This window comes from Poecilia mexicana, unplaced genomic scaffold (genome assembly GCF_051168715.1).
Source record: "Poecilia mexicana isolate PSO_F unplaced genomic scaffold, ASM5116871v1 scaffold_13, whole genome shotgun sequence".
Lineage (NCBI taxonomy): Eukaryota > Metazoa > Chordata > Actinopteri > Cyprinodontiformes > Poeciliidae > Poecilia > Poecilia mexicana.
Window position 1 is genome coordinate 10,642,240 of NW_028263382.1, and position 101,290 is coordinate 10,743,529.

Genomic DNA, 101,290 nt, shown 5'->3' on the forward strand with positions numbered 1-101,290 from the left:
AAATCAGATTGTCTTTTGGGTGAAGGGATCAGAATTATCCATGCACACTGTCATGAAATGTTGGATATCGATAAAATATCGGCAAAAAGTAAATAAATAAATAAAAACAATCGGATCTGGGTCACATTTTCCAGCTGTGTGAACGTAGCCAAAGACTCCTATTATTTGAGTGCAACGTTAACATTTTGTTCTCAGGGCCTTTTCATGAAAACCAGAATGAGATCCATGTATCTTGGAATTTATTTATTGCACATGGTTCTTATTAATATGTGCAATTCTCAATTTTACCCTTCACTAATGCCAGTTTGCATATTATATATATTCAATGTAAGGTGAGAGAAAATATCGACATGCTAATAAGTCAGGGTGGTATTTGAAATCTCCGATAGCCTTTCCAAAAGACCCCTTAGTTTCCTATCAGCAATAATTATGAGTGACCAATCCATCTGTGGATCATTCGTTTCTCTCATTATCTCACGAGTGCATTCTGCCTGCCCGTGACATTTAGCAGGGGCCCTTTCAGTTAGTCACAAGGTGGGCAGAGATGCCATTAGGTGATAAGGTTCATTTATTGTTGGGCTTCTCATCAGCACATTTTCCTGCCTTGAGGCATAAAATACAATCCACACTGATTAGCATCAGGCCCATATCAGGAGAAACATAATAGCCCCACTCTGAAGGTGAAGCCTTCGAGGGCAAAGTCTTTGCTATAAACACAGACAATTGTCACAGATTTTTTTTTCGCAGTTGGGGGATTATCTCCGGCGCTTTGAGTCCAGAGTGGCGCTCTCACGGGAGGAATTGAGTTGTTTTATATTCACATGACATCATCGGGTAATTAAATCATTAAGTTTCAGCGTGTCCTTCATACTTTTAGTTTGCACCTTGCTATATAATATTCCTGTCAAGGCTTATTAATTGATTTGAAGATAAAGTCAAATAAATTTTAATCAAGTTAAGTGTTTTAGCAGCAAGTGAAATGACCTATTGCTCCATTTGTCCTTGAGAGCAAAAAAAGAAATAAATAAAATAAAAATAAGAAATGTGGCTGCTATTTAAAGCAATTTAAAATCTAAGGCTGCTAAAAATCAAATATTAACGTTGGAGTAAAATTAAAAACATCCAAATTAAAATGTATCAAAAGAATTGAACATTATGCAATGCATTTTCTCTTATTACTTAGCTATTTATGTAAGAGAGAGAAAAAAGACCCCCAGTGATTGTTAGTGGTGAAGGACAGCTAATTATACGGGTTGGTTGTCTTTGATTTATATAGTCTTTGCTATCATTTCTTAATCAGCTGAAACCAATGATCCGTGCACAAACAAAGCCAGTTTAATTACTAAGCCATGATCGTGACGGAAATGCCAAGCTCTGAGAGAGGTGCTTAAAACTTGCACAAGACAGTCACATTTTCTACATTGATAAATCAGATAATTGAGCTGTAATTAGACAGATCATGTTGTTTTAAAGAGATCAAGACAATATGCAAGTGGTCGTTCTGAAGAGCATCTCTGTAGCCCACTTATCTAAGCAACAGTATGGTCAAGAAGTGTGTTTGCCACAGCAAACTGAGGTGAATGACGAGCTACACAATGGATGCTGTGCACCAACAACTTATTTGATCCTTTTACCTGTTTTTCTATCTATCACTTTAAGTAGCTTTCCTTGACTTTAAATTCAGTCTAATTAAATTCTCCTTCCCAATAAGAAGGGAAACAATGAGTATTTATTAAGAAAAACAAATAAGGAAGCAAATAAAAAAACATGTTTTGGTGGATGTCAAAGAAATAAAACTTACAACTCCTCACACTGAACTAGCAAGGCAGATTTTTACATCTCAATACATATTTACCTGAATGGATGTTTTTGCCTTAAAATATGATTCAACGATGTGCTTGTGAATTCACCTGTTGTCCAAGCAAAAATCCAACTCCAGACTTCTTGGCAACGTTCCTGGCAAAGATGGCGGTAAAACCCTCCTGGACACCTCACTAGCAGAAAATTAGACGTCAAAAAAACAAATAAACGAACAAACAAACAAAAAGCATGTATGTAGAGAATTAGTCAAATAAGACTCATTTATCACAGTGGGAATCAGCAGGACCTCGAAATTACGTCTTCGTCATAGCAAAAAGCATCATCATTCAAAATAAACCAAGTACATCCACTCCTAAAGGACTTACAGCATTGGCAGACATGGTTAAATATCACTTAAAACACAGTTTCACTTCACCGCGCTCACAAACAGACAAAACAAAAAACTTTACATTACGTTGCAGCTACACATCGCACCCTGGTTGATTTGCCCCCCACAGTTCAAACAAAAACTGAACAACGCTCGCTCTGACTAGATAGCCCTTTAAGCTAGCAGAAGGAATAAAACACGAGACTCACCGGAGAAATCACTCGCTGAACAGCATCCAGTTCGGCTCATTTCTCGACATAAACGGGACTTTTTGCATCACAGCAGCTTTCATGTATGAGTAGTTCCAAAAATGAAAACTTAATATCTTTTACTTGTGCAGAGACCTGCTCCTTTTGCTTTCCAAATTTACTCTCACAGCAGAACTCAGAAATAGACCACGAGCAGAACAACTCTGGTTGATGCACTGCAAAAAACACAACATTTTGTAAAGTAATTTTTGTGTGCTTTCTAGTGCAAATATATTAGCACACCTGAAATAAGACAAAATTAACAAGTGAATTTACTGCAAGATTTATGAATTTGTTTTAAATCAATAATTCCTTAATATTGTTTCTTTTTTGCTCATAATATGGGAGAAGTAAGAAAAGAAAAACTGCCAGTGGAACTACAACTTCAAGTGAATAAAAGCTAAATGGAGGGAATGAAAATCAATCACTCCTGTAGACTGATTCTCTTATCTTATTAGACTGTTAATGAACATTAATATAATGTAGCGCAGCTTAATATTACGACATGTTTATGCACAAAGACTTAACCATGTCATAAGAAAATGAGTCAAAAACCAGCCGGCCCAACAGCTGCCACTGCTGGTTATCGACTCAGATATGAAACCTGATTCTGTGTACACTGGAGCATTACACACAGACATATGGATAAGTGTCAAATTCTTATGTCGTACAGATCTGAGATTGTTCCTCCGAAATATCGAAACAGAAGGCTGGCTGGCTGCCTGGGAGGTTTTAAAAAGAGCTGCTGAGGGAGAGGTCAGAGGGGACGGCAGTTCGATCAGCAGCAGGGCAGCAAGCAGACGAGATGGAACATGAAACCAAAGAGATTTATTGACAAAATCAATAAGCAGAGAAACTACTACAAACAGGTTATGACAGATGGACGGACGCATTCACACTCCCTGATTCACTCTCTGGACAGCCATCATCCTATTTCTGCTCTGGTGTTGAGCTGTTATTTTTATAAATATGATGAGAGAAACTCAAGAGCTCAAGATACAGTAATAAATCCAATCTTAAATTTCAGAACAAAACCACAACACATTTTTCATGATATCGAAACCTAGATTAATTAAACAAAAAGTAAAATTGATGCATATTTATAGCATACTTAACATTTCTCATTAGGAACATTTAAAACTACAACGCTCAAAATATTATTTTCTTGCCTTCCAGGCTGCCATTGATCAAGATCAACAATGCTGCACACTGTAAGAGGAGCATAAAATGGCGACATTTGTCTGGAAATAAAACTTAAAAGAAGAAGAGAGATAATTAGAGGAGGAGTGCAGAGCAGGTTCATGCAATAATAAGCACAAAATGAAAGAAAAACTTATCGAAACACCACATCTTCCTTGAGGTAACAGTCAACGGATTTTTTAATTAAGAGCAACTTTTTTATCTCACAAGAAACACCCACACACTATCATAGCGCTTAACAAATATAGTTTATATATATATATATATATAAAAAAATTCCCCTCTCACCCTCCGTGGGTGGTCTCTTTCATCCTCTGAGCTCGGGTCCTCTACCAGAGGCCTGGGAGCTTGAGGGTTCTGCGCAGTATCTTGGCTGTGCCTAGAACTGCACATTTCTGGACTGAGATGTCTGATGTTGTTCCTGGGATCTGTTTGAGCCACTGCTCCAGTTTGGGGGTGACTGCCCCGAGGGCCCCGATGACCACAGGCACCACTGTGGTCTTCACCTTCCAGGCCTTCTCCAGTTCCTCTCTGAGGCCCTGGTATTTCTCCAGTTTCTCATGCTCCTTTTTCCTGATGTTGTGGTCACTTGGTATTGCTACATCCACCACAACGGCTTTCCTCTGTTCTTTATCCACCACCACAATGTCCGGTTGGTTCGACATTACCATCTTGTCTGTCTGGATCTGGAAGTCCCACAGGATCTTAGCTCGGTCATTCTCCACCACCTTTGGGGGTGTCCCCCATTTTGACCTCGGGGCTTCCAGTCCATATTCTGCACAGATGTTCCTGTACACTATGCCCGCCACTTGGTTATGTCGTTCCATGTACGCTTTCCCTGCCAGCATCTTGCACCCTGCTGTTATGTGCTGGACTGTCTCAGAGGCCTCCTTGCACAACCTACACCTTGGGTCTTGTCTGGTGTGGTAGATCTGAGCTTCTATTGCTCTGGTGTTTAGGGCCTGTTCCTGGGCGGCCAGGATGAGGGCCTCCGTGCTGTCCTTGAGTCCAGCTTTCTCCAGCCATTGGTAGGATTTCCTGATATCAGCCACTTCAGTTATTTGTCGGTGGTACATCCCATGTAGGGGCTTGTCTTCCCATGATGGTTCCTCCAGCACCTCGTCCTCTGTTCCCCATTGCCTGAGACATTCGCTGAGCACATCGTCCGTTGAGGCTTTGTCCTTGATGTATTTATGGATCTTAGATGTTTCATCCTGGACAGTGGCTCTCACACTCACTAGTCCTCTGCCTCCTTCCTTACGGCTCGTGTACAGTCTCAGGGTGCTGGATTTGGGGTGGAACCCTCCATGCATGGTTAGTAGCTTCCGAGTCTTAACATCCGTGGCCTTCATCTCTTCCATTGGCCAGCTAATTATTCCGGCAGGGTATCTGATTACTGGTAAGGCATAGCTGTTTATTGCACGGATCTTGTTCTTGCCATTGAGCTGGCTTCTCAGGACTTGCCTTATTCGTTGGATTCGTTGGATCCCATATATATATGGGATCGTTGGATCCCATATATATATATATATATATATATATATATATATATATATATATATATATATATATATATATATATATATATATATATATATATATATATATATATATACATGGGATACATATACATGGGATGTACCACCGACAAATAACTGAAGTGGCTGATATCAGGAAATCCTACCAATGGCTGGAGAAAGCTGGACTCAAGGACAGCACAGAGGCCCTCATCCTGGCCGCCCAGGAACAGGCACTAAACACCAGAGCAATAGAGGCTCAGATCTACCACACCAGACAAGACCCAAGGTGTAGGTTGTGCAAGGAGGCCTCTGAGACAGTCCAGCACATAACAGCAGGGTGCAAGATGCTGGCAGGGAAAGCATACATGGAACGACATAACCAAGTGGCGGGCATAGTGTACAGGAACATCTGTGCCGAATATGGACTGGAAGCCCCGAGGTCAAAGTGGGGAACACCCCCAAAGGTGGTGGAGAATGACCGAGCTAAGATCCTGTGGGACTTCCAGATCCAGACAGACAAGATGGTAATGGCGAACCAACCGGACATTGTGGTGGTGGATAAAGAACAGAGGAAAGCCGTTGTGGTGGATGTAGCAATACCAAGTGACCACAACATCAGGAAAAAGGAGCATGAGAAACTGGAGAAATACCAGGGCCTCAGAGAGGAACTGGAGAAGGCCTGGAAGGTGAAGACCACAGTGGTGCCTGTGGTCATAGGGGCCCTCGGGGCAGTCACCCCCAAACTGGAGCAGTGGCTCAAACAGATCCCAGGAACAACATCAGACATCTCAGTCCAGAAATGTGCAGTTCTAGGCACAGCCAAGATACTGCGCAGAACCCTCAAGCTCCCAGGCCTCTGGTAGAGGACCCGAGCTCAGAGGATGAAAGAGACCACCCGCGGAGGGTGAGAAGGGAATTTTTTTTTTAATATATATATATATATATATATATATATGCTTTTGCATTGCATATATTTCTGTGGATCTACAAAACTAGTGTTAAACAAGAGCAAGTTTTTTGCAAGAACGGGTTTATTTGTAATAATCACAAAATTATTATTTTATAATTTTCTTAGCAGGTTATTAGCTACTAGCATAATTAGCACAGTGAGCATTTGTAGCTAAGCAGAACTGTTTTCAGCTGACAATACAATCAAATTTTTACCAAATATTATCAATGACTTTTACACTTAGTTTTTGAAAGCAGAACCAGCAGTGACAGCAACTGGTTGTTTTCACCTAAACAATTAACTGTACCATATATTTTAAATCTGAATCATAAATTAGTTCATTGTTTTGAAGGATGGTCATCAGGTCAAAAATTGCAATAAATTACAATTTATTGTAATTTTTGCATCAACCAAAAATTACAATAAATTGAAAACTGTAAAACCACAGCCCTCCAGAACACAGATAGCAAATGTGATAGCTCCTGAATTATGTTTATTTCTTGCATGATGGCTTCAGAAACAGAAAACAATGAAAACGTGTTTACCTGGTGGTGGGAATAAATAATCCAAACTACCAGTGACTGTGGCAAAGTAGCCATCATCAGCATGTTAAAACGCCTCTTTTTCCTTGCAACCCAAAGCTGGACTCTTCCTGTCTGAAGCTGTTCAGGATTCAAGGGCAAGCCAGACCAGAGGACAGCCACAATGATGATAAATAAGTCAACAGAAACCAAAAAGCACAGCTACCAGCAAGCGCGTGTTTGTAGCTGTGCAGAAAACATGATGAGATGTTTACAGCATGACAGTGATGAGATGAGTGTTTAGCTGGCAGTTTTCTTGTCCAGCAACGAAGCACCAGTGCTGAACAGACAGTGTCAGTGTTTACTGCTGCACGGTCATGCCCAGTCTAATCTATTTCCACTGTACAGTCTGGGTATTTCCAAGGTGCAATGAAACAAATGCGAAATAAAAGAAAGCGGCAGAACATGAGATCATCTTTTGCCGACGCAGGTTAGAATGCATTGAGCCTTCGAAATCTGCTTCTGAAGAGAAGGCGTGTGTCTGCAATCATGTGCCGGCAAAATGAGCTATATCTGTGCTCCAGGAAAATACTTTTGATTGCATATAATAACCGTGCCACAGAGGATATTTGAGGTTCTGAAAATATCAGCAAATGAAGCAGTGACATTGGGAGAATCTGAGCTACACAGAGAGCTCTATAAGCAGACACTGGTTCGGATCTATATGATGCCCCCTCCTCTGTAAAGCAGCCATCAAAGGTGTCTTCCCTGATCACTCCTTTTTCGTCCCCCCATATTATTTATGCATGTTATTATTTAGTTCTCACTTTCAGTGTTGTCAGGAGCTCCAAAGCTATTTTACCCTAATCTCTGGGATGACATTGAGATATAACAGAGTGCATCTCTCACTTGCACAGCCTCCAAGGCGAAGGAGTACTATTGCATTACTGTGCATCCAATATAGCCTGCACAGTATGGTTATCACAGATTACCTTCAGTGACACATGGCTCATTGAAACGTAATGTGTTATGTAGCCTATTTGGAGAATTATTTGAGGTGAAACTATTCACCTTTGATATGCTGTTTCCCCCGAGGAGCAGAGGGTTTTGGAGGACTCTAATGGTCTGTTACTTTGATTTAAATCTGTCTGTTCTAAGCACCTTTCCAGGTTATTATCTTTTGCGGTGAAATTGTTCTTCTTCTTCCACAACCACATAATTTCTATCAATCATAACAGAAGGTGCATCAAGGAAGGCAAGAGAAAATGTGAAAAAGTGGGCTGAGGCGAAATCCTGAAGGGTAATTACTTGTTGATAGTTTTTTGTTTTATTACTTGTGTAAAGTTGCATATTCCCAGTGCGTATAGGCATAGCTTAAATAAATTAGAATATCATTGAAAAGCTGACTTATTTCGGAAGTTAAACTTCAAAGGTGAAATCCATTTCTCATTACAGAGACTTATGTATTTCAAACATTTTTGTTCAGTAAATTTTAATGGTTACTCTTAACAGCTATTGAAAACCCCAAATTCAATCTAAAAAATAAGTTTTATGATACCAGTAAAAAGTGATTTAAGTACAGAACCGATGGCCTTAAAAAGTACGTCCATGGTACTTTTACAATATACGCACTCAAGACTGCTGTTCTGCGGAGCTATTGCAGAAACTCTGGTTGTTTTAATAGCAGCCATCTTCTCCTTTGAATTTGTTACAGGGCAGAAAATAACAGGCCAACTCATTTTCTGTGCAGCATATTTAGTTTTTCTAGAACTGCAAAACAAAGAAATGCAGGTTAACAGCAGAACTTGGTGTCTGTTCACTGCCTTCTGAAGTACTGATAAGATTTTTCTGTGCAGTCTCACAATGACAAGAATACATTATACTTGTGTTCAGGTCTGTCTCAATAACATTTTGCTGGACGGTGAATTGTCCCAGAAGTTATTGCAATAAATTATAATATTGTCATTTTAAGACTATTTGCAAGTAAAATAATGGTGATGGCATGCAAGTTCACCCTTTCAAAGATGATTAAAGATTAATTTCTAATGAACATGAAACACTAGAAGACATTTTGATTATCCAAAATAAATAAACAAAACCAAGTGTCCTTCAAAAAAGGGCTAGTTGAGACCAAAGCACCAGATTGAAGTCTTGTCCTCCAGTCTTTGGTCAAGAGAGAGAGAGAAAAAAGAGAAAAACAAATTAATGAGCTTATTTTAATTTATACTGCGTTTAACTGAATCGTTGCTTATTAGAACAAGCTTACTTGTATTGTAAAACATAATTCCACTGATGTACTGTAACAGTATCACCAATGACATTAATGTCTCCACTTTTATGTAGTTGTACGTTACTTTCATGCAGTTTTACTTGAAATAAGACAAAATCAAATTAAATGTAACTTTAAGAGGAAAATAACAATGCTTCAGAATGTTCTAGGTAAAACAAATTCATTAATATATATATTTGAAAAGTATTAGTCCCACTACCAGATTTTTTCCACTTGTAACAAGACTTTTTTTGTTTTAAGTCTCTTGAAAGGAATTTACTTGACAATGCAGATATTTTAAATTTACAACATCATCTGTTGCTTGTGAATCATTTTTTATATTGTTCCTCCACTCAACCTTCCATTAGTAGACTTGGTCACAGCTTTTACAATGATTCTTTTGTGTCTTATCCTCCTTGTGAAGGTTGTCAATGACTGTCCACTGGACACATCAGCAGTTTTAAGCATAGCACGATCAAAACATAGCCTTTCTGTGTTAAAAGGGTTCTTTTTTTTAATTAGACTTGAGGAATACTCCAATTTTTTGTGAAACGGTATTTTGAATTTTCTTTGGTTGTAACCCATAATCATCTAAATTAACAGAAATAAAACACATCAGATTCTCTGGGTAGAAGATCTGTGTAATATACGAGTTTCATTCTTGAAATTATTACTAAATATTTCTTGTCTTTTTAGCTTTGGTTTTTCATTCTTCACTAACTCTGTAAAAAACCCATGAAGCTATTACTTGTTTGACCCTCATGCAATTATCCTACAAAGGCTGATAACTACATATTTCATGTTTCCTTTGCAGTTTTAAAATAGCCCTTAATTAAAAGGAAATTCAGCTAACAGGAGCTTTGGATTGATGAAGTTAATGTTAATCACAAAATTAAAACAGTAAGTGACATTGTGAGCCAAAAAATTTTAAATTCATCCACTTGCTCCTCTGCTATCACTGCCCGTCTCCGCTTTGATTTTTCCTTGATATTATTACATTTCACGATAACACCTACACTTACCAGAATAGTCAAGTGCAAATATCACAAATCTGCAAAGGTTCTCAAGGGACATATTTTCTCCATGAAGCTGACATTTCAGCTTGCAGGGTAATAGCTTTTTATTTTTTCAAAACATCATTGCAAAAGAGGGCAAAAGAGTTCATTTAACATTAATAGCGCTATAAAAGTGTTCTTTTAACACTTTGAACTGGCTGTTCAAACTGAGCTCCATCAACTTATCTGCTCATCAGAGTCTACCTTAACGAATGATATGCTGTGAATGTTACATTTTCAGGTTCATGCAGGTGCAAATAACAGACACACAGTGAAGGGTAATGAATGAGTGTCACATGTGTGAGGTCATATGCAAGTGCCACGGAAAACATTAACTGGCCAACAGATGGTTGGCTGCACATGCTGTTTATGGTAACATAAATTACTTTTTTTTCTTTTTCTTTTCATGACCTTGACCACAAAATAATAGCTTGACAATAGAACTTTGATTCTAGTAATATCTAATTTGCCTCTAAAATGACCCCATCTCAAAAAACTAATGGTGCATTTATGCTCTAAAATAAATGTATATCAATAATTTGTGAAAAATGTTCCCATTTAAAAACGTATGTTCCACAAATTATCTCGTCAAAACTTAACACTAAGAATATTTCATCAACAGGTTTGTTCCTTGTCATCTTCAAATGTTCAATCTTTAAAGAAGTTTCTTGCTTTATTTTCTTGATATTTGCAGTGTTCTCTTACATTTTCACATATTTTTTCTTTGGATCGTCATGCCATCCCCAATCAGGGCTTTTTTAAAAGACACGTTTTTACAAGGAAGACTTTTTAATCTGTTTTCTTTTTTTTTTACCACATTCTTTTTTTAATGTTTTATCTGTGATCTTTTTCAATGTTCTGATTTTATTGTTATGCACCTTAGTTGCCTCTTTGGATCTTTTAAAGAGCTTATAAATCAATAAATGAAATTAAATGAAATCTTTCACGTTCAGCATTCAGATTGTGCACTTTGTTTTGCTCACCTCTTCTTAAAAAAAAAATCAATCATCTTTTCATCCGTGTTGAAACTGATTTACGAATGGATCCAATCAAAAATGATGTGGCCAATCAAAGTTTCATGAGTTAGTCTTTCCTTGACATGTTTACTGCTAGTTTTTGTTATTACAGTAATCAATATTTTTTCCTTCGGAGATCCCAGCTTGGTGATCTATCCATCCCTGATTCTGTCCTACTTTCTTACAACCTGACACTGAATGAAAAATGTGTGTCAACCTTGCTAAATTAAAATGATTTGTATTGCATCATTTTTGTAGCAGGGAAACAGGAAGTTGGCATTGCTAACTAAAAAGATCTCATAAACACCGATTAACTTAAGAAGCCACATGTAGAGGTGGAGGGCATAACTGTGGAGTGAACTGTATGCTCAGAGATTTCTTAAAGGGACGGTATTATTCATTTTCTAGGCATATTGTACCTAGCAAGCAAGTAACTGTTACCTTCAGTTGGTGTAAACTGCTGTATATATCAAACATAATATGAAATTGACCTCTGTCTCCGTATATTATCACAATCACTACGCCGTTTACAACTGTTGTTAGGAGATTTGGATTGAGACACAGTTGGGATTAGCTCAGCAGATGCACACTTTTACCAAGTGTATGCCAGTTCCTGCTGGCGCTAGTCTGTAGGAGCTGAGTGAGGGAACACTCAGCTATGCTTTTAAGAGAATAACCAACATAATGTAAAGCTTATAAAAGGTTGATTTTATAAAACACCCTACCTTTAAACTCAACCCTTTTCGTGGCATCTTTTTTTTTTTTTTACCTTTGTAAACAACTTTATCATGACATTTGTATGGTTCTAGTTTGCCTTTTTTCTCTGATAAGCACAGGAAAGTGACATTCATTTCCAAGCTCATTGCTACTCTCTTACTCTCTTCCCATTTATATATATTTTTACTCATCTACTAACGGTCTTTTGAGTCACTGGTTTGTGATCAACGGTAAATCCCACAGAAATTAATTACCAAGGTCAGAGCTGCGGTTTACCCTTAAGAGGAGTCTGAACTCCTATGCTGTTTCATAGATGGAGAAATTGCTGACATGTTGGCAACAAAGGTTAGTGTCAGTAAATAATTTAACGCCACTAACTAAAAAGGAAAAAAAAAGCCTTTGCAGTATTTGTCTGCATTATTTAACTTAATTACCTCAAGAGCAACTGCACAGAGGATTAAGCATTGTTGCTGATGAAGCAGTCTTTTTAATAGGCCAATTAATTTAGTCCTCTATAGAATATTTGAATACACTATTATACAAAACCAGATCTCATGGTGTTCTTATCAACGTCTGTAGTCTGTCAGATAAAACCAAACAGCACGTCTGTTTTGACATTTATAATTCCTGTCTGTTCTTCCTAATTGGCATGTAGTAAGTCAAAAAGTCACAATATAAACCTGGTTTTATTGGACTGTGAGCCATATGTTTTTGTTTATATGAGCGTTTTATTAACAGCATGCCCTTCAGCCGTGTTGTAATATCTAAATTAGAGTAGCTCACAATGCACCTTCTCCTCCCCTGAACACAGAAGACTCTCGCTGACCTTCTCACTATCATAACGCTCTCTGAAAAGGTCACACAGGACTACACTCCTAGTAATGGTGTTTGTCTTGATTGATAGAACTGGAGCTAAATATACACGTATATAGGAAAAATAGTATTACATATTCAATTAAATATTACTTCATTGGCTAAGATGGGCTTCTGCTTTGGACACTAATACAGTTTGATATTTATTTTACATATAGCCTGCAGTTCCACAGTCTAAACCAGATTCAGATGGCAGATTATTATGTCAGTATATGACTGGAACACATTGAAATAGTCTCATGATGAGGATCAAAATCTGTTGACTTAAAATTGATTTGCTTAAGCTTTTGGCAGATTGACAAGATTTAGGTGGTGTTTATTGATGAGTGGAAAATGCTTTATCTTACAAATCTTTTTCTGCAACAGCTTCATCTTTAGAAACCTGCATATCTGAGATCTTTTACTGGCCTGCCTTTTGAAATTCTTTCTTCACTTGCTTGTGGGTGCAGTTAAAGAATCCAATTGTAAACCATTGTAAAAACATGAATACTAATTTATTTTTTCCCTTGGTGTATAACTACCGTAGCACCAACTGAAACCTGGCTACAGCAAAGTGGTGATAGAATAATACAACTAGCACCCCTTGTAGGTTATTTTACATCTACAGTGGACAAAAAATATTTACAATATAAAGGTAATATAATATCTTATTCCACTCAGGTGGGATTCTGGAATGTCCAGAATATGAATGCTTTCATAACATTACCCAGTTGTTGTATTCAAAAATAATTTGTATATATCAAGAAAACTTAAGACTTTCACTAATCTAGCTTGTGAAATAATATACAATTAAGAGTCTGGTATCAGAGCTGACTTTTAATTTTTATTGCTTAACATATGAATTTGTTTATCTCTTTGCTCAAGGGTAGAACTATTGTTTGCATTTTTGGTCTTTCTCATCAAAATTGTTGACATTTTGGTTAAAATGTACATAGCCATCAAAGAAAGTCTGATTTCCATCTCATAAGCTGCGCTGCAAACGCCTCTTCCCTCCATCCACTTGAGGTTTAGATCTGACTGGAATTTCTTCATTTAATACTATTTCCCCAACCTTCACACACAATATTTACTTTGTTTTAGGTTGATTAGAGAATAGAGGCACTTTTAACTAGCAATCCTTATTCTCCTTATTCATTGTGCTCATTTGTAACACGGACAAAATTGAAGAACATGGCTGTCATGTCACCAAGATGCTTACTGGTCTTCATAAGTCGAGAAATGGCTGTATTTCTGTTTGTCAATATCTACAGTCAGAACAATAAATAAAATGTCGAAGGGTGCAGACACACCAGCCCTGCTTTCTCCAATTGAATCTAATTGGACACTGAGCAGTGTGAAAGCGAACCACACCAGCTGAAAATGTAACAAATGTTGCAATTTTGGTCCCCAATAGAACCGAGTCTGCCGGACTGTCAGGTGTGAAAACAGCCTGAAACAACAGAAGTGTGGTTAGAAAAAGGCTGGAATAGGACAATGAGCCGGCTGGTGAGCAAAGTAGCAAAATATTTCCAAAGCTCACTGAGAAAGCTGGCATTTTCTACGGAGTGACACTATGCTGCTGCAGTAAAAGATAAGCTTATTTTAAGGCATTTTACCCATCTTTGCCAGGTGTCCCATTAAATTTGGAGGACAATATGTGATTGCATTTGCTTTCAGATTACAGTACACGAGGGAGAGGAAAAATTTTATGCATATTTGTTCCCCCTATTGTTAGCAATCTGATGTAGCAAAATTAAACAAAAGCATAAACCCAATAAGAAAAAAATGTTTCACTTGGTCTTGTTTGACGAAGACATTTTGAACATTTGTGCATTCTGTGTGAGAGCTTTCCCAAAAGAAACAAAACAACAAAACTAGAGTACATTTTGTACAATAAAAGGAACACATAAAGAACCAAATTCACCTTCTGAGAAATGTGACTGCGGCAAGTAAACCAGCTGTTAGTCATTTGTCTTCGTATGGTCAATGAACCAGCACCACATGCAGCTGCTTGGGAGGATTTCACCTATTTACACACATCTGCTTTGGCAGTGTAAGCCAACATCCTTCAGGTGAAAAAGTTTATGTTATCTGCAAACTTTTGAGAGGAAACCCATCATGCAGAAAGATTTCTGCGGGAGGATTTTCTATTTGCTAAACGGATGTTGGGATCAAAAAAAATTGAGATTAATTTTCATTTTTTAACACATACGCATAGTTTCACACACACACAGTAAAGATGCATTGACTTATACACAATACATCCCAGAAAATGAACCTTTTTCAACGTGTAATTGTGTTGTCAGAAGCCACAGCTACAGTACTGATATTGAAAAAAAGAAAAGACTGATGTTCGGAAAGGCTGGAATTATCTTTAGAAGACTGCTAATGGGACAATTTACCCACCAATGAAGAAATTTGTTTTGTACTGTATATTCAGAGTAATGGTGTATGAGGCAGTTTGGAACAGGCACATAAAAAAGACCTATACATAGGAAGTTTATTGCTTTACCAGTAACTAAAGGAAATACAGAGACAGATGCAGAGGTTAAAAAACAAACTGGGCCTTAACGAATGTGTTCATCAGGATCATTGTCAAAAGTTTCAGCCTCATTAAAAGGAAAAAGCTGAAACTTGTTGATTTTTTTTCTCTAGAAGAACTCCACAACTTCTTGTAACAATAGTTATTTGAGAATATTTACATCAGAAGTAAATGAAATGCAATAGAGATACTCTATGCTGTTTAGTTTTTTTTATAAACTTAAACGTTAAATATACGTCACCATGTTGTTTACGCTGCAATGAACCATGGGTAGATAACGTATGCTGGGCTATTAGGAACAGCTGTGGATGAGAGCAAAAAGGCAGAAAGAGGGAAAATCAGTAATAACACAAAAGAAAGTTGAACTTGGACACAATGAAACTACAAATCCATGGGAAAGATCCTCACAATATTCTAAGGCCTAGTCCAAACGTAGCTGGATATCTGGCAAAACAAGTTTTTATACGTTTTAGCCTCTCATCCATAGAAAAACTCTTTACCATCATTGAAAACGTTTATTATAAAAACTCTGAGCAAAGAACAGTTTTCTCAAATAGATTAGAGAAAACTATTTGCATTTGTGTCGATGGGAAAACTGACATTTACGGTCCACGTGCATTAATAAACAAATAATATTTACAAATACATTTCCTTTGACCTGATTTCTGATTAATATAGTTTGTGTAAAAGTAGTTGAGTCTGTCCACACAAATAATCCTTGTGTCATATTTAATTTCTAACAGGACATTGTGTTTGTTTTGAAGCAATCTAATTGGTTGAAATAGGTTTCAGCTCTGCACTACACTGCCCCCTATGGGTTTGGCATGTTTAAAACAACGCTCAGGAGCATATTTGAGTTGATTCATGTGGAAGAAGACTTTTTTGAAACCAATCCTGTGTGTACAATGTATCCTTAGCTGCAACTACCTGATTTTTCTTTAAATATCAGTGAATTTTACTTTATCTTGAGCAAACTATAAAGCACCATATCAAGAGGTGACTTATCTTTACTGGCAAGATCACTTAGGAAAAACTAAAACTTAGAAACTCAAACACAATTCAATACTCTGAGAGTTGACGTCTTCAAATGTCAGAATCCCATAAATTATTTGAGTTCCTTCCTGCTTTTATCTTTTTTATTGCTCTTTTAAAAGCGCACAGAGATCTTCTCATTTCAAACGAGACGAAACAAAGCAGTTCACGCTCGCTCCCTGGCACCGTCTCTTCCCGTGTGCAGACATCAAACACTTCCAGCAAACCAGACAGCAGATAAACAGCTCGTTAAAAATGGGGGCGCGCCATCATTCGCAGAATGGCATTACTCAACCTGCATCACAATGCAGAACAAACAGGGGGGAAAGGCAAACAAACCGAGCAGTCACATCCCAGGATACACCTGGACACAATAATTTATTGGACATTAATCAGATCACCTGAACAGCCAGCGGGGTGTTGAATACAGAGGCATGACGGATCTGAGCTCATGCAGGGGAACAAAAATAAATTGATCACATCGAAGACGACAAAGAGACTGTTACAGCGTGAGAGAACAATGGGATGCTGAAATAGGATTTATGCTCCGGCTGCATTTTGAATGAATTTGCTAATTTAATATGTTGTACTCCTCTAAAGAGACAGAAGATTGTAATGGGAGGCTTTTGATTCCTGCAAAAACTCTGAGATAATTATGTTCAGTGTTTCTTTTATTTCGTCTAATTTTCCCCAGATTTAATAGCATTTCTCGTTAGCCAGGGGAAAAGGCAAAGAAAACTCAGGCCTTGTGGGGGACGAGAACGCCAAATGCATCTCGGCGGTGTTTGACTTGGACGTAAAAGCTGAACAAACGGAACTGCAGGAGCAGAACAAACAGCTGTCTGGACCGTGTGATTTCGCCTGACAAGAGTATCTCTCAGGTCAGCTCACAGAGGCCCATGGTTTGTCCCGCACCTGTGAAGGAAGTTTGATTAAAGGTGAATTGCTTTACCTGTTTAAGGTTGGACTGCATAGGTTTATACTTCATTATGTCTTAAATACACATTTACATTGTTTGCTCTGTTCTGCTTTATGTGTGCAAGCTAGGGACAAAAAGGAGTCCACAGTGTCAGACAATGTGTCTCCTTATCAACAATGTCAAGTCAAGCGCATTTAGATATCACAGTTCAGCAACGAGGCAGTTCAAAAATACTTTCCAACATAAAAACATACTACAGTAACCAATTACGAAACAAGCAATAAACATTACACTTGCAAATATACATCAAATATGTTGATCAGTGTTCCAGTTATTATGAATCAAGGGCAGCTCTAAACAGGTTGGATTTTAGTTTTAATTTAAAGGAATTTCAGTGTTTTAGGAGTTTTCTGGATGTTTGTTTGAGATTATTTGAAAATAAAAACTGAATGCTGCTTCTCCATGTTTGGTTCTGGGGATGCGGAGTAGATGAGAATAGAAGACCTGAGTGGTCTGGAGCAGATCAACAACAGCAGATCTTTAATGTATTTTGTTGCTAGACCGTTCTGAGCTACAGGGAGCCAATGTAAGGACTTTAGAACTGCAGTGACGTGTTTTATTTTTCTTGTTTTAGAGAAAACTCGAGCAACAGTGTTCTGGGTCAGCTGCAGCTGTCTGACTTTTTAGGCAGATCTTCAATGGCGTGGAGGAGTTTCTCTCGATCTCGCTGGGACATTAGTTCTTTAATCCTAGAAATGCTCTTGAGGTAATAGAAGGCTCATTTAGTAATTATGTTTTTCTCGGAAGGTTCAGGTCTGTTATTGCCTAAATAATCTCTGCTTTTCTTTTGTGTTTCTCTCTCATGTTAGTATATCTCAGAGAAGTTTTTTGGACAAGGGTGTCAAGGGACACTATTGACCTTTCAAAAATAAGACCCATTTTCTTAAGAGTTCACTTTAAATCAGATTATTTATGCAACATCAATTTATAACACAATTAATCTATCTGCAAACAAGACAAACGGAACCAAATCAATCATTTAGAATGTAATTTAGTCCAAATTCAGTGCAAATCAGTCGTTACCATCCAACCGTACAATTAGATTTAGAACAATCCAGTTCGGTCCTACTTATACACAGCAAAAATCAATTGGTCATTTCTTGTCAGTTAGTGAAATGTCAAATTTAAAGATGTTCTTGTGGAGACATTAACTCTGCAGCAGTCATCCTGAGCCAGTGATGACTGTGGAAAGCAACGACTACATTTTAACAGGGAGAGACTCTCTGCAGAATCCAGTCCAGTGTGAGTGGCCATCTGCAGAGACTGGATTAGGGCTGAGAGGACAGAGAGCAAACATATATATAAAAAAAAAAGCTAAATCAATTAGCCACGAGGACCTTCTATGATTCATAAAGACGGCAGGCCAACCTACAAAAATTCATTGTAGTTTTACAAGACAGAAAAACCAAAATGTCAGGAGCGGCTTTCTGGGAAGAAAAGAAAAAAAGATTACAAAAACTTAATGACATCAATGGTATTATGAATGGCTTTACCCTGGAAAGAGACGTGTAAACAGAGAAAGACTTGGCCAGGAGTAAATTCTATGGAAAGAAAAACAAAGAAGATCTATGAACAAACTATTCAATTCAACCTCAATCAGTTTTACTAAGGAGAAAAAACAAAGAAAAGCTTCTTTCTCAAAAAGTATGAGATTAAAAATATGTATTGTGTTCCAATTCCCCATTTCCTTGTATAACTTCATTGTATATTTCTTTGGTCTTCAACAACAGTGGTGAACAAATGTGGTTGAAAAATTGTTTTGTCCCAAAATCATTTTCCAGTTTTTCTCAAAGGCCAGCCCAAGCTTTGGGAGAAATGACAAAAATAGATTTCCCCCAGATTTTTCCTGCAGATATTGGAATATCAATGACTCTGGCATCTTTCACCTCCCGTTCCTCCCAAAGGAGAGACTCCAGCAATTATGGTGGAAGAAATCTGCCATTGGTAATGGGATTTTTTTTTTATCCCCGACTCTGAATGATTCTCATGTTTCTCAAGGGATAAGCAGGCGGTGTAACACAACTTCATCATCTTAGGACAAATACCACCTAATTTAAATCTTCAAATCACTTCCTGTCCAGAGCGTGAGACAAAGACGGAGAGAAACGGAGAAACTCACTTTGATGCAAACATCTCTAAAAACATTTGCACCTGACAATAGCCAGGGACACATTTTCTTCAATCAGGAGGACTTGCAGCGGCGAAATAATTGCGGCACTGCTTCATGACATTAAAACTCCATAATTGAGCAGTTTCTGTGGGCCTTGTTGGCAGGCAGCTTTGATGATCTTCACAGAGTAGCATCTATTTCGAGGTGAGAAAGTCACTCACATTCCCACTTAGCATGAAGGCTATGCAAGAATTTGGAAACGCAAGTGTTATGAAGCCTTATGTAATGACTGTCTGGGCTGCCAGTGCAGACAGGGTTTGCGTATTTCTGCAAAAGTATTGAGCAGAAATCTTTTGGTTGTGTATTTTTATTACCTAAAGACAAAAATTAAGCAAATTAAATGTGAGTTTTTGTTTGTTTTCACTTTGAGGTAGTTGACAGACTTTTAGACGCAGAATATAAAATAGCTGCAGGCTAAGTGGTACCTTAAAGTGTCTCTCTGCTTATGTTGTTAATTTTGCCATTGAGTATGCTTTCATTACTCGGAAGCTTTAAATATTAATAATAAGGCAAGTAAGAGGGGACTAAGAGAATAAGGCACAATCAAATTACTTTAGAAAGGACATTTACCAACCGACTGTACTGCAGTGTATAAGTGCTGCTCCAATATTATACAGTCTCTGGATTTCAAAACACAGCAAATGTTTTCAGCTGATCAAGATTATTTCCTTTCTTAAGGACGAACAGGATGCACAGAGCATTTCAAGTGTGCACTCTCAGCTTGGGAATCCTTAGTTCATCCTTTTACTATTTAGAAAGATGTGAAAAGATGTGCAAAACCAAATGTGCCAATTTAAAAAAAAATGCTTTGCAGTTTAATAAATCACTCCAATGCTTTGCAAAAGGAAAAAAGTTGCAAATGATAATATGCTACACTGAGTTATAAAGGCATGAAGCCTCAACAAGGCAAACGAGAGCTGGTCTGTAACTGGAAAAGGAGATGTGGTAAATTGAGGACTATTAGTTTGTAATATAATGAGTATCAGTGGAAAAATAACTAACAGGATGAGTTAGCTATCAATTACACTTGACTTCTCTGAGTAGTTTAACTTTGTGAACAACCCAGACAGGATTTGGTGGAGGAACCTTTAATAATTCAGTGACTCGTGGATCAGTTCTTTGACAACAGATATTTATCATGTCAAAGCTTTTTGGCTTTTTAAACATAGAAGCCTGCAGTAGACAAAGATGGTTCTTGGGGAACTGGATGGCAGCAGTCACCAAAACAAAATTGCTGCTTCTCGGAAAAGTTTCACTTCATAAAAGCGAATAAACGTGTTTTTAAAACTTAAATGTCCGGTCTGCTGAAAAGTATGCTCATGTTCTGTACACTATATGCACACAATGCTTGGATGGGGCTCAATTTGCATGAATAACTGCATCAATGCAATGTTGCTTGGGGACAATAAGCATGTGGCTCTGCTGAGGTGTTAAGGAAACCCAGATTACTTTAATGGCAGCCTTCAGCTCATCTGCATTGTTGGGTCTGATGGCTCTCATTTCCCTCTTGACAATATTCCATAGGTTCTCTATGGGGTTCAGGTCAGTTGAATTTACTAGCCTATGGGGCAAAGTATATAACGGTCACTGAACCAGCTTTTGGTACCTTTGGTTGTGTGTGTGGGCAGGTGTCAAGTGGAGGAGAAAAGCATTACCTGCTGTAAAAATATCCTGCTAGATGTCTGTATTGGTTTTGCGCTTTATCATCACCAACTGTGGGAACTTCAGGGTCTTGAGTAATTTGGGAGTTTGATATCCGAATGAAATGCAAACTTTATTTTAATCTGAAATCAGGATGTTGGGACTATTCAAATTCCACACCTCATGAATATCTCTCAAACTCTTGAAATGGTTTAGCTTTAAAACCTCTAAACACAGACTGCGTTTATCCTTTTTGCACATTTTTCTAACATTTTTTCTTTCCACTCAACCTTCCATGATGATGCTTAGAGCATTTTGAGAACAGCTAGCTTATTTAAGACTAACTTTTTGTGTTTAACCTTCCTTAATATGTCATAGACTAGTCTATTGAACTCATGTAATCTGTATAGTTTTCTCTTTTTTCCATGCCCTGCATCGACATTCCAGACATACCATGTAAGGCAACTGATTGCCTACATGTGCCATCACGTTTTGCTCCACAAAAAGATATCTGAGGAGGGTACCCTAACTGTGATAAAATATGAACTCTGCTGGTATGACCTTGTCCTTCTGGATTATGTGAATTTGAAAGTGTCAATTCGTGTGCGAATCAATGTGTCCGCTGGGGTCTGTTTGTAGAAAAATGGAAAAATGTATACTGCATATTTTTCTGGAATTTTCTCAGATAATGTTTTGTTTCCGTCATGTGTGTATTATAATAATTCAAATTATCAAAAAATAAGCACTTAAAATTTATCAGCATGAAATGACTCAATTTGAGTTTCACCTTCAACTCCAAATACTGATTTTAATTCACTTTTCAATAAAATATTAAATAATTAAAATGCCAGTGCCCTTAACTATGGTAATTACGTAAACCCTCAATAAGATGAAAAATATGTTAAAAAATCATTTTCAATTACCAAACCCCCACATCGACTTTATGATGTTGAGTTTTTTTTACATTCAAAGATGTTGCACAAGAAGCAAGTGAATCAGTTTAAATCTCCCTGCCAAGTAAGATGCTTGAATTGAAACTGTCAATATAATTTTCTAGAGATGAAAATTTTAGAGCAGTGTTGTTTTTAATGGATCCAAGACTTTTGTCAGCAGCACAGTTTTTTTATTATCACCCCAACAAATACAGACAGTGCAAGCTCGCAACACCCTGAGGGGAAAAGAACAGTGCTTAAACGCTGAATAAAATAATTTCAAAAAGGAAAGTGTTGAGGCTTCAAAAATACAAATGCTAAAAGATGTCCTCTGCAGTAAGTACGCCGTGGGTGCTGTCTGAAATCGCACATTGCAGAAAAGTAAAGGATCAAGCCAAGGATAAAATATTAATATAAAGTGAATGTTTACAAACCACCTTTGCTTGTGACCACTGTGTTTTTTATTCAGGCTTTAGAAAGGAGCCTACTGATTCTGACCGTTACCACTGGTGGGTAGAAAAATGTAGCGTGAGCTCCAAAGTCACATCTCCACTAACAACGTTTGTTGGTGAATGTCGTGGGTAGGTTGAAGGTTGCTCACAAAATATTTCACGATGAAACATCTTTTCAGAATTGTATGTCTGAAGTTGTTTGGTGCTGACAATTTATTTCAAGAACGTAGCAGGAAGTCTTTAAAAAGAACCAAAAGGAAGAACTTTTGGCCAGAGAGAAGTTCTCTTTAGAAATTATTTTCCAGGTTATAACAGATATGTAGCATTATGGAATAGGTGGTAAGAGGCAGGCGTGACATTCTCACAATGCGATAACCTTGAGTATAATAATATGAGTTTCTCAGGATCATAGTGTTTGCACAAAACATGTAAACAAAATATACTTAACATGATATAGCAGCTCCTATTCAAAAGAAAAAAAAGTAACATTCACTTCTGCTTCTAAAATTATCAGCACATAGACTGAAACAATCTAAAAAAAGAGCTAAATTTAGTGAGTTTTCAAAAATAAAAAATCTAAACAAATCATTTTGTATTTCTATCGAGCATGACAGAAAAGTATTTTATTGTTGTAATTCTATGTTTATTTTGTTTTTGCAGCCAATGCACAGATATAGAGGCGCCACAATATTACTTTATAGACCTGGAGAAAACTAGTCACTCTGATACCTTTTTTCTGGCATGTCATTGAAGAATATGGAAACTATGGCAATATTTTATGGTTATGAACATCTACAGTCACTGGTGGTATCTGCTAAATCCTAAACCAAAAGTACAGCCCTTTAGCGTTGCTAGGATACGCCTTAAGGCAGAGCAAGAATTTGATAACAGCACCAGCAAAGTTTGCTGGTAAAATAAGTAAAGACCAGAAAAAAAATAGGGGAAAAAATGCTATCCATGCGGGAATGTGTAAGGGGGAATGTGTAAAAGGAGGACAGCAAGATCTGGCAATGTAAATGTTTATTCAGTCACCAAGGATTTGCAGGAGAAGACAGAGTAGAACATTTCTCAGATGCTCTGATCAATATTTTAAAAAGTGTACAAGCTACTGTTTACTGTTTATAGGACCAAAAACTATTAAAAATATATTCAAATTTAAAAATGATGATACCAATGAAACATATGGTAAAATTGGAATGTACAGCAACAATAAATAGCTTTGACCATTATAGTAATCTGACAAAATTCATGCAGAAGACAAAGAAGTAAGCAGAATATTTTGCTACAATTAAACTTAACATTCACAAATTTAAAACCTGCTCAACATCCGTCTCAACAGCAGAAACCAAACAGAGCTTATTGTATGGGAGTTTTTCAAAGTGGGGGGTCATCAGGAAGCTGCAGGGGAAAGATGGAAGAAAGTGAGAAAAATCTAAAAAATTATATGAAATAAATTTGATTATATATGTTTTTAATTATAAAATATAACCTGTTTTTATCAACATTGTAAAATATAAGCTAAAATAACTTATCACAATGTTATTTGCTCTGCTCATCTTTCCTTTTGGTTGCCGGTCAAATTTATGAAGCTGCTTTGCTTTTCTGGATAGCATAGCAACCGCGAAACTGACAAGTTTCTGTCAAGAAAAAGGCAGATGGAATCGTCCAACGGTCCTGCTATCAGAGACACTGCTGCAAAAAACCCTATGAACTCATGGCCAACTAAAAGCATTTATGGTAAACCAATGGAATTATTATTGAATGGAGTATAAAAATGAAGACCAAAAAATAGAATAACGTTTTTATACTCAATGATTCTTTAGATGTTTTGTTGCTTTGTTTATGAGACTCCAAAGGGGTTCTCGATGAGAACTTAAACCTGTTTAGGAGCCTCTGACCTTTGCCATTCATTTTCTACATATGTTATCTGCAGTGTAAATCGTTTGTTTTAGCTGCATTCAGCATGTGTATCTATGCAATATAGTTTCAGATTTTTTTTTTTTCAAACCAAACATTCCAGTCTCGATATTCCTATGTGCAAAATCTCAGAAGTCGTTAATCACTTGGACAAACACAGCATCTCCACTGTACTATTTATCAAATCAAAGCAGGATGCAGTTCTTGTGCCATCAGTGGGGCCTAATCTGAATGTATTAGCCAGTGTCAACTCTGGGACAGAAAATCCATATGCCGCCTGTGTGTGTACTTCAGTGTACAGAAAGATAAAATGATGGTCTGTCCCTGTGTATGATGTATTATAGTAATGAACAATTTGCTAATCAAGCCAACTGGCAGGAGGCAAACCACAGGTCTTGCAGAAAATGTCTTCAAATTGGAGAATTAGATCATTTTTTGTGCTCAAAAGACTGAGCATTTTGGGAGAATCCTTCTCAAATGGGAGTAGTATAAAAACAGTGATTAAATATCAAATTTAACAACTGCTCATATTTCTCCAAATCTATTTTTATAATGCAAGCAGACATTCGATGAACAACTCGGTTTTTACTATACAAGACTACAATGATATGCAAAACATCATACATCATTTATGGCCAGATGGGAGTGGTGGGGAAGCACTTCCGTGAACCATTACTGCCATCTAGTGCATGTGTGAAGGAAAAGCCTGCATGCAAATGGTCATGAAATTGATAAAATTGGATGAGACATGAGAAAAATGCATAATCTGAAATTTTGGAGCATTTCTTGCTTCTATCTACTGACAAGCTTTATAAAGAAACTGATTTTATTTTCCACTAGGTCTTCCACTTGTTTCTGTTTTAATGACTCTGGTATCAAGCAAACTAAAGCTCATTTTCAATCTACTAAGAGAAATATAAAATCCCAGATCCAACATAAGTTTCCTTTTAAAGCAACCTGGACCTCCTTATCACCTCCTCACCATGATGCATTAATGCTGTAATTCATGTAAAAGCAGTTGAGGCCGAGTACTGAGTGCAGATACTGTACAACATATGGAAGCCCATTTCAATAAGCTGAGATTTCTGTATTAAAAATCCATTTTTCATTGTTTTCACGCAATAGATTTTCTAAGAAACTAATTAGTTTTCATGAGCGGTAAGCTATAATATTTAAAATAAACAGAAATAAAGGTTGGAAAATAAATCTGAATTAGTTTTTAACTCAGGGGTGTCAAACTCATTTTCATTTTGGGCCAACTGAAGATCACAAATATACTCAATAGGGTCGATTGTGGCAGAATATATTGATAAAACTACCCATTAAATTGTTCAAATATTATTAGCTGCATTCTATTACTTAAAATTAAATATTAAGCATCTTTTCATGTTAATTTATTTTGACTCTACACAGATATAACTTCTTTGATTTGATTGACAAAATAATATTTAAGCAACTGTTATATTAAAAGTACCTTTTCTCAGAGGGCCACATAAAAAGTTATGGCGGGCCAGATTTGGTCCCCAGGCCTTGAGTTTTACAGATATACACCAACTTATCAAACTTTGTGCTATGGGTTCATACCGTTACAAAGAAACATAGCCACTAGGGGGAGCCGGTATGTTTTGTAATTTTGTTGCCTGTTTTTATCATAACAGGCCTTTAAATTCAACACTAGAATCACATCGAGGTAGAATGCAGTTGTAGTCACCGAGTGAAAAATTGTGTTACACTTATCCACAATAAGCAGAAAACAGACACACCAATAAAGACCAGCTTTATTTTGTCCTGTTACAATAGCTAGATACAATAAATGCCTTCCCAAAAGGGGACGAAAAGTGTTCAGTCGACCAGCTGAAAGTAAATTCTGAATAAATTTCTGGCAGACAAAAACACGGAGTCATTGTTTTAGCAATAATTAGTTTCCCCCTTTCTGTGCTGCTGCACAGACCTTTACTAATAAAGTTTGAAAAGTGCATCTGTTGTTTAGTTCAGCTTCGTCACTGTTAATATCAGCCACTATAGGACAAACTGATGTGTCAAGCAGGATAAACATCACTGTCACCTCACAATTAGATCCTTTCAGAAAGTCTTTGTTAATTGCCTGAGATGGAAAAAAAATCCACACATGAAGCTTTTGATGTTTTGTAAAATGGGTTTTTCATAGACGCAACATGAAAACGGCGTCCCAGTTGCAATGTTAATGAAAATCAAAGTGTCTTCTTCTACTGTTAGAACCGTCTGCAAGCTTTTCAGTTTCTCATAGACATGAAAAATTAGTTTTGTTATATCCACCATTTAAGTCATAGGTAACCTGAGATATGGAGCAGTCTGGGAAGAAGTTCGGAAAGGTCAAAGTGCACAGTCCGTTGTCGTCTAAGGGCACAGAAGTGTCCTCAGCCTGACTGTAGACTGGAGGCTGCGGTGGACCTGTCCGCAGACCCTCCGAGGGTTTTTTACACGGTCCAGAGCAGTTAGTCCAGGGTTCGGTGTAGAGGAGACCACCAACTAAATGGTCATAGGAAGCAGGGTCCAGGCCTCCCAGGTCTGGCTGCCCCCTCAAAGGCACGCCCTGATAAATGTCCTGCTCGTTCACCATGTTGCTGTAGTCTGGCCCCAGAAGCTCAAAGAAGTCTGCGGCCTCCGGGTTGCCCCGTTCCAAGTCCTTCAGCGTCATCCCAGACGTGGAGCTAACTCTGGAGCAGTTGGCAGGCTCGGTAAAGAAAGATGGAGGCAGATTACGGTGCCTCATGGGGGGCTTCTTTGCCTTCTCCCCCCTTATTTCCTTCACAGGGCTGAAGAGAGCAGCCAGGCTCTTGCTCTGCAAGTTGGCCTGACCCCCCTCTCGTTTCTGTAGAGTTTTACTCTGCAAAGGGCCCTGCTGACTCACCGGGGAACCCTGTCTTTTCACCGGGGCTTCTGATGTGTTCCCTGGTGTTATAATACCAGTGCAGCGTTTGATCTGCTTCTGCAGATACTTCCGGTGGTTGACTTTCCTTTTGGACTTCACCGGCTTGTCCAGAGCCAGCTTGATGTTGCTGGAGGCTGAGTCTATGAAGCTCAGCAGGTCCCTGGTGGTCTCTTTGAAGTCTTCGTCGTTCTCTGCCTCGCACAGGAGACTCCCATCCAGACTCTTTTCCACGTCGTACTCCATCACAGAATCGGGGAAGCAAAAACTCATAAACTGAGGGTTCATGATTGCAGTTTGAACCGCCATAACTCTGTCGAGCCCAGCGGCTACACCTGTGGCATCCACTGTGATCCCTGAACTGAAAGTTTCTTCAAAGCATGACTTTGTTCTGCGGATAAACACCTGCTCCTGATGCTGCTCGTGAAGTTTCCACAAACAATCCAGACTGGAAGTGACAGGCACTGAGGATGAGGAAGGGGATCTTTCAGGGGGCAGGACCGATGATGTCAGAACATCAAAGAGGAGGAGCGAAGGGAAACCAGGGAACTTAACTCTTTGCTTGTGCCCAACCACCTGCATCTAAGAGGGATTTGTCTGAAATTTCCTGCTGAGCAGAAGACAATGTGTTCTGTCAGAGAGCTCCTCCGCTGGTTTTACTGTCAGTGTGTGCTCTGAACCATGACAGCTTTTGTGGAACTGTTGGATATGACTGTAATAGTGAGAAGAAAAGGCTTTTTAAGCCCCATTTGATGGCATGTTTCATTTTCTTTTGCAACTAAAAAGCAGTCACTAAACAACACAATTCCAACAAATTGCTTAACCAGTCAAACACTAAAAATAGCGCTATTAAAAAAAAAAAAAAAAAAATATATATATATATATATATATATATATATATATATATATATATATATATATATATATATATATATATATATATATATATATATATATATATATATATATATATATTTCTAAAGCCATTTCTTCTCATTTTACAACCAATAGTTGCCTTTGTAACACTTAAAAATTTCAGATTAAACAAATGTAATTATCTGAGAAATATAACCTGCCATCTCAAAACATTGTCAGAATCCAAGACCAACATACAACAGCCATGTTTTTAAGTCCCATTTAAGTATTTGAACTGGAAAACTGTCAAAAACATACAATTTTTACTGTATGAGGTCACAGAAAATTTTCCCAAAGTCCTGGGGATTATCAAGCTGTTTTTGGTAAATGTAAGACTTTTATATTATTTTTTTGTCAGCTGTGACTTTTGTCTTGAAACTTTTCAATGGCGGACATTTTTGTCTAGTTTAACTCTAAACTAACCATGAGACCAACAATGCTTTAAATGTCCTTTTTTTATGTAGTTGAGGATTATGGCTCTCACTATGGTTTCCAAAGCCCTAAATATGGAGTTGTAAACCTTTCAAAATTGGTTGATGTCAATTAATTTCTCCTCTATTTTTAATGTCCTCAGAGGAGGATATAAAGTTTCTGTTTTTTGAGGAATATTTGACCTACTTTATGTTGTCAGAAATGTTCCATTTATGGTGGTACAGGTGGATCGGGCCAGCTTGGTTTGGATAACCATTTTTTCTTTCTCCATTTACTTTGGTAATGTTTATCTGAAAAAAAAAAAGTCTATGGATGCAAGCAAAAACATACAAAACTGCAAAAACCAGATGTATGAATTTTAAAGACAGAAAACATCAAAGACAAAGAGGAAATTTAGTTTTGCTTAAACCAACAAAAACATTTGATCAATTCATAAAAAGCAGAATTTTCTGATAATTGTTTTTGTTTTAGGCTTTAAGAGGTTTATTTGTAATTTAATTATTTACTAAGTTGAAAACTGAAGCTATACAGTTGCAAGAAGTTGCTTCTTTTCTGTGGGAAAATCTTTGTCCCCAAACAGATGCCAGTATGTTGGAGAATCTTCCCCAACTGCTAGCTTGTTGTCTTAATCTGCTCATGGCAAAAGTTGATTTCTAGTGCATTCCCAGGCCAGTGGGAATTTCTGCCCTGGCCTGACAGCTATTATGGGCCGCCTTTGACATAAAGCCCTAGCGGGGTCTAAATAGCCCTCTATTCTTCGGGCAGCACTGAAAGGGAGCTTTGTGCCAGAGATTCATTAAATTGCACCTCACAGCCCCTTCGTAAAACGGGTCTCAATAATGAACAGTCGATTTAACTAGAAAAGCTGCCGGAGCTGTTAAATTAAAGGGGAATAAAGTGCAGTTCGGGCTCAGTGTGCCAGAAGAAATGTTGACCCTAAGAAATCCTGGGTATGAAACTTCTGCTGTAAACAATCACGTATTTACAGGAAGTTTCATGGCCAGCACTGAATACAAGAGCGGATGTGTCCAACAGCCAGACAGTGTTGTTGCCAGCACTTACCTTATTTTCTAGTACATTTTGAACCTCAAAAATGGTGTAATTTACTTTTAACGTATCTAGTAAATAGCATTTCTTCCTGTGTGTCCAGCCATTTGATACAAATATTTATTTTTCTCTTTTTCTAGGACAGAAAAAAAATACAACAGGTCAATAAATTTACAGAAGCACTGAGTTGTTTAAGTGTTTAAATGATAAAAATCGGTGAAGCAGAGCAAAATTCTTTCTCATGTTAATTCCCAGGCAGAAAGGAGATTATGCAACCAGTTGGCCAACACAACTCTGCTGACTGAAAGGAAACCTAAAAACAAGACCAAATGTGAAGAACAATTTGGACCGTTGCAGCTCAGATGTATAGTGGTTTAAAAAGACACACCCCTAGAATTTTTCAACATTTTATCATGTTACAACAGCCTTCGCTGAATTTTTTTCAAATTTCTTGTGATAGACCAATACAAGGTAGTGTGTAATAATAAAGTAAACAACATGTTTTACAAACTAAATTTTTCAAATAAGAATCTAAAAAAAGCTTCATGAAGACCAATAAATAAATTAATAAATAAATATTCCTTTTAGAAGCTGCACAAAAATTAAGACTCGTTTAAAGCTTCATCTTCCAATAGCAAAACAACACTAAATGTATGAATGGCCCAGTCAAAGTCTGGACTTTTAATTCAATTGGGAACCAGTGACACAACTTGGAATTATACACACACAAATCCAGAAATGGGAATTTTTAGCTGCTTCACAATTGAACACCAATTCATTTTGGAATGTCAAATTGTGACAAAGTGGTTAAGATTATCACTTGTCCCTTAAGCATATTTCTAATTTATTTAATCTGTTGTATAGTTGACCTTGATGCTTCAGTTAAAACATTGGTGTTGTCATTTTACTTCACTTACTATCATAGGTTTGTTTGTGGTGACATTATGTTATAGTTTACATGTATGCACGTTTACAAAGCTAACATTACTGAAACATCAACTATTTTTTTTTTTTTCCTGAAGCTACACAGTAAATTTCCTCGTAAGTTTATTTTTTTGTTTGTTGAGACTCACCATCGTTTGTCCCTCTGTTCAAATCCTACCCCCAGAACAGAACAGGTGTATAGGATGGGCCGGCCCAGCACTTCCTGTTTATGATGTCATTGATCGCATCACTGGACGCAATCAAATGGAGTGTTTTCTTTTTGTATAGCATTGTTTATTCTCTTTAAAGTAACCTTCTGAGTTTAATGTATTAATGATTTTGCTTTGCAGATGATTTAGTTGTGTAGATGAGCTTGTAAATTAGATGAATAACTTTATTTACTTTTCTTTTTGTAAATTTTGTTGTTTGGTTTAATCTGTTTTCTAATGGTACAGACCTATGAGGTCCAGCTGTGTTTTTGATTCTTTATAAAACTAGTAAGATTTTAGCTTCTGGAAGTTTAAGATGTCAGATAATAAAATTCACCAAGAACAAACTGGAACTGTCTGATGTTTTTATGACCTTATGCTCACACAGATATAATTCCAATACAATACTTCTTCTATGCATGCAATGTGACAATATGTTCAAATAAAATAAAAAAGATGTTTTTAAGGCATTATTTTTCAAACATAATTTAAGCTAAAATACAAAGTGAAGACAGAAAAATGCAGCTTGCAAACAACACAAGATTCGTAGAGGGAATTCTAAAATTAATTTTACTAGCAGCACAGTTTTGGCAAAATGACATCATTCCAGTCATGGCAGCCATAACCCCCTCCCATTTTTACCCTTGTCAGGGGGTCTTAGCTTTTATGCTGGTAGGTCATTCAGACCACAGAGCCTGACGCACAGATCCCGGAAACAAGTTTCTATTGTTGCGCGAAAGCTGTGAAGATGGGAGGGGAAGGGTAGATGCAGATCAACTCAAAAATAGAAACAGAGACCATAGCTTAGGAGGTTTAAAGTTGTTTGTACACTGGAAATATTCTGGTAAATAACTTTTTTTAGTTGTTCTTTGCAGCATTAAGGAATAAGTAACATTTTATGGAGAACATTACTTTGCAAATTCATATATTTCCCCAGTTGTTCCTCGTCCTGCTTAAGAAATTTTACTTATTCAGCAGAACCAAATCCTAAAGAGGTGAGAGGGGACAATGTGAAGTGACATCCACAAGCTTAACCTCATCCTAATAGTGTGTGGTCTCCATCTGAGCAGGGACACACTCAAGAGCTTGTGCTCAAGCGAATACTAATAACACCTCTGATTGATGACGATTGTCAGGGAACTAAAAAAAAAAAAAAAAGAGCCGCCAAATTAATGACCTTTCAAAGTCCTGAGAAACATTTTTAGAAGGGCATTTAGTGCCAGAGACCCCATCCTCCCCCATGTTTAGCTCTGCTTCTTTCCACTTAGGAAATTCATTTGAGGCTGTGAAAATCTGTCTTTGTTGCTCCTTGTGAAAAATAAACTTACAAACCCAACATTTTGCCCTCAACGGGTCATGTTTGTGTCAGGAACTTTAGCTTTAGAAGGCTTAAAGTGTGAAGTGAAACAGTCAAAAATGAAAAAAACAAAACTGATTTAAAACAGTCTCTGGGTACCTGCATCATCTCTCTGCATCACTTTTAACCTTCTAACAACCCCTCTCAGTCTCCACAGCACTGCTGGAAATATATTAATAATATAACTAGCAGGGGGGGGGGGGGGGAAACTAGAGTCTACAGGCTGTCCTGGTCCCACAATTTAGACTTTTAATAGCAGCTGGTGAATGAATGCGTGCCAAGGGGAATCCCACAGGTTGGTCCGCAGGGGTAAGGTCAGGAACCGTAACCGCAATAACCTCCCACCACTTGCTTTATTGGCCTCCTCCGATTGGGTTTTTATTAAATCTCAAGGATGTGCATTTGTTCTCGCGTGGTGGAAATTAAACTTTATGGCCTCATCTTTTTCATAAACTTGACAAAAGAGCCTCCTCAGAAGGATAAAGCCACCTCTCTATCAAAGGCTAATTAAAAGGAGATACAGTAACTTGCAAAAGTATTTATACATAAAGGGTACTTGGTTTTTAATGTTCTAAAATAATAATCTGAGTGTTGTGGCTTTCATTTGGTTTCACCCCCTTTTACACCGTCACCCCTAAGTAGAATCCAGTTGAACAAACTGCCTTCAAGAGTTATGTATGTAGTAAATAGGAGTCCATCTGTGTTCGATATATAAATACATTATTTGCATAATAATTATTACAAGCACAAACTAGTGACCAGGCCAGAAATCTGGGTGTAGTGATGAACCTTCAGAGACATATAAAGACAATTACAAAGTCAGCTTTTATCATCTCAGTAACATTTCTAGGACTAAAGGACTAATGTAAGATCTAGAGAAAGTCATGTTTATCTTAGTTGAAATGATTACTGCATTATAGTGTCTTTATAGGTTAACCTAAAAAAAAAAGACAGCTGCCTTGAATGGCTTTGTAGCTGCAAGGACAATGATTTGAGTGAGGTGAATACAAATGGACAAGATAACATATTTAAGAATAAACATTTTTTTTTCAGCTAAATCTCTTCCACTTTGTCAGTTTATCATCTGAATTCTTAATAAAATACTTTGAGGTTTCTATTTGAGACATGAAACATGATAAAATATGTAAAGGTTTAAATGGTGCGAGTACAAGAAGGCACTGTGTCTATAGTTTTGAGACAATTATTAATTTGTAGTTTGTACAAAGACATAAATTCAATACAAATCTAAAAATGATGAAAAAAAAATCATTTTCTGAACAGCACAATTTCTTTATTGTTCTCGTTAGGACAACAAAAGACTTCAATGCAAACAGTTTCATTCATATTTAGTGCCAAAACTTTCTCCTGAGGCTCCTATAAGTACACTTAGAAAGAACAAATTACTGAATGACGATAATAAAATGATAAATTGTCATTTTCTAATCAAAAATTAGATTCAAAAATCAAAAATATAAAAACAGCCCTGATTTCCGAAAAAGAAGACAAATATCACCATGTGGACAGACAAGCCGTATCTGCTTTTACTTTAAGAAAATAAATAAATTGAAAATGTGCCAGTTTTTACATCAAAATTTCAAAGATGATAGTTTGAATAGCTGGACAGAAAATGCATTTCTGTCAGCAGTTTTTTTTTTTTTAGCAGATATGTGAATGAAAATATGTTTACAAATATTATGGCATTGAAAATGGAGTGTTTCTAACTAGATAAGAAAAGCTCAAACAACAAAAATATTACATAGTAAAGGACAAACTTTGGCATTGTTCAATCAGAAAGCACCGTATGAAACTCCGTGTCATGCAAGTTAAAGCTAAATCTTGCACATCAATAACATCTTAAGGAGAATTTTTCCTGTTCTTGGACATAGTAAATCCAGTTCCAGTCGACTTTTGAGCTTGTCTGATCCACTTCTGGAAATACTTCAACTCTAAGGCCCTTGCAGCTCGGACAGAGGGTGGGTCGAGCTTGTTGCTGTAGCGGAGGTCCAAGTGGTGAGCCCCGTCAGGAATCATAATGGAAACTAGAGACTGGCTTATGTTGGAGGTGACTCCACCAGCTGACCACGGATCAAGTCCGCCGTTGCTAGAAAATACATAAGATGCACTGAGAATTGCACGCAAGGCACAAAACCATATAAGAGCATTATAACATCTGTCAAGCAACACAACGCAGCTGAATCAAACAAATAGTTTAAATAAAACTCTGAGTGTCTCTTCAGGGAAACTTGAAATGAGTCATTATTGGGTCTTTCAGTTAGATAATGACTCATAAGATATGGACACATCAATACAGAAATAGTTTTATTTCACACAAAATCACCAGTCTTTCAAAAATACTTCAGAAATTGATACTGGACAGTCTAAGAAATTGTGGAACAAGGAACAGTCCAGGGTTCCTCTCACTGTTTGCTCCAGAACTGCTGCATGACCAGTCTTCAACCACTTCAAATTAAGAGCATGGACATAAACATCTTTTTGAAGATTTCTTAACAGTTGATAACCAAAACAATAACGCCCATGTCAAACTTTATTCAACTGAAAATTTACAAAACAGCCAAGTAGATTATTAGCACATTAGAATTCATCTGGAGAAAAAAAATAGGGGAAGCTAAGTGCACTAAACATTGTCAAAATTAGCAAAAGCATTGAACAAAGAATTAGCTCTTGTGTTAGCACATTAGCAGAAGTGTGCCTACCACTGCTAAGCTGTTTCCTAGAGGTGTGAAAAGTTGTGCAATGTATGGACGGAACAATCTGATTAGTTTCAATTTGCCTGTGGTAAAAGTTGTTTCCTCACCTAATAAGCCCAAACACACTAAGCAATATTTACTTATGGTCTCATACCTGAAGATAATGTTGCTATGGGAACCAATCTTCTTTCCTCCATAGACCGTCCCAGCCCAATCGGCTCGAGGCCTGACGCCAAAGACGGAGTTACACTCATCAGAGAAGGCCTGGAAGCTCCACTCCTCTGGTTCAAACATGTCCTGGACTCCATCTGTGCACATGGGCATCACCATCTCTGTGCAGGCCTGGGGTGGATGGATGAAACATATGTTCACTCTGAGAGGCAAACTCACCCACTGATACCCCGGAAAATCCCTAAGGTGTTTTACATGCCTGGAAAAACCAGCCGAGGGCACCAAGACTGCTGGTTGCCGTCTGAGAAGTGTTGAGGCAAGGAGCGTTTCCTGTGTAGTTGTAGTAGACCTTCGCTGCTTGGGCGACACCGTGCAGCAGCTGCTCGTCAGACACGGTGGCGTCGAAACCAAGATACTTGCACACCACCTTAAAAAAAAAATCAGCATATTTAAAAAGGTAACTTCCACACCTTGTCATGTTTTATCATGATTTAAAACCCAAATGTTATAAGTTGATCTAGTTCTATTCCATAACAGTAAATAATCCAGTTCATATCTCTAGTATTTTCATTAAAAATGAAGATAAATGGTCATAAAAATGCTCAAATGTTACATACTACCAGTATGTCATTTTCTGAAAACTCTGAATTTGAGTTTATTTTTGTCCTGACCCCGTTTCTATTGAGGGCCACATTTCTGTTTCTTATTATTGAATGACAATAAGAGCAAATATAAATGGGGGCTTTATTACTTTGGATATTCTTTTGGGTTCTATTGTAACTGCCTGGAGGAGTCCTTCATCCACTCTTGGTGTAATTTTGTACGTCTGCCATTCATTGGGAGATGTTTCATGTTTTCTTTATTTGTAGATTTTGATCCCAAAGCCTTAAAATGGCCTTTTTACCCTTTCTGGACCGATATACGTCATTGTTTTGTTTCAAACTACATCTTTGAGGCAATTGTAGTTTCTTCATAACTCAACAAAGGTGCAAAATGCTATTGCCGTGTATTACCAATGTTTGTAATCAAGTAAACAGATACTATTGTGAAAGAAAACTTAGTCAAAAAGTTTTGAGCATATTTTGCTTGCTTCGTTTAATCAGACAAAACCCGTTTCCATGCAAAGCTGTATTGGTTTCCTAGCAGAACATACCACTGACAAGATGTGGAACCCTGTACTGTTTTTACGGGACAACGAAACCAACGTAATGAGTTCTGTTCCTTATGCCTACGGAGGCTAAAAACTGTACCAGAGAGCCCCATTTCCTACCCAAAATAGTCAGGTGTGGAACGACTAAGCCTACAAAAGGTACAAAACAGCGAAGGAGTGAAATGAAACCAAAACAACTGAGGTTTGTTCGCAACAAAGTTTTGTCAGCTTTTAAAAGTTCTGTGCGAGTGAAAAAAATTCAGGCATCCAAACTCTCTTAAATTTAAGTTCTTTACAAGACTAAAGAATGCTTTCTTTTGGGCCATTAAGTGTTTTTCCACGCATAAAGGTGGCGCCTGATTTGCATATGAAACTCCCTGGAATGAACTTGAATTTATTACTCTAACCTTGGCGTGAGAGAAAAAAAAAACAAAAAAAAAAAAAACTCTCCATGTATTCAGACAGAACAAGTTAAATAATTCAAAAATGTAAAGGCCTAAATCTCGTCCCTGCTGTTTTGTTTGACTCGCTGATTTCTCTGCATTATTAGCGTGAATGATAAATATTTGCGTTTCAGCTCCTGTTTGATTTCACTGCGTGTTGTTATGGTTGCGGCGGCAGAATTGGCCGGCGCTGTTGTTCCGCACCTTTTGTGAGGCAGAAAAACTGGGCTCTCTTTATTTTTAGAGGTTGGAGGGGATCGGCATCAGAGTGGAGTTTGTTACCAAGGCTTTTGTTTATGGGCAGGGGAGGAGTTGGTGGTCGATGGCTGAGGAGGGCCACAGACATGTCCAACTAAAGATTTATACTGTGGAGAGAGAGAGAGAGAAAAAGAAAAAAAACACTGCAATAGCCCCAAAGCATCTTCTCCTTACTTTTCAGATAGGATTAGTTTTATACATTCATCTCTGCCAACAGATTTCCCTTCTCTAAGCCTTCAATACCCCGTTCTCACACTCACTCAGATAATCACATTAGCTTTGTCATTAAAAAAGCTCCTCTTTGCACCCGCTGCCTAAACCGCTTAAACCACCCATAGGGGTTGCATACATTAAGAGAAAGGAGCCAGTAAAACCTCAAAGTGACCATTTAGTGCTCATTTCACATGATGAAACATGACGCTTGCGGATCCATTCAATGGCTCAATAATAAATAACAGAAAAGTATCAGACTGGTGGAAAAATGAGGTTCCTGCGGGCAGCCCAGTGAGGAGAGAGGAGAACTTGGTGTAAAGCATGTGAAATGCCAAAAAGTATCTCAATAGACTGCACCCAAACAATGGTGCAAAAGTATTCTTAACTTTTTTTCTTTTTTCCACATTTCATCCACACGTTTATTAGGATTTTACGTGATAGGCCGGTACAAAGTAGAAAAATACAAATCTGTAAAGTGTGGCCTGCATTTAAAATGGTAAAAGGTTTGTACTTGTATAGCACTTTATGAAATCCAGAGCACTTAATAAGTAGGAGAACTAAAGTCGAGGTGAAAAAAGACAGAAAAGAAATTAAACATAATATTCAGTCGAGCCAGGCGGGAGAACTACATATTTCCCAGTCCAGTCTGTACCTGGATTGGCCAGCGAGGCAGCGGCTGGAGGAAATTGGCTTCGTAAGGATAGTCCACCATGGCCAGATTCACCCAGGTCTCTTGAAGCCAGCTTTTAAAGCTCACAGCATCATTCTTGTTTTTCAGAGGGGAGCATAAACTGAACTCTTCTGACAGCCACTGAAGACCAGATACTTGATGAAAAAAAAAAAAAAAAAGTAATTCAGTTAAAAAATTTCCCAACAATGTGAAGCAATATTTTTAATGTTATTCATTGTGTGATTTTTTCCCCCCCTGTGGTACAAAAGGAAAAAAAAAACTAACATAGCTTCCATTAGCTATTACAGTTTGAATGTCAGAAATGTGCTGCTACTCTAAATGTAAATGAAACATCCATTATCTTGTCAAATTAGGCTGTTCAGGTGAAAAGTAAATACTCATTTACTTTAAAATATTCACAGAAAAGCTGAGGCACATATTTGTGTGTTTGATGCAGCAAAGACTCTTATGAAAATACAAAAATCCGTTCTATGCAAGAATCATTTTTGATATCTAATAGTTATTCACCATTTTTCATAAGTCTCAGAATTATTTATTATTATTATTATTATGCGAACGTCCGACAGACCCGGCTAGTCACTTTTCTGAAATCCTTTTTAAGTTCATGTCCTTCTGTAAATGTTCAAAATACACTTTAAAAAGTTACATCCTTTTATAGAAAAATGCTGTGGGATAAAATAAAAAGGCACTAATTCCTTCAGGGTACTACAAAACAATCTGACATGATGTGATTTATTTCCTACAGATAATCCAGCTCTTGTAACTCACCAGAGGAGGAGACGTTATTTATGGCCTTCCAAGATCTCCTGATGTTTGCGTCACAGTTTTTGCCGCTTTTGGCAAAGTCCTGCGTTACTATTTTATAAAAGTCTCCACATGGCACCATGTCAGGGAACTGCCATATTGGCGCAGACGCTGCCAAAGCCCTGAAAGCCAAGAACAAACAGAACTGAATCTATTTCTTGCTCGAAAACTTCACATCCACTTCCCTCCGTCATCTGTGGAGAAGATTTGCAAACACAAGGCGAGTCGTAAAGGTGGACGTCAAACGTTTTTCTCAGATGTTTAAATATCAAAACATGAGGCAACTTGTGCATGACAACCTTACCCAACAACAATATTTGGATATTTCATCCTGAACCAGCTGGCGAGCATCCCTCCATAGGAGCCTCCGATGGCGATGACAGGGCTGTTCTGAGCACCCGGTACAATGGTCTTGATGTTTTGAATCAGCACAGCAAAATCTGCGAGGGCCTGCTCCGATGTCAGGTAATTCAGGTGTTTGACGTCCTGCATTCAGAGTGAAATGCTTTTAAATTAAGAATCATGTGCAGGTTCTTGACGTTAACTTTATAGATCTGTTTTTATATGCAGACTGGTGACTTGGATCTTAACTCACACTGTACGAGTCTTGACCAAATGGCAAAGACTCTCCATAGTAACGATGTTCTGCGAAAACCAGCATGGCGCCCAGCTGTTCGGCAACTTCCCACATGAAGCCCTGAAAAGCAGTTGAAGGTTTTACAGGAGGCAGTGGTACGAACGTTTTGCCCTGGTGGCAAACTACTGGGAGGGAGGCCACAAAATTCATTAAATTAAAAAAAGCAAATATTAATTAACTGTGAGCTTTATTTTCCTTTAAAGTTTTACCTGCTTAACAATAAACACTTTTTATGAAAACTGTACATCATTAAATATCCCAAATATACAAAAAAAAAGGTTGTTAAAAGAAATAAGGCAATTTCCAATTTTTAGGGGGTCATCAACTGTTTTCTGTTTTGTTGAGCAATTTTCTTTAATCATTCTTGACTTGTGGTCAGGGGGTGAACAAAATCAATTCAAGGGCCACAAATAGCTCCCCGGCCACACTTTGGACACCCCTGATGTAAGGCTAAACACTACAAGTATGCAGAGAGACATCTTTATATTTACAGTGTTGTTGCAGAACCAGGTGATGTCTCCTTCATTTCCGGTGTAGAACAAAATAGGTCCATTTGGCTGCTGCCAGTGGTTGTCAGCCACAAGGTATCTCTGCTTAAAAGTGCCATCTTGGAGGAATCCAAAGTGATCAATCTGTGAAAGAGGATAACAGGTCAGTAACATATTGACTGAAAGCAACAGACATAATTTTCTTTATCCCTTGTTTCCACAAAAAAAAATATAGGAAAGGTATTTTAAAAGTTTTTGCAAAATTTTTGCTTTTCAAAATCGAATATCTTTAGAAAGAAAATGGCCACATAGTATGATATATACAGTATTTTTGTAGCAACTCAAGGAATAATAGTTATTTCACTGTGCTATAAAATGGCACTATGTGGCTGAAAAACACACAATACTGCTGCTTTAATAAAAACTGAAGATTTAGCAGGGTGTCCACTTTTACACATGCCTGTATTTTCCTGAGTTTAACCGAGATTTGCCAAGGTTAAGAGTTGAATTTACATCTTTAAAATGTCCTGAATAATTGAGAATTTTCATGGTCTTAAATCCTAAGTTTGCAATCTCAATGTATCACGGTCCTGTAATAACCCCAAAGTCTCCTGCGCTATATCAGTGCCCCTGATACAACAAAATGTTTCTATTCCTTTGCTCCAGAGGTGATAACAGAATACCATCTAATAAATACTTCTGGTTCAAGGCCAAAGTCATTTTTGTTAGATATGTGAAATCGTCATTGACCCCCCTCCTCCTCAAACATATATGGAGCCTTTTACCTGCCAAAAAACATAATATATTTGCAATAAATGTCAGTTTTGTGCCTAAACCTGCTACATATTTTTGCACATTGTTATCACAATTTTACTTTGTCTTTCCCAAAATGAGAGAAAGGAATTTGCCTTGGAAAAAAGAAAAAAGATCAACAAATAAAAGCGAGCAGGGTGGATGGTAATAAGAGGACAAGTGAGTCAGATCATCATTATAATTTTCTTTTGTAGCAGAAAAAGGGTCTCTGTATTCAGAAGCATGAACTGATTACAAATTGTGAATCTTAACTCTGCAATTGGACTGAGGATTTAGACGGCATCATGGACGGCAATTTAACATCCAATTTAAATGCGACTAAAGGACCAGGCTCGTGTTTACACTGAGCCTCTGTCTCATTTTGATCATCTGTGCACTGCTCAGAGGAATGTGTCTGAAACACAACCTGGATACTTCAATTACCTGCACAGCTCCCGTCACTGGCAGACAAGACACTACAAAAGATGGCGAGGAAACAGACACACTGAACGTAATTTATTAGTATTTGTGCTATACGAGTAGCTTTTGATCAAATTTATTGAGTCTTTTAATAGTCTGCAGTACATTGCTAAAGTATTTATTGGTATAAATGCTGTAGGCTTAACTACTTCTGAATACTTTGTGCTATTTCGACCTTTCAACTTTTACCATATTCTGCTCATTCAGGACATTACAGCTGTCTTTTGGTATTGATCTCTACAACAGTTAAAGAAATATTCAGCTTTTTGTGATCATCTTGGGTCCCACTGAAATTAATGGATGAACTCCTAAGCTCATAATTTCTGAAAGATTGTACTAAAAACATTGTGTTATTTAAATACTTCCACATGCTTTCAGCTAGAGATGCCATTCAAATATTAAAAATGCAGTCATATCATGCAACTACTCCTGTTTGTTTCGGGGGTTTTTTGTATCCCTTACAGATTTTATAAAATCCCTCTTCAAGTTTTTGCTCATATTACGATCAGTCTTCTGTCTTCCAAACCAAATTCCAACCCTAATTTCAACCCTCATTTGCCAAAATAATACATACCATGTCTTGTACACTATAGCCATATTTACTATGGTAAAATTCTTGCAACTACAGATGCTGGTGTTTTACTGTAAAATATATAATATTTTTTCAAACAGTGTAACAGCTGCTAGGAAGGATCTATGATAACTCTCCTTTGTGCACATAAGATGCAGCAGTCTGTCACTGAAGGAACTCCAGAGCTCAGCCACAGCTTCATGCATGAGATAGGGAATATTGGGGAAAAATATAAGTTTAAGGGGTACAAATACTTTTACATGTCATCTTATTTATATATTATTATTATTCAGAAGAAGTTTGCGCTTTCCTGACCAAATATGGTCATTAAAATGTCCAGCAGCTAGGCTTATATTCACGTTTAGCTCCTTTTTTCCTTCTCTGATAGAGCCATGAGATAAATGTTCTGTATAATCTGAAGATCAGATGAGGAGAACCTTCTGGCCACACTTCTCAAATGTAAGCTGCTCTTAGGTCACAGCCCCGATTTTGGACTTTAGGGTAATTAGCACCAATTTGTAAAGAGAAATGCTGGAACCATTTTTAAAAAATGCCACATTAGTTCCACCTTCGTTGAGCTCTGAAATATCCTTTGACGAAACCTCAGGGATTCTCGGCCATCTTCTCCTTTCAACCGTATTTTGCCTAGTTTTTTTTTTTTTTTTTTCCTGAACAAAGGCTTAGCTTCATGGTGAAGACGACCCCATGAGGTTTCTCTGCAGTTTGGCCCCTGAAACAGCTTCCAGCACTTCATACAAATGTTTCTGTTTTGTTTTTACCCCCTTCTATCGTCGCTCAGTACACTCCTTGGTAGAAACAAAGGAGGCAGGGTTTTTATGAGCCAGTGACAGTAAAAAGATTCTGGGGGCCTCAGTGTGCTCATTCAAGCCTCAATTCCTTCACTTGGCAGCGTTTTCGAGGGTGAAGGGGAACGACCATGAGACGGTTTAAAGGAAATGTTCTGCAGTTCGGCTACAGAGCCAACTGCTACTGGCCCAACATGCTGTAACATGTGGACAAAGAACTTCAGTTACTTCTTTTATCAAGAATTTCTTACATTTTACATTCTTAATTATTTATAACTGTGTTCAGAGGATTTTAAAGAGTTGCTATCCAGCTCCAGGAACCGGAAGGTGAAAATGCTGTCAAACAAAATCTCTTTTTAGTAAAATGTGGATTTAGAGAAGAAAAAAAAAGAAACCTCTCTTTTTGGAGTTTAGTGCTTCAGCAAAAATGTACCCCCATACTCAGTATGCACAGCACACTACCTGTAAATCTGGTTTCATAACCCACCCAGAACTTAATAACTACTGCCACCTTGTGGCCAAAGCAAGTATCTCCTATTTCAGTTGAATTTAATAAATATTCAGCAGGAATGCGGAGCCTCAAGTATTAATATGTAGTAAAAAAATTGTTTTGAATCACATCGGTTTTCTTATGTGACAGAACAAAACAAAGTAGTGTATAATTGTAAAATTGAGATTTTAAGTTTTTAATAAGCTGACTAACAATCTGCTAAACTTTTGCTGTACCCATCTGTCAGGTTTGCACATCTAGAGACCAAAATAATTATTTGTCAAAGAGCTAAATCTCAGTCTGAATGGAGAATATTAAGGGATAACAATGTTTAAGTCTTTCCCTTTTTCAGTTTGATTTAGGTCTGGACTTTGACTGGGCCATTCAAACACAAACAGGTTTTGATTTAAACCAGGGGACTGCCATCTGTGGCTCCAGACATTTGGACATCCCACAAAAGCTCTTAAGTTTGGCTAAAAATTACAAAAACAAACTCCAGCTTTTAAATATAGATATACAACAAATGTGACTTAACACTTTTTTGTTCGAATAATTGTGTTGAAATTTCACAACAGAATGACATTAAAAGTACCAATATGTTGTTCTAATTTCCGTCTTCAGGTGGAACATGTTTTTAACAAACATCTTGTAGAAGAAAAATTCATCCTCTTTTTACAAAAGTTTTAAGTTTTTCTTTATTGTAAAACCTAAAAATTGAAATAAAATGGCGGTTCATAACAACAAACTTCCATAATATATCTTTTCTAAAGGGTCATGTAAGACTTCTGGCTCTAGACAAGTTTTATTTAGCTGGACGGGGAAAAAATGACTCTTTTAATGGTGAAGGTCGCAAACTCACAATCTAAAACTTTTCAATGCCAATTCTGGCTGTATTTATACTTTACAGTTATACTATCCGAGTTACTCTAAAATCCAAACAAAATATACTGATGTGAGCAAATGTGGACAAATGTACACATTAAAACAAATACTTTTGAGAGGAACTATGAGTTTGAATATTTACTACGGCAAAAGTTAAGATGCAAAATTTGTTTTCTACCCTACAGAGTCGCAAAGTAAACAGACAGACCACAAGTTGCAGCTAACTCTAGCAGTTAATTTTAAGGATGCTAAAGGACACTTCCATTCATTGTCTGATGGCAGACTGCAGCCAAAAGGATTTCCTGATGACAATTGCTGGCACTACGTTCATATCAGTCAGCACTACAACGTGTGGAAAAAAAGAAAAAAAAAAAAAACTATCTTCGCTTCCAGATAACAGAAGACCCGACAGGTATTGAAAAGAGGTTAACAAGGGTCTTATTTGTTGTACATTTCACAAAGAAGCATACCATTTCTCACTGATTGGCGAACAGGAGTTCACACGAAACGAGACAATGGGGGGATGGGGGCGTTAGGAGTGAGGAAATGGTCTTTATCTTCTTGTCAGTTCGGTTGATTAGACAGGATGCTGTGGGCAGGAACAGGTGTGGAGCATTGTCCACACATCCAAACATTGTTGAGAGCGGAGACCTATTATGAGTGTCTTTTGTAGTATCGGGTTTGGTTAAATTTACGTTGGATCCAATGCACTGTAGTATGTTTCCAGCTTTTGTAGGGGTCTTCAGTCCGAACGGCCTTCACAGATGTATTTGGACGGCTCCAGAGTTCACTTCAACCAAACCATGAGCTTCGTTTCTAGGCAGTCTAGAGTTTGCTTTTTTGGTCCATGTCAGAGTTCGATTGCATATTCACACCTCTCCAAATAAACCTGACTTTCAAACTAGAGTTCGATTAAAGCAGACTAATCAGGACTGGTGTGAATGTATCACTGTGTTTTGCACATATAATCTAGAGCTGCTTTAAGAAAGCGGCATAAACTGTGCTAGTTGTAATCATCTGAGCAGAAACTAGACATTAAAATTTTCTTCCAATCAGTTAATGCATCATTAGAGCTAATAGGACACACTGACAGCAAAGTTCTTACAAGTGGAAGTTGTTACTGAGAGAAGACAAATAAAAGTTTTTTATTTTTGGTTTCTGTGAGATGTTAAAAAAAGGTAAAGGACAATGCTTAAAGACCTCGCTGTATTTAATATCAGACTCATATTGGCTGCTATTTATGTTGCTATATCTAAATGTGGAGTGAGAAGTTGGCAAAAACAGGAAAGTGCTCTGTCTTTTTCTGTGGAATATTCCAATTCTGTATCTTGTGCAACATTAGCAGCTATTGGCTATCTTATTGAAATCTCATAGATAAATTAGGGATTTTCCAATTAATCCAAACAGAGACTGATGTGTACAAGTGTAAACTCACATAAAACCACAAAACTATGACATTCTTACTTAACAGCATCAGACCTTGGAAATCTCAAAGTGATCAATGTCTAATACAAACCCTTAAAACAACAAAAACAACAAAAGACAGATAAAAAAATACAAATTAAAAACAGAATAACAAAAGAAGTATTGTTGAAGTTTTAAATCTTTTCAGGTATAGGTGTCTTTATCACATGTAAAAGAATGGCCTTTTTGTAAGTTTATATTTGGACTGCACCCAGATGTTTCTTGTTTTGACTAAGAGCAGATGTGCCACGTACCACCGCACACCGTCCGACATGTAATCTGAATCTCCGTGAAGTAACGATAAATAGAAAATGTGCAGCCTGAATGAAGATCTTTCAAACCCCCATGAGAAGTAAATCGTTTCATATTCACTGGGCCCCGGAGACCTCTTTAGGCAGACAGCCAGGCAGGAGGGTTCCGGTGCTGCTGGCAGGAACAGAGCCAGTTGTGATGGCTTTCCCTTCACTACAGGAAGCCAGATGGAAACACCTATTGTCTTCAGTCACAACACATGCACTCCTATATGTTAGAGTAAAGTGGGAACTTTAGAAAGCGCAAGCTCTGTAGTTCTTTTTTTTTTTTTTTTTGTAAACAGTAAACAATGAAACCAAGAAGAGCAGTAGAAAATAGGATGAATTTGATTATTTAAAAAACAGAACTCTTAACCAATGTTCATTTAGTTACATAATCCTTTGACCTAAATTTTCAGACTTTGATGGAATTCATTATAACTTGAGGAAATTTAAGCGCATGTAAAAAATTTGACAAACTGGATTTTATCTTCTGTGTGTTTCATAAATTCTGAAAAGAACAAACAAAACCTGAAGTTGACTTTCAATTTGATAGCTGGGTGATTTCTGGATAAACTATTCCTTAAACTTGTGAAATCTACAGATTCTGTATGTTATACCTGTATTGTTTTCTAATACAAAGAATCATAATGTCTAAGCTTTTTTGCTCCTAAACTGGATCCAGTTTAATAATAAGTCCAAGTTAAAAACCTGATCTAAGAGGGTTTAGCCATAAAGCTCTGAAATGATCCCTTTTTTTTATTAGGTGCAAGTATGCGTTTTTAAAAATCTAATTGATATATAAATATGAACAAAAACAAGTTTTTTTATGTGGGCAAATATAAGATGAATTTTGTCAGCTGAATAAAAATCAACACAAAAATGATTGTCTACAAATGAATGTTTTCTATCTTTGTGATCAAACCACACAACTTTTTCTGTATTTGATGAAAAAAAAAAATCTAATTCTGTATTTCCCCTGACTTTTGTACATATAGGAACCTTGAACATTATAGTGTAAACAACGAAATACACCGTTTTATTTTGCAAGATTGGGTCATATCTTTTTAATAATGTGGGGGTTAATACCAGATATGCTTACGAAAGAGCACATGTATGCAAGTTTCCTACATATAGGTATCATTGTATCTCCCTACTGAAGTTAATAAAAAAAAAAACTAAAGGAGAAGTGAAAGAGAAAGAATTAAAAGCGGAAGACATCAGCAAAAGAATACATTTAAGTGGTCTATTATTTTAAAGGTCACGTCCAGCAAGAATAAATAAGAAAAAAAATATTTTTGAAAAATCACTCACCTTTTGATCGAAGTACAATGTTTTATAGCTGATGGGAGGCTCCGTGGTGTAACGTAACCCTCCAAGTCTGGTGAAAAGTTGTGACTTTAGAGAGGTCACGTGCAAACATGCCAAACACAACGTTACGATGCAGGTAGCTGCAATTGTGTCCAAACTCCTGCCTCCGGCCATCATTCTGCTCCTGGGTAAATCACAGCCCTCGGTGTGCCGATCTTCTCCGTGGTCAACACTGCCGCATGATCTCTGCTGCGATTGCAATAAGTATACTTCTCCCGTAGAAGGCAGGAAGTGAGATTCCCCCTGTCAGCAGGTCCGGAGAGGTGTTACCATTCAAGCCAGTGTCAACTTAGCATGTGAGCAGCGGCTGAAGTCCGCTTCTGAAGAGCGGACACCAGGTGCCAGAGTCTCCGGAAGTACTCAACTAACACTGCTAGGTAAGCTACCGGAGATGTAAACACACAGCAGATGGCTCGTATCAGAAATAGACAAGAATGAGCGTACGCCGCATGAGCGTCAGCGACGTACGTCAAGTTTGCAACCACATTGTGAGGGGCAAATTTTAGTTCAGCCATAAAAAGCTACAGAGAATATTTCTATTCTAGCAGTTGTGTGACTGTGTGCCCTGTTGTGATGGACCTCTTTTTTCACACACGATATTTCATGAATGAATAAGCAAATAAACAACAAAAAAATCCTCCACTTTCTGTTTTCAACATGCTGAGTCGAAATCATTAACATGGATAACAATGTAAGTTCTAAATATACATTCATATTATTATTCTAAAAAAAATTTGAATATTGAATATTATTTTCTGATATGACAAAAACTGATCCAAATAGTTTCTCAGAACTATAATTTCAGAGATCAGTTATCCTGGAAGTAACATCCATTAAGCAACAGTTTTTGACAAACTATAGAAAGTTTTGTTCTTCCTCTGACTTAAATAAGGGTAAGCTTAGGTGCATTTAAGCATACTGTTAAATTTTGGTTTTAAGATGTCCATTAAAAACTATTTGAAAATAAACTTATACTTTTTTTTTCGGAAAACCAAGAGATTTAAAAGTGCCACTCACAAAATGGCCGACGAGTCTTCAGACTGAGCACACTGCGACGTCTAGTCCGCTACCATGCAATGGTTGATGGGAGTGTGAGTTCTTTATAAGAAAGATGCAACAAATTCCAAAGTTGATTCAGTAGTGCTCAGAACTTTGATGCTCAATAATAGAGCCCTACACATTTATTTCATTTCAGTGTTACTTACTACCCTAGATTACATTTAATAGAGTTGTCAGTTCATTTCTAACCAATTTTCTAAAGCAGAAAAACTTACATGCCAACTCTAAAAGCCTGAAAATTTAGCATGACTGTATATTTTGCTTTGTCTCATTTTTTGGTAAAACGTGCAGAGAATGAACTGCTTAAAATATTTTTTAAAAACTAAGAAAATCTGGCCATTACAAGCAAAAATAACAACACAGGGCAAATAGTCAATAATTAGTGTAGCTGTTTAATAATATACACAGTAATTTAGGGATTATTTTTGTACACAAAAGGAAAAAGTACAACAATTCAAACAGCCTTTCAGATGTAAATCCCATTGAAGTTGACAGGAAGATGTAAAGAATTAAGCACAAGTATCTCCTCTTAAACCTAAAGCACAAGAAATAACATAACTCTGGCACTTCTAGCAAATGAGAAAAAAACTGAAGGTACAAAATCATACAATAAAAGTGCCAAGATGTACTACAGTAATAAATCTGTACAAGAAAACACTAAGTGTTACAGTTAAAAAAAAAAAAGAAAAAAGAAAACAAAACTAAGTGTGCAGTATATGGTATTGTGCAATACAGCAGCCTGTAGTTATGGCAAATGAATAAAAGATAATTTTAGACACTACCATGCTGACGACAAAATAAATTCACAGAAAGCATAGTATGAAATACAACAAGTTATATAAAATTACATGGACACACCCCCTTGAAACTATTTCATGACCAGCACTGACAAATGCAGTAATATTCACGTGTATGTTAACGAAAACAGCTGACAATCATAAGGAAAAATCTACTTAGAAGTTTCACTGATAGAAGGCTTTCCAACTGCTTCAAACTAAATCAGCAATCACTAAAACTGCCAATATACTAAAAAAATATTAATAGCGACACACAATACTGTAGGTTTTATATGTGGTTCAGTTTTCATGACATAAAAACATGTTCTAGCAGCAAGTAAAAAGTCAAATTTGGGAAAAAAAAAATGCTTCACAGTATGCAATGACAGGTGCAAATAAAAATGATTTATAAAATGACAAAGCTGTCATGGTGACGTGATTCTCAGAGCAGAGGGAAACAGATTTTATGTTACATTTTCAGCTTGTAATCTCCAAAATGTAGTGCTTGTAAACATGTTATTGACAACTAATAAACCCCAATGTTCACTAAAATTGTCATCCGATTTGTAACAATATACCTGGCAAAACTTTTTGCTCTCTCATAATACTGCTGGTGAATACTGATGTCAGATGAGAAATTAATCCCAAAGGCCAAACTGGAAAGTCCTGCCGTTTCTAAGCCCTACCCATATTACCCACATTATCAGTCAAACATAAGTGCATCTGAAGAAACTGGGATATGATTTTTTTTTTAAAAATAACTAATCGAGTTAAGTGAAACCTTTAAAATGTTATAAATTCATTACACACAGAGCAATATATTTCTAAAAGGGATTTTGAATGTAGAAATATTATGGCATCTCCAAGTTTTTCATTGGAAATACAACTGACGTGGCAGGTATCATGCAGAGTCGCAGTGGCCTTCCAAAAGGAGGGTAAGATACCAAAAAGGCATTGCTAAAGAAGCTGGCTGTTCACAGACTTCTGTTTCAAAGTATATCACTGGAAAGTTTGGTGGAAGGACAGATAACTGCACAGATAACTGCAGCCTTTAAAGTATTGTGAAGCAAAGGCCACTCAAGAGTTTGGTGTAGATTCAGATGTTGTGGACTGACACTCCCACACATAGACGTATCCTGGGAATGTATGACAACTGTGGCATTCCTTGTGTTAAGCCACTCCTGAATCAGAGATGATGTCAGATGTGTCAGAGGTGCCTTATCTAAGGAGAAAAAACATCAAGACTGTCGTCTTTTCAGATGAAAGTAAAATGTGTATTTCATTTGGAGGCAGGAAGAGTGGAGAAGCACAAAATCCAAGTTGCTTAAGGTCTGGTGTGGAGTTTCCACAGTTAGTAATTTTTTGGGAAATCGAGTCATCTGCTGGTGTTGGAGCACTGCGTTTTCTGAAGTGCACAGTCACCTACCATGGAAGAGCACTTCACTCTTCCTTCTGCTGGCAATGTCGACTTCCTTTTCCAGCAGATCTTGACACCTGCCCACACTGCCAAAACTTCCAATCTCTGCATTAATGACCATGGTATCAATGTACTGAATTAAAAAACAAACAGGCCTGCGCAAAACCCCATTTAGACTCAATGGAGTACTGTCAAGAGAAAGATGAGAAAATATATCACTCTGTTCATAATGAATCTACATAATGTGTAAGTTTCACTTTTTAAATTGAATTAGTGATTTAAATGAACGTTTTGATGATGTTTAAATCAATTGATGTGCACCTGTTCATCCTGATCCAGTGAGGATACTGGCTTTAATGATAGTAGCACTTTTAAAAACTAAAATCAACTAGCTCCTTTGTACTGCGTATAAAAGGCATGGGAAAAACATGACCAAACTAAGCGTTGGCTTTATGCCATCTTAGCAGGACGGAGGCATTGGGGCTCAGCCATCTACGCTCTACAGTCAATGGCTACCGAGTTACTGCAGCCGGGCAGCTGAGCTCCCTTTAATTGAGGCTGCAGCAGTTCAAATAACTGATGGTTTTACCCTCTCCGGGCATTGGGGCAGTGTCATTGTTGTCGAGCTTGTTCTGCTTGGCTTCTCGGATGAGTTCGCACGCCAGGTCGAGGAAGAGTTTCTCGACGTTGTCGGACTCTTTGGCCGACGTCTCCAGATAGAGCATGCTCTGAGCCTGAGCGAAGTCTTCGGCCCTCTGCCTGAGAACCTCTCTCTTGTCTGCCAGATCTATTTTATTACCTAAAAGTGAACGGGCAAAACAAATCAGCCAATTAACGTCACGTACGTCGGGAAATGTTATTCTGAGCGCCACTCTGACAGAACAGTGTGTAACGAAACAGATGGGCATGGAGGTGTATGTGTATGCCTTCATGTGGGGGATGAATTTCAACAAAGGCTCTGAGTGGGAGTGCTTTATCCCAGAAAATTTGTCTTTTTTTTTTTTTTGACTGACATTTCACAGAAATCAACAAACAAGACAAGGGCTTTGTTTTGGATAAATTAGTTAAAAACTGGTGCTATTGGAGATTCTATTGTTTCATACCCTGTGGGCCGTTTACTTCCAACCATGTATCAGTTTGTTACTTCTGAGGGGATATTTTGCACCTGCATTGGCAAGTAGTAACTGTAAGTAATTTTCTATAATATATTCATAGTCTATTGAAAGAGGATTCAGTGGAAGGATCCTCAGAGTTCATTTGGTTTGCTCAGAGAACCTAATCTGTCATATTTGGCAAGATTCAACTAACCCAAAAGGAAATCAAAACCAAAATAGCATTAAAGCCCATATCATGTTAAGTTCAGAAAATAATTCACTATAAAGTTCAGTTAGAGTTCATCACCTTTGCCAAAAGCAAATATCACTTTTGGCAAAATATCATTTAGGCAATAATTTTAGGAAGGTGACAAAAAGAAATATAAGCATTTTCGTGTAAAGCTCACTCTAAAGAGAATATTTTTGAGTACATGTGTATGTAATAGGTTGCTTACTGATACCAAATGAAAAAAGAAAGAGATTAAATGACAACACATAGCTACAAAATGAGGCTATGTTTAGGAAAATGTGATTTAATCTGGAGGTATTAAAAACATTTAGTGCATTGCAGACAACGAAAAGTAGGGAGGCATGATATATTGACACTTACATTGGGATCAGCTGATATTAGTCTTTTCTTAATGTCAGCATCGGTCCGATAAATAAAACATGGCCAATATTAATAACCAATATTTCTATTCTGTAACGGTTTGCTTCCGAGGAGGAAGGAAACAGGTTGGTGATGTAGCATTTGTTTGGTCATGTGACAGCAACAGTGATGCAGTGCAGGATTGTGAGGAAGAAGTGGTGAAGTCAGCAATGTGATCTTTTTTTTTAAAGGTGTAGAATTGGTAATGAAATATATATTTATACATATGTAAAATATATATCAGTAAGTATTGATTATCAGCAGTAACAGCAATATCAATATTGGCCCAAATTTTCATATTTCATATTTTCATCCCTAATAAAAGGGTATCTTGTATAAAAAAAGCAGGACTTTCTTACCGACTAATATAGTCACCACTTGGTTGTTGGCATACTGCTCAATCTCCTTCAGCCACTCTGGAAGGCACCGAAAGGAGTCCTCACAGGTAATGTCATATGTGAGAATGAGGGCGTTGGCACTACGGTAGTAACTCTGAGTAATGGAGCGAAATCTCTCCTGTCCAGCTGTATCCCATATCTGCAACTGGAAAAACGAAGCAAATGACACATGTCATTATCTGGCAATTTAAAAGTAAATCATTAGCAGAGCATTCTTCTCCACTTTGTAAACCTCTCTGTGGTTTTGGGTATACCTTGACCTTCTCCCCATTGATTTCCACAGTTTTAATCATGAAATCCACTCCAATAGTAGCCCCTTGTCCAGGTGGGAAAAGCCCCTACAATTTAAGTAGAAATTTAGAATTAAAAACTCTGACATTCTTGTGTTTGATAAGATTTACAACATATTGGCAAGACACAGACCTGAGTAAAGCGCCGGACGAGACATGTCTTTCCAACTCCAGCATTTCCTATGAGAACTATTTTGAACAGGTAGTCATAATCTTCCATGCTCATAATAACCTGTAAAGAAATTTTAAAATTCAAAATGACAAAATTGCTCAAAAAGGGGGGCACCGATTGAAGCTTTCTGGCTGATCACCAATCTTTAAAAAACCTGACTGAACGATTCCAATTATGACCAATAACTTTTTTCTTTTGATTACCTAAAACTGTCAGCTGTTACAAGGTTATAATACACATTCAATGCTCCAATTTTACATTATTGGGACACACTGAAAAATACACAACTGTTATGAATGAAGCGCCTTTCGTAAATGTTCATGGTCCTTGAACTTCAACACATTTCGTCATATTATAACCACAAACTTTAATGTGTTTTATTGGAATGTTTAAGTAATACTCCAAGGCCTAGTAGTGTATAATGGATAATTGGTTTTCCAAATGCTTTACTTACACAGATCTAAAGAGAAGTAGCATGCAATTGTGATTGTACTGGTTATACTTGTAGAACAAGCATTTGCTACAATTACAGATCTGAGTGATCCAAATTTATCAATATTGGCAAATGCTGAACAAGCGGCATAACAGCAATAACGGTTTGTAACATTTATGAACAGAATTTCTAGGAGCAGTCAAGTGAGGAGTTAAACATTGGGTATTGGCCCAAGCTTCCATATTGGTGCATCCCGAATATTTATAATGCGTGTGCGTAAAAGCAGAATTTAATAAACATTAATAGAATTGTTAGGGGGAAAACACCGTTACATCTATCCTGCTCTATGGGGAGTCGTGCCTGCAAATCAAACCCGTCACAAATGCATTTCAGGCAGACAAATAGCTTGTTGCTTACTCACAAGAACCTATGTTAATGTCCTCCGCCGTAGTTTTTTGACATTAAATTAACAGCTTAAGCTTTCATGTAATATGCTCCTCTTTACCGTTTCGAGTTTATTAATCCTTTACCACTGTTAAATCCAAACACCGTGGCCCGCGGTTCATGTTTAATCTGATTTAACATTCTAATCCCTGTCAAAAATGATTTATCTTCAAGCTAACTTGATACCTAGTAGAGCGAAGCTAGCAACAGTAGCTAATAGCGACGCTACCTTGCGATTCTAGCCATTTTCGCAGCTTCTGCAGATGCAGGAGGGAGGGAAAAATCACAGTCAGAGCACTGCATCAACGCAAAAAACTGTTTGCACTTACCAATAATCACGGGGATATCCCCGGACTTATAACTACTTGGTATGCATAGGTTCGGCTCTTCAAATAGGCAAAGCAGCCGCTGCTGGGCAGGGCATAATTCCCCCGGCTGAGAGCTGTGTGTCCTAGGCAGCTCAGTAGCAGCAGCAGCAGCCTGTCTGATCAAGGAGGAGGGAGGAGGAAAGTGCACTCAATGATGTCATTAGCTTTACATCCACTCGTGGACTGCTAATCAGCCAAGTTCAACACCACTGTATTTAATAAACTACATGTCTTTTGGTTTAAAACACTATTTGTGTTTTAAGTTTGACATATTACAAAAAGTCAGAAGCTATCAACACTTACGTAAGTGAAAGTTAGCTGTTAGCTCACAAAAATGGTTTTGTCTTCTTGTCTTTGTTGCTAGGAGACATCTAAAAACCATACGTGAGCGCGTCCGCCATGTTACTAGTGGCATGTTCACCTCGCGACACTTGGAAAAAAGAAGCAGTAAAATTTACATTTAAAAATGTTTAGGAATTTTTTTAAAGTTAAAGAATATCTAAATTTTATTATAAATTGTGTTCACGGACATACACAACATGAACAAATCAAAATTTTAAATGCTGTTTATATTACATAATTATTTATTATCAAGGAGTCTGCACTGCTTTAGAATGCATTTTCGGTTATAATGTATGAATATAAAGAATGATAATCTGCATTTTATTCTTACTGCACTTTTCATTAATCATTGTCACACAGAAATTTACCGATGACATTTACAGCCACCAGATTTCCGTGCTTTTCTACCAAAAATGAAGTAATAAAATAAAAACAAAACAGAAACAAAACTGCCACTCAACGTCGCAGCTGCCGCAAAAGAACCCATTGTAGGTGGAACTTAAACAGTCCTCATTTTCTGTGCCCGGACACTTCTTTCGCTTGCACACATGTCCTTGACTTCCTTACGGAGAGGTGGTAGCTGAAATCAAGGACTGCACAGATTGTAGATCACAGTAAGCCTAAATAAAACAATTTAAACATTATTGTCATGGCATTATTGTCATGGTGCTTGTGACGGTGGGGAGTTTCTTATCCTAAAGGAATCCTTTAGGAACCGGCATCATAATACATACAAAATATGAAAACTAAATTGGCAGGCTGAACCAAGACAAAACTGAGTACCGTATTTTAAACGGAGACTTGGAACGAAAGGAGTCATGCACATTCAAGGAAAGAAAGTAATCTTACTCTGTTACACATACCTTGGATCGTAGTACATCTTTTCTGATACCTGAGCTGCATTTTCAATGTTCAAATCGTGTTATTGATGTTATTGTTACTCTTATTGTAACTTTTTGATATTTTGTGAGCCTTCTGGTACTGATGCTGTTGTTACAAATAAATTTCCCCAATGAGGAACAAGAAAAGATATTTCTAATTTTAAACTCATGTTATTTACTTTTTTGTAAGTTTTTGGATTATACCATCTGCCAAATGCTTTAACATTATTATGCATTTATGTAGCTTTATTCAGTGCATAACTGAAGGCAAAGACTGCAATTGATAAGCAAAGGTAGGTTGAGCATTGCGTCATGCAATATATTAAGGCAACATTTGGGTGCTATTTGCAGTCAAACCTTATCTTTATTTACTTTTCACAACACACAGTCAGGTTTTCTCATTTAATCTGCAAGAACCAAGTGTTCTTCTGTGTATATTTACTCATGATGTTTCAATGACCTGAGCAGTGGTGTCCAAACCTTTTGGGTCTAAAAATTAAAAAAAATCTAAAACCATAAACAACATTACAGTATGTTTTTTTCAGGGCTCAACAGTAAACTAAGCAAACAATTCTAATTAAACAGTTAAAGAAGTATGAGTTTTTTGTAGGAAATCACTGTAGATTCAAAAGTTAGAGTTTTTTTGAATTATTAATAAAAAGACATCTAGTTTGCAAATTTGTTTGGGCTTGGATAAAAAGATAAAGAAAACATTCAGCTTATTCTCAGCAATGAGAATAGGATTTGGGCCACTCCCTCTAAAAAAAATGCCAGCAACCAGGTTTAATAAATTAATTAAAAGCAGTTTAGGGTTCTCCAAGTTTGTTTCTAAGTAGAAGTCTGTCAAATTAAGTGAAAGTAAAAATTAGGGATTATAAAAGACAAATTTTTAATTTGTCAGTAATATCTGTGCTCTAATTAACGAATAAAAAAGTCTCCAACTGCATCAACCACATTTTCTAATGGTCCACACAGGAACAATTGAAGGTGCTCCAAATGGCTCCAAGGACAGCCCTGCCTTAGAGCTTACACTACTTAGCTCATGTAAAGCCAAATTTACAAATAAAAATAGCTTGGATAATAAGTGTTAATAGCAAACTTATAAGAGAAGCAAATCCAGGAAACCACATGGTCTGCCATTAAACAAGTGCTTCAAGTCTGCAGAGTTCAAAATATGAAGGGTAATTTAAACATTGTATTGTTCAAACACTGCTGCCATGAAACCTGGTGTGAATAGTGACAGATGACAAATTATGATCATAAAATGCTTTGAACACAACCAAAACTGTCACCCTTACTAAAATAATGAAAAATGTTTTGTAATAGTTTACTATTGTCACTAGAGGGCAGCCTTGAACTCTTTGAGATAATGTGTTAAGCAGCCAGTTAAAATACATTTTGTATTGAAACATTGAAAAAGCACAATGCACCTATGGCTTCAATGGCAGCACACACACATCATCAGTAGAGGTTGACATGATAATATAGTTTAATGCTACATAAGAAAAACTTCCCTTCACTGAGTTCAAATTGGAAATATTTCACGAGAAAAATGACTTGAATGTAATGAAATGTCTAGCCCGAGATGTTCACAAGATCCGTAGCCCTTCAAACACCTTCTAATTTAGATTTTCTTTGATTTATCTTGACATGTTTATATTTCAGCTCAGAGGCTCTTTAAACACGGTGAGTAATTCTGCTTCAAATAAAGAATTATGGAAAAAGTCCTGAAAATGGACATTATTCTTAATCATTTACAGGTCAATATTACCTTAATTTAATAGTGATTAAAAAAAAAAAAAAAAAAAAAGAAGTCAACCTTTAAAAGTGCAATGTTAAAAATGCCATGAGGTCAAACATTTTGGGTATATCTAACTACTGTGCTGGTGCATCTAAGAAAAAACATTAGGTGCACCAGTGCAAAAAATTAGTCAAGAGCAAAAATTTTCCATTTATTTCTTATCTTCCATCCAGTTATGTAAGGCACCTTGTGGTAGCCTCCCAGGTAGCTGCAGCCCCCACTTTAAAAAAACATTAGCTTAGGCATCTTCTTCACCCTCTTCTTCAAACTCTCCCTCCTCCTCTGCGGTGGCGTCTTGGTACTGCTGATATTCCGACACCAGGTCATTCATGTTGCTCTCTGCCTCGGTGAACTCCATCTCGTCCATACCCTCACCGGTGTACCTGTGACATGACAGCGTCAGAATCTACGCAATGCACCAGCACACTACTGTAGCTCACTGAGTCTTACTCACCAGTGAAGGAAAGCCTTGCGACGGAACATGGCAGTGAACTGTTCAGAGATTCGCTTGAAGAGCTCTTGAATGGCTGTGCTGTTTCCGATGAACGTGGAGGACATCTTGAGTCCACGCGGTGGGATGTCGCAGACGGCTGTCTTTACATTATTTGGAATCCACTCTACAAAGTAGCTGCTGTTCTTGTTCTGCACGTTCAGCATCTGCTCGTCCACCTCCTTCATGGACATGCGGCCTCGGAAGATGGCGGCGACTGTGAGGTAACGGCCGTGGCGCGGATCACAAGCTGCCATCATGTTCTTGGCATCAAACATCTGCAGGGTGAGTTCAGGAACTGTCAGGGCCCTTGGAAAAGACAGACATTCAGTAAGAATTATGTTTGTAAAAACATTATATTATAAACATTATAGTTATAATACAAGAGTGGTTTCGGGGGCAGGATCTTTACCTGTACTGCTGGCTGCCTCGGCTCGTCAGGGGGGCAAAGCCTGGCATGAAGAAGTGCAGTCTGGGGAACGGCACCATATTGACAGCCAGTTTCCTCAAGTCGGCGTTCAGCTGACCAGGGTACCGCAGACAGGTGGTTACACCACTCATAGTGGCCGAGACCAGGTGGTTCAGATCACCATAGGTAGGAGTGGTAAGTTTTAATGTACGGAAGCAGATGTCATACAGCGCCTCATTGTCAATGCAGTAGGTCTCATCAGTGTTCTCAACCAGCTGATGGACAGAGAGGGTGGCATTATAGGGCTCCACCACAGTGTCTGACACCTGCCATGGGGAGAGAGGAATACCTAGTTTAAAATTTGAAGGAAACAGCTATGAGGCAAAGCATCATATCTGAACACAAGTGAATGCGAAATATAAACCTTAGGTGATGGCACAACACTGAAAGTGTTCATGATGCGGTCTGGGTACTCCTCCCGGATCTTGCTGATGAGGAGTGTGCCCATGCCAGAACCAGTGCCTCCTCCCAGGGAGTGGGTGAGCTGGAAGCCCTGCATGCAGTCGCATCCCTCTGCCTCTTTTCTCACCACATCCAGGACAGAGTCCACCAGCTCAGCTCCTTCCGTGTAGTGGCCTTTAGCCCAGTTGTTACCAGCGCCACTCTGGCCTGTTGGAGATCAAAATACTTAATTAAAAAAAAAAGTCAGCTTGCTTTATGAAAAGTGCAATACTTCATTTAGAGAATGACATTGTCATTGACTAGTTGGCATCAACTGTAAAATTTAGGAACAATTTAATTAAATGCCTTTCTCTTTCCATATTTCTTAAACTTCAACAAAATCAAGTGGTTTCTTTCAAACACCTGGATGTGTTAATGTATCCATCAATTTATGTAGCATGGCAACATCAACCTTAACTCTGTCCTCTTCTAATCATATCTAGTGGTGTAGACTGTCTTACATTAAGGAACATTCTTTTTCTTTTAAAAATGCGTGGTTAACTGAAATAAAATCTATTTATTTTGTGGAGCTTTATGCCAATATTGTTGGACAATTACCAACTGAACCCAAGTTTCTTTGTGTGTAAAAAAAAAGAAAAACTTTTGAGAAATTAAACAGAAAATAATCATTCCAGTTTTGGTTGGCAGGCCTATATGGTCATTTCATTTTTTTAAACCAAAACAAAATGCTTTCAGTAATATACATACCAAAAACAAAATTGTCAGGTCTAAACACCTGCCCAAAAGGACCAGACCTCACTGAGTCCATAGTGCCCGGCTCCAAGTCGACCAACACTGCACGAGGGACATATTTTCCACCTAATAGAGAGAGGGAGAGGAAAATTATGCAATTTTGCAGTGACATCTTCGCATGCTTGACTAAACAAAACTGGACAATGGTGTAAAAAAGATCAGAAATGATTTCTGGAAAACAATATGAAATGCATATCAACATGAAAATGTGTATTATAAATTGTTTGGGGTAGTTGTTGTCATAATTCGTTTTTAGCAGTTATGAAAGAAAAATGGTAGCAAACTGTAGCTTGGGTTTTTGTGCATCATTGAAACAGTTGCTTAGTAACAATTAAATTCAAATTAGGCCATGTAACGGTCCTCTGGTGGACGGTAACGGTACCAAAATGTTTTCTTGAGATATTTAATAACTTCACCTCCACTAAGTAAACATCTGTGAAGCAAAGTATGAACAAACCTGACGCCTCGTTGTAATAAACGTTGATCCTGTCCAGCTGTAGGTCGCTGTCTCCGTGGTATACCCCGGTTGGATCGATGCCATGTTCATCACTTATTACCTCCCAGAACTACAAAGAGAGAGGAAACAAATATTAAACTAACGGGTTGAGCGGCAACATAACGGAAACCAACGGCTATGAATAGCATTTTAGCTAACTGTTTAAGCTTTTTGGCTTTAAACTAAAACTAACTTCTCGGTCGGTGTCTCCACGAATTTAGGCCACAGTCTTACAAATATTTTTCTTACCTTTGCTCCAATCTGGTTGCCGCATTGGCCTGCTTGAAGATGAACAATTTCCCTCATTTCTATGAAAGTTCAACGAGAATTTTTTTTTCTTTTTTTTTTTAACGAGCAAAGTTGCGCCTGCTGCAGTCCTTCAATGAATGGGGTAAAAAATTATGCTTAACAGTTATTATGGAAAGCCACACACGCGATTGGACAATGTGGAAGTCATGAACGGCATTTGATTGGTCGGTTCAATTTTGATTGTCTTGAGCAACGCACTTGTGACATCTTAGTAACCAAAAACATTTAACAGCCTCGCTGGTGTTTTATCTCTGTACTTACAAGAAAATTGGTTTAAAATGGAATGTAACCACTACTATTTAAAGTAAGTAAAGTATTTTATTGTCAACGTACACAAGCATAACGAAATTGGAGTCATAGTTTTATGACTTAGTTTTCAAAAAAGGTATAAAGAATAAATCTGCAATCAAAGCAAAAATAAATAAACAATGTAAAATGAATTAATGGCATGCTATTTCTTTTTGTATGTCCAGACAGCCTTCAAGCTAACGGTTACCTGTACCTATTTTTTCTTATTCCGGTTGAACAGCAAAGCAATGAAACAACGGCTACGAATACCTTTTTAGCTAACGGTTACGTTAAATGTTTTTGGGCTCAAACTAAGACTAACTTTTCAGTCGGTATTATTATAGAAAATTTTATTTGTATAGCGCAGTGTTTCTCAACCTTTTTTGGGCCAGCGCCCCCCTACCCATTATCCAGGTCCCTCACCGCCCAACATCAAAGCATTTGTAGGCTACTTTTTACTGAATATTATTTTATTATAATATTACTATCACTATTGTTGATGTTTTCATTTTTATGCTTGTTTCTGTATTTATCATCAAAAATGATTTCCCAGAGAACAAAAAAAGCCATGGGAATAAAACTCATTACATTCATATTCAGTGCCACATCATGGAGTCACATTGTCTTAATGTGCCAAATGACCTAATTTGGTCATTTCATCAGTGAAGCAAAGTCAGGTTATCATGCACAAATGTGCATCCTGGAGGAAATTCTCCCTGTTCCACCAGGCCGTGAAAATGGTCGGATCCGCCTCTCCGGCTGCAGTGCGCCAAAGAAAGGGGAAACAGATTTTCACAGGGGAACAGAATTGCGCACAAGACCTGCATTTAACAGACTTGTACTCAACGTCTGGGGAACCATGTTTGTCTACAAAACTGGTACTGGAACTGTTTTTGGTTACTAAGGTAGTGCACGACGTTCACGCTAATCAAAATTGAACCGACCAATCAAAGGCCGTTTACGAATGGCTCATTGTCTGATCGCGTGCATAGTCCTTTGGCTTTCCACGGTCAACGTGGAGCATCTTTCTTCCCCGACCCCCACTAAAATGGAGCAGCAGGCATAACTGCTCGTTAAAAAAAAAAGAAAAACATTGCCTTGAACAATTGGAAAGCCTTTCATAATAATGAGGGAAATTGTTCATCTTCAAGCTGGCCAATGCGGGAACCAAATTGGATCAAAGGTAAGAAAATATATTTGTAAAATGGAGGCCTAAATTCACGAGGACACCGACTCAGAAGTTAGATTATTTTGAGGCCGAAAAAAATAATAATGAACGTAATAGTTCAAATGTAATCAGTATACGCTACTGCTCTGCCCCTTAGTTTAATAATTTTTCCTCTCTCTTTGGTTGTAGTTCTGGGAGGTAATAAGTGATGAACATGGCATCGACCAAACCGGGCTATACAACGGAGACAGCGACCTGCAGCTGGACCGGATATGCGTTTATTTCAACGAAGCATTAGGTTTTATTCATATTTTACTTCCCATGGGAAGTTATTTAATATCTCAAGAAAGCACTATCGTACCGTTAAAATCCACTAGAAGGCCGTTGCATTGCCTAATTTGAATTTAATTTAATGGTTACTAAGCATCTGTTCCAATGATGCACAAAAGTCCAAGCTACCAGTTGCTACAGTTTTTTGTTTTATAATTGCTAAAAACAAATTATGACTACAACTGATGTGCTGCAAACTGTTTTTTATCCACATCTTGCACATTGATATAAATTTCATATTGTTTTCCACAAATCATTTTTTATCTTTTTGTCCAATTTTACTTTGTCAAGCAGGCAAGGATGTTACTGTGTCTGCATATTTTTATATCCTCTTCCCTCTCTCTACTAGGTGGAAAATATGTCCCTCGTGCAGTGTTGGTCGACTTGGAACCAGGCACTATGGACGCTGTGAGGTCTGGTCCTTATGGACAGGTGTTTAGACCTGACAATTTTGTTTTTGGTATGTCTATTACTGGAAGCATTATTTTGTTTTAGTTTAAAACATTTAATTGACCATATAAAAAGGTATGGCTCATGTTGCCATTCTAAAACCTGTACGTCAGGTACAGGTTTTCACCAACTCCAGTCCTGTAACTTTTAGATGTGTCTCTGCTCAAACACACCTGGATCAAATAAAATGCTCATTTCCAGCCTATTGCTCCAAAATTCAGACATTTTGGAGCAGAGGTGAATCTAAAAGTTGCAGGATGGTAGCCCTTGAGGACTGGAGTTGGTGACCCCTGCTGTACGTTAACATGTGCAGGTGTGACATCAATCAACCGACAGCAGACTGCACCTAAGGGCTTCTCTAAACCTACAGATGTTTGAAAGAAAACCACCTGATTTTGTTCAAGTTCAGAAATCTTGGGTGAAAAGATATTTAATTAAATTATCAACTATGATGACAACTAGTCATGGCAATATCATCCCCCCAATGGAGTCTTGAACTTGAATTCCAGACTCGAAATAAAAAAAGTTGACTTTTATATTTTTTTATACAATATTTTGATCTCCAACAGGCCAGAGTGGCGCTGGTAACAACTGGGCTAAAGGCCACTACACGGAAGGAGCTGAGCTGGTGGACACTGTCCTGGATGTGACGAGAAAAGAGGCAGAGGGATGCGACTGCATGCAGGGCTTCCAGCTCACCCACTCCCTGGGAGGAGGCACTGGCTCTGGCATGGGCACACTCCTCATCAGCAAGATTCGGGAGGAGTACCCAGACCGCATCATGAACACTTTCAGTGTTGTGCCATCACCTAAGGTTTATATCCCGCATTCACTTGTGTTCAGATATGATGCTTTGCCTCATAGCTGCTTCCTTCAAATTTTAAACTAGGTATTCCTCTCTCCCCATGGCAGGTGTCAGACACTGTGGTGGAGCCCTATAATGCCACCCTCTCTGTCCATCAGCTGGTTGAGAACACTGATGAGACCTTCTGCATTGACAATGAGGCGCTGTATGACATCTGCTTCCGTACGTTAAAGATTACCACCCCTACCTACGGTGATCTGAACCACCTGGTCTCGGCCACTATGAGTGGTGTAACCACCTGTCTGCGCTTCCCTGGTCAGCTGAACGCCGACTTGAGGAAACTGGCTGTCAACATGGTGCCGTTCCCCAGACTGCACTTCTTCATGCCAGGCTTTGCCCCTCTGACAAGCCGAGGCAGCCAGCAGTACAGGTAAAGATGCTGCCCCTCAACCCACCCTTATTTAATAATAAAGCCCCACTTTTTCTCAAAAAATTCTTCTTACTGGATGTCTGTCTTTTCCAAGGGCCCTGACAGTTCCTGAACTCACCCGGCAGATGTTCGATGCCAAGAATATGATGGCAGCTTGTGATCCGCGCCACGGCCGTTACCTCACAGTCGCCGCCATCTTCCGAGGCCGCATGTCCATGAAGGAGGTGGACGAGCAGATGCTGAACGTGCAGAACAAGAATAGCAGCTACTTTGTAGAGTGGATTCCAAACAATGTAAAGACAGCCGTCTGCGACATCCCACCGCGTGGACTCAAGATGTCCTCCACGTTCATCGGAAACAGCACAGCCATTCAAGAGCTCTTCAAGCGCATTTCGGAGCAGTTCTCCGCCATGTTCCGTCGCAAGGCTTTCCTTCACTGGTGAGCAAGACTCAGTGAGCCACAGTGGTGTGTTGGTGCACTGTGTAGATTCTGATGCTTTCATGTCACAGGTACACCGGTGAGGGTATGGACGAGATGGAGTTCACCGAGGCAGAGAGCAACATGAATGACCTGGTGTCGGAATATCAGCAGTACCAAGACGCCACTGTAGATGACGATGGAGTGTATGAGGAGGATGAAGAAGACTAAAATAGTCTTCTTCACGTCTGAGCCAGTGTTTTTTAATGAGGGGTCTGCAGCCAACTGGGGGGCCTCCAAAAGGTTCTGTGGGGGGCCTCAGAAATCTGGAGGGAATATGAGAAATAAATGCAAAGACAATGCTGGAACAATTTTTTGTACTAGTGACTATTGTTTTTTCTTAGGTGCATCAGCACAAAAGTTAGATGTACCCAAATGTTTAACCACATAGCATTTAATATCACAGTTTTACAGGTTGACTTTTTATATTATAATATTAACCTGTAAATTATATCTATTCTAGGAAACGTTTTTATTGAAAGCAGAATTACTGAGAGTGTTTAAATATCCTTTATGAGGTGAAATTTAAACATCTCAAGATAAATAAAATAAATTCTAAATTATTTGTAAGACACTACCCCTTAATGATCAAACTGGAGATTTTTCATGAGAATAAAGTCATGAAAATAAAGTCAAAATAAGATGAGTATACCGTAGTATTAGAATAAAGTCATGATAATATGGCTTTATTGTCGTAATACTACAACCTTATTCTCGTATTATTTCGACTTCACTCTCGTAAATTTATTTTGTTTTTATTTTTATTTTTTACTTTTTTCGTAGCGTGGCCTCCGTCGTAATGCTGTACTCACTTTGCATCTCGCATAACTGAACCCATCTCTAGTGGAACCTAAACCGTCCTCATTTGTTGTACCCGGACACTTCATTCGCTTGCACGCCCGTCCTTGACTTACCACAGAGAGGTGATAGCTAAAACTACCCAGGCGAAAGCTCACGACAAACCTACATAAAGTACATTAAACATTTTCGTCATGGGGATTGTTCCAGAGGACGGAAAGGCTCTCCCTCCTCCCGGAATCGTTAACAGGAACTCGCTGTGGCTGTCCGGTATGGGCTGGTTCAGCGCGATGCTCCATAACGCTATGAACCATAGGCCGCCTCTGAAGTCAGGTTAGCATTGTTGTTTCTGTTTTGATCTGCTGAGAAAGTCGATCAGACCGCATTTTGCTTAAATTGTAAAATCAACATAGTTATGTATTTCGGGTTTTAGACTGTTACTGTCTTCTTTTGTTTTATTGGTGCATATTTTCTGTGTAAAAGGTGTTGTGATGTCCATGACTCCAAGTCAGTTTGCCTGCCTTGCAGTTTATTTCGAGTTTTCTCGAGCCATTGCCTTTTGGTTTGTTTTTCTTTTTAATTAGGCATTTTAAAGATTATTGAAATGGTCACATTATAACATGAAATCTACAAAATTGTCGTTCTGAGAGACAACAGGGAACACACTGAAGGTAGTTGCATCCTAATTTATTTTTCAGGCGTTCATCGGCAGTTCCTTTTGGCAACTCTTGGCTGGTTCATCGGTTATCATCTTACAAAATATGAAAACTACACCTATGCCAGGCTGGACCGAGACATGAATGAGTATGTTAAACTCTTCCCTGAAAGATTTGAAACTAAAGGTTAGTAGTTTTGTTTTTCACATTTTAGTCCCTTCATCAGTGTTTGCTTAGAAAACGTGTTTTAAAATGTCACTGATGTATCTATGGCATGTTCACTTGTGTCGATTCGGTTGTGCCTAAACACAGCAGTCATCAATTTGTTACCATTAAGAATTACAGCATGTTTTAAAAATATAATTAAAACGTCTCTCAAATACTAGACATTTAGAAGTTATAATTCTGATTGTTAGTTTAAACCATGGGTGCCCGTATTTTTGTTCTAATGTTTTGTCTCCGTTTCTTTCATCTCACCAGAAAAAAAGACCTTAGCAGAGATTGTCGAGCCGTTCCATCCAGTGCGCTAAAAGTCTCAGTGGGCGCCAGGGAGAAAAACAGAAGAAAAAAGAGGACAGACAGTTTTCTATTAGGCAGCCTGTTTGTGAAATCTGCCATGTATTGTATGAACTATAGAGATGTAAATAAAACGAAAACTACTAAAATGTGTACTTGTCCTAATGTAGTATTCAGAAAGCCCTGCGATGCACCGCCTCTTGCCCGTTGAGAGCTGGAGATGGGCACCAACACTCCTCCCAAACACCCACTAGGGATAAGGATGTATGATAATGGATGGATGGATAGTATTCAGAAATTGACACGTTTTTTTGTCTTTATTTACAAGTCATAAATTTCTTTAATGACTCCTAGTTCATTTATTATTGTGGCTGTAATCAGTTGAGCTTTTACTGATTACAGTAAGACCATCTTCTAGTTTTTAAAGGAGGTTTAACCTGCCGGCTCAGATTTTGTGCCATTTCGTATTTCTAAAGTTTATAATACACAACTATTTTATGTGGAGCTGCACCAATCATTCGGCCTAACATTAAACTTGCCAAATTTGATCGACCTGTATGGGTGACCAACAAGTAAATACTTAAAAATTTGACAATTTTTTTTTACATGTTAAATGCTTAAGAACTAAGAATGAATAACTGTCTGAATGATGCAGCTCTAGTTTTAATTCTACAATCAAATGAAACAAACTATGATGAGACGAAGATGTACTGCATATCTTTCCATGTTAGAGATTATAGTTTTAAAATCGACAGTAAATTAAGAGATTAGAAAATTATTGCCATTCCCTATGCCTCAAAAACATCCCTGCTGTTTAACAAAAGTGGAAATATGTCTGGATATGGAAACAAAGTGGAAGCTTTTAGCTTGGATACATTCAAAGATTCAAAAAGCTAATCACTAATTAATGGCTGCCTTACTAATTCCAAAAAATATCGTGTTACTCTGTGCAAATTAGCTACTCGCTACCAGCATATGAAACACAAGTTGACAGTTTTGCTCAAGTACATTTATTTCACATCCACATCACATTTACAATAAAACCCTGAAGGTCAATGTCTGCAAACAATGTTTTGACGTTAATTTGCCAATCCAATTATGTCCAAGTATTTGTCAGTGAGGCTCAGAGTCTCCTTTGTGAGGTCGCTCATCACAGAAAACAGTCCTCTCAGATGGAAGAGAAATAATGCTTCAGGATCAGCCTCCAGGAAAGGTTCCGGGGTCTTGGTGAATGTGGCGTTTTTGGCCTTGTGATCGTCCAGGGGAACCAGGCTGCTCTCCACTGTGTTTCGAATGGCCTTCAGCATCAAGTAGTTGGCATAGAGATCTCTGCAGGTCTCATCCGCTGCTTCGCAGTCAGAGGGGACGTCTCGCAGCAGGCTTGGCAGGAGGATGGTCTTCTCCATGTCGCTGACAGCTGAGCTGTATCGCTTCAGGGTCAGAGACAAGCTGTTTCTGTTGAATTTGGCTTCAGCAGACTGCATGATTCAGGTGGATGTGGATGGCTGTTCCTGAGCAATGGTGGCAGACGGCAGGTAGATTTACGTAGTGCAAAGCTGCAGGGGAAAAAACTGCGTTTTAAACGATGAGCGAAGGTGGGTTGATCAGTGCATCATCCGATATATTTAGGCAACAATATGGGTGCTATTTGAAGTCAAACCTTATCTTTGTTTACTTTACAAAACACACAGCCTGATATAGTTTTGTGTTTTAAACTGCAAGCACCAAAATGTTCCTCTGTGGAATCATTAACCATGACAGACAGGCATGATGTCTGAATGACCTCAGGGGCATGGGCTAATGAGTTTACATCAACCCAAATTTCCAAACAAATGTAACTTTAGTAATAAGGGGTAAAACTAAACTTAAAATATAAGAGGCAAATCCAGGACACGTCAAGGTCTGCCAGAAGACAAGTGTTTTTAGGTCTGCAGACAGTTTAAGATATGAAGGGTGATTTAAAACATTGTACTGTTTAAATGTTCACACACTGCAACCATGTTGTTATGAAGATCTGCTCTAAATACTGACAGACGACTGACAATTTATCATGAAATGTTTAACACGATAATCGGTTACCTTCACCAAAAAATAAAAATGTTTTGTAATACTTGACAGTGGTCACTAGAGGGAAGCCTTGAGCTCTTTGGCATAAGATCTTAAAGGGATAGTTCGGGATTTTTCGAAGCGTGGTTGTTTGAAAGGCTATTGTCAGTATCTTCCAAAGTATTAAAAATAACCCGCAGTTCATAACTCTTCACGGCATTTTCATTAAATATAAATACAGATAAATTGATACCAGAAGCTGAAGCCAAGCGGCTAGTCTGAGATCAAAACTACACAAACTTATACATCTGAAAACAATGTATTAAATGTCCCAGCGGTTTACGTGAATGCTATTCAATAACCATAATCACACATGCATTGATTATTTACAGAAAAGCCAGTGTGTTTACACAGAAAATGGTGGCTGGAGGCCATGAAAACAGAAAATCAAAAGCATTTCCAGTCAGAGTAACTGTCTGAACAGAAGAGGGATGTGAATTGTAAAATATTGCAGCAGCCTAGGGGAAGTTTGTTTTATAGACGTTTACATGTAAATTTAAGTAGGTCATTTGGACCAGAAACACTTTCCTTTTTCTTCCTCAGGATTTGGCTAACACAGCTCACTGCCCAACAACAGGGCAGTGAGCTATATTACCCTTATCTGACTGGACTGTTATACGCTGAACGTTTTTTTATTATGAAAATTATGATTCATTTTAAAAAGTAAAACATTTTTTCAAAACGGGTTTCTTTGAAGGAGTAGCTGGTAGGAAAAGGAGGCATTTACCAATGCCTCCAATAATCTCTCCTCATACTTTCACTTTATAAATCATTAAACTGCATTCATATAGCTATAAATACTATGCACCTTGTAGACAGAATAACATCTATATTTCTATTTAAAATTTTGCCTATTTTTAATGTTTTGTTTCATAGTTACAATTACATGTAGCAATACTGTAAACCAAAATAAAATAAAATAAGACACTCAGTCATTGTAGCCTTTGCAGGTTTAAATAAATGTCTTCCACGTGTGGATTTCATCTTTGACAATGATTTTGATAAATAAGTCTTTCAAAAAGTGAAACAAATTTTAAAACAAACACTGTTCTATTCATAAAGGCATCACTTTCATTAATAGTGGCAACATATTGTAACATCCATGATATAACATGTACATACAGAAAACTTTTATGCTTGCTGCACCTCTAGGTACTGTTTGTATTTTTTAACTTCAACAACCAACAGAAAAATGTAATGAATTCAGCGCAACCGTTCAGAATTCAGTTTGATCTCAAGATGTTTGCTTTGAACTGACTAGTTAAAAATGCATAGAATTTACTCCATAATTTGCACAACTTGGAACCATGACTCAAAGTTTCCCCAACAGTCAGCAAGTAAAATCTTTTGCAAAAAATGTTTTAATCCCTAATCAAAACCGTAAATAAAGCTCTGCAAGCACAGTCCGAGTTAAAAGTGACATTTCAGCCACTTAGTTTGTTGCTGGCAGAGATTAAGTCCAAATCCTTCAAGGACAGTCTTTTTTTTATTTTTTATTTACAATGCATAACTCAGCAAAAATCCAGCTTGTGGAATCACATCTCAGTTCACGGCGTTCCTCCTTTGACCTTTGACTATGATTTCCAAGACTTGTGTGAGATCCATCATTCTTGTGAGCATGTCCATGATGTCAGGATGCTCCCTCGCTCCGCTGATGAACTCTTCCAGCGTCAGCTCACCTGAGGAAATGAAAATAGAAATGAGAAGTCCGTCTTACATATGTATGGGTACTGTGTAGTTAGAAATAATTAGGTTCACTTTCATTTCAGAAACTTTAAGCCACTTTTGGTTAGAGTGACATCTTCTAAAAAGAGTGCAGCTGATCTATACATTACCCCTTTTCCGTAGGCAGGTGGACATGGTTTTCCCTGGAAAATTTTTTATCTTTTTAAAATGCTAACCATTAGGCACTTAAAAATATCTTACTTTCATAAACCATGTTTAATTTAACAACAACTACAGCCTTAAATCAGACTTTGGGGAACCAATTATTGAAACCAAATGCAGCAAGCAGCAGAAAGAATGACCCATTTCTCAGCCTTGTGGCTGAGAATAGACTAAAACAAAACTCTAAAAGAAGAAGTTCTCTCTTAGCATAAATCGACATATTCAGAAAAATTATATTGCTTTCTTGTTTCATCAGAATATTAAATATTTGTTTAATATTAGATTATTGTTAAGAATCTAAAAAGCAAAATCACAATGCAGTACACCTGGTCCACATTTTAGTTTAATTTGCAGATTTTAAAGTTTGGACACCACTGGTATACCAACACATATTTTTGTCTTTGAATGACCCAAACACAGTCCAGACCTTACTCCATTTCAGAAACTGCTTACAAATAAGATTAGATAAAAATTTCCCTTTATAGATGTTCAAAAAACAAAAAAAACTTTGTCCACTTGTTGGCTATACATTACTTTGTTTTGCTCCATCACCTATAATCCCACTAAGACAAGCTCAAGCGGTGTAATTACTGTAATGTGTTACCTTCTCCTTTGACATCAATTTTCTCGTATATAAGAGTCACAATTGTCTCTGGAGGTATCTCGTAACTTCTGGTGATATCTTGAATAGCCTGTTAAGGAGAATTTACGGCAGCTTTTAAAGTTTGCAGTACATCATCAGTTTAGTTTAAAACAGTGACATCTGAATCGAAGAAAAAACAAAACAAAAAACCAACTATGAACTCTAATAAGTTAAATAATGGATTTATGTCCTTTTAGCCTAAAATGCACTTTAAATGAAAGTACATTTCACAATAAATAAATATTGAATTAATGATTAAATGTACAAGAATTTGTCCTGTCTGCTCTGTTAGGTAATGCCATATTTAGCCCTCTGATTATGTAAGAGATTCTCAGATTAGATGTCATGTCCATTTCAGGATCTGGTAATAGCTTTAAGGATTCCAGAGGCCATGCTCTGCATGCGTTAGAATATGATTGCTAAATATCCTTAAAGAGCAAGCCTTACCTTAAATATAGTTTCCAGCTCATCCTTGTCAATTTTCCCATTTCCATCTTGATCAAAAAGCTTGAAGTACCATTTTAATTTCTGATTTACTTCTCCCTTCAGCAATAAACTTATAGCTGCGATGTATTCCACAAAGTCTAAATAGCCATCCTGGAGAGAAAAGCAAAGACAACATAAGCATCTGTTCATGTGCTGCACATTCATGTTTTCTTTAGGCAAGATCCTAAAATTTAGAATCAAATTCTTTTGCACATTGTTGAAACAGAAGTCTATTTTATCTATCATTTAGGCTGTAAATGTTGCTCAGATTAAGTCATTAAAGGTAGTTAAGCAGAAATGTCTTTTCTTACCCCGTCCATATCAAAGGTATAGAACACCTGGTCCACATAACCGTTGGCCTCTTCTGTCATGCCGTTCATGTCGAGCATTGTCTTCAGCTCAAACAGAGTGATTAGTCCTGATGGCGATTCCCTCATGAACTTTGTGTACCAGTGATGCATGTCCTCCTCCAAGATATCATCCAGGTTTGAGCTGTAGGAGCCCATCACTCCTTTTTAGGATTGTGATTTTTGTTTTGGTCACAGATCCTGCAGAGAAGTGGCGGTGAAACCAATGCACAGAGAAGATGGCACCTGTGATTTTTGTCTGAAACCCACCGCAGAGTTTACGCTTAATCTTTAAGCCCAAAGGAGAGATAACGCTTTAATTGGATAAGCGCTGAGGCTTCCAAGAACCTCAGGACATTAGGTTAAAAACAAAAGCGGAAATAAATGTCATTATCTGGTGTAACCTAATTGAATTGTGGGAGAGAGGGAAAGAGAGAAGGAGAGAGAGAGAGTGAGAGAACCTTCCTCCATGCTTGGCAGCAAGATTCAGTGTCTTATTGGTCTAGTCAAAGTCCAGACAAAAATCTGGTTAACAATCTGGATATTTTTGAAAGAAGAAACAGCAACAAATGCAGTTCCTCACAGTTATGCATGAGGTCTGTTGCTGTAATATGGCAAAAATTCAAGAAGTCCAAAGGTTACAGATACTTTTGAACAGCATTGAATGAAAAAACATTAACATTAAGAGGATGAGGTTGCAATAAGTAACAAAACTATATCAACATAGGTGTCATAAGCCCTACAGGGATCGTGAAATTTTCCGATTAGACATTTTATTTTTCCAAATTCATATCTCATGACTGACATGTAGTTAAAAAACATAAAAATGTATTTCAGTCAGAAATGCACACATGCTGTAAGCAAAAATCCATTTACGGAGTTAAAAGTTCAGTGTGATATGCAAAATAAGACCATTTGTTAATGGCAGTGGCATTATTAAACATGTTTGTATTCAAACATATACAAATATAAAAACAGGAAGTAAAGAAGCCACATGTTATTTGTATTAAATGCCCAGAAGTAATGCACATTTTATACATTTATAACTCTAGTTTATTATAAAATGACACAGACAAACATGGGCCCTTGCTCAGGCTCTTCATCAGTTTTAGGGTCCCAGGTGGATAAGAATTGAAGACTCCTGAATCCAGTGTTGAAGTATTCATGGCAGCTTTCAGATGAACCTCTGCTGTTTGTAATAAGGCTATGAAAGCTCAGGGAGCTCAGCTGAGTAAATCTGGCTTTGGGTGGCTGACAATTCTCAAAATAGGTTTGACAGCCAGAGTCAATGTTGATCTTGCACCGCTGCCAAAGAATTAGATGCATTCATGTCAATAATTCAAGGTGACCAGGAGAAAATGAGGCGAGGGAACTCTGACAGATATTTGAGTTTTGTGGAAAAATGCCACCACATCTTTTGCATGGTAGAATATTTTTACCAACTCACCATTTGGAGAACCTGCTCGGAGATCTCTCCTTGTTTTCAATGTCTATTTGTCGGCTTTGTCAAGAAAAGGAATGGGGTGCCCAAGTTCAAGGCTACGGTCCTGCAACTTAGATGCATCTCTTAGTTTTCTAATCAGCATATTTTTAGCTCTGCAAAGGCCTGGTACGGAGCCACTCATTTCATTCAGGTGTGCTGGAGAGTGGATGTGTCTACAAGTTGCAGGATGGTAGCGTGCTAGGCAGGGATTTGGGCACCTCTGATTAATACGGAGAATAATAGTTCATTAAATTGGTGAATAGCAACTATATTTCTTCAAATAGCACTACTATTGCCTTATCACCCAGACATTTTAATATATGCAAGAACGCTCCAAATGAGCTATTGCATAACTTTCTGTTTTAAAAGAGACGTCATTTCTTTTTGGCAGCAATGGCGCCACTTGGGGAATTTCAGGGGGAACAATGGCCTCTTGCTCTAATAGTCATCTCAGAGCCTGACAGTCATAGAATAATGTTTTTATGGATGAATTTAAGAGAAAAAGAATGAGTTGCAATATTATTTAAGGTGTACACAAATATACTCTCTATTTTTTTTTTCTTTAATAGTGCCTCTCTTTGAAAGCCAACCACTCTGTTACACAGCAAATCTCAGATGATACCTGAATATTTAGGTCAAAACATATGGGAGCTAGGGGTATTTTAACTCCCGTTATACATTTTGTGTGGGCTTAAAATGATTGTTAAAACACATACGGTATACATCAAAAATATATTTCGCTCAAAGGTCTACTGGAGTTGGCGTGCTGGTGAACAGAACATCCAGCACTAAAACTACATACCTCCACGTTCCAGTTACATCATCCTTGTGAAAAGCAGCCAAATGAAAGGTAAACAGTGTCATGATGTGTAGTTGTGAGTGGTGAGGGAGACTCCGGTGAACCCAGGTAGTCATGATGAAAATTATGATTTAATGAAGAACCAGAAGAACAACTCAAAATCCAAAATCACTGGCAGCATAGGGGACAGAAACAGACGTTAGACGAGGCCCCAACGAGAGACAAAGACTACAGGTGGGTTTAAATACAAAGGGGGGTAAACAAGGGAACGAGACACACCTGGGAACAATCAACGGGGAAACGCAGACAGAGACTCACAGGGAAACAGGATAACAAATAAACATGGAAACTACTCAAAAATAAACACAGAAAACTACCGACCCTGACAAACAGAAGCTTTCTAGACAGGTGAGGAATACAATATCTGTCCACAAAGCTGAAGAATAGACCTGTTTGTATTGTGTGCGGAGCCAATGTACACATAACAAATAAGTATAATAAAAATCTTTCACATTAATATCAAGGCTGCTTATCAACTTTGTCTGATTTTGGCCCATTGTGTATTTGTGTAGGTGTTGAACCTGTTTTAGCTTTCAGTTTTGGTCTCTTGCTACAATGTTGCTCCTTTTGTAAGGAGCACCATTTGGCCGCTCCTTACAAAAGATTCTGGGAGTGGTTCTGTTAAGAAGCAGCTGCAAAAACAGGTACGGTGTCTGAAAAATGGAGGATCAAAAAAAGCCGGACCTTCCACATATCTGAGATGGGATCACAGAGGCAGGATGGAGACTCGGAAAACACTATTCACAACAACATCCTCCAGCTCCTTCTGGGAGCGTCTCAAAAATTGGTGGATTGCTCCCTCCGGGGTGAGGGTTAGACTTTGCCTTACAATGCTGGATTAGATTGGTTCCATATTTAGTTGATATTGCTTCAGCTTCGAAAATTCCAAGAAACCTACATTTTCCCCTCTTCTACTAATCTTATTTTATAATGACGACTGCAAAAATTGCAGCAGATTGCTTTAAAATTCTCATAAATGGCATATTTTATTGTAAGGCAAAAATCTGTGGTACAGTCTACAGGGGGATTATTAAAGGATACTGTGCTTTTAAAATCTCCTAAACCCACAAGATCTTATCCTGGAATGATCTTCAACCAAATGGTTCCACTTCTAAAACGTGACCCTCTGAGATGAAGCATGAGGATAGGGTTACAAACTGATTAACTGAGACTGCTGTGTTTGCTCAAGGCGTTAAACATTTACAAGTTCAATCATAAACTGGAATAACCTTCTCTACAACCTCATTCAGAGAACGATATCTAGTTACTGAAAGGTAAAAACACACACACCGCTGGTGAGGCACACCTACCCCCTCTGTTGTTCATAAAAAATACTAAAATGCTGTAAAAAAAATAAAAAAACCCTGAATTAATAAAACAGCTGAAATATTTAATATTTGTCACAAAGCACACATGAATAAAAGAACATCATAAGTCACACTTGGGTCAATAAGTTCATCATTTGGCAAATAAAATAGCTCTTTGTCTCTCTGCACCTGGTTATTTTAGTGTTTGTTCCACTTTAGGCAAATGTTTCAAGGCAAGTCCAGTTACAGTTTGCAAATGATGTCTGCTTGGAAACTGAACGTGTATGCAAAGGAGTGTGTGTACCCACTTCATCATTTCCGCTACATCAATATACGACATCTGAGGTTTTAACAAAGACCTTTGGAGCTTAAAAACAATGGCAATACACAAGAAAATCAACATTACAGTACATAAAAATCATAAATGTATAACAACCATGTGGTTTATGCTATCTGGTCGTGTGAGAGCATTCACATGGGCAGTGGCTCAGTTTGTGTGGTGAACAACAGCTGACAAGTCAACTGTCTCTAGGCCACTACGTTAAAAAATAAATCACATCCTGGAAATCCGGTTTCAGTGGTTTTACAAGAGCTCATTTTTCAAGATCTGATTAATGCATGGTGTGCATTTCCAAGGAACTTGGGACAATGAACATAGTCCCAGATTCTTCTTCATTCTGATCATAGATGAACTGCCTGAACACATTGTACACTGTCTCTCTGCTAAGAATGGAGTTTCTAAGCTCCTCTTCTGGAAAGATAAATTCCAGCTGGTATTGCACGACAGCAGACTCACTCCTGCAGGCAGAGGGAAGCACTGGTTAACTTCAGCACAAAGCATAACATGCCATGCAACACAGGGAAGACTATAGTGCAATAACCACTGAGTGGTTATTGCACTTGTGTGTTTACCCGAGGCCAAATGTCTCCGCGTTTGAGAAGAAACGACCCAGAGCATGGGAGGATTCATAGAGCTCGGTCAGCTGGGTGGGGCAGGTAGAAACATGCAAAAAGAAACAATGTAGTGTTAGTTGGAAAGCCAGCCCAGTGCAACCTAGACATTCTTTATAAAAATGACAGCTGTGCTTTATTTCTGCAATACTTTTGGATTATTTAAAAGTACTGCAAAACACAATAAAATACTGTGTCTGCAATACAACAAAAAACCCCAAACATTTCTTGAAAGAATTAAACATAAATGGTTTTGGTTGTTTTTCAAAGCAGATCAGAAAAGAGCTTTTAGACTGCACCTCTCGAGGACTTAAGGTTAAGACCATATAAGGAAGTTTAATTGGAGTGTAGCCGCATTCTCCGGAAGGGAGGGACAGGAGCTGTGACAGTCAGGAGAAGATGAAGAAAAGAGCTCTGCAGACACAGAGACAGGAGCTTCGTCTGCAGGGCCAGCACAAGCCTTTTTGGGGCCCTAAGCAGATTATCTTTAGGGTCCGCATACCTACATGTCAACACCAGATTCTTTATCATAATGTACCCACTATTAATAGCATCATTTGTAATTAGTCTACATCATACCAGTGTTATTATGACAGTTGACTTTAACCTTACATAAGTAGCAAACTAAAATAAAATTGGATGTTGAAATGCAGAGTGCTATTTAAGTGTGCCATATTATTTGAATTGTTTGAAAGTAACATCAGCTGATAAACACTACATTTATAGTAAACAAGTTAACACGTTTGATTTATTATATTTCCCCAGCAGTGGCAGCAGCCAGCAGCAGGAAGATATCAAGCTATTGTGCAGCAACTATAAAAATAACATAAAAATAGTTTCTCCATTTGCAATAGCATTTAGTTTGTTTATCGTGCTAGTCTGGTGGTCTTGGGGGACCCCTGGTGGTGTGGGCTGCTCCACTCTCATAAGATGATACAAATGAAAGACAGTATTGTGTTTATCATAATAAAGAAAGATACTTTTTTTTTTTTACTTTGCTTTGTTTTCTATTTAGTTTCTAGTAAAAACCTGTAATGATCCCATCATTTTTATTTATTTTTTTTTTACCAAAGAAGTAGAGAAAAAAAAGGGCATAAGAGAGGCAGATACATAGATAAAGCAGCAGCCATCTTGTTGTTTATCTGTGTCTTGGGTACCATGTTTGGCTTGGAAATAAAATTTATGATAATATCACCAACCTTTCTCTGAACGTCATTGAGACCTTGGGTTTCATTTGAAAATGGAGTTTGCATCTGGAAGCTCCCATTAAATGTCTGTTGTAGGTGAAAGGTTTTTCGGTCAAAAATTTCATCCTCATCGACATTGTTTGCTGCTTAAAGAAAAACAGTGTTAGACACGTAAAGCTGAAACACTGTGAGTTACTGAAAAATAATTACAAATAGTCAACAAGTAAACCAAACTAAAAGTTGAGCGTGTATGTATGCGACCTAGATAAATATCACAATATCTTTAGCTTTTAAAGAAATTGTGTTTTTGCAACAAACAGTAAGCTTAGACTTCATACCGCAGCACACAAACACAGAGATGACAATTGCAACTGCTATAAGGAGAATGACAATGATGGCAGCAATCAGTATTTTGCATTTCTGTCCTCTGCAGCTTAAACAATTCTGAAAGTACAAAAAACAAATAACATCTGTTAAAATGGGGGTTCACTGTTACTTAAAGCAAACATTAAGAAGAAAAAGCTAATGAGGAGCAACGTTATGATCCTACCTGTGGACTTGTCCTGTTCTTATGCTTTGATTTCATGCCTGTGTCCCCCCCATTATTGCTCTGACAAAAGGAAAAGTGGTTTAAATGTCTCTTTTTTAGCTAATAGATCAACATCACTCACATTTAAAGCAGATTCAGTCATAAAGTTAACACTAACAGATTAAGAAGCTGTTCTAAGTGGGATTTAGGTTTGCTTACAAACTGGAGTTGTGTTGATGTTAGAGAATGTTTGATCACTCTTCATGATTTTAACCTTTCACCTGTTAAGCAGTTAGCATTTGTTACTGGCTAGCATTGCTGAACATTCACATTTTGACCAAATAATTGGCCATAAAGTCACTACAAACAGGCAAGGACGCTATAACCTATTATTTATACATTAGGTTTTCCTGTAATTTTGGTTTGTGATGATGAGTTTAGCTCATGATAAAGGTTTGCTCACCAAAGATAGCCTTAGCATTGTATGTGCTAAGTAGATAGCGTAAACAAATTTTAGCTAATGTCAATATTCACACTTGACAAATATCATTATAATCAGACTTAGAAAGCCATATTTATTTATATTATACTTGTGTCTCAGTTATCTTTCCATATTATGTTTTAAATGTGTATTAATTTAATTTGATTATCATCTTTTCCCCCAAATATTACCCGTTTGGTAATCCAGGTTATAGCAGTTCAGTTTAACCAGCTTTTAGTTTTAGCAAAGCATTGCAAACGTTTCCATTTTGTTTTAACATTAGTTCTATCTTTGGTATGTGTGGTTTCTTACACTTGAAGTAAGAATAAAAAATGTATAGCCTTAGTAAATTTTTTATTTTCCAACTGCAAAAGTGTGTGATCTTTTGTCTAAACCACTATATTGTATGTAGTATCACACTGCAGTTCTTTCACTTGCAGAAAAGCTGCAGTTTTTGCAAGCGTATCATTTGATCTATCCCTACCTACCGATGGTTTGCATAGCTAGCATCTGAATATCTACAACAGATTGCTAACTATAGATTGAAACTTAAGTTGTTTTTTCTGCTCAATATCTTAAAATGACTAAAGTAAATGGATTTCCTATAAACTTCATTGTATTTATCTGCTAATGTTATTCTTATGAAATTGTTGCAAACTATTAAAAATAAGGTAATGTAGAAGAAAAACAACAGACAAACAGTGACAAAAACTCACCTGTAGAAGCAAAGCTTTATTCACACTGGCCTCACTATCTTGACCATCCTAAGAGTTTACAAAAAATATTGATTATTAACACAAAATAGTTGTTTCCATTGCTGTCTTTTTGTCATTGTAAATTATGGTTGTGTCAGGAAAATGTCAGCTCCCAAGAAGAAGGGTGGCTTCCGAAACAGTTTCAAACAGACGTCCAGGTGGTGTGACTGCTAATAATCACACATCAAAATGAGTGGCCAAAATTGGCAGCACACCAAAATCAAAAACTAGGACAGATGTTCAGGGGTTTTATAATCCTGTGATCACAAGAGAATGGGCTCTGAGAGTGATATTGAGTAAATATGTTCCTATTAGTGAGTTTGCAGAAGCGCTCGGAGTTTCAAGTGCTTCAGAATATATATTTTGCACATTCTTGTTAACCACCTAGTGAGGGCTTGTTTCAGAAGTGGTCCTATAAAACTCTATTTGATTTAACAAAAATGATCAGTGGGATTTTCTTAACTGAACCAAATTTTATGTTTGTTCATTTTTTTTAAACTAAGCATATTGCTATACTACAAAAAGGCTATAAATCAACCATTTTGATTTATGGAAAATGCAAGCAAGATCCAAATTTGTATTCCGCTCTAAAGTTTAATGTAAAACAGAATACAAGCCCATGTGTTTTTTCGTTTGAGGTTTATGCTTACAAACATCAGATTCTGCATGGCTTTTTGGTGCCTAAAAGGCTAGAATAAGTCAATAAGCCAATTTTTATTCATCAAATCAAACATTTGTGCTGAACATTTCAAAACCATATTTAAAATACCCCATTTAAAATCCAGACATTGCGTGATTTGTTGTTACAGCTTTAAAATTGTCCCATTCAGTTTTTCAAATGTTCTTATATCTAAACCCACAGAAATAATATTTGTACAATTTGAAAACTCTTTTAATGTTCTTTCAATGCAATATTTTATCATACAACTCTTTGGGAAAATTTATCTGACCTCCGTCTCCTATAAAAGACACAACAACTAACTAAATACTGCATCTCTGTGACGTAAGAAACTAGACTGAGTGGAAGTGATCAGGATTGGGGATCACACGCCCCCACCTGTCAACTTGCCTGACATGAGCCTAAAGTTGATTAGTCAAGTAAATATTTCTGCTAGAGAAATAATTTTATAATTAGAACATTTATTATAGTAATTAGATAATTAAAATACTTTTCTTGTCAGAGAGGCTTATAGACAGGAGAACTAAAACGGATAGTAATTTGAAATACCTATTATTTTACTAACGTACCTTTTGGTCCAAATTTGTCTTAATTTCTTCCAACACAATGTTCTCAGTTTTCATTCCGTGGTTTTAGCCTCCCAGCAGACCCGGAAGCGCCTGTTAAACGGTGTCAACTAAGAACAAATACGTTCTCTCCGTGGGACCGTAAACGTATCAGTCCCGGTTCAAAAAGTAAAAAGAAAAGAAGAAAAAAAAAAAGAAGTTCTCGCCGACCGTCAACAAAAGACAATTTTTTATGTTCAGTACGAAGCTGAGGGCAGCTTTTCATCGGGGTTGGGGGTAAAGTGACTTCTTTCCCAGGTCCTCCCTTCTCGTACTGTCTGTCAGGTGAATCGTTTCAGTTTCGTCCGAATTGTTGTCGGGCGACTTTTCCTGAATGGGCCGATGATCTTGGGAGGCGGTACGGAAGCCTCTTCATCAATCAACACGAATACAATGACACAACTCCGGTGTTTTTTGAAAGTCGGGTCGGAAATACGAACTACTGTCTCTACACATGCGTCTAAATAATTTTAAATTATTTGTAAATTAATTTATTTCAGTAATCCAGTACAAAATGTTAAACTAATTCAAGCATTTCTGCTAATTTTGATAATTATGTTTTACAGCTTAACAAAACTTTAAGTTTACTTTCTCAACAAACTAAAATATCACAGATGAATAAAAATGGCATGTAGCACAAAAATATGATGTACACAAAAGAAGAAATGCTGATTAGACAGTTGTCCAGCAGAAGGTACCTCACCTTTGTTGTGCTGCACGCTTTTCCCCTTCTATGCAACACCCAGCTGTGTTTACCAGTTCTGTGACCTGACCAAAACTCCTCAGTCATTACTTTGAGATGCCAAAATGATCAAATTTAATTTCCCTTTTTGATCAATAAAGTACTTCTGAATTCCAGTTGAAATGAAATGTTACAAGTCATACAAACTGGATAGATACAGAGTCACATTCACTGTCCAGCACTGGGCCCCACTCAGCACACCTTAAGGGTGACACAGAATATAGAAAAGATTCCAGCATGAATTCTGCTTTTATCTTCTCCTCATTTCACCCTGTCTCTATGCCTTAATCAGTTTTTGTTTGTGTGTGACTGTCGCCAGTCTCATATGTTATGGTTATAACATATAATACACATAAAACCATTAAAAAGCGTGCTGTAATGTATGCCAATACTTTTTTTGTTTTGCAAAAACTGGACCCATCACTAAGGAAATGTGAGTGTGGAATTGGTTATGGTATTGAGTTTAGAAATTAAAAATATGTAGGAATATATTGGCTAAATACATGTACAGTGAAGAGCACCCTGTTGCAGGAAGCCGTCTGGCTGGTTTATCATGAATATTTGTACACAATCTACAAAACATTTGGCTGTTTAGTTATTCAGGAACATGCTTTGAAAGAACAGAATTATGTAGTTTTCTGTATCAAATAAATCTAATAAATACCAACATAGACAACATACTTTTACAGGATTTTAGATATCTGTACCCTACTTTATCAAACAGATTTGTAGATAGACAGGACATCCAGGGCAGTTTGTGCAAAGACAGACCAGAACATGACACAGTGAGAAACTGTCTGCAATTGTACAAACATGTAGAAACATGCCAAGTAGGAGCTGGAGTCCCACAGTTAAAGTCACAGTGAGAGCTAACATCCAAACAGACAAGTTTGTTATGGTGAAACCTTCTATTGCTTAAAAAAAAAAAAAAGACAGAAGACAGCAGAATGACAAATGATGCAACTGACACCACAGAAACACTAAGAAGGAACTTGAACTCTTGAAAAGAAAACACAGCTTAAAATCAGAACTAGAAAAGTTGAGTAAGGTCATACTTGGAAGTAGCTTCACAGTTCATGTGAAACCTTGAGACAGTAACCTCAAACTGGAAGAAAGACTTCAGCAGATTCCAGGAATAACAACACAAGATATGAACTCTATCATCTTCACAAAACAAGTCGCTGGTTACTCACTCTATGAAGAAAATACTCATGAAAATCAGCACTTTAAGTTTTAAAGAAAATCATCTTACATTATCCAGTTGTCTGCTTAGGAATTTACAAATATGTACCTAACTACGTGAAATGCAGGAGAAATGTATGACTTAATCTCACGTGACATTACCAAATCTTATTTAGGTTAGAAATAAACAACCCCTCATAAAAATAAAACACAAACAGGCATGTTATCCATTACTCATACAAGGAAGGGTGAAATTACACGATGAAGCCAAAATGTGCTACAACCTTTACAGGTGAACTTTATGTAACCTTCTCTAAACCTTTGAGTGTTCATGTCCAACTGTTCAATGTGTCAGTCCTCTTTGCGCGCCACTTCCTTTTCTGTAATATGGAGCTTAACGACAAAATTCACAGCGGGTGTTTTAACCAGGAATCAACCAATAAATTTCTTCATCATCGCTCTTTGACATCACAAGACCAAGACGACACTTAGCAGATGATCAACTGTGCCTCGCCATTGTAGGGTTTCAGGCAGGATGTAATTAGACGGAAGTGGCCACTGAGGTTAGGGCGTCACAGAGTGTCATAAGGTTACAACAGAGATACAGAAACACACAGAAGTGGATGTCCTATGGCCACATCCCACACTGATGAATGAGGAAGAATGCTACTCAACTCCAAGCACATTTAAGGGAGTTGAAAGACACGTTAGATCGGTCGAAACCATTTATATCAGCATGTAACGCTTACTGGACAACCTTCACGGGTACCAGACTGCACCACCACACACAGACGTCACGGACAAGGGACCAGCAAACTCCATTCTGTTCTCTGGTAAAAGTTGATTTACGCCAAGAATAAATGATAGCCATCAACAATGTTGGAGACGCCAAAGAGAGCGCCATGTTTAAGCCACTGCTGTCACCAGACAAACCTTTGGTGGTAACGGTGTTTAAGTGTGGGCAGGTGTGTCCAGTCCAGGGGTCTGCAACCTTTACAAACCAAAGACGCCGCTCAGTCCAGCTGAATAAAACAGTCAGGAAATGTTGCATAACCTCTCGTGAAAAGACAACTTGAATATCTACTATGGGAAATTTGTGGTGATTTTTTTTCAAGAATCACAATTATATTTCTGTTTTTAGGTATTAAGGAAAAACAAAACATTTACCAAAGGAGGATCGATACATTTTCTTCTACAAGATATTGATGTGTTGTGGCCCGTGATATCACTGTGATGTGGAGAATAGTGGAACACACAAAAACGTACAAATTACTAAAGTTTTTTTTGTTCTGTTGTAACCATTATACAATCTCCCCTTCAATTCAACCTTATAAGTGGAGATATATTGTTGTTACCTTTATAAAATAACTTGCAATTAAGTATTGGCAAAACTCAATGTAATTTTCATAGGTGGCAGAGCGTTGTTATTAGCAGCTGCTGAAAGTAACTAAAACATTACATTATAGATGTAACTTAGTTACTTTCCAAATCAAGTAATCAGTAATCTAAGTTACTTTTTCAAGAAGCAAGCCAATTAAAGTTACTTTGAAAAAGTGATTTTCAAATCACCAGTGATTGATTGATTTTATTTTCCAGCAATTTCTTATTTTGAAGTGTTGATTTTAATCTCAAGTTTTTTCTTTCATTTGTAAGTGTTGATTGTCTGAAAAACTTTAGATTTCAATTGGCCAGTATGGGGATTGAACCTATGACCTCAGCGTTATTAGCACCACGATCTGACCAACTGAGCTAACCAGCCGTACATAAGGTTGAATTTTCGTCGATTTAAGAAAAACTTAAATGATCTTGACAAAAGTCACAAAAGCCAATGTTTTTCAAAAATCAATTTGCATAATGGTTTAATTTAAAGACTTCTATTTTGAAGTGTTGATTTTCTGAAAGACTTTGTTTCAATCGGCCAGTATGGGGATTGAACCCATGGTCACTAAGTTATCATAACCACTTCATGCCAACTAGATGTAAGGCTGGCTGCAAACAAAGGAGGAAAGAGTTAAAAATGACCTAATTTCCAGTGTAGTGTAGGATCGATATACAATGGGGCTATCCTCCTCGATTCAGACCCTCAGAGAGCATCGTGGAATCATAGGTTCTTTAAAATACTGATATTAAAATAAAAACTGGTAAAACATGATAATTTCATTGAAAAAGGACATAATTTTTCACTTAGGTACAGGGGTGGATCTGGCATGCAGCGGGCCTTTTTCTCTTCCAACAGCCTTGGGGACAATGATGGAATGTGTTTCATCACAGACTCTTTGATATTTCAAAATCAGTGAACAGCAGGATAATAATCCAAGGCTTTTAAGGCTTTTAATCCGTCACAATCAGGAGTCTTTATAATTGTCTTGGGCACTGTAATTTGAAAGATTTTAGAAATATTTTTACTTTAATATTCATAAGGGTCAGAACATTTGTACATTTTGTTGCACACAAACCAACATATACAGTATTTTTAAGGACAGTCAATTTAAAGTGATTTAGTTTACCATCGTACATATATAAAAGTAGAGCCCTAATCTAGTCTCTGGTATTTTATACATTTATCCATTTATTTAATGTTACTCTCAGTACTGCATATATGACAGGCCTGAGGGGTGGGGCTGAACTCGTATCAGCTGTTTTCCAAACAACTGCTTTTCTCAACTGTCCAGTGCTGAAAAGACCTGTTCTAAAGACAGCCAGTAGAGGGCAGCAGAGTCATTTAAAATCAAATGGCGGAGATATTTTAAATAGATCAACTCTTAAATATGGTAGTTCTCCTAATGAATGCATTCATATACTTATTTGTATGTTATTTTTCCAGAAAGAAAAGACTTTTATAGTTCACATATTGTCGTTTTCTTCTTGTCTTGCCACTTGAGGCGTCTCGTCCTGCTCCTTTTCTGTTTCAACGTCCCCCGCCCTCTTCTCGTCAGACTGTAAAGGCTCCTGTCCCTCCTGCAAAGCCTCTGCAGGTAGGTCTTGTTCCGCCTCCTGCTCCAGATCCTGTCTGTCGTCTGGGTCAGACTGTGCCACCTCAGCCTCAATCTTCTCAAAGTCCTCCTCTTTGTTTTCAGCTTCTTTTACGCTGCCCAGCTGCTTGGATTCAGGTTCCTCCGTTAGATTCTCAAACACCTGGTCCTTGTTCCCATTTTCTTTCGGGGCGTCCAGTTCACACGGGGAATGGTCACTTGTAGCACCTGCCTCCTCTCCAGCTGACCTTCTGTGTTGTCTTGTAGGCGGACGCCTCTTGAATGATAATCGTGGACGGGTCTGTGTGGACAAGATGAGAAAGAGCCATGAGAGAGTTTAGAAGCTGTTTAATTAGGGGTGGATATTTAACATATCTGTATTTATTGTGATGAAATGACAGACCTTGGAATTTTATAATTTGGCTCACTTTAAAATTGAAAACACATTATAACTGGCTTCATCACTGTGCTCATATTAGGGCTCCAGCTAACAATTATTTCAGTAATTGAATAGTTATCTGATAAATAAATAAATTGCCACATTCTACACATTTCTCTTTTAGATTAATTTATAAAATATTAGAAATACATGAGAAAATTCATTTCCATTTTTTAAAAATAAGAAAATAAATATTTCTGTACTTAAAATTCCTTTAGAATTCTCGTAGAAAAAGATCTGCAGTTTAAAAAATACTTTTAACATAAACATGCGAATAGCATAACTCTTTTGGGTTCACTTAACATCAATAAAGTGTAGTGCTGATCTGTTGATACTTTTTTTTTATTATTCAGTGGTTAATAACTGGAGCGCAAAAGATGCTTAATGAGAGACTTTTTTTAACATCCTCTGAACCAGATGAAGCTAAACTTACTCCACTTGAGGAGGTCTGGGTAGAACATATTTTCAGATAGTTTTTTTCATGATAAATGCAAAATGTTGATATTTTTTTGTTGTGTTTGACATCTTCAAATATAGCTTAACTATGAATACTCCAAATTTTTTGTTTCAGCACTAATTCAGATCTATTTTTAAATCTAGCAAAGCCAGCATAGCTTTGAAGTATAACCCTTTTAAAACAGAAAATTGACAACAAACAAGACAGAAACATTCAAAGGCGTGAATTTTGTACAGCTCCGCATTGATTTTCTTTGTCTAGTTGTCATTTCTAAAACAAAAATTAAATGTGCTTCATCTTCAGTTCAACAGCAGTTGTTTTTGCTCTTCCGCTGATTTCCGGTCACGTTAGAAATCTCACTGCGGTTTGCGTGAGAACACACCACAAAGTGTAGTCAGGGACTCTAACTAGGCTAAGTGGATTATTTTCTTCAATCCACCATCTTGTCCAGCTTATCTGAGACCTGCTTAAACAGAAGACGCACGTCGGCCAATCAGAAGAGCGTCTGTGAGGACAATATGCATGTGCCTCGCTGTGTCGTCACAAGCAAGTAGCGTGAGTAATACTTCGACTTATTATTTTCGACTTACTATGTTTTTTCAATCATTGGCTCAGTTTGTCTCAAAAATTCAAATACAACAATTCAAATGAGGTCACAAGTAATCTAGGACTCATAATGGATGAAAAATAAATATGTTGTGGGTGGATCAGAGCAACAACAACTGGATCCATCTATGCTGTTCATGCCTGATGGCGGGTTTACCTTATTAAAGCTTGGCAGCGGGGTCCCTTCAGGTGGGCTGTCGAAGCTAACAGGATCCTCGTCTTCGCTGGACAGATGCAGCGGTCGCAGGGTGGGGCTCAGGGGCGAGCAGGGCGTGGAGGGCGACAACTGTGCTGGCTGCAGCTTCACATCTGAACCTTTGGGCGAAGGCAGAAGAGCTGTGGGGGACAGAGCGAGGTTGGCCTGCGGAGAGGAGTGACGCGTGATTATCTGCTGGGGATTCTGGATGTGATTCTGTACTGGAAAGTCCAATTTGAGAGTGATAAAATGAAAATGTGAGCATTTCAACAAAAGTGAACGATAAACAAATACAAAATAAAAGGTTCCAAAACACACTATTATTCTTGCTCTCCTGATTCTTCCCACTTTTAAAGCAGACTATCAAAACAAACTCCAGTAACAAATAAATCCTGACCAATCAATTTGAGAAATCATCTGCCTCCCAAAAGACAGGGCTGCCCAACTCTAGTCCTCAAGATCTGCAGTCATTCATCACGCTTCATGTCATTCCATCTTTATGTGCATCTAAAAGTCTAAAAGCATCCCTGAGTTAAGATCGCTGATGTGTCCTACCTGAACCGGGGAGAAGAGGAAGAGGGAGAATCTGCAGCCTTTTTGTCCCATGGCTGCTTGCTGTGGGAACAACCAACTAAAAGGTCTAAAGTGATGAGTTGGAGGCTCACCAGAGCCTCAGTGGCCCAAGATCCCATTAGGCCATTAATCTGAGCCGATTGTGGCATCGGGGAAGAAAAGCCCCACCCCTTGCTTCTCAAAATGTCATGAGCTAATGCACCAGTAGGGGGCAGTAATGATTTAAACATCCTCACTTCCTGTAGTGGATTATACAGTGTAAAACAATCAAGAGTGTCTACGGTTGTACCTGCAGTTTCTCAATGATGGAGGAGTTCTTTGTTTTAAAGGTGGTGGGAGAGACAGAGGTCTGGCAAAAAAAGAAAAATAAAAACTGTCACCATCAGCGATAAATACAGAAACATTGTTAATCTCAAGTGAGTTTAAGCACCAAAGTGATTAAATACAACTATGAAAATAATAATTAAGATCTTGATAGGAATCAAATTAAATGTGTAAAAATAGTAAAATTAGTTAATCAAACAATACTGTAATAGAGATAAATAAAGAGTGAACCTACAAAGTTAAAAAGAAAAAAAAAGTGAAGCTGCAGCCGAGTTGAAAGCCACAGAGTAAACTTGAGTCTGGGTATATGACCTTTTTGCTCCAAATAAAACTTTGTGGAGCATTAGCAACCCTGAAAAAATAAAAAATATCCTAATTTTAGTTTCTGTAGGTACAGGAAGCCAGTGGAGTGTGGCTGCAACCAGAGTTAAATGCTGTTTCCTGGAGCCAGTCAAAAGCTGAACCAGCTGATTAAGGCCCTCCTTACACATGGACTTTCAGTAACCGAGGCGTGTTGTGACAAATGCATGTCTGATTTACTCAGAGACTCTCGGAAGGAAATATGACTTTAGCCTGGCTTGAAGGTATAAAAAAGCTTCCGAAAATGCCACCCAGGTTGCTCAAACAAAGGATTGACTGAAAGATGTCTGGCATTCCAAACAAAATAACAGCTTTTCATTTTGATTAAGACTCGACTTTATCCATGATTTGTGCCCTTTACTGGAAATTCTGAGATCAAATCAGGTCTATCAAATATGTTTATACTCAAAAAATTAACTTTATTATGACAAGAACTTACTTAAATACATTTAAAGATATTTACCTTGAAAATGAAAATGGTTACTCTGAAAATATCTACACATAACAGCCTAAACTGTTTTTCAACAAAACATGTTGTACTCTTAAACGCAGACTTAAAACTAAATGAAAGCACAGATTTGATTTAATCATCACGTTGTGAGAAGACTGAGACAAACCCAAATCTTTCCAAAATTCAGGAAGCTGACAGCACATAAATCAACAGAGGAACCAAGTTTACCCACATCTGACACTTCCTTATCTTGTGTAGGATTCTGCAACTTTAGAGAACAAGGAGGTCGTCCTCGAAAAGGCAACTGCAGGAAGAGAGGGGGAAAAAAGCAGAAAACCTTCTGAGTATAAACAGGTTATGAGTCAGAATACTGAAGATGTTTTTATTAAACAACCGTTTGGCTAGATGGTTACCTCATCATTTGAGTTGGGCATTGGCATAATGTGACCCTTTAACTTTCCGGCCAGCTCAGCCACAGACGGCTTGGATGGAGAATCCTTCAGGAAAAACAAGAATTCAACACAAAACCCTCAGGATTATCTAACGATTACTCAAAAATAAAAAAGACACATGGTGTTCAAAAACATTAATGTGAACATCCTAATCTTCAGCGGTCATAATAGTTTGAATCATAAGTTGTGAAAAGTGTGTTGTGTCACAAAGCATTAGGTGTTTTCCTTAAAAATAGATGACTACAGGAAGTCGACAAGGAACCATTTTAGGTCCCATTCTATTAAATATATTATGTTTAATATATGTGACATTAGACATCAGATGTTTAATCAATATGCGCGACTAACATGAACTTAGTTGCTCATATTGCGAAACCAACCTTGGGTGCTTCTGCAGAAAAGCTACATTCAAGTTTAGAGAAAGTGTCTTCATTTGAGAAGTCACAATTGACATTAAGAATCTGTTTTTTCAAGGGAGGTTTGCCAATGATGTCTCTAGATAAAGTGACTGTTTTTCTATTAAAATAAAAAAACAAAAAAAAACACCTAGAATCATTCTAGGTCAGAGTTAGGAGTAACTATGTTAAATATGTAACAGAAGAGCATCATCTTGGATTAATATAGGAGTTTTAGTTAAGTTTTTAATTCATATTAAAGTAAAAATTAATAAAACTGTTTGTGAATAAGCAAAATTCAGGGAAATTTTCACATTTGTCTTGTGGCCCGAGAGGCTGATCTTCAAATGCTTTAGCAAACAAAGTAAGTTTGACCATCTTGTGACCAATTAACATTTTTTTGAAGTTGGAGCTCCATTATTTTCTTTCAGTTTGCATTGTTCAAATACGAATTTAACATCTACCATAAATATGTGGTACAGTCAAGCTTCTTGGTATATTCTTAACTGTAGGTTTAGAATAGACTGCACTTGTCACTAGATCACCATAACAAAGGCAAAATTCTCATTTCTAACTTTTCACTTAGAAATGAGAATGTCATCAAGATGGAGGAGGGGAACCAGCTGGAAAGCTTAAGATGAAGAGAAACATCATCTTTCAGCATGAAAAAAACAAATACAACATCCAACAACATAACATATCTTCATCAAAAGAAGATTGAAGTTTCTGAATTGTGCAACCAGAATAAGAGACAGGAAATTAGCAAGTGGTTAGTTATGACATAAATAATTAAGCAACTGTGGCGTAAGTTTTACTTGAAGTGTACAATATTCTTTTTCCACATTTTGCCATGTTTGATGAAAGACAAAATCCAAATGTCAGATTGAAAAGAGACCGTGACATAAACCATTTTTGACTGAATTCACAAAAAACCTTGAAACCACACTGACATTCTTCAATAAAAATGTTTCGCTTCCTCTTCTCCGTCAAAAGAAAAAGCAAGCAAAGTGAGAAATGCAGACATCAGGTGACTTTGAGGGGTGAGGGGAAAGGATTGTAGCAGCAGTTTGGCGGGTTTTGGCGCCGTCCTCGGAGGAACTCTCTTGAAGCGCGACAGGAAGTGAGCCCTTCGCCCTGCAGCTGGTCAGCATCATGCTGCAGCCTGTGACAGTAGGGACCTGCATGTCCTCGCTGCTTCACGCTGTTATCACTGCCTCGGCCCCTTCACTTTCTCCGTCTCCCGCTATTCCCACACCGATTTCTGCACCGCCCTCCTCCGCACTTCCTTTTGAGGGTCAGTAACTCTGCACATATCTGAGCCTGAATGATAAGTTGGCGTCGGAGTAGAATGTGCATCAATTTCTCCTCTCTTCATTTATTTCTATAACACGATGGAGTACTAGAGCATACTAAAAAAATACAAGAATAATCAACTCATGCAGATTACAAGAGTAAAGTTGTAATATTATGAAAATAAAGTCATCGTACGACAACAATAAATACTATAAAAATATTGTAATATTTTGAGAATGAAGTGCAGTCATAATATTACAAGAATAAAGTTGTACACTAATGAAGTTAAATTAATACCAGAATAAAATCGGTATTTTGACAATAAAGTCATAATACTACAAGAGCGTAGCGGGAATATTATGTCTTGTAATTTTATGATTTTCTTCTATTAATTTGATTAGTTTTGTTTTCTTGTCCCCGCTCCGTCGTTTAAACTGCTAATGTTTTTTTTGTTTCCATGAGTTTGTAGTCAAATCGTTCTGAGCTTGTGGAAATTCTCATGCATCATGTTGCCATTAAATGATTTGCATCTTGCTTGTGTGGTCACTCCCTTTCAATCAGTAACTTTCACACTATGTCACATTTCCATTTTACTTTTATACATCATTAAGAAACTCGTTGCTGTCTGCTCGCAGCTGCCACTTCTGTCGTGTTTCCTGAGTGGGCATTTCCACTCCGTCATTCCCGCCGCCTCCCCTCGGCACATTTTGGACCAGCGCCCAGAAAAACATGGATCTCCCAAGCGTCACAAACACACATACCAGGTTAATCGCAACACTTTATTTTCTTTTGCTTCTCTTGTTCTCAGCATGACCTCACCAACTCGCTCCCTCCACCCAAACACAGTGAAACGTCTGCTTGGACTCCTCTGTTGTCCCGCTCCACATCCAAACTTTTTCCTAAACTCTCCTTCCTCATATTTGATAAGCAGTAATTACCAGATGCCCTCCATCCCCCCGCCAACCTTGTTATTTTGTAAGTTTCAATTGTTAACTCTTTCCTGTCCTTCCAAAACAAACGCATTCAGAGAAAACCCAAATCACAACTGCACAGCCAAAGGAAACAGGGCTCTTTGTTTTAGTCGCCGGTGAGATGTCTGGGGTGAAGAAAAGCTTAGTCATCTATAATGATGGGAAATGATAAACAGGTACTTTAAAATGAGTGGAGTGGAAATAAGTTACTCAGTTCCCTTTACTGAGATACCCCTAAATAAAATCCAGTGCTCAAAAAGTCACCTAATTTGTAAATTAAACATTTTTATATTTTAATTTTAGAATAAAAGCAGCTGTTCTGTGAAAGCCTCAGAAGTTGGATTAAAGAACCAACTTCATCTGCAACTCACACTGAACACACCATTCCATTGCTGAAGCATAGTATTGGTATCATCATGCTGTGGGGATGCATTTCTGTAGTAGTGGAAACAGGAAAGCTACAGTTGATTAAAAGATGGATGGAAGAAAAATGAATGCTAGAAGAGGTAGAAGAAAACACGAAACTGGGCGGGAGGTTCAAAGCATACTACTGTGTTAAAATGGCCCAGCCAAAGTCCAGACACTCTACATGGCAAACTTGTAATATATAATCTGCCTGAGTTGATTATTTTTGCAAAGAAGGAGCAAAAAAAAAAAAAAAGTTGGTTTCTAACGTGCAACGTTGGCAGAGACAGCCCAAAAAACTTGCAGCTGCAATCGAAAGACATGATATATGATTGAGTGTGGTTGCTTTATATTAATTTGTAAATTTCTGACATATGTTCGGTTGAAAACTTAACATGAGTGACTGAGCCATAGAAAAGCCAAGCTTCTCCTGATTTCAAAAAATTATGAAGAACATCAGGCGTCTGGTTTGCCCTGGTAACAGTCTTTTGTGCAGCTCTGTATCTGAAATCTATCAGTTGAACAAATTGCAAATGTTTGTAATTCTTCTAATCAATGGTCACAAGTTATTTAAATCTGTGTAAAGCCATAACTCAGTGGAGGGCATAACTAACAGGACAAGGGTTCAGAAGTCAGTCAAACCATTGATTTGGTTTGTTTCACATTTAAAAATATGCATATTTTGTTCAAATTCTTTTTTTTTCTTTTTTTTTAAAAAAGCTTTATCCTAATGGTCAGATTATAATTAACGGTGGAAGTGGGAATGAGCAATTTATGGTAAGTTGTCTGAAAGCAAACAAATCTTTCAGATAAAAAGTAAATGTTCCTTGGATGGGATGTCCCACAAGCCTCTTTAAATTACATGTGAGCAACTGTGGAATTCACTTTCTATGGGATGAGTCTCTTCACAATTCTCATATGAACAAACTAACTGCCCACAACATGGTGGGTACAGCATGGTGTAAAATACAGTCATGTAAAGAAAACATGAAACAAAACTTTTGCTACATTCACAACCAATCTCACTTAGTATTTTTGTCCCAGAGAAGTCAAAACAGATAACAATAGACCTTAAATGGAAATAAAGAGTTGGTTATCAGTACTGCACACGTTTCACTCAGCTGGGACCCCAAGCTTGGCTGTGAAAGAGTGGGAAACTATGTTTCTCTACAAGACAGATCAGATCAGACTATTTTTGGGGGCGCAAGGCCTGGGAAAAAGCCCCAGAGCTGTTCAAGCAACTCTGCTTCGTAACCCCTCTGCTCCTCCGAGTGTCCCTAGACCACATCTGAAGCATGTTGTAATTCAGCATATGGAGCAACTGAGCATGCCTAAACAAGGAGATGGTTGAAATTCTTCTTTAAGACAAACAAGCATTCAGAGGAGTCATGTGAACGGCAACAGCTCACTTATTAGCACTTGGCAAAAGTGCTAATATCAAAATTTTGCACATCATCAGACAAGGGAGATGTGGTAGCAGTATTATGATATGGGAACACTTTTCTTAACCAGGGAAAAAAGTTAAATGCAGGTTAATTCAGCAAAAAAAAACAAAAAAAAAAAAACAACAACAAAAAACTCGAGACTTCCATCCCGTGAGACAAGCCTAAGCATAAACCTAGAGCTAATTTGGGCATACTGAGTGATAAATACAAATCTGACTATGTCTCTCAGGTTTGCACACAGCTGAAACATTAATCATTACATTTTAGAAAGTACAAAGCCAGGGATAAAATTAGTGGGGAACAATCTTTTCATTTTTGTTCACATAGCTAAGTGGAACTAGACTGAAGTATGTAAAGAGGCAATTTATCAACAAGTCAGATCAAAACACATAGTAAACATGCTATAATAAACCTAGCAACTGTGTCACATCAAAAATATTTATCAGAGTGAGGCAAACGTTAATTAAGGGTCTAGGTTCACACTGACCCCGTTTAGTTCATTTTAATCAAACCCTAGTTTGTTTACTTGGAAACTCCGGTTCATTTGTGGAAGTGTGAATGTGCAATCGAACTTTAATGTAGACAAAAAAAAAAGTAAAACTTTGGTTGAAGTTAACTTTGGTGTGGTTCAAAAGATAATGGAGACTGCTCCAAAAGCAGGAAGAGGACTGTAGCAAGGGGCAATCTGGGTAAATAAAAACAAAATAAAATCCACATCAGTGTAGCGCTACTGGGAGAAATGGCTCATGGTCTTTTTTTTACCAACGACAAAAGAGAAATCCTCCAACTGCTAAAATCTGATGCTACTCAATTTTTGCTTACTTTTCATACAGGATGAAATTGTGCTCAGTGACTTCTTCAGAAGTTTCCGTGTTGCTTCTTTCAGTGGTTCTTGGTGCAGCGCCCTCCACAGGTGAGTTGGTAAACAGGTTTTTCAGGGTTTTTTGACATGAAAACACCTGAATACTGCAGTTGTTTGTGTCAAAATGTGACGTCTTTTTATAAACATAAGCTAAAGATAGGTGGAGCTTAGGTGATGCATTTTCGGAACATTAAAGTAGGTTTATTAGCTAAGCATTGATACGGCAAAATCTAGACAAAGAAAGTAGAATCCAGAATGCCATCGGTTACTGACTTTTTAGCAAAACATTGGACTGGGACTCGGTGTGGGTAAATGCCTATTTTTAAATGATTCGGATCAGCATCTGAGATGTCTGGATTCAGATAGACATAGCAAATGTTTAATGATGTGCGCAACCAATATCTTAATTCCAGACTGTGGATGAAAGCATGAGGTTTACTGTGTGACCATCAGCTGTGAAAGAAGAAGAAGAGCCAGACTGTCCACACAAAGTTTGCTTTCTTTTCTTACTGCAATTCATGTTCACAGTGGCAGGGGGGAAAGAGGCACATGACATCAGGGCTCAGCAGACGTCTACATATCCACCAGCAGTCAAAGAGCCGCCAACTACACAATCTATCATGAGCCTGATGATAATCTGCAAGATCGTGGATGCTTCTCCGAAATTAAAACCCTCTGGAAATCTCTTAGTTAGAATGAAGTAAAGCAGACAATTGCTCAGACAGATCTTGTTCAGATTAGCAGACAGAGCATTATGCTTTTATATTGTCTCTGCAGCTTCAGCTTTTGCATTTCAGCAAGTCCTGCTGTAGGGAAACAATGACAGAGAACAACTCCTTCTGGCCTCGGCACTTGTTTCAGAGAAACTGGCACTTCTGTTGCCTGCTGCCTTTCCAGGAAAACATTAGGTGTTTTTAAACCAGACCTCAAGTGAAATGTTCTCTTTTCCACAGTTCTTACAATGTAGTCCTTCACCAGTGGATGAGCTAAACTCATCCATGAGTCTGCAGCCCCGAGGTAACAGGGAGGTGCTACTAGCACAGGCTGGTACTGTGTGCTAGTCAAATAATAAAATATATTCAAAAAAAAAATCACAAAGTGAAGATTAAATAACTGTGATGACCTGAAAATAGAAACAGGATGATGGTATACACATACCAAGAACAGCTTGGATAGTTTTAATGTAAAGGTGAAACTAGATATTTACATATTCTCACATGTTTATGAAGATAATTCATAATGTTTGAGATCAATGGAGGCATGACTGGATGTATTTTAAGGCAACACTTCAAACAGACATCATAAGAAAAGCACTTCATCCTTTGATACAAGTATAAACACTATGGGAAGCTGGTAGGAGAGAGAGTTATTATCCACATTGACATGGGCGAAAAAGCCACTCAGAGAGGAAGAAGCCTTATTCCAAAAGACAGTCTTTTAGAAACCACTAATATTAGAGACAAATCCTGCTCTGATGGAAAATGGAAGTGTTTTATCCCCATAACCACCACAAAATTTTTAAGTTAAAGGGTTATAGGCTTTGTTGAAACTGAAAGGTTACTGGTAGAAATGATTAAAAGCACCCATACGGCTCTCAGATGCCCATCGGAGAAAAAAGTCAACGTTTTGTGATAAGAAAACCTTATGATTGCACACTGATTACAGAAAACATCAAAGTTACACCTGCAAAAGGCAGCGCTCATCCAGACCACAATGACCTAAAGTCTCCTTTTATACTCATTAAAAGTTTTAACAAGGATAACTATATCTATGCAGATTGTATCAATTAAAATGTTAAAAATGACCAGGAGGTGAAATGGTTTGCTGTTTGCAAACAAGTAGCAGCTTGCAGCCTTTATCTTTACACTCCTTTCTGCCAAAAAAGGAAGAAGAATGGCAAGATGCCAAAATTAGAAGAGGGTGGTGCAGGCAGTGAGGGCTAACTGCTCTGTAGGGAGATCTGAAAGTCATATATGAACTTATGAAGTCTGTTTTAGTCATTTCCACCTACTCTTAGTCAGAATTATCAGGGGTTCTTTCTGACTAAATTAACCTATTTCTTCATTTAGAACTGGCTATGAGGAGCTCAAATATGAACAAATATTTAACGACAACAATGTTGCTCATCCAAAAATTGTGATTTTGATAGATAATGCATAAAAATTCTATGTTTAAATGAAACTGTGCATCTTTCTGCTGTTCATGAATGGCAGCAGCACGGGTGTTTTTCTTGTGCTGGCTATCTTGTTCATAACCCACCTCCTGTATCTCTGTGCTCCACATGCTGCTTTGGGCTCTTAAAGTGTCCAGTCACAGCAGCAGGCCCTGACAGAGCACCACATGTTTTTTTTTTTAGTAGAAAAAGCAGAAAAAAAACAGCAAATCATGCAAAAACAGAAAAAAATAATAAAAGATCATGCAGTTTAGAGATTTTAGTTGTTTTTTTTAAACAATGATTTGGCACGAAACGGAAAAACTTTCCAACAAACTGAGTTGCAATACAAAAAGGAAGCAAGAAGATGTAAATATACAGAAAATACATCTGCAACTAGGCAACACAGTAAGTATGTTTTAGGCCAATAGTTCCTCATTTTTTCCACACAAAACATGAATGATTTCCTTGCAAGCTTCAGCTTGGTTTAGGAATCTTCTTGATCTGGTTCCTGATCAAGCTTAGGCCCCAGTGCCAGCTGGTGTTGTTCTGGGAGCCTTGCAAACATGTTTTGTATCAATATTAATTTTTTTAACCACTGATTTCTACATAATTAATCTGAATGTTTTCATGACTATTTAAGAACTTTTATCCCTTTACAGTCGCAGTTGAAGATGAACTATAATGGCTGCTTCAACTCGGTGTCAGTCTGTGTGTTGTGATCCGCTGTGCCTTCTGTGATGAGACTCATTTTACATTTAAACAAATAAATGATATATATAGCAAAGTGCTATGATTATGGAGCTGGACGTTTTTCAAAGTTTTGTCTGCTATGGAAAACTCTGCAATTTGAATTAAAAAAATAAAATAAAAAAACCCCCACGGCAGTAGTTTATTTCTGTTTTGGGTGCCAAGACCGTTGAGTTCTTTATGCTTGATTTATTTACTGCATGCCTTTTTGTTTGTTCCTTGGGAAAAGTCCAGATTAATTTCAAAGATGCAGCATGTAACTTTTATAAGATATATTTTTTACATATTTGTTAAAACTACCGCCATACCCTCATAATATAACATGAGACACAAAGTCTGTGGGAAAAAACAACAAAAACAAGCTCCTCTGCTATGATCTCATCTACTTCAAATGGGACAAAAATTGTTGTTGTCATGTAAAATGGATGATGCAGTGAGGAAGATGTTGCACATTCAAAAATACTAAGACCACATGTAGATCTTATAATACTGATGCTATGTGCTGTTTTAATACACTGTAAAGTTACTGGGTTGTCAAATCTGTACATGGTATTGAATCACTTTAACTGACTCAGGTTAGTATTTGGGACAAGAAATTGAGACATCCCATCATAACACTGCAGAATTTAAGCGACTTAGTAATGCAGAATGTAAAGAAACCATTTCTGAGACTTTACTTCGAAGCTTACACTAACAATTTGTCAAGCCAAGGCATTTGATTCCCTTATTAGGTTGAAAAACAAATTGAACACACTTTATCCCACATGGTAACACTTCCTAAGCTTCTTTGTGTTTTCAAAGTCTGCACCATCTTCTTTTACTGCTTTGTATGTTTTGTAAAAAACAAAACAAAACACCTTGGTGCTATCTTTTTAAAGTTTCTTTTTTTGCTGTGCAAATCTGTACCTGTCTGGAGACATGGAATGCAAACAATCAGTGAAACAGAACCAAAGTGACAAAAGTGTTCAGCAAAAGAAGACAGAAAGCTATTTCAGGTTATCTTCTGGGAAACTGTTGTAGACAGCATGAGAAATACTGCAGAGAAAACACAAAGAGTTTGGGAAAAAGCATGTAATTGTGTCCTTTGGGGCATTTTCCACAGCTTACATCAGAGCAGAATACAGTTAAGATGTGTGAACATAAGTTTGCAAATATTCTCAGAGAGAAAGAGAGAGAGAGAGAGAAAAAAAGCAAGACTATCCTACAAAATACAGGAAACATCAGTGCCATTTGACATCGCTGGATGGCTCATGTCAATGTGTGATTTGCAGATATTCATCATAACTCAGTAAAGTTAGATATTGTTTTTTATCTTCTCAAAGTTAAAAGAGTAACCCTGCAATGAATCAGCCCAAAATGCAGTCTTATTTGCTCCAGTGATGAGGAACTTTTATTATGCGAGAACAGCTAAGAGTACCTGTTTATAATCGTGCTTTGACACCATTCAGATGACGTAGTGCAGCAGAGCAGCAAAGGGAAAAACTAACTCATTAGCAGTGCAGCTGGCACTGGCTGTTATACATTGACTTTACTATGCATTACATAATAAATGTGCTCGCCAGATGGTTGGCAAAGTATCTCCAAAATACTCCCTGCCCCACTTGTGGTGGAGTGTTTCCATCAAAGAAGAAGAAGAAGAAGAAGAAGAAGAAGAAGAAGAAGAAGAAGAAGAAGAAGAAGAAGAAAAAGAAGAAGAAGAAGAAAAAAAGCACCACAGCATGAAATCTTCCCCTGTGGAAAATCCTCAGGTGCCCACTCAAAACTCTATAAATGTCCAGTTTGTTTGGAATCATATCGATGTTCCAGTATGAGGAAAAATAGGAAGGTTGGTCGATTGTGTCAGATTTGATAAACATAAACTACTCGGACGGAAACTGAGAGAAACATTCAAAATCTTCTGATCAACAAAAATCCTTAATATTCTGACAGTCCCTCCATGTTAGTTTTGTGTAAAAAATTCTTCATGTTAACTCTAGAGGAGCTGCAAACATCCACAGCTCAGGTGGGAGAATTTGCTGACTGCTCAATATTTGTCCAGAGTTAATGAAAACAAAAGTTATGCATCCTTCAACTGATAGAACAGCTATGGATCATATGTCATCCTAATAAAAACATTTGAAGGTCTCCATGACTCAGGCATAATTTGCGCATCTTCAGCTGAAAAAGACTTTACGAATAAAATCTAAGCCCACCTCGGATCTGCTTCTACATGCAGTTCAGAATCTAAGGAGAAGCAAAGCAGAGCCTTAACCTCAAACTGAGTGGTTTTTGTTTTGTGGGAGCAGTTTTGCAGATTACTTCCGCACTTCCTAATGTGCTGTGGAGGAAAGAAATTGGGTGTTTCTCTTCCTACTTTTCACGTTGCAAGAAACTCTTGAGAGTGATGTGAAAGGTCTGAGGGAGCTTCTCTTTTTAAACAGGGAGGAGACTCTCAAAAACTATGAGCAAGCCATACATTTCCTCTACTCAGAAGAAACAGCTTTTCTGTTTCAGCTTCTGCACTTTAGAGGAAGAGGGGACGCTGGGCAGGTTTATGTAACTTGAGGAATTCATAAAAGATGCTCCGTCATCTCCTTTTACTTCCACTTAGGCTTTGGTAACACGCTACAAGATTAGACTGAAACTCACTGAGCATCTCAACTTATTAAGTTTTCAGTAAATCTTCTCTCCCCTAAATGTGTGTTAATGTGTCATTATTTGAATTTCATGTGCTGCTTTGCATAAGAAGCCAAAAATAATGTGAAAAGCATTGATATCCTATATGCTCTCAATGATCCATAACTCTTCAACCATATAAAACTGTTAAATATTAAAAGAAAACAATCTTAACTCTTCCAAAAAAAAAAATATTAAAGCAGTATTTTTAAACACTTCAACTTCAATCATCAATCTCAATTCCACTTTAATGTAAACACATCTGGTTGTAAAGAGAAGGTTTAAATAGTTTCTACCTCCATCCTGGGAATGCGCCAGGAATCGTCCCCTCCTGGTGTTTTTCTCCCTCCGCCTCGGTCTTTAGGAACAAACTGCGCGCAGCTTGAGAGGAAAGTGAGGAGAAGCGAAGAACAGCAGCTCTGTGTTTATATCTGGAGCCAAATCAGCCTCATGGACTGAGAGGGAGGGGCCCCGCTGTACTTTTCTACGCGCATTTGTCTCCCAACGTGAGGACTTTCAAACTAAAAGCCCCTTCATTACGGTGTTCAAGCTGATAAATAAGCCATTAAAACGTGCGAAGCATTTTACATACGCTTCCTTTTTTTTGTTGCTTAATTTAAGTTATTTCTAATCAGAAATCATGCAAAGTTCAATTCAATTCAGCGTATTCATATAGTGCCAATATTGCGAGAATAAATGACTTTGATGTGTTTCTTTAGCGCCAATTCACATGTTAGCAGAAAAAAAAGAGAAAAAGGCTAAGTTTTTTTAGGATTTTCTTTTTAAAAATTGTAGTATAGACGATGATGTAGACACTGTCTGCTTAATGATACATGTATTTTAATGACATATATTGAATGGACGTGTCGTTAGTTAACTCTACTCTTGAGTAGAGTATGCTGACACAAAGGTCGTCTATGCGGGAAATGTTTGTGAGCGAGTAGATCGAGTAGACATAATTGAAATTGATAGGTACTTTTCTCGAACCTACATAAAAAGACCACAGACAACGTATATGAATTTTATAGACAAAGCTTTTGCAAAAGGAGAACTTTCCATCAACAACCTCATCAGCCATTCACAGAAAGTTCTGATCTCCTTCCACGTGAGCCCCTGTTTTATTGTCAAAGCAGAACAGCCAAAAGGGGCAGTCAGGAAGAACAACAAAGGTCGTAAAACATCTAACCTAAACAAACCAGCAACTCAGTTCCAGGTGTGATATCTGATCTACGATCTGAGCCCAGTTCAGCTCTAGGTTAAACTAACACAAGAAGAATTTAAGATCTGGGAAACACAGAGTTAACTGTCTCACATGAAGATAAACAGACAGTCGTAACCTCCAGGTCAGTTTATACACACATAAGGAAGAGAACACTTTAAACTAAAAATCACAATAATACTGATTAACATTAGACTGAATATGAACTAAAGTAATAATGATAATACCAAAAAATATCTAACAGAAATAATGCTGTAGTTAAAAAAAATCATGCTGATTTAAAACGAACAATAAGACAATATAATTAACTTCACATCAGAGCAACTGTTACGTTTTTATTAATCTTATTTAATTTAATTTATTGCATTTTTTCCCTTTTCTG

The 101,290-nt window shown here is 37.6% G+C and overlaps 10 protein-coding genes across 13 annotated transcripts; 2 read left to right on the forward strand and 8 right to left on the reverse strand.

Moving 5' to 3' along the window:
• Nucleotides 1–25,960: 25,960 nt before the first annotated feature.
• fam181b (family with sequence similarity 181 member B) lies at nucleotides 25,961–27,972 on the reverse strand. Its single transcript, XM_014980985.2, has one exon. The coding sequence runs from the start codon at nucleotides 27,688–27,690 to the stop codon at nucleotides 26,461–26,463; it is 1,230 nt and encodes a 409-aa protein (XP_014836471.1). The 5' UTR covers nucleotides 27,691–27,972; the 3' UTR covers nucleotides 25,961–26,460.
• A 5,289-nt stretch (nucleotides 27,973–33,261) lies between these two features.
• prcp (prolylcarboxypeptidase (angiotensinase C)) lies at nucleotides 33,262–47,105 on the reverse strand. The gene is made up of 9 exons (XM_014980998.2): nucleotides 46,645–47,105; nucleotides 39,559–39,699; nucleotides 39,026–39,127; nucleotides 38,735–38,916; nucleotides 38,395–38,552; nucleotides 37,588–37,760; nucleotides 35,131–35,298; nucleotides 34,855–35,042; nucleotides 33,262–34,093 (listed from the first exon to the last, which is right to left on the reverse strand). Exons 1-9 carry the CDS (start codon nucleotides 46,816–46,818, stop codon nucleotides 33,847–33,849), a joined length of 1,533 nt encoding a protein of 510 aa, XP_014836484.2. The 5' UTR covers nucleotides 46,819–47,105; the 3' UTR covers nucleotides 33,262–33,846.
• A 1,027-nt stretch (nucleotides 47,106–48,132) lies between these two features.
• On the reverse strand, nucleotides 48,133–53,936 carry rab30 (RAB30, member RAS oncogene family). The gene is made up of 5 exons (XM_014981010.2): nucleotides 53,763–53,936; nucleotides 52,518–52,616; nucleotides 52,349–52,432; nucleotides 52,056–52,239; nucleotides 48,133–50,752 (listed from the first exon to the last, which is right to left on the reverse strand). Exons 2-5 carry the CDS (start codon nucleotides 52,608–52,610, stop codon nucleotides 50,502–50,504), a joined length of 612 nt encoding a protein of 203 aa, XP_014836496.1. The 5' UTR covers nucleotides 52,611–52,616; nucleotides 53,763–53,936; the 3' UTR covers nucleotides 48,133–50,501.
• A 3,027-nt stretch (nucleotides 53,937–56,963) lies between these two features.
• On the reverse strand, nucleotides 56,964–60,130 carry LOC106914364 (tubulin beta-4B chain-like). Its single transcript, XM_088011651.1, has 7 exons — nucleotides 59,724–60,130; nucleotides 59,436–59,544; nucleotides 58,934–59,044; nucleotides 58,149–58,393; nucleotides 57,728–58,050; nucleotides 57,280–57,624; nucleotides 56,964–57,208 (listed from the first exon to the last, which is right to left on the reverse strand). Exons 1-7 carry the CDS (start codon nucleotides 59,778–59,780, stop codon nucleotides 57,064–57,066), a joined length of 1,335 nt encoding a protein of 444 aa, XP_087867777.1. The 5' UTR covers nucleotides 59,781–60,130; the 3' UTR covers nucleotides 56,964–57,063.
• Nucleotides 60,131–60,789: 659 nt separating this feature from the next.
• On the forward strand, nucleotides 60,790–64,043 carry LOC106914304 (tubulin beta-4 chain-like). 2 transcript variants are annotated; one of them, XM_088011652.1, is made up of 7 exons: nucleotides 60,792–61,254; nucleotides 61,429–61,537; nucleotides 61,919–62,029; nucleotides 62,589–62,833; nucleotides 62,932–63,254; nucleotides 63,349–63,693; nucleotides 63,765–64,043. In XM_088011652.1, exons 1-7 carry the CDS (start codon nucleotides 61,198–61,200, stop codon nucleotides 63,901–63,903), a joined length of 1,329 nt encoding a protein of 442 aa, XP_087867778.1. In that variant the 5' UTR covers nucleotides 60,792–61,197; the 3' UTR covers nucleotides 63,904–64,043. The 2 variants fall into 2 exon arrangements, with proteins under 2 accessions (XP_087867779.1, XP_087867778.1); XM_088011653.1 differs by lacking the exon at nucleotides 61,429–61,537 and having other exon boundaries at nucleotides 60,790–61,254.
• A 560-nt stretch (nucleotides 64,044–64,603) lies between these two features.
• Nucleotides 64,604–65,851, forward strand: ndufc2 (NADH:ubiquinone oxidoreductase subunit C2). Its single transcript, XM_014981095.2, has 3 exons — nucleotides 64,604–64,863; nucleotides 65,229–65,372; nucleotides 65,667–65,851. The coding sequence occupies exons 1-3, from the start codon at nucleotides 64,725–64,727 to the stop codon at nucleotides 65,714–65,716; spliced, it is 333 nt and encodes a 110-aa protein (XP_014836581.2). The 5' UTR covers nucleotides 64,604–64,724; the 3' UTR covers nucleotides 65,717–65,851.
• An 845-nt stretch (nucleotides 65,852–66,696) lies between these two features.
• On the reverse strand, nucleotides 66,697–67,249 carry thrsp (thyroid hormone responsive). Its single transcript, XM_014981087.2, has one exon. The coding sequence runs from the start codon at nucleotides 67,184–67,186 to the stop codon at nucleotides 66,782–66,784; it is 405 nt and encodes a 134-aa protein (XP_014836573.1). The 5' UTR covers nucleotides 67,187–67,249; the 3' UTR covers nucleotides 66,697–66,781.
• Nucleotides 67,250–69,285: 2,036 nt separating this feature from the next.
• On the reverse strand, nucleotides 69,286–74,734 carry guca1c (guanylate cyclase activator 1C). Its single transcript, XM_014981077.2, has 4 exons — nucleotides 71,136–74,734; nucleotides 70,786–70,935; nucleotides 70,300–70,387; nucleotides 69,286–69,487 (listed from the first exon to the last, which is right to left on the reverse strand). The coding sequence occupies exons 1-4, from the start codon at nucleotides 71,328–71,330 to the stop codon at nucleotides 69,351–69,353; spliced, it is 570 nt and encodes a 189-aa protein (XP_014836563.1). The 5' UTR covers nucleotides 71,331–74,734; the 3' UTR covers nucleotides 69,286–69,350.
• Nucleotides 74,735–74,882: 148 nt separating this feature from the next.
• On the reverse strand, nucleotides 74,883–80,319 carry c15h3orf52 (chromosome 15 C3orf52 homolog). The gene is made up of 7 exons (XM_014981066.2): nucleotides 79,972–80,319; nucleotides 78,685–78,732; nucleotides 77,509–77,568; nucleotides 77,297–77,402; nucleotides 76,971–77,101; nucleotides 75,733–75,803; nucleotides 74,883–75,618 (listed from the first exon to the last, which is right to left on the reverse strand). Exons 1-7 carry the CDS (start codon nucleotides 80,023–80,025, stop codon nucleotides 75,432–75,434), a joined length of 657 nt encoding a protein of 218 aa, XP_014836552.1. The 5' UTR covers nucleotides 80,026–80,319; the 3' UTR covers nucleotides 74,883–75,431.
• A 3,991-nt stretch (nucleotides 80,320–84,310) lies between these two features.
• zgc:153184 (capZ-interacting protein) lies at nucleotides 84,311–100,141 on the reverse strand. Of its 3 annotated transcripts, XM_088011654.1 has the most exons (7): nucleotides 99,986–100,102; nucleotides 96,392–96,457; nucleotides 88,723–88,806; nucleotides 88,542–88,613; nucleotides 87,464–87,523; nucleotides 86,563–86,766; nucleotides 84,311–85,204 (listed from the first exon to the last, which is right to left on the reverse strand). In XM_088011654.1, the coding sequence occupies exons 2-7, from the start codon at nucleotides 96,413–96,415 to the stop codon at nucleotides 84,776–84,778; spliced, it is 873 nt and encodes a 290-aa protein (XP_087867780.1). In that variant the 5' UTR covers nucleotides 96,416–96,457; nucleotides 99,986–100,102; the 3' UTR covers nucleotides 84,311–84,775. The 3 variants fall into 3 exon arrangements, with proteins under 3 accessions (XP_087867780.1, XP_014836523.1, XP_087867781.1); XM_014981037.2 differs by lacking the exon at nucleotides 96,392–96,457 and having other exon boundaries at nucleotides 99,986–100,141; XM_088011655.1 differs by lacking the exons at nucleotides 88,723–88,806; nucleotides 96,392–96,457; nucleotides 99,986–100,102 and having other exon boundaries at nucleotides 88,538–88,619.
• Nucleotides 100,142–101,290: the final 1,149 nt, after the last annotated feature.

What these genes read in the sequence shown, in the direction of transcription:
- LOC106914304 (XM_088011652.1), top strand. Translation starts at nt 61,198, where the DNA reads ATGAGGGAAATTGTTCATCTTCAAGCTGGCCAATGCGGGAACCAAATT. An exon ending in CGAGGCAGCCAGCAGTACAG is followed by an intron (nt 63,255 to 63,348) that starts GTAAAGATGCTG and finishes GTCTTTTCCAAG; the next exon opens with GGCCCTGACAGTTCCTGAAC. An exon ending in CGCAAGGCTTTCCTTCACTG is followed by an intron (nt 63,694 to 63,764) that starts GTGAGCAAGACT and finishes TTCATGTCACAG; the next exon opens with GTACACCGGTGAGGGTATGG.
- c15h3orf52 (XM_014981066.2), bottom strand. Translation starts at nt 80,025, where the DNA reads ATGAAAACTGAGAACATTGTGTTGGAAGAAATTAAGACAAATTTGGAC. An exon ending in ATAAAGCTTTGCTTCTACAG is followed by an intron (nt 77,569 to 78,684) that starts GTGAGTTTTTGT and finishes TCCTTTTGTCAG; the next exon opens with AGCAATAATGGGGGGGACAC. An exon ending in AGAACAGGACAAGTCCACAG is followed by an intron (nt 77,403 to 77,508) that starts GTAGGATCATAA and finishes TTGTACTTTCAG; the next exon opens with AATTGTTTAAGCTGCAGAGG.
- prcp (XM_014980998.2), bottom strand. Translation starts at nt 46,818, where the DNA reads ATGATGGCCGGAGGCAGGAGTTTGGACACAATTGCAGCTACCTGCATC. An exon ending in AAATAACGTCTCCTCCTCTG is followed by an intron (nt 37,761 to 38,394) that starts GTGAGTTACAAG and finishes TTTTTCATCAAG; the next exon opens with TATCTGGTCTTCAGTGGCTG. An exon ending in CATAGCAACATTATCTTCAG is followed by an intron (nt 34,094 to 34,854) that starts GTATGAGACCAT and finishes TGTATTTTCTAG; the next exon opens with CAACGGCGGACTTGATCCGT.
- zgc:153184 (XM_088011654.1), bottom strand. Translation starts at nt 96,415, where the DNA reads ATGTGGAGCACAGAGATACAGGAG. An exon ending in GGAGCACAGAGATACAGGAG is followed by an intron (nt 88,807 to 96,391) that starts GTGGGTTATGAA and finishes TTTTTCCTGAAG; the next exon opens with GATTCTCCATCCAAGCCGTC. An exon ending in CCATCATTGAGAAACTGCAG is followed by an intron (nt 86,767 to 87,463) that starts GTACAACCGTAG and finishes TCCTCTCCGCAG; the next exon opens with GCCAACCTCGCTCTGTCCCC.
- fam181b (XM_014980985.2), bottom strand. Translation starts at nt 27,690, where the DNA reads ATGCAGGTGGTTGGGCACAAGCAAAGAGTTAAGTTCCCTGGTTTCCCT.
- guca1c (XM_014981077.2), bottom strand. Translation starts at nt 71,330, where the DNA reads ATGGGCTCCTACAGCTCAAACCTGGATGATATCTTGGAGGAGGACATG. An exon ending in ATACCTTTGATATGGACGGG is followed by an intron (nt 70,936 to 71,135) that starts GTAAGAAAAGAC and finishes TTTTCTCTCCAG; the next exon opens with GATGGCTATTTAGACTTTGT. An exon ending in AGCTGGAAACTATATTTAAG is followed by an intron (nt 70,388 to 70,785) that starts GTAAGGCTTGCT and finishes TCTCCTTAACAG; the next exon opens with GCTATTCAAGATATCACCAG.
- rab30 (XM_014981010.2), bottom strand. Translation starts at nt 52,610, where the DNA reads ATGAGCATGGAAGATTATGACTACCTGTTCAAAATAGTTCTCATAGGA. An exon ending in TCAATGGGGAGAAGGTCAAG is followed by an intron (nt 52,240 to 52,348) that starts GTATACCCAAAA and finishes TCGTTTTTCCAG; the next exon opens with TTGCAGATATGGGATACAGC. An exon ending in AGTGGTGACTATATTAGTCG is followed by an intron (nt 50,753 to 52,055) that starts GTAAGAAAGTCC and finishes GTTCACTTTTAG; the next exon opens with GTAATAAAATAGATCTGGCA.
- thrsp (XM_014981087.2), bottom strand. Translation starts at nt 67,186, where the DNA reads ATGCAGTCTGCTGAAGCCAAATTCAACAGAAACAGCTTGTCTCTGACC.
- ndufc2 (XM_014981095.2), top strand. Translation starts at nt 64,725, where the DNA reads ATGGGGATTGTTCCAGAGGACGGAAAGGCTCTCCCTCCTCCCGGAATC. An exon ending in TAGGCCGCCTCTGAAGTCAG is followed by an intron (nt 64,864 to 65,228) that starts GTTAGCATTGTT and finishes TTTATTTTTCAG; the next exon opens with GCGTTCATCGGCAGTTCCTT. An exon ending in TGAAAGATTTGAAACTAAAG is followed by an intron (nt 65,373 to 65,666) that starts GTTAGTAGTTTT and finishes TCATCTCACCAG; the next exon opens with AAAAAAAGACCTTAGCAGAG.
- LOC106914364 (XM_088011651.1), bottom strand. Translation starts at nt 59,780, where the DNA reads ATGAGGGAAATTGTTCATCTTCAAGCAGGCCAATGCGGCAACCAGATT. An exon ending in TTATTACAACGAGGCGTCAG is followed by an intron (nt 59,045 to 59,435) that starts GTTTGTTCATAC and finishes TCTCTCTATTAG; the next exon opens with GTGGAAAATATGTCCCTCGT. An exon ending in GTGTTGTGCCATCACCTAAG is followed by an intron (nt 58,051 to 58,148) that starts GTTTATATTTCG and finishes TCCCCATGGCAG; the next exon opens with GTGTCAGACACTGTGGTGGA.